The sequence below is a fragment of the Alexandromys fortis genome, unplaced genomic scaffold (assembly GCF_014885135.2).
Source record: "Alexandromys fortis isolate MF-2015 unplaced genomic scaffold, M_Fortis_MF-2015_v1.1 scaffold_31, whole genome shotgun sequence".
Lineage (NCBI taxonomy): Eukaryota > Metazoa > Chordata > Mammalia > Rodentia > Cricetidae > Alexandromys > Alexandromys fortis.
In genome coordinates, this window is record NW_026067974.1 from 13,913,370 (window position 1) to 14,022,193 (window position 108,824).

A 108,824-nucleotide genomic window follows, 5' to 3' on the forward strand; every position below is an offset into this window, starting at 1 on the left:
TAGCATTCAATTACCCCCCCTACCCCAGTTGAAAACCGTTAAATTGTCTGTGACAGGGCTTAAATTTAGCCCAGTCTCATGTCCTATGAAGACTTCACGAGTCAATACAAGCCATCAGGAAACCACAAGGTCCCTGTGCCAGCTGGTAATGACCGGTTGGGTTGAGGTTTTTTATCTGGGACAGTGGGACAAGGGACAAGCTGACCCGCAGGGCATTTGTGGGGGGGGGGCAGGCATTGACCTACAGCACACAATTTCTAGAGCCTGCCTGGCCTGGCTAGTCCTCAACCCAGGTCTCAGCGGGCATCCAAAAAAATGCCAAGACTCCAACTGATGGGTGGCAACTGACCTGGAGCCTGAAGAAGGAAGCAGCCCTGGCGTCATGAGTAACACACAAGGCTCAAGGACACTGCCATTGAACGCCTCTGTGCCTGAGTCCCTGCTTCGCACTTAATGAGTGAACTAGGAAGGACAACAATGTTAATTAATTAATTAATTAAATCCATCCATCCATATGTCTGTCTGTCAAGGCTGGAGATGAACCCAGGATCTCGAGAACGATAGGCAAACATTCTAGCTTCGAGCCACATCCCCAGCCCTCGTTTTCCTTTCTGTTTTAAGACAGGGTCTCACTGAACTGCCGAGTGAGACGGTACTTGTCATCCCCCTGCCTTGGGATCCCCTGGCCCTGGAATTATAAGCTTGCGACACCAGACCCGGTTCACTTCATTTCTTTCAGCCTCTGTCCCTCTCCTCATCTGAGACGGCGACATCACATGCCTCACGCCTCACGTATGTGCTATTCGCGTGAAGACAACAGAATGAGAACAGTGATGACGGATGTCTGTGGTACCCACGGAGCGCGTCAGTCACGGGCGTTCATTCGAATGGCGCCAGTGAACCCATGCATCAGGCAGAGCTCTGCATGGAGAGAGCGGTGGAAGGGCGGCATGGGTCCCCATTCTGGCTAGCTGAAGAGAAGTCACTTGTGCTGGGAAGGGACCAGTCTTAGTTAGCACCCACAGGCCTGGGTATACTCTGCTCATCCTGGTCTCCAGGCACCCATTGAACAAACACATTCTCCGGGATATTCACAGCCTGGAGTCCCCGGCCTTAGGACCTGCCTTAGTCACAAGCCTGCCTCGGAACTTCCATGAAACAGAAAGAGGAAAATTTCCTGTTCTTCAAAATGATGCAGGGGTTGAAGGTGTAGATCAGTTGGCAGGGTTTGCCCACTATGTATGGAGCTCTGGGCTTAATCCTGGCATGTGGAGGACAGGTAGGAAGGCCGGGAATTCAAGGTCATCCTCACCTACATGAAAAATTTGGGACTAGCCTGGGCTACATGAGACCTCTCGATAAATAAATAAAACATAAAGTCAACGAATACCAAGATGTTAGGGCGCCAGGGGATGCATACGGGAAGGTTTATCCCCAGTCCCTGGTCTTCATTACCCTGCATCTAGACCAGGAGACTAAGGGTCAGCGCTGGCAAATACTTTCTGAAATCCACACAGCCGTTGAGCGCTAGAGCTGGGATTGAAGTCCGTATGTCCTTCTGTCTCAGCCTCGGGTTTTCTAGGGTAGCGCCAAGCCCCAGCATCTAGGGGTTGCAGGATCCCAGCTTCAGGGATCAGCAGACAATGCCGGGAGCATGTCCGTCTGGTCTAACTGTCCAGACTTACGAGGTAGGAGCAGGGTCTTGTGACCCTGAAGGATTCAGAAGTCGTCACGTGCTCTGAGGTTGGGGACAGGTTTCTGCTTCTGCAGTTTCTCAGCTATAGCCACGGCCCCTCCTCCACTCTGCAGCATTCCACATTCCACTTTATCTAAGAAGCCTTCCTGAGCGCCCCACCAACCCTTCATCCCCTACCCCAGTGTCAGGGGTCAGGCTTCTCCTTCCTGTGAGTCACTGTCCCTGCTGTCCTGACCCTTGCTGTACTCTGCTTTCGTAACTACCACCAGCGCACAGGGCTGGTGCAGGGGCAATCACTGGGTATGGGTTAAACGAATCAAAACCACTTTTTCCTCTCAGCAAACTGCATGCCCACTCCACGCCCCAAGATGACTCTTAGCATCCCTTCAGTCCCCTTGGGGATGAGAGTTCTGGGCGCCCAGGCTGTCATAGCTAGGCGCTGTCCTGTGAGTGAAGGGGGCAGAGAGTGGAGAAAGAAGCCTGCATGAAGTGCAGTCTAAGGGGGCGACAAAGGCCAGGAGAGGAGCAGGGGGTGCCTCCTTCTTCTCTGGTTAAGAGTCCGGAATCTAACTTACTAGCTGTGTGGACTTAGGCAAATTACTTAACTCTGATCCTCAGTTTGCAAATTCACCAAATAGAGTTTGAAATGGGGCCTGACAGCAAAAAAACCTGCAATCCTGGCACTCAGGAGGTAGAGACAGGAGGAGAAGAAGTTCAATCTTCCACCCCGTGTGTGTGTGTGTGTGTGTGTGTGTGTGTGTGTGTGTGTGTGTGGTGTAGAGTGATGGCCATAGATAGATAGATAGATAGATAGATAGATAGATAGATAGATAGATTATTGGGGGATTGAGTGAATGGAAAAGGCCAGACACAACCTCAGCCTTTATTAAGTTTAGGAGACGCTTTAACTGCTTGTGATGGTTTGAATAGGCTCACGAGTTTGAATGCTTGGCACATAGGGAGTAGCACTATTAGGAGAGATGTGGCCTTGTTGAAGTAGGGGTGGTCTTGTTGGAGGAGGTGTGTAACTGTGGGGGCAGGCTTTGCGGTCTCATATGCTCAAGCTATACCCGGTGTGGAAGACAGTTCACTTCCTTTTGCCTGGGGATCAAGATGTAGAACTCTCAGCTCCTTCTACAGCACCATCTCTGCCTGCATGCCGCCATGCCCCACCATGATGATAATGGACTGATCTGATCTTCTGAAACTGTAAGCCACCACAATTAAGTGTTTTCCTTTATAAGAGTTGCTGTGGTCATGGTGTCTCTTCACAGCAACAGAAAGCCTAACTAAGACACTGCCTTTATTGTATTCCTCAAAGCTCCACATCACTGGCACAGACTGCAAGAGCCTCTTCCAGCCTACTTTTGCACTCTGTGTCCCAGCCATGCCAAGCAGCCACGATGGCCTGCCTGCCTTACTCTGATTTCCATTGCTGTCACAGGATATGTGGCACTGGCTGTACCAGCCATCTACGCCTTGCTGTGATAAAACACCATGACCAAGGCAGCCTATAGAAAAAAGAGTCACTGGGTATTGTGGTTCATGTCCTTTATCCCAGTACTCCAAAGGCAGAGGAAAGTGGATGTCTGAGTTTGAGGCCTGGTCTACAGAGCAAGTTCCAGGACAGTGAGGGCTATGCAGAAAAAAGACCTGTCTCAACACAAAACAAAACAAAAACAGAAGAAGGGAGGAGGGAGAGGAAGAAGAGGAAAAGAATGAGGAGGAGAAAAGGAAGGAAGAGAGGGATGGAGGAAGAAAGAAAGAATTGGAAAAAGGAAAGGAAGGAAGGAAGAAAAAGGAAAGAAAAGAAAAGAAGAAGAAAGAGAAAGAAAAAGAAGAATCTGTGTTACCTTTGGACAAGAGTCCGTCATGGTGGGAGACACACCGCAGGTGGGCATGGTGGACAGAACAGGAAACTGAGCGCTCACAGCCTCCATGGCAATCATAAGCAGAAAGGGCTAACTAAAGTAGGGCAAGGCGATGTATTTTCCAAGCCTGTCCTAGTGACAACAAAGTCACACCCCCAAAGGCCCCCAAACAGCACTACCCAACTGGGGACCAAGTGTTCGAAGCCTGATCTTATGGGGAGCATTTCTCATTCAAACCAGCACACCAGGGAATTTATAAAGAGTTTATTGAGTTGGTTTATTTGTGCTTAGATCGAGTCTGGTGTATCCCAGACTGGCCTTGAACTGGAGGTTAACATGTAGTCTGGGTGACTTAAAACTTCTGCCCCTATCGAGTGCTAGAATGGTGGGCATGGACCACCACACCTGATTAAGGAAGAGGTTGTTTTGGCTCATGGTTCTGGAGGGCCAAGAGCTCAGCAGGAAAGAAGGGAAGCAGCAAACTGTCCTTGAGATAACTTAGCCACTCTCAGGGGAGTTCCATGAACCCCTTCATGAGGGCATGGCCCCGTGACCCAGCACCACTTACAGGGTTACAGACAAGAGCCACCATGTTGGGTTTCCAGTGGGTGCTGGAGATTGGAACTTGGGTCTTCCTGCTTGTGGCAGGCACTTTACCCACTGGCCCATTTTTCCAGCTCCCAAATCCTTGTGCTTTAAGTAAGTTTACAATTTTGTGTGGAGTGGCATTCATAGCTCCACGGTCATCAGGCTGTAAGTTGGACAAGCCCAATCACTGTGAAGTTTACCAGCCCCTGGAGAACGGAGCCAGCACAAGGCTTGAGCTAACAAGGCTGGGGTGAAGGGAAGAACCCGGTTCCTATCAGGTGGGACTGGTAAGAAGGCGTATGGGCTAATGCAGGAAAGATTTAATCCAAGAGCCAGCTGCTGGGTCTCTGGGGTACATCTATCTTCATCTAGCTGGTACCCAGGTGTCCATGTTATCAATCTAGATTGTTCCTCCACACGTGGGCTCTGTCAGTAAGCTGCCTGACCTCGGGGAAGAAGCCATAAGGAAGCTATGCAGTAGAGAGCCTTCAGGCTTCAGCAGGGTGACAGGGTTTCTTCCGCTTTAGGCCACAAGCTTCATCTAGGACCTCAGTTCTTAAACTGGGTCGCAACCCCCATAGGGGTCACACATCAGATATTTACATTATGATACATAACCGTAGCAAAATTACAGCTATGAAGTGGCAATGGAATAATTTTACAGTTGGGGTCAGCACACATGAGGAACTGTATTAAAGGATCACAGCAGCATCAGGAAGGTTGAGAAATGCTGTTTGGATGGCATGATAACTATTCTTGGTCCATCACTTGACTACATCTGGAATGAACTAAAACCCAAGAGGCTGGGTACACCTTTTTTTTTTTTTTCCTTGATCGAATCATTTGAGGTGGGAAGATCTACCCTAGATCAGGATCTTCTGAAGTGGGAAGATCCACATTTAATCTGGGCCACACCTTCCGATGGCAGCCTACATGAAGAACGTGGAAGAAGGAAGCTCTTTGCCTGCTTACTCTGGCTCTCGGTGGAAGTCCGTTCATTCACTGGCATTGGAGCCTGCTTTGGGATTCTGTTATAACTGAAGACCAGCTGAGACATTCAGCCTCATGGACTAACAATATTAGATTCTTGAGCTTTCCATTGGGAGGCAACCATTGTTGAGATAGTCGGACTACAGCCTGTAAGTCACCCTAATAAATCACATGTGCGCGTGCGTTGCGTGCGCACGCACGCGCGCGCGCGCGCGCGCGCACACACACACACACACACTATATTCTATCAATTATGATTCTCTAGAGTACTCTAACTAATACAGATGAAGTGATTGTGAGTGTCATACCTCCAATAACGTGGGGTGGTCCCCGCAAAGTGCCAGTAAGTAGGCTGCTCTGCCGGAGATAGGAGCCCCAAGATGCAGTTTATCCCAGCTGTCTTCACACCCTGATCCCGACTTGTCTTCTGCTGTTGGATGCTCAGGTCTCTCCCCACAAGCCCTGGCTTCCCTATCCACCGCTCGGAGCTCCTCTGTAAGGGCCACCTCTGCCCTACACCTCTGTCCTGCTTCTCCATGGTGCAGCCATGACAGGAGGACGTGGAAATATGAATGACATTCTATCAAGGGTTTCTAGGGCCCTCAGGATGATGAAGATCAAGTTAGTAAAGTTGGAATCCATGCCCTTAAGTGGCTCATCAGTACAGATTAATACAGAAGAGAAAGCAAATCTGCCTTCCCTTCGACTGCCCTAAAAGGGTTCTTTTTTTTTTTTTCCACAGTGCTGACAGGAACATAAAAACAAACAAACAAACAAACAAACAAAAAAAAAACGGCCTACAGTGTCACCTGGGTGATACAGAAACCACCCTGGGGAAGGATAGCAGCGAACTGGGTGGTGGCTGGGGTGTGGAGGGCAGTGAACTGGGTGGTGGCTGGGGTATGGAGAGCAGGTAGTCATCCCATCTTCGGCTCCATCTGCAGAAAGCACAGGAGGTTTTCTGGGTGTGGTCGCTCATACTTTTAATCATAGCACTCAGGAGGCAGAGGCAGGCAGATCTCTGAGTTTGAGGCCAACCTGGTTTACAGAGTGAGTTCCAGGATAGCCAGGGCTACACAGTGAGACCCTGTCTCAAAAAAAACCAAAAAAACAAAAACAAAAACCCACAAACAACAACAAAACTCGAACGAACAAAATTAAGATGGTCCCACCAGAACCCAGAACTGTCCCTCAGCGATGGGCTTGCATCATGGAAAACACAAAGATGGCAAGAAACACAGGTGCAAACTCCTCCCTTTACCCTAACGCTGACTTAGCAAACCCTGAGATCTGAAAGCCCAGAGGGACCAGTTCCCAGGCAGCCCAGGATTCTGAGGGGTAGGCAGGAAGACGGAGGGTGGGAACTGGTGAATCTGAACAACTGACAGGAGCAAAAGAGACAATAGGAGAGAGAGTCCAAAACTCCTAGCAGCTGGTGCTTCTAGAAAGTTCCCATGTTTTCCCAGGACTCCCACCTTCCAGTCCATCTTGAGCTAGGCCTCTACTGTGTGGCCACTTGAAGCTTTGGGAGGCACCTGATCTCCTTGTCCCCAAGGCTGCCACGCTCTTCGTGTGTGTGTGTGTGTGTGTGTGTGTGTGTGTGTGTGTGTGTGTATAAGGAAACACTCTGTACACACTTGGTTTCTTCCTTCTTTAGAAACAGTAAATCATCAGACACAAACCCTTTGGAAAGCAATTTGGTCACAATACCAAGTGTCATAAAAATGTTTCCAACCTTTGGCCTCATCATCTTCCTCCTGGGAATTAATCCTGAGGAAATAATTCACCAGGAAGGTAGAACAATTTTGGAATCTACAGAGACATTTATTGGGGTGTTATTTATGATGGGGAAAACCAGAGATGCCGTACCCCAGCCAACAAAAGGAGGTTGGGCCTATAAATTATGATACATTCATCTAACAAAACACTAACCAAAGGTAGATTGAAAATTGTGTAGCAATGATCAAGAGAGTTCAGAGGCTTAGGGAGTGTAGCTGGGTAAAGGGCTCACCTAGCACGCACAAGGTCTGAGTTCAAGTCCCAGCACCACATAATCTGTGGGTGGCGCCTCACACTTCTCCAGCACCCGGGTTGTGGGGGCAGGGAGGGAGAGCCAACAGACCGTCAAGGTCTTGCTTGGCTCTGCAGAGTCTGAGGTCAGCCTAGGCTACAGCCTAGGAGACTGTCTCAAAAGAAAAAGAAAAAAGGAAGAATGATTAGGGGGAAAAATTCAGATCCAGTCCCACAGAAGAAGGGCAGAAAGGTTGCAAGAGCCAGGGGTCAGGGAGGACCAGAGCAAGTCACTGTCTTCTGGACACACAGGACACTGCATGTATGACCTCATCGTGGGCACCTGCGTGCTCTAGACAGACACAAGATCAACCCAGCCAGCATTATAGAACGGAGTGAAAAGGGGTTCAAGAGTCCTCATCCCTACCTGAGGCACGATGGGCAGCCTCATTGGGTCCTCACCCTTACCTAAAGTGCTATGGGCAGCTGCATTGGATCCTCACCCCTACCTGAGGCACATGGGTAGTCACGGTGAGACCTCACCCCTACCTTAGGCTCTATGGGCAGCAATCAGCCTCTGGAGGAGGGAGAGTCAGTTTTCTTTAAAGAAGTCATTCAAGATAGGTTGACCAATGCTTCAGTGAATGGCCCCACACCCAGAAATACCTGGATGACACACGTCGGAATGGATTGGTTATTAAATTTTTTTTAAGGACCTGAATCTGCAGGGTTAAGGAGATGGGGATGAATCTGGGAAGCACTGAGCAGGAGGAGTCAAAGTGAAATATGGTCAAAATACACTGTATCAAAGTCTCAAATAACTAATAAAAATACTCATTTATTTCCTTAAACTTTCAGGTTCAGAATTCTGTATGCCCTGGGATAGCGGCAATACTGACAAATGTATCCACGCATGCCGTCAGCTGTACCCACGAGATGACGACTTCTTTGTTGCCTCCTGAAACCATGGCCTGCCAGACCCCGCCTGGCTTCGTCCCCACCCCGACCCCAGAGGAGCCTCTTGGGGACCCGTGCCAGCGACTCCCACTCTCTCCGAGCCTTCGGTGGCAGACAGAGCCCAGGGCACGTTTTCATGCTCATAATTCAAATTGCCTGTTGAAGTCGGTCAAATGAAAAAATAGCCGCGCCGGGCGGTCGCGGCCGGGCGCCGGGAAGGGGAGGCCGGAGCCCAGCGCTGGCCGCGGCCGGGGCCTGAGCTCATTTCCTGGGCCGCGCGCCGGGCTATTTCAGCCTGGCGCTGTGCAAACGCGACAATTGACTGCGGCCCACAGGGGCCCAAATTACAATCGGATCCCACACAAATAGCCTCCAGGCCTGTCCTGCGGGGGCCCGGGAGGGGCTGGATGGGACGTAGGGTGGCGGTGGGGATGCGGAGGGAGGGGGGGACGCGGGGTCGCGCGGGTCCGCGGGGCTTGGTAGGGACCCAGGCTCGGTCCAGTACTCTGCAGCGTGACTCTCCAGGCACCACATGGGGACTGCGCGGATCCCTGGTGCAATGCAGGAAACCTCACCTGTGGATTCTCCCTGATGAACCCCCAGGCCGTGACTTTCTTTGCATTTTGGAGGAAACAGCCCTCCATCCTGTCTCCCCTTCTCTAGGGCTGAAAGTCATGTCTGATTACTCTGAAATGTCCCCTTTCTCCCTTGGAGAGTTGTTAAAGTCCTTAGCTTTGGGGAGCAACCTGATTCACCCAGCCCCTACACAGCATATCCCGCCTTCCCACAGCTTCACCCCTGCCTTCTCAGGATGGCCTTTCTTTTCTCCACCTAGTGAACTCTTCCTCCTTTTGCGACTCCCTGTCACCTCCTCAGGAGGCCCTCCCTGATAGCCACTGACCCTTGCCTTCTTAGCCTTCTTAACATCCCGGCACCTGCATTGATAAAGGGATCTCTCTCTCTCTCTCTCTCTCTCTCTCTCTCTCTCTCTCTCTCTCTCTCTCTCTCTCTCTCTCTCTCTCTCTCTCTCTCTCTCTCTCTTCCATCCTATGGCTCTCCCTCCTAGAAGACTCCAGTGCTGAGGGTGGTTCATCGTGGCTTATCGCTTTTCCCTTTGCTGTACTCATGGAGGTTACCCAGCCACAAACATCGCCCCAGTCTGGCACAGGAGTAAAGAGTACAGAGCCAGGCAGGAGCCAACAGACACAGGGATGTGAACTTGACTTCAGTTTTTGGGCCTCTGAACCTGGACTCACTTAACAAGGCAGCACAAACCAGCCCATCCTGACTTTCCCAGCCCCCGCCTCTCTCCCCAGGCACTGTCTCCCCAAACCCAAGAATGTGCCTTGGTATCTGAAGAGTATTCTATTAACTGGGCGAGTTTATTGAACCCTGGCTGTGCCCCAAACCCTGTGCTGGGCCTTGACAAAGGCCGTCCATTTCATCTGGTGCTGATGGGTGGGTGGGCGCTACCTTCCTACCAAGTTCACAGAGTTCGAGAAGGGAGTTTGCAGGATCCTTTTTTTTTTTTTTAAAGATTTATTTACTTATTATGTATACAACATTCTGCCTCGATGTATGCCCGCATGCCAGAGGAGGGCGCCAGATCTCAGTACAGATGGTTGTGAGCCACCATGTGGTTGCTGGGAATTGAACTCAGGACCTCTGGAAGAGCAGCTAGTGCTCTTAACCTCTGAGCCATCTCTCTAGCCCCTTGTTTGCAGGATCTTAGTTGCAAGAATGGAACCGGTTCCCACCAATGTGGCTCAACGGCCTCCCCAACAACCATGGGCATGGCATCGGAGAGAGAGAGAGGCCTGGCATGGGGCTGCCAGGCACAGCACGGGCTAGTCCATGGGATTGATAGGCAGGACTTTAACTTGTCCATGTACCTTGCTCAGAGCAAGCTTGCCTGGCCTCTCGGCACCTCCCCTCCCCTCCTGTTTCACAAATGACAAATGACAAGCACTGGACATTTATTAATTAAACTGCCCACAGTGGTAAAACCAGAGGCCACATGCAGCGGAGGCTTTCAAAGCCTTCCTACTGTTCATGCCTGGGGCCCAGCCCAGAGAGCCACCAGGGCAGCCTGGGCCCAGCACAAGGGCCTTCCCAGGACCTGTCCGTTCTGTATTCTGATGAATGAAAATCACCTACACAGCCGCGAGGAATTAAACTCCCTGGATTTCTTTTGAAAAAAAAAAATTGTTCCTCTTGGGACCTTCCCACAATCTGCAGAATCTGCTGGAATCGAGGGAGGGGTTTTGAAGTTGGCCTTGACTGGGGATTGATTTGAGGGGGAGGAGGGGCGGATGGGTAGGAAGTGCCTTGTAATTATATTTATCACAGGACCCCTCAGCTTGAAACAGGGACACCTGTTTCCTCAGGGCTGATGGGAGCAGAGACAAAAACAGATCTTCAAGGTCCATTTGTTGCCTGTTCGTTCACAGATATCACTACCTAAAATAGCCCGGCACACAGTGGGTGCTCGATGCACACAGTAGGCAGGTGTTCTATACATAGTGTTGGCATTTGATACACACAGTATGTGTTATACACATAGGCGTTCTGTATACAGCATAGGTGTTCAATACACATAATTACTTATACACACAGTAGGAATTCAATATAGATAGTAAGGAGTCAATAAATACTAATAGTCAGAGATGCACTAGCTGACTTTTTGGTTTGTTTTTATCTATTTGCTTGCTTTTTAAAGGCAAGGTCTTACTGGTCTTACAAGCCCAGGCTGGCCTTGAACTCAACACAATCCTCCTGCCTTCATCTCCAAACTGCTGTAATCATGGGTGTGTATGTCACCACACTTGGCCAGTCGGTTCTTAACAAAAGCAGTCACCAACTGCCGTTCATTCGCTCTCTCATGTAGCCCAGGCTGGCCTCAAACTCACTGCGTAGCCAAGGATGGCTTTGAACTTTCTCGCCTCCTGCCCTTGCCTCCTAAGTGCTGGGATAATAAGCATGTACCACCAGAATAGGTTTATGCCGTGCTGGGGATTGAACTTAGGGCCTCATAAATACTAGACAAGCACCCAACCAGCTCAGCCACGCTCCCCGCTCCACACAGGTGAAATTCTTAAGTCCGAGGGGCCATACTTTCTGCTCTTGCCACAGGGCTGTAAATTGGTGGCTGATTAGGCCAGGATCTACTCCACTGAAGATCCCAGGACAATCTGTTGGGTCCCTGGGCTATATGAGATGGCTTATTTATTTATATTTTTTTTCTTTTTTTTTTAACCAGTTGTCTTCTGGTTATGTTCACTGGGGTATGTCCTGCATGTACTCTGGCTACAACTTGAACTTTGTGGTGGCTACAGTGAGGCCCAGAAGTCCAAGGGATCACATCCAGGAAGGCTGCAAGTCTAAGTCAGCCAGTGGCTGAACGAAAAGAAGAAACAAATGATGTGCTATGGGACAGGGAGTGTCTAGGAAACAAACTCTCTTCCTGGTGTCTCGCTGAGACCCCTTTTCGCCCAGCTGCAGCTAACTGAAGTTAATCAATTGCATCTGGACTCAGTAATTGCAAATGTGAATTTGAGCTTTTCTCATCTTCCTTTCCAGAGCAACTCTGTAGTGCCAGGGCCTCGTGGGCATAGGGGAAACAGAAGAGAGATGAGGCGAGGCCACAGTCATGGTTGTCTTCCTTAGCCTCTTGGGAGAAGTCCCGGCTCCGCTGCCAATCCACCCACATCTTGTTCACGTTGGACGAGCCTGTCACTTTCCCAGCCAGTCCTCCTCCCTCCGCACACAGCCTCTCAACCTCTGGGTCTCACCTGGCATCTCCCATTGGGAGCATTGGGAAGTCAGCTGACTTCTCATGGACCCCCTCGTCACTTCAGGTTCCTGGTGGGTTCTTTGACCTTGGTTGCCAGGATGGAGCAGGGCTACTGTCCCTTAGGGTTCTAGGTAGATTGCAGAGCGTGTCTAGTTGGGAGGCTGCTGGAATTGCCCCTCTGACTTTAGTCTCACTGTGAGCTATAGACGCAAATGCGTGAGTGGGCATGGTGGCACACACCTATCCTCCTAAAACATGGGAGGCTGAGGCAGGAGGATCACTGTGAGTTCTATATAACCGACTTTGTTTCAACCAAACCAAAACAAACCAAAAAAGAATAGAGTGTAATGTTCTTGCCTATAGTATCACTGCTCAGAAAAATCAAGTCAGGAGGATCATAAGTTCAAGGACAGCCTGGCCTAAATAGTAAGAGCCTTTCTCAAAAAACAAAACAAAACAAGGCTGGACAGTGGTGGCACATGCCTTTAATCCCAGCATCTGGGAGGCAGAGGCAGGAGTTTGAGGAGTTTGAGGCCGTCCTGGTCTACAGAGCGAGTTCCAGGACAGCCAGGGCTGTTACACAGAAAACCCTGTCTCAAAAAAACAAAAACAAACACACACAAATAATTAATGAACCAAGCAGTAGAACAGTCACATCCATAAAGGAAAATATAGACTTACCTAAGAGTCTATTTTATTTTACTGTTTAATTTTATTTAGACAAAATCTCACATAGTTCAGGCTAACCTTGAACTTGCTATATAGCCAAGGATGATCTTAAACTCCTGGTCTCTCTGCCTCAAGTTCCCAAATGGGACTACAGGGGTGTGCTACCAAGTCTGACTCCTTATCTAAATCTTTTTATTTTTAACTTCCTAGAATACTTAAATTCCCTATTTTTGATCCCTAGCACCATCAAAGAAAACTTTAAAAACAGGGGCTGGGAAGATAGTCCAATAGGCAAACTGTTTGCCGCACAATCATGAGGTCCTGAGTCCTCTCCATTGCCTATATAAAGAGCTCAGTGTGGTGGCACATAGGTTTAATCACAGCTCGGGGAGTTGGTAGGGGAGGCGAGTCCCTGGGGCTGCTGTCCAACTAGTCTTACCTAACCTAAAATGGCCCAGGTTCCAAGAAAGATCCTGTCTCAAAACCAAGACGGACTGCCCCTGAGGAAGGACATCTGAGGTAGAGATCTGGCTTACACACACATACACCTCCTCACACACACACACACACACAACTAGTCTTACCTAACCTAAAATGGCCCAGGTTCCAAGAAAGATCCTGTCTCAAAACCAAGACGGACTGCCCCTGAGGAAGGACATCTGAGGTAGAGATCTGGCTTACACACACATACACCTCCTCACACACACACACACACACACACACACACACACACACACACACACACGCACATACCCCCTCCACACACCCAAAAAACATATACATAAAAATAAAATAATTATGATAATAATTAGGGGAAAGGAAATGCTAAATGAAGCGATTAGACAAAAAAAAAAATCTATCAGACGAGTTGGCTTCAGGTTGAGAGTTCTGCTTCTCCGTGGTGCTGGAAGCACGGCCTCTCCATCCCAAACATCCATCCCCATCTGGAAGCTCTCTCAGGGTGCTGTGGTGTGGAAGTTGGGAGAGCATGTGAGCTGTGGCCAGGTGGGTGGTAACCACTCAGCCTGCCTTACGTTCCCTTCCTGAGCCTGCGGACCACACCAAGGCCTTTCTGCCCTTGGTGTGAGGATCTTGTGGGTCCCGGAAGAGATTTCTCCCTGGAAGTATGTGTGCTCCAAATTGAGGGCTGACTGGATGCTTCCTGGTGTAAACTATATGTCGACTCTAACTTTAGCCCAGGGGAGCATCCTTACTCGTCTCACGAAAGCTATAATAGAGGAAGGGATACCTCACCTCGTCCATCCCTATTCCTAAATACACAATTTACAATTCCCTGGGATATTATTTAGGTTTATTTTCGTGATGGAATCACGCCATGCCCATTGAGCGCTTATTTAAGTTCTGGGTGGCCACTGGAAAAGCCTGGAATGCCTCAAAGGGAAGGAAGGAAGCAACATCTTCCCATTCATTAGACAGAAGCCTGAGGTTGTGCAGGTCCTGGGATACCCACTGTGAGTCCCCAGGCTGGGGGCCTGGCTCACACAGACGGGCTTTTCACAGCCCACAGCTCTGCAGGTGGCCTTCTTCTGGCCGGATGGCTCACGCTGCAGCCAAGAGAAAATCCTGTTGTCTGTGGTCTGGCTGGGGCCCCAGTGTCATCTCTTCCTCTTGATGGCATCTCTCTGTTTTAGGAAAAGGCCATTTGGACCCTACAGGAACCTGTTTTCAAAACCTGTGTTTCCCAGCTGACTTCTTCCCGGCACCTTATTATTTCCTCTTTATATTTTATATGCTTATTTACATTGTGTGTGTGCGTGTGTGTGTGTGAGAGAGAGAGAGAGAGAGAGTTTTGCCTTCATGTATGCATGTGTGTTTCATGTGTACTTAGTACCCTCAGAGAACAGAAAAAGGTATCAACTCCCCTGGAACTGGAGTTCCGGACAGTTGTGAGCCACCAAGTAGGTGCTGAGAATCAAACCTGGGTCCTCTGGAAGAGCAGTCAGTGCCATTAACTGCGGAGCCAACTCTCCAGTCCCAGATGAATGTGATTAAATTCAATTAGGTTAACAGAGGGAGGCGGTGGGAAGCAATTGTATGGTCTAGGGATAACTAGACCGCCAAAACATGTTGGTACATTCCGTGTCCAAAGGGGCACAGCCTAGGAGCTGGTTAGAAATGCAAGGTCAGGCAGGAGGCATCCAGAGGCAGAGGACATGCTTAGCATGCTCCAAGACTCCCGCTCAATCCCTGGCACAGTAAAAGAGGAGAAGGGAGTGGAGGGGAAAGAGAGGGGACAAGTTCTACATTAGACGTTCCGAGAGCTCCATCCGGAATATGTCACATACTGTGGGTTCTATTTCTTCTTTTCTTTTCCATGGTGCAGATGATATGATACGAGGGTGTAGAGATCAGATCAGGCTGGCCTCTAACTCACTATGTATGTAGCCTAGGATGATCTTGACCTCCCCATCCTCCTGCCTCTACTTCCCTACGGCTGGGATTACTGTCACCCTGCACTGCTCATTGATTATTTTCTTATTTTATATCATTCACACGTTATCAATTCACTGTTTCTCAGTGTGTTCCAGTAAAACTCTGTAGTGATGATAGATGAGAGATCATCTTTAGCCCAAGAACATTATACCCATCACTGGATTTTCTTAAATTTTTTACATTAAAAGATATTGTGATGGGTCTCATACATAAGGTGTATAATTCAGTGGCTTTAGTGTCTTCACAGGTGCGAGGATTTGAATGAGAGTGGCCCCTATAGGCTCATATGTTTGACTCTTTGGTCCCCAGTTGGTGGAACTGTTTAGAAAGGGTTAGGAGGTGTGACCTTGCTGGAGTGGTATTCTTTTTTAATGGTATATCATCTGATTGGAATTCTAAGTTCGAATTCTTTACCATCAACGCGACTGCTAACATCCACCCCTAAAAGTCATGGTCATGCTTCAGTCTTCAAAGCAACAGGCAGAAGGCCAGCCTTGGGGAACGGCCATACTTTGCTAGGCAGCACTAATGCCTAGCAACCCCTGAAGTTTAAAGGCAGCTGGGCTAGAGCTATACAATTGCTTTTGCTCACAGCCCAGATTTTCTGTTCCTTGTAGCTCAGATATGGTCCCTGGCTATGGTTCTGGCCCCGCCCATCTCATATCCCCAGGAAGCTGAATGTGGAGGCAGTTGTCAGTGATGGAGAGAGGTTCTGTTTGAGCCTTTGACAAAGGGACCCAAGTGAATTCCTACTTCGAGGCTCACATCCCATGCTGGTCTTGTGGCTCAGCAATCTCTACTGATGACCCTTAAATCCCTCGCAAATGTATCTGGAGTGGGCCCCAGGGGTTAAAGAGCGGCGTGCTCTCTCTCACTGCTGGGTGGAAGCACTGCTCTCCCACAGCCTGCCAGCCTGGGAGAGCGCCCATCGTCCCACTACCATACATTAACACATACTAATGCCTTCCGGAGAGTGTGGTCCCCTCCTGGCCTGCTCATGCTGTGGGGTTGTAAAGAGCTGCCTGTTTTCTAGACAGCAATCAAGCAGTCTATCAGGAGCCACAGATACAGTTCCCTTCTTGGAGAATAAATAATTCTAAGTGCAGAGACATGTATATGAGACCTGAATGGCTGCATCCTACCCATCAGGGTCCCCAGATGGACGCTCACTCAGGCGGACCCAGCAAGGGCCACTTCCTCTCACTGGGATGCAGACGATATCATCCTCCCATTGGTCCACAGCATACATCAACCTGTTTCCTTGATCTCTCTCTTCTTCTTTGTCTGACTTTCATATCTTAGAAACTCACAGTCAGCAAATCTGAGTCTAAAACAGAGACACATAGCCTGTGTCCTTCTAGGTGGAGGACATTTGAGACAATCAACTGTGTTTCTGGGTCAATTCTCATTGAATTGCTCTGGTGACTTTTGGGATGAAAATATTCCACCGGGGATGAACATATTTATATATATATATATATATATATATATTTTCGAGACAGGGTTTCTCCATAGCTTTTAGGTTCCTGTCCTGGAACTAGCTCTTGTAGACCAGGCTGGCCTCGAACTCACAGAGATCCGCCTGCCTCTGCCTCTCGAGTGCTGGGATTAAAGGCGTGCGCCACTTCCGCCCGGCAGCAGGGATGAACATATTCCACCAGGGAGGAACATAGAGAGCCGAGGGGCTGGGGATACAGCTCAGTTGGGAGAGTGTTGCCTAGCACACACGCAGCATGCATGTCTGATCTCCAGCCCTGCATTAGCAGGACAGGAGGCACACACCTGCAAGTCCCAGTATGGGAAGTGGAAGGAGGAGGATTACAAGTTCAAGGTTACCCTTGGCTAAGAAGTAAGTTCAAAATAACCTTGGTCAGAGACCCTGTTCCAAGAAAAAAGCTAAAGAAAGGAGCTGCCAACAAGAGAATTCCATTATATTTACAGAGGTGAAAATACCAGAAGACACCAGATGTTCCAAACACCCTTTGGGATCAATCATGGGGACTCCCTGGGTAAAATCTGGCTGGGGATGGGTCTTCAGGTAGCAGGGCCAATCAGCTCTGGGATGGGTGTACACTCCACCTAAGGCCAAGGACCCTTCTAATGGCTCTTGCTGCACAACCTGAGTGAGCATCCATCTGATGGGTAGGATGCAGCCATGCAGGTCTGATATACATGTCTCTGCACTTAGAGTTATTTATTCTCCCAGAAGGGAGATAGAACTGTGGCCCCTGATAGACTGTGTGATTGCTTTCTGGAAGACAGGCAGCACTTTATAATCCCACAGCAAGAGCAGTCCAAAGATGAATGACTTTATTTTTAATTATGGGATGGCAGTTATATGCACATCATTACCAGCACCCTCAGAAGCCAGAGGCGTTGGATCCCCTGGAGCTGCAGTTCCAGGCAATTGCGAGCTGCTCAACATGGATGCTGGAGACTGAACTTAGATACTCTGCAAAATAAATAAATAAAATAAACCCAGAAAACAAAACAAAACAAACAAACAAAAAACAACCCAGCCATGCTGTCTTTACTGCTATGCTAGATCTCCAGCCCCCCTTTTTATTTTTTGTTGTGTGTGGAGGTAGGGCTGGTCTACTATCTCAGGTGTAATTTCCACGGGTTTTAAATTTAGATTTCTTTTGCCACTTTTTTTTCAATGTAATTGCATATTTACTGCCCCAAATCAACCCTTAACAATGACAAGAGAACACAAGTCCTTTAGCCTTGATCATGTCTTCTGCTTCTGAATAGCTGCCACCCATGAGGCCTTTGTGACTTGGCAAATTTCATAAGAATGCCAGACTGAGATGACCTGGACAGGCATGGCGGGGTGGGGGAGGGGAGATGGGGGGGGAGAATACACAGAGGCCGACCACTCCTGGAGCTGAAGAATATCATGATATGTCACTGCTCGATCAGTAAAACAGCAAGGCCACCCAAAACTGGTGGCTACCAAGATGGCTGATACAGACTGGGAGGGACAGAGTTAGGTTTTAAGCTTAAAGCTCTGTGATTCCGAGATTATAAAACAGAAAAAAACGCCTCTAACTTGTGAGCTCCACTTGCCCCGGGACAGATGACTTCCTGGAATGCTGTTCATGGACCATAACAAGCCACACGGTTCACGTCTGCAAACAAGGTTGGTTGCTCCAACAGCACAGGATTTGCGTGGTCACATGTAGGCAGAATGCACACTGGCAGGAAGTACGCCAGGATGCCTGCTTGCCGCCATTGGACCAAGGCAGGAAGTACGTCAGGACTCATGCTTGCCCCTGATTGGACAAAGGAAGGAAGTACAGAGCCTTGTGAGGTTTGCCGTTATTAGCACGGGACTAACATAATTTGTAATCATTCTCTGGGAACCCCAGATATGGACCTGGCCATTGTCCATTGTCCTGGCCGGTATTTAATAAAGCTTGCTTCAGATTTGGCTCAAAAATCGTGGTCACGGTGATTTTATCCTCACCCAGCGGGATGAACAAGACCGCCACCAACAGGGCTGACAAGGACCACCCTTTACTGTGCTGGCGTTCCCATGCCATTGGCCTGCAGAATTGACTGTGTTCATCCTCTACCTGATATCAAGACATTACGTTTTTAAACGTAAGGGAAGAAAAGGAGAATAAGACCTACTCCAAAAAAAATTCCGGCTTTTTCTGCAATTCTTCACTTTCTCCTGCCACTTTAACTCAGCAATAACCCTTCCTTTTGTGAAGGCTCACCCATAACGCAAGCTAGCTGAAGCTCTGGGGGTGTCCCCTCTCGGGCATGCACCTCCGTTTTCACTTTCTTCCTTCCTTTTTTTTTTTTTTTTGGTTTGGTTCTGGCTTTTGGAGACACAGTTTCCCTGTGTAGCCCTGGCTGTCCTGGAACTCACTCTGTAGACCAGGCTGGCCTCAAACTCACAGAGATTCGCCCACCTCTGCCTTCCAAGTGCTGGGACTGAAGGTATGCTCCACCACCGCCCGGCACCATTTTCACCCCCTGATGAAATCTCTCTCTTGCCTTCCTGATCCCTTACTTTGCCCCCACTTTCAGTCCTTTCTTTGATGGCACCAAGAACCTGGGAAGAACTAGGTGGCGGTCTCAGGACGATGGGGCAGGGAGATGAGCGCCACAGGGATCAATAAAAAGTTAAAATAAAATAATAAAAAAAATGAATTAGGGTTACAAAGATGCTGCAGCATAAAAATTGGTTGTGTCCCTCTGGATATATGGAACAGATGTATAAGCACACACATTCACGCACGCACGCACGCACGCCTGCCCTCACCAAACAGGACTGGTAAGAATTATACCTAAATGGAAGTAGTACTTGTTCTGTGGGTGGGTTCGCTGCTCTGTTTTTAAATAAAATAACAGCATTAACTATTACCCAAGCACAGGCTGCTGGGGTGCTGGCCAACACAGGCATAATCCTTGTTACTACAATAGTTCCCGCTCAGAAGATAACTGAGCCTCTCATCCACCAGCCTCCCACCCTGGACAAAAGCCCGGGGCCTTCCACATTCTCACCTGAGGGCCCAGAAGAGCTGATTTGGCCCGCAGTCTCCTCTCCCTCTTTTGGGGTGCAGAGTCACATTGCTTGAGCTGGTCGCAGGCAGCGACTGGGGGCAGATGTGGAAGCTGGCAAGGCTCAGCGCTGTGGGAGCGGGCGATGTGCCTCCAGTCTCAGTTCCAGTTCAGCCATCACTGAAGAGCAGACTTGAGGCTGCCTGTCCCCACCCCACAAACACTCACCTTCCTAGACAACGCTGCCCTATTGTGCTTCCTGTTACAGCTCCTTGGGTGCCCACATGGAGGCCCCCAGCTACACCCACGCTGTAAGCCCCCCACCCCCGTGGACCTGAGCCCACCTTCCTCCACCTCCTGAACGGCCTCGAGGCTTCTAGCACTCCCTAGTCACAAGGTGCTTTTCTTGGGCCCTCTCTGGCTGCTTCAGTCCAAACCCTTGGCAGAACTCCATGCCCTAACTCCATCCTTGTGCCATACTCCAACCTGGTGTCCGCTCTTTTACCTTTTAAGGACTGTGGGAACTTTTAAATTCCATCATCTGTACTTTGGAGTCTCCAACAAAAACAGAATAGCACTTATAGGGACGTATAGATACAACTATTTTGACAGTAACTATCGCCAATATGAGGTAAAAGTCGGTCATCTCTCTGTCTCAGTGAGCCAGAGTTTTCTTTTGCACAAGTAGTTTTCCTTTTACAAGAATTATACAAACTTTGTAAAACATAAAACTCACACCACCACCACCACCCCCCAGATTCTCCCCAGTCAGGCCGACTGATGGGGTAGGCTGCCTCAGAACCTAGCTGGTGTTCTGGACTCCGCTCCAGAGCTGTCAGTCAGAATCCTGGGAGGGAAGGCCTGGGAATGTGAATTCTTCCTAACCCCCGCTGACTCTGCGGCACCCCAAACTGCAATTTTCTGTCTTCCTAGTATCTAGTATCCCTTGTCCAATGCATTAGAGGCCAGGATAAGGGAAAACTGGTGGACTCAGGAGAAAAACCGAAGAGAGAGAAGGAGAGAGAGGAGAGAGAGAAGGAGAAGGAGATAGATTGCCGTGAATAAAGTCCTGAAAACTGCTGCAAGAAGAGCTCTGGGTGTCACGTCATTCCTTGCTGGTAGAGGGTGGACGCCACACCGGGTTGCACAGAGGAGCCATGGAGAACTCAAGATTCTGGCCAGAGCTCCAGAGAAGTTGGAAGTACTCAATTGGACAGATGAGCAGAAGGAGGGGTGGATGGGTGGATAAACTGGTCCCACGGTGTCTTAGTAGTGTGTGCATTTATCTCCCTAGACAGCAAGAAAGGGCTGGTAAAGACTTTAGAGGGACTCTCCGAATGGTGGGGCTTCAGTGAAAAGCCTTCCATGGGAAGGACGCACAAAGCATGAAAGGGGTGGGGTAGAGCTGGGGTGGGGTGGGGAGCATCAAAGACACCAAGGAGAGGGGTGGTGAATGTATTCATTTATTCTTTGGTGTGTATTTGGTGGAGGCTGTGCCAGTGTGTGTGCACGCCTGCCTGTGTGTGGATGCATGCATCTGGCATGTGCATGTGTGGTGTGTGTTCACATGTCTGGAGGCCAGAGGTCAACCTCTGATACCCCTCAGGAGCCAGTCATCTTGTTTCTTTTCTCTCTCTTTCTCTTTTTTGGGGGTGGTGGTGGTTTTGAGACAGGGTTTCTCTGTAGCTTTGGAGCCTATCCTGGAACTCAATTGGTAGACCAGCTGGCCTCAGACTCACAGACTCGCCTGTCTTTGCTTCCCTAGTGCTGGGATTGAAGGCATGTGCCACCCCACCCTCACCCCTACACTGCCTGGCTCAACCATCTTGTTTCTTGAGACAGGGTCTCTTAGTGGGACCTTGGGCTTCCTGATTAGACTGGGCTGTCTGGCCAGGAGCGCCAGGATCCTCTGGTCCCTGCCTCGCTGGTGCTGGAATTACAGCCAGCTTTTACATGAGTGCTGGGAATGGAACTCAGATTCTCACGCTCTGTAGGCTGGCCTCTTACCAACAGAGCCATCTCTCTACACTCTGTGAGCTCATATTTAAATGACACCTTGGTGGTTGTGGTAACCGTGGTAGCAGAGTGTCCGATCACCCACCTGCCAAGACTATGGCACTGCTTTCTAGGAACTAAAAGGGCAGGGTAGATGAGGGTGGGAACCATGTGGGTGACTACTGAAGGCCACAGACAGTGGACGGAAGAGGTGGAAGCTAACTGGACCGGAAGTGAGAGCTTTTCATGATGGGAAGACTAAAGCCTCCCAAAGAGCTCCTGTTACCCCGGGTATGTAGTCACCCTGACACAGTCATCAAAGACTGGCAGCCTCGTTCCTTCTCTGCATCTTTCTGAGGAAAAGCATCCGGGCCGGCAGGGAATGGGGTAGCCTAGATGATCACCCCTAGTTTAGTGCCTCCAAACTCCCAAGCCATATTCTTAGAAAAATGCTCACTTTTAGATTTCACTTGTCTTACTTAGCCAGATTGGCGGGGTGGGGGTGGATAAGTCCCTATGAATACTGAACACGGGTGAATGAGGAGACTCATTATCTTAAATTGGGACTGGTTTCTAAGAAAAAGAAAGGGAAAAAAAGTCACCGGGCCAACAGTCTCCCCACCCCCACCCCATAGAGGGCAAGAACCACCCCCTCCAACCCCCCCACCCCCATAAGTGCTGGCTCCACTGGGCCCCTGCAAGAGGAAGGAAACAGACAGAGGAAGGAAAGTGAGAGATTAGAGAACTTGACAGATGGAAATAGCCTTGCAGGAGCCATGCTGTCCCAGCCTCATTCCCCCGGGAGCCTTTTGTACCACGGAATCTAGTTGCCTGAATGAAAAATGATATCATTTATTTCTTTTGTCCAAGTTAGGCTGTTTTCTGCAGACACAGAAATAACCCAACACCACAATACTCAACTGTTGACCAAGTGATAGAGTTATCTGTCATCTGGGCCCTTGATAATGTCCTGGGTAAACAACCCCAGGCTTGGTATGTCTGGGGCGGGGCCCCACTGCCCTCCCACACCCACGATGATGTTGCAGAAAGGCTTGAATGAGAGAAACTCTCCTGAGAAGCTGGCCAGTGCTGCTAGTCCCAAAGAGGATGACTTTGCAGATCACGCCCACGCCAGTCACAGGTGCAGACTCACTCTAGCCAAGCTCAGTGCAGAAGTCCTGTGGCTACATATGTACAGAGATGGGACTCCCACCAGAGTTTACCTCCGTGTGTGTGTGTGCATGTGTGTGTGCATTCGTGTGTGTGTGTGCTTGCATGTGTGTGTGCATGCGTGTGTGTGCTGGCCAGAAGTCAATATCAGATGTCTTCCTCAGTCACTCAACGTTTGTTTTTTGAGCAGAATTTCTCATGGAACCTGGAGTTCACTGACTCCAGGGATCCACCTGTATCCACCCCTGACCCCTAGCACTAGAGTTACGGATCTGTTTCACCATGCCTTGTTCTTACATAGGTTCCGGCGACCTAAACTCTAGGTTAAGAGTTGATCTTTTAAATAATAGGAAGCCATGGTGGACTTTGAACAGGGAAGGAAGATGGTTTTTGTATTAGAGTTGTCTTGGTCTATTTTCTGTTGTTATAATAAAATACCCGAGGCTAGTTAATTTAGAAAGAAGTGTGGTTTTGCTCACAACTCTGGAAGTCTAAGAATATGGTGCTAGTATTTGTGTGGTATCTGCTGAGGGCCTTCATGCTGGGTTACCACATGGTGAAGGTCATTACCTCGCAAGCATGCCCAATAACAAAGCTGCTTTCTCAATAACCCATTAATCCATTCATGAAGACTCTGTTCCCAGGATACAATTGTCTCTTTTTTTGGGGGGGGAGGGCTGGGAGTCTGGGAGTCGTGGTATTTTATTTTATTTATTTATTTATTTTGGTTTTTTGAGACAGGGTTTCTCTGTGGCTTTGGAGCCTGTCCTGGAACTAGCTCTGTAGACCAGGCTGGTCTCGAACTCACAGAGATCCACCTGCCTCTGCCTCCCGAGTGCTGGGATTAAAGACATGCGCCACCATCGCCCGGCTACAATTGTCTCTTAAAAGTCCCAACTTTCCAGATGTCACCATGGAGATTGGATCTCAGTGTAAGTTCTAGCAGGGACCTCAAAACCATAGAAAACATTCCTGGGATCCTGAAGAAACCCTCCCTTACATAATAAAATAAAGTAACAATGTAACAAAACTATCTGTTTATTGGGGCAGGTGCTCACATGGCACAAAGCAAGCGTGGAAGTCAGAGGACAACTTGTGGCGGTCTCTCCTCTCTCTACACCTTGTGGGGGTCAGGACCAATCTGAGGTGGGCAGGCTTGGTGGCAACTGTCTTCACCCACTGAGCCATCTCACTAGCTCACCGCCTTCCATTCTAATCAGGAGACAACTGCGGGTATCTTTTTTATAGATTGTGCTGGTGAGAGCATTAGAGAGAATCAAGGCATCCGCTAGTGGGAAATGGATGAATGGATAGTGGTCTCTGTATGAAGTGGAACACTGCCCAGCAATTTTAAGGGACCCAACATGAGGCCTAAGAGGGTGTTGGATCCCCTGGAAGCAGAGCTACAGTTGAGAGCTCTCGTGTGGGGGCAAAGCGAAGCAAGTTCCACTGCAAGGGCAGCAAGGGCTCTAAACCACGGAGCCGTCTCTCCAGCCAGTTGTTTCGTTTTGTTTTAACACAACATTTTTTACTCATTCTTTGATAATTTCATACAAGTATATGATATATTTTGATCATACTCCCCCCATCCCCCTCCTCTAGAGAAAAACGGTACAGGTAGAAAAGGGGGCTATGGGGGAGACTCCATCAGCCCCTGTACTTCCCCCTGGCTCATCTAGATGCAGGAGGGCCATGACACAGGGATTACAGGTATGCACCACCATACCAGGCTCTAGACGCCTTTTGAAGCCACAGCTGTCCTTCTGGCTGCTGAACCCATCTTCTTTCTCTCCTTTATTCATTCATTTATTTATTTATTTATTTATTTATTTATTTATTTATTGAGGGAGGGCTTCACTACATAGTCCTTGATATCCTGAAACTCTCTGTAGATCTGGGAGGCTTTGAACCCACAGATGTCCACCTGTCTATCACCTGAGTGCCCACCACACCCAGCTTGTATCTGTTTTTATGAACAGTTGGAGCCACAGAGGGAAAGAATGGCCAACATGGTGCGCTCGCCCTACGGAGCTTTGCTTCCATCCCAGCCTAGAGTTCGGAGCCATGTGGCTGAGGGAAACGGAAGGCTGTCCTGCAGCCACAGGTGACTTTCTGAAGAGATGGCACCCGAGAAGGAATTCAGGGGAAAGCATGTTCCCATGGCAATAGTCTGCCGGATGCTAACGGACTTAAAGAAGCCAGACAAAAGATTTAAGAAAAACGTGTAGCAGTCTAACCAACAGTGTGCTCTTTATACCTCTCTGGGGTCATTTGGTCTTCAGTTTATAGGGCAAAGGAACATGTAACAACAGAGTCTCACACACACACATACACACACACACACACACACACCTCTGGTTACTGTACCAGCTTTCAGATTTTTTGGGTGGGTGGGGTTATGTAGGAGTGTTGGTATGGATACCCAAAGTGATACATGGTGTCCTTTCCCCAGACTGGACATGCCTTTGGTGCTTGTCATTCACAGGTCCCCTTGGCACGTGCACCCCAGGCCCTCCTGTGTCTCATTCCGTGTACATTCAGGCCTTGCATCCAACTTCCTCAGGGAGGCCTCAGCCTTGGCCGCTTCCAGGACTATCTGCTCGCCAGCTAATTTTATTTTTCTCTATAGAACTTTTCATTTCCAGGCATTATGCAATGTATGTGTTATCCATCGGGGTGAGTGTGTTTTCCATCGACAATAACACAAGGCAGACAGGCTGTGTTTTAACAATAGCGACAAAGTTTTTTCGTCTCTGAGTTCTGGAGGTGCAAAGTGGCAAGGGAGCTGGTAGTGGCCTTCGTGCTAGCAGATGCCCAAGGAGCAGATCACATGACACGAGGCAGCAAAAGTGTATGTGTCTCTTCCAGGCCCTCTCTCACCTCACATAGCCGTCAGGATTCAGTCATGGAGCTGTTCGAAAGACCCTCTCTGCTCACAGCCTCTCCCCAAAAGGCCCTGCTCTAAATGCTACTGCTGGATGACACGTTCATCTTCTCAGTACTTCACAGTGAGAATCCAGTCTCACGCCTGAACCCTTCAAGGCTGTGGTGGGTACTATTTCTTGACTTGACACAGTTTAGAATCACCTGGGGAGGGAGTCTCCATGGGGGATTATTTAGATCAGGTTGGCTTGTGGGCGTGTTTGTGGGAGAATGCCTTGGATACAAAGACTCAACCTAGAAGCGGACAGTACCAATCTCGGGGGTTGGGTCCTGGACCAAATAAAAGAGAAAGTAAACTAAGTATAAGGCATGCATCTGTTCTCTCTCTGTTCCTGACTGGGGATGTAACCAGCTACTTTGAGTTCTTGTTGCCTTTACCACCCTATAGTGATGAACTCTAAGCTGGATCTGTAATCCTTATACATTCTATCTCTCTCAAAGTAGCTTTGCCTGGGCGCTTTATCACGGCAGCTGGACAAACCTAGGACAGGAGGCATCCAGACCATACCCAACCCATGCCCTGCTCATCCTCCCTCTGCCAGCACTGGGCTGGGAGTCACCTGAGGTGCCGTGATCAACAGAGTCTTGGCATTGGTGATGTCTGGCATGCAGCTGGCACTCAGTGGTTGCAGAACACAAGTGTTTCTGTCCTTTGGTCTCTGCCTCGTCCTACCCTTTCTCTGACTCCTCCCATGCCCTTTCTCTCTCACCTTTGTCTCCCATCTGTAGGAGAGACCGGTCCTACAGCTTCCTCAGTCAGCAGAGGTTGGCGGTTGGTCGGGGTCCTACACCTTCCTTCTTCTTTTCAAGGCATCTACTGCTAAATTAAAAACAAAGCAAGAACTCTTCCGATGTCCATGAAAACATCCCAAGACCTGAGAGACCTCATTTGCCCTCAGATAGGAAAACCCAGGTGCATTCCAAGAATGAGGCAGGTCCCAGCGCTATCATCATCAGTGATCAGGAGACATGATCAGAGCATGTCGGCTGATGTCAGCGAACCTGTGGGAGAGGGCCTGCGGGACTTCCAGTACAGCTTTCAGTGTCTGCAGCTCTGGGCCGGGGGCACACACAGGTGAGGTTCGTGGGTTCTCTGTCTCCCCTGTAACCAACTTCTACCTGCTTCAAGGAAAGCAGGGGACTTGGGGCTCCTGTGGCCTTGACTTCTCTGTGAGGAGGCATGCTTTGTTCTTAGGATGTAAGCAGAGCCTCTTGGGGTAAGAAAAGAGTGGTGTGTGTGAGTGGTGGGTGCTCCTTCTGTCCCTCTGTCTGTCTGACTCTCAGACTATTAATACAAGCCACGTGTCTGGCTGCACCCAAGCACACGTGTTCCCCTCCCAGTTCAGCCCGTTGTTTGTTCCTTCTGATCGGCGCCAGCCTCATAGACCCCATGGAGGTAGAATATAGCTTTCTATAAATAAACCCTAACCTGACCTACAATTTAGTCCTTGGGTTTTTTTTTTTCTCTTCGTGGTAATGGGATCATAGCCCAAGATGGTCTCTCCTACATCTCCTGGTCCCAGAAAGCAAGCCCTAGGTGTGTTCAGGTTTGGGCATCACTTGAACTCTCTGGTCTCCCACATCCCTGGCATGTGGTGGCAATACAAGGGCATACTGAAGGATGGTGGATGGGCTCCCCTGCAGCCACAGGAGGCTGGGCACAGCCCATATCACTCAGGGACTTTGTGTGAGTGGCATCTTTGCTCAGAGGATCTGCGACCCCTTCTCCTTCAGACAAACCAGCAGCTCTCTTCTGTGTCCCTTCCGTAACCACTGTCCCCTAGAGTCACCAGAAAGCTAATTGTTCCCACCTGGCTCTGAATCACAGTAGTCCAGGCTGATTCTTTACCCATGTGCCCATTTGGCCCTGAGTAGCTGAGTGGGTGCCAGCACCAGGGACTGAGCTCAGGTTGGTTGTGGGGAAAACATTCTAATCCTGGATACCCCAGTCTCCTCCCTCCCCCTGTGTGCCACACCACCTTGAAGGGCTGGGCAAGCTCCCCATTGCCTCCTTGCTCTGGAATGTTCTTCAGGATGTATTCTCTGAAGGAATCTGGAACCACAGGGAGTCTGGCAGCATCCAGTGATATCTGTCAAAGACTTGATGGGGATAATTCACTTAGGGGGATTTATTGGGGATTAAAACAAAAAGCCAGGAGGGGCCGAAGATAGAGCTCAGTGGTAGAGAGTTTGCCTGGCATGTACAAAGTCCCAGGTTCCGTTCTCAGCGTGCACACACACACATCAAGGACGGAAGCTTACTTTAGGGACAGTGTTCCCCTCACACAAAGATGCATTTGACTTGATTTAAAGTGTTGCAGTTTCAAATCCTTTAAAAAAAAAAGCAGGTTGGGGGATAGGAGGGGAGATTGAGACAGGGCCTCATTGAGCCCTGGTTGGCCTTGAACCCCCAGTTCTCTTGTTTTCACCCTTCTCTTATCCCCCAGGTGTAGGCTTATTTTATGTACTGCTCCATCAGCCCCATTTCTTCTTATTGCAACCAAAAAGTAGCTGCTGAGTCCCAGCATGCAACACTCTCAAGCATCTTCAGGAGACCTGATGTTGAGAGAAGGACCAGGCATCGCCTCTGCCTTTGAAAATCTTTCACTTTTACTGGGGAGATGTAAAATCCACATTGGGAAAAAAGCTTGACCCAGTTCCCCATGCACTGGTCCTCAGTTGTGCGTGGCTTTGTGTCTATTCCAGTACCAAGCAGGGCTTGGCCAGACTAGACAACATCCCATGAAATGAATACACAAGGGAGGACCTAGAATTAGGACCCAAATAACGGCTTGGGGTGTCACAAAAGAGAGAAGACGCATCAGACTCTGGAACATTTCTGGAAGGTTCAGAGAGCGGGTGAAAAGTTCCAAGTATCCTAAAGAAAGGGGAGGAACCTGGGTGGTGGTAACCAGTGGAGTCAGCAAACTAAAGAGGCAGGGACCAGCAGGGACATCTGGAGTCAGCGGGAGGACTCGGGAGAGCTGGAGATGAGGACTGAGATGAAGAAAGCCTTGTTGGAACAATGGTCTGGGGCAAGGGGACTCAGTGAAGCCAGCAGTCCAGACAGGCTGGGGGGCAGTCTGCTAAGAGGAGGCTGGGCTGAGGGTGTCACAATGGCCAAGCAGGGCAATGAGGGCTAAGTTTGGAAAGGAAGGCATGAACAGGACTGTTTCCAAAGCCAGCACATAATTGCCACAAGGGCTACCAGAGAGTCTTCAAAGGTGTGTGTCTTCAAGGCATGAGTCATGTGACCAAGGGAAGGGTGTGAGATGACAGACGACATTGTGTGTGGTTGACAGAAAAACAAGACCACATCCTCTTGGTCATGATTCATTGTCTTTATTAACAATGCCTCTGGTCGCCAAAGCGGTATTAACACTGTCATCCTCTACGAGAAAAATGTTGGCATAAATAACTTAAATGAGAAAATAAATATGTCGCTGAACTCTTCAGAAACCACGGCTTCCCTTCTAGTGGATGAGAACCGCACAGAAAGTTTGCCAAACCCACCAGGCTAGCCCCAGGGGCCTCCCTGCCCCGTGTGCTCTTCCCTTAAAAACATTCTTCCTCCCCCCCCTCCCCTTTTAACAGTTAAAATCTACACACAGAAAGTAAGAGGTGTCTGGAAATGATTTACAAAAGGACTTGTGGGTGGCGGCTGTGGCACCTCCCAGCTTCTCTGCATATGTACAGCACTGGCCCCTCCCCCCGTTATTATTCTGTTTAATACGCCATCGCTAAGGAGAGCATAAGACACTGTTTTTCTAGACAGAAACGTGTCCGTGGGCGGCAGGCGGGAGGAGGTGTCCTGGAAGGAGACATCTTTGGTTGGAAGCGGCTGGCAAGCCCAGTTTCCCCCAATGACCTTATAAACTGTGGTGTAGAAAATCCGTTTAAAACATGGCAAGGCAGTGGGAGAGGGTAGGAAACCGATCTTCGGGGAGCAGGGGTGAGATTTCTGTCACCATCTCTAGAACCCTGTCCTTCTCTACCTCAGCTGAAGGCAAATTTGAGATGAAGGAATAGGGGGTAGCCGAACATCTGGGAGGCCAGGTTGGGAATTAACAACCTCTTCCAGGAGGTTGCCAACCAGAGGTCTCTCCCCGCCCCCCTCTTTCTACCTCATTCCCTCTCTGTCCCCCTCCATTTGCCCAATCCTTGGAATCTCAGAAGAGTCCTTGGAGGGTCTAATCTCCATCCTGATCCATATTTTACAAAGGAGGCAACTGAGGTACCTAAAGAGAACCACGTAGCCCAACCTCACACTCAGTGGCCAAGCCAGGGTCAGAAACCCTTTCTGGTCCCGTGTTCTTGCACACCGGGCTTTACAGCAGAGTGAGGGTGAGTGATCTTTCCGCAGCCAGTCCCAAGTGCTTTCACACTCAGCTCCCTTTACGGTGAAAATGCTACCTTGTCCTGTAGGGGACCGGCGAGGGTAGAAAAGCCCCCAATCCCCTCCCCCCCACACACACACGGGGGCAGACTGGGCAGAGTGACTCAGTGTCAATGACTCAACTCCCTCTCTTGACCTGCGGGAACCCCCTCAGCGGGCAAGAGGGCGAGGGGACTCTACGGGTTGGGGACTCCGCAGGGCCTGGAAGGTTTAGCGCCCCTAGCCTGGGCTGCAGGCTTTTACAATAAAAAAACGAGTCGGATCGCGCCGGGGCTGCGTGGGCGCGGGAGCGCTCTAGTAGGCGTTCTCCAGCTCCGCCTGGTTGGCTTTGGCGCCCCGGGAACGGGGCCGTGGCTTGCGACCCTTCTGCGGCCGCGCGGTCTCCGGCCCGAAGTCCTTGAGCTCCGACTGGTTGTGGAAGCGGGTGAGGCGCTTGCACTTGCAGGAGGCCACCAGACGCACCTTGCGCGCGCGCGGCGCCGCGCTACCGGGACACAGCATCTGCACCCGCTGCGCGCGGTAGCGGTCCGGGATGCAGCGGAAGTCGGGTCCGTTTGGACGCCACCACTTCACGCGGCCGATGGCGTTAGGCAGCAGGCGCGCGGGGCCACATTGACCTGAGCACACCAGCTCGGTGACAGGCTTGGTGCTGCGACACGGCCCGTCGGTCACGAAGCGGGTGTAGTGCAGTTCGCGGCAACTGTATTCGGACGCGTCTGCGGAGAGAGGGGAGCGTGAGGGCAGCAGCCTAGCCCAGGCTGGGCTGCTCGCGTCATTCATTCCTCCTTGCTTTTTCCAAATCTGCCCCTCTCCAGGAGCTTTCCCACCAATGCAGGGATAGTAGAAAGGAGGCACCAAGTACTTTTGGAGCTTCCTGGGGGAAGATCCCTCCCTGGCTGCTCTCTGTCCTTGGAACCCAGTGATCAAACACCAGCGCTCTGTTATTTACTTTCAGTGTGATCTGTGGGCAAGTAACTTAACGTCTCTCGTCCCCACATCTGTAAAATAGGTTGCCCCAGGATCCAATGACCTCAACCACTACATGCGCGTAATACTGGGCACTGTGTGGCAAAGAGTTAGAAGAAGCAGTTTGTTCCTGTTTGGGGACTGGGTCTTATGTAGCCCTGGCTGGCTTCAAACGGGCTGTGTAATTGAGGATGATCTTGAATTTCTGAGCTCCCGTTTCCACCTCTCCGGTGGCGGTATACTGGCGTGGGTCACTCACTCTGTCCGGCTTAGGAGGTACTAAGGATCCAGCCCAGGGCTTCCTGCATACTAACCAAGGACTCTTCTCAATTAACTCCTTATCCCCAGCCCTGCCTAGCAGCCATTAGTTACACCTGGCTGGCTCCGGTCCCTTCTAAAACTCCTTCACCGGCCACTGGGGCAGGGGCGCGGTCTCGGGAGCTGGAGAAAGGAGTGGAGGTTAATTGAAGGTAGTAAATCACGGCAGCTGCTGTGGAGGAGCGGGTAGAAAGGCAGGTGGTGGGGATGAGAATTCATTAGGCTTGAAAGCCACCAAAGGCAGCGTTTCTAACCCCCTCATTATCACAGGTCCAGGCTGAGAAAAGAACTTGCCCCAAAGGCAGGGCTGGGTTGCTTGACGCCCCTGCCTAGGACGCCAGCACCTCCAGGCTCCTGCAAGGGTGAAAGTGATTTGTTAGAGGATTCCAGGTTGGGGATGAGTGAGGATTGAGGGCAGGTCTCTCTTTGCTAGCTACTTCCTTAGCAAGAGGGCGATAGAGTATCTGACCCCCAACCCTACAGTTCCTGCACACCAGGCTCTCTTGTTCTGTGTGCTTTGAACCGGTAGCTCATGGTGATCCAAACCTGCTCTCCAATGAACGAAGTTGGGTCTGGTGCCTGGCCTCATCTCTCACACACCCAGGCTATGTCTCCCACCACGGGCTTAGGTGGGTGGGAGTTTTTAAGCTAGCTAATTCATAGGCGCCCTCCCCGCCCTGCAGTTTCACAGGGTCAGGGCAAATATGACACAAGGATTATTATTTTTTTTTTTTAAAGTTCCAGGACCAAAACCAGAGAGGAGCAGAGGCCAGGATCAGCCTCCGCCCCAGAGAGAAGGCACAGCAGGGGAGGTAAGCGCCTCGCCATCCTCCTGTGGCTGGCTTTTTGGCTTCTGGGCTGATTTGACTTCCTCACCCCTGCAGAGGTGGGATGTGGAGGTGGTCTGTTTGCCCAGGGAAGGATAAATTTGGGGGCTTTCCAAGAATAGTGCCTTTAGGTCAGGCACTTCCTCTGCAAAACGTGACTGCAGGGCATTGCTCCTTTGGGGTGGCCCTTTCCCCCACACCCCTTACTGGCTGGGAGACAGCAGAGGCAGAGTATGGTGGCAGCTTGGGAAATGAACTTCTGCTCCACTCAGATGGGGACCAGCAGGCAGCAAGGTCCTCACTCTGGAGGATGTCCCTCCAGCTGCCACCTCACCCCAGTCGTTCCTGCCAGCTGCGCGCTTGATCCCCCAGGCATTTCTCCATGCAGGACTGCCTTCACAGGCTCTGTCCCCAGGAATGAGGCAAAGCCGGGGCCGGGGTGCAAGCAGAGGGCAGCTGGTGCCTCTTGTGCCCGCCCATATGGGGGATGCTACACTCAACTGCCACTCATGGGCTAAAATCATACCGAAAACCCCATTCTCTGATGCTAGCCCACTGAGTCTAATGAGGGGAACTGAAGGGGTTCTTTCTGGCTCCAGGTTCCCACCCGAACCCAATCTCAGGTTGCACTGCAACTGGATCAAACCAGCTTCCAGTCTCAGCTCTTCTCACTCCCAGGTGACTTTACCTCAGGAGCCTCAGTTTCTCCACCTTCAAGCTAAGGCTTTACCTCCGGGGTGACCATGTGGGATACAGGACAGCCACAGAATCTGGCATCCACCAGGTGCCTTACCTGGTCACCTCCCCGCTGGTCCAGCTAGAGCTGACCCCCATGTCCTCATCCTTGAGGAGATTCTTTGAACCATCATACAAGCCCATGCCCACGTTTATGCCAGCTTTGACAGAGCTCAGTCTCCCCACCCTGCCTTGGACACTCTGCCAGCCCCTCCAAGCCTGTCCCCAGATATAACACTGCTAACATTCTTCCAGGCAAGCTGGTCTCTCCCCTGGTGTGTTAGAGACCCCCAAAGAGCAGATCCTAAAACTACCCCAGTTCCCTCCCAGGATCCCCTTGCTACCTTGTCTTCCTCATCCCATACCTTTGGTGTCATAGGGATGGTGGGGAGGTCTCCCTCCGTTCTCTGCCCGGTTCATGGTCTGGTTGTTCTCCAGCTCCTGGGGAGGCTCGGGGTAGTCTCTGAGGCCAGGGATGATTTCTGTGGCATCATTCTTGAAGGCCGGCCACCCCTGGCCCTCCACAGCACGGAAGGCAGCATGGACAAGCAGGCAGACAAGACAGAGGGCCAGCGAGAGCTGCATGGTGCCAGGTGGAGGGAGGACACTCAGTGGCACAGGCTCCAGTCCTCAGCCTAGATACAGTCGCCTTTTTAAAGCCCCCTCTGCCTCATGCCAGCCAATGAGGATGGGCTGGAACAGGGCTGGTCCCATGTTTCCTCACCCCCCTCCCCAGGGGGAAAGGGGTGTGCTCAGAGTGAGCCCTCCCTAAGACTTCTCGAGCTCAGCAAACTTCCAAATTGTTGCTGGCGCTCTCAGGTGACCCGAGGCAGGGACAGAGCCAGCGCTCCCAGCGCCTCCCACATTCAGACGGCTGTGGTTTTCAGATATCAAAATGAGCTTGGCTTTTTAATTGTCTGACTCCCTGGGCCCCTCAGGCATTCTCAAAACAAACTGTGGGCCAGCTTAACAAAGGAAACGTGGGGCTCTGACTTCTACAGAAGGCAGGCAGAGTCCAGCTGACCAAATTCCTCCAGCCAAGTTCCTTTGTCGCCCCCCCCCCCCGCTAATGGTCTTAATTAAAGGTGTTTGATTGCACCCCACTCTCCACCCAGAAGCAAAGGATGCCTTTTTTTCATTTGGGGGGATTCTGGGGAATCTAACCTAGGGTCTCATGCTTGCTGTGCACACTACAGGGATGCTTTAAAGGTAATCCCATTGGCCTCCATAGGGCTCAGCACTGACGATTCTGAGCAGAGAAGTCTCTGGACTTTCTCTTCAAAATCAGGGGGGAAGTAGAGAGTCCACAGCCACTGGCGAGGAAGTGGGATTCTGGGGACAGGTTGAGGGAAAGCAGGTCACCATGGCTCTTGGAGATGGCTCACACTGAGGAAATCTCTTCTACCCTTGACCTGGGGTCCATTACAGAAGATTGTTAGCCAGGGAACTCAATGTGGCTTATAGGCTGGTGTGTCAGAGGCAGTTTCTTCCCCGGTCAGGCCTGGGGCAGGCAACACAGACTCCCATCTCTTGGCAAAAGCCAAGGCTAGTGCATTTATTGGTGATATACCCCCACCATTTCTCAGCTTATGATATTTTTCATGTATGCGTGCGTGATACATGTGTGCGAGTATACATGTATGAGCATGCAAAGACCAGAGGAGGTGTGTCCTCCTCTGTCTCTCTCCAAGTTATCTCCTGAGACAGGATCTCTTCCTGAGACATTTAGGTTAGGCTGGCTAGCAGGCTAGTGAGCTCCCATGACCCACTTGCCTCTGCCCCGCCACCCACACAGTCCTGGGGTTTAAGTACAGATGGCCAGGTTTCCACATGGGTGGCAGGGATTCGAACTCAGGTCTTCGTGCTTGCACACCATGCACTCTTACTCACCAAGGCATCTCTCTGGCCTCTCGTTATGTTTTCATAGACAGCTCTGAGTCTCAGATGAAAAATCCAAGGGACACATATATATAACAGGTGAGTTTCAGAAAGCCACTTCAGGCCCATGTAGGCCACTGATTCTCAACCTTCCTAGTGCTGTGAACCTTTAATAAAGTTCCTCATGTTGTGGTGACCCCCCCCAGCCATAAAATTATTTTCATTGCTACTTCATAACTGTAATCTTGCTACTGTTCTGGATCGTAATGGAACTATCTGATACTTCCCATGGTCTTAAGGGTTGATGACCCCTGTGAAAGGGTCATTCAATAACTCCCATGCGGGCACGACCCATAGGTTGAGAACCACTGGTCTAGGCACAAAGAAATCCAAGGGAGCTGCTGGCTCAGCCTGCAGTAGCAAAAGGGCCATGCCAGGGGGAGGACGGGTATGAGCAGGAAGATTCACACCTGAGGTGCAAAAAAAAAAAAAAAAAAACGGCCCAGCGGAAGCCTTCATTGAGATAGATTGTCAGAGGATGGCCCAGCCCTGGAGGAAGGCTGGGAAGGCGGCTATGGTCCACCTCGCCTTGGTATGCTAACTGCAACGAATTCCCACCTGCGCAGCTTCTGCAGGGCTCTGCCACCTGCCTCGACTTGTGAGTGGTCTGTCCATCTGTGGCCAAGCGCCTGTGTCCTCCTTTTCATCTTCCGTCACCCACACATCAATGCAGCTGCTTTGACAGGTTTACAAGGCAGACAGAAGGCCCCTCAGGAAGGGCCCTCTCTGATACCTGCTTCCTAAGTCAGTTTCCTTCAGGGCAGACAAAAACAGCTGTGGCCATTGTTGGGGGGTGATCTATCTCTCCCACCAGAGCTGTGGTGTTGTTAGAAGCTGCCCCCTCCTTTTGTCTGTGACCTCCAGTCCCCTTTCCCCTGCTCTGGAATGTGGACTGTTAACCCTGTCTGGGCCAGAGAACCAGCCTGTTATTCCAGATTGGGAGGGGGCAGTTCCTGGGCGGACGGGCATGTGTTTCTGTGAGCCTGCAGACTGGTTCTCACAGCACCACCTGCTGGTGGGAGATGACCATGGCCACCTTAATCGAGATGCAACCTGTGCTTGGAACACTTCTGCCACCTGCTGGACATAACAGGAGAACCCAAGTGGCCAGAGTGATCAAGCTCGGGATTAAAGTGGTGTTAACAGGAGAAAGGGTGTATACAGAGACTCAGTTCCTTAATGGCCATCCCTCTGCCAACAGGTAGCCCTGCCATGCTCAGGAAGACTCTGGGAACCTGCTGTGGTGCCTGCCTTCTGTTTACTCATTTGAGGTTAGGTCAGTGATGAGTGTATTTACTCAACACAAAATAAAAGTTTATCAAGGTTAAGTAATAGCCTTGGAGTCAAACCACAGGTCTCCACAGATCCCCATCGACTGTAGTTAAGGGTCTTTCTTCTTCTTTTTGTTTGTTTTTTCAAGACGGGATTTCTCTGTATAGCCCTGGATGTCTTGGATGTCTCTCTGTAGACCAGGCTGGCCTCAAACTCAGAGATCCTCCTGCCTCTGCCTCCACAGTACTAGGATTAAAGGGTATTTCTGACCTCTTGTTCTCAGCAAGACTGCTGTAAATGTTCTTGTATGCTGTCGTGGGTTTGCTGTCTAGTCTGTTTGGGGTTTTGTTTGTTCGTTTGTTCGTTTTGTTTTTGAGATGGCCTTGCTGTATAGCCCAGGCTACCTTCAAGTTCATGGTGCCGTTTCAGCTTCCCAAGGGCTGTAGGTAAAGGTGCGCACTGCCACACCTGAATAGTTTTTTAATTACTCTTGAGAATATTAAGATCATTGTAAGTTGACAAGTACTTGAACTAATTCAGAGAGATTTTATGTCTTCTCTACCAAGTTTCCCTCCATAGCAACAGCTCACCAAAGGGGTCAGTACAGTGTCATGGCCAGGACACACAGGGCACCCATCTTCCAGCCTCCCTGATTTGCCATTGCTCACTCACACATGTATCCACTGTGGCACACGCTCGTGTATTAGCTTTTTAAATGAGTTTGGATTATTTTATGTATGAGTGATCTATCTGCATGTGTGCCTGCAGGCCAGAGGTGGGCATCAGATCTCATTACAGATGGTTGTGAGCCACCATGTGGTTGCTGAGAACTGAACTCAGAACCTTTGGAAGAGCAGCCAGTGCTCTTAACCACTGAGCCATCTCTCCAGCCCCTCCCCACCCATGTTCTTCCTTCTATGCAATTTTATCACAAAATTTGCCTATTCACCATCACAATTAAGATGAAGAACAGCTCTGTGGCCCCAAGGACCTGCCCTGATGTCCTTTATTATTTATTTATTTATTTATTTATTTATTTATTTATTTATTTATTCACTTTTTGAAAGAGTGTCTCGGTACCATAGGCTAGCTGAGGCTAACCTTAATCTCCAGATCCACCTCCCAGGCGTCGAGGTTGCAGGTACATGCCACCTCCGCCAGCTCTGTCTCTTGTACAAAGATGTCCACTTACTTGCCTCCTTCACCCTCCCTCTTCCAGACCCTACTCACAGCAACCACCGACCTAACCGCGTTTCCCATCATTTTTCAATTAAAAACCGCTATGCAGATGCAACCAATGCAGGGCGCTGCCTTTTCTCACTCAGCATAATCCCCTGGAGTTACCCCGTATATGGGTACAGTGACAGGGATGTATCTGTCACTAGTGTCCTACAGAGAATTTTCATTGCCCAGGTTCTCTGTGTTGCCCCTACTCATCCTTTCCTCCCAGCCCAACTCCCAGCACACTGAGTTCTGTCTCTGTAGGTCTCATGGTCCCCAGAACACCCTGAGCTGGACTCACACAGTATGCCAGCTTACCAGGTGGGTACCTCCAAAGGCTAAATTGTAGGTGTTTAAAAAGTATTTTATTTTTAATTATTTGTACATCTGTTTGTGTGTATGTGTTCGAGGCCTGTGGAGGCCAGAGGTGCCGGATCTTCTGGACCTGTAAGTGGTTAGTGAGTCACCCAACATGGCTGCTGGGAACCAAACTCAGGTCCTATACAAGAGAAGTATGAACTCTTAACTGGAGCCATCGCCCCAAGTCCCCTAAGTGGTTATTTTTTAAATTTAGAAAAAGGCTGTACCAGTATGGTGGCATGTGTCTCAATCCTAGCACCTGGAGGCAGGGGACAGGGAATCAGGAGTTCAAGGCCAGCCTTGGCTACAGGTGGAGTTTGAGTCCAGGCTGGGCTACCTCAAAAACAACAATAGCACCCACCACAGAAGTCAGAAAAAAGCAAACATAAATAACTCAAACCTATAAAAGAAAACACACACAAAACAGACTTCTTTATAAGGTTAAGACATTTATTTTGGTTACAATTTTATAGTGTTAACACTGGTGATAGAGTAGACATTAAACTTTCCCTTTTACCCCCATGGCAGGAATTGAACCCAGGGCTTTGCCCTCCACCATCCCCTTTCCCCTGAACCTTTCTGTCTAGAAAAATCACTCTTTTACAAGTTACCCTAACAGGGGGAGGAGGCAAGAGCCCCACAAGCTGAACATTCACCAACGGTCTCTGTACCCTGAGACTCCCTCTGTTTACGATCAGGATAGAATCCAGATCTGGGAAGACCATATGATGCCACTTTTAAGAAAGGGAAAATGTTCTGTGAGGAAAGCTCTTATCTTCATATTTAAGATCAGTGCTTATTTTGATTAAAACGTTGAGCATCTTAATACTTACTACAAGCATCTTCAGTGAGCTTGTGGCTGGAAAGGCACCAACCTTCTCAACAGCGCCCCCTGCTGGCCACACACTGTTACTCACGCTCATTTCCCCGAGGGTGTGTGCTATATAGGCCAGCTCTGGATTCTTAAAACAACCTCCCGCATTGGAGCCCCAGAGAGCCTTAGTGTGGGCTAGAAGAGGTCCCTCATTTGGTAGGGGTTGGTCTGTGCCCTCGAGGTAACAGAAATAATAGTCAGGGGAAACAGCCTGCCTCTGGAAAGGCAGCCAGCATACTGGAAGATTGAGAAGGGAACCATTTTACATGTTAACTTTAACCTGGATTTTTATGAGTCAAAGAAAGTGATCAGGTACGGAGAAGAGGTAGGGGCATCCTGAATTCTTTATTCCAGGGATAGAACACCATCCAGGAATGGCCCCCACTCGCGGAAGTACAAGTGGCGGCTCTTTGGCAATACACGGCAATTCTACCTGAAGTAGGAGCTAATCTTCTGAACGCGGGGTAAAGCCAGCCAAGAAACCCTGAATTTTCAGCAAATAACCCCAAAGGCAAGACGGGAATCTCCCAAAGGCCCCTTTTCTTTATTTTCCCACAAAATGACGCCTCCAGGAGGCGTTAGTGAGTAAAGCCTTGGGTGTCCTGTGAGGTCATCACCCAGATGAGGCAGGAGGGGAGTCCAGCCTCTTCCAGGGGCAGAGTTCATCCTCACAGGTCTCCATGTGTTACCTGGACGAAGAGAAGCTCTGTCCTACCTGATAGGGAACTCTTTTTTTCTTTCTTTCTCTGGGGATGGCTCAAAGACATGCGGGGCGCTCGGACATGGCTGGGAGCTGGTCTCATTAAAGCCAAGAAGAGCCCAGCTTCCTTAGGCAGCAGGCGTGAAACTGCTTCCACTTAGCTTTAAAAAGCTAGGCGCCCCTTAATAAACCTAAATTTTTTGTTTTTTTAAATAGGATCTTGCTATTGTAGCCTGGAGTCTCAATGTGGAGACCATACTGGCCTTGAACTTGCAGTGATCCTCCTGCCTCTGACTCCCATGAACTGGGGCTGTAGACTCATGCTACCATGCCCTGCTATCCCGGGTAGTTCTTTGTTTGTTTCTTTGTTTTCTCTCATAACAACACGCGGATAAGTGCTGTCAACTTCACAGAGTTATTATGAAATGCAAATCAGATCAAGCAAGAAAGCCACTTGGAAACTATGGAGGTGGTACACAGTTCGGCTACTGCCATTTCATTCTGGAGAAAAGAGGACCCGTTCCATGTGTCCAGGGGCTGCGGTGGTCACACAGGATAGGGGACAGTGACCATCCAGGCTGCACAGCTCTGTCCCTGCGGTGATGGGACGGAGGCCCCAAGATGCACCTTCTTCTCCAGGCTCCTCAGCAGCTCTGAAAAAGGCATATCCCTGACCTTCCCTGTCAACGCAGCTGAGTTCTCGATTTAAAGCTGCATTTAAAACATTCAACAAAAGTCCCTGATATGCCTTTCCCTCCAAGTAAGATTTCTTTGCAAACTCTGGCAAGACATCCTACAGGCAGGCACAAAGGCTGCTGGGATCCGGGTGCCCCACAGCAACAACACACTATATACACTGGGCACTCAGACAGCTCTACGTATTCAGAAAAACAGGCTTTTATGAGATGCCTGTGTGCTAGGTGCTGAGGTGGTGGCTGAATGCCGCCACTCTGCTGTGTGACCCTGGATACACACAGCATAACACGAACATAGAGCCCAAGAAGACTGCGCTCACTCTCTGGCAAATGTGCACACACATGAGGTCTAGCACACTTCCAAACCAGCCCTGGAAAGAAGTCCTTTAAAGGGTCATTTCTTTGTTTGCTCGCTCTCCAGTAAAGGACATGGAGGCTTGTTTGTGGCCAGAGGGCCACTCCATCAGAACTACCCGTAAATGGGCAAGGGTGAGCACAGGGACCCTCCATTTCCCTTCTGTCCCCTCCCCTCTTCACAGCCGTGCACACACCCACGAACACGAGCTGTAATTGGCCAACTTCCTCCTTCTGTTCTTAGAATAGAAACCAGGATGAAAAGCAGTTAGTATGACAGCTGAGGCTCACCCACACTATAATTCAGGATAAAACCCTTGCAATTCTCCAAATGGTGGGTTTTTTTTTTAATAGGCTGGGCCTCAACACTCTGCCTTCTAAAGAAGAGAAATAGAACCCTGCCCAAGGAAAAGGGACAGTGCCATCCACAGAGAAGACACCAAAGCAGCAGATAAGGAACGGAAGATCCCCCAAAGAGGCACACTTTAAACATTCCAAAGAACTGGGAGAGCCCTCCAGGGAAAACGGATTTGCCTACCCAAGGGCCCCTGTAGAGTATATTTAATTCTAAGGAGATAATTAAAACACAGCCTCTTTGTGGAAAGCCAGCCACTAGGAACCTACCTCTACCCTGCTTCACCTTATGCCTCTGCCTAAGAGGGTGTGTCGGGCTGTGAGGACCAGTGACAGACGTGGGGGGAGCAGAACCTGTGTTTGCATAGATCATTTCCGGGGTCACCATGCTAGACCACTCAGGGGAACCCAGGTGCGGGAGGGGGGTCACAAGGAGTGCCTGGGAGTGGCTCAGGCCTTACATCCTCATAGGCCTCCTGCCCTGGGTCACTGAGATAGATGTATCTACGCCACAGGCTCCTCCCTGAGCCACCACCTCAGGGGAAGGACATAAACGGCAGGGAAGGACAACCAAGGAGCAAGAAGGGCCTCCTCAGCGAGCCCGGGGCCACAAGGGGACAGACAGATGGGAGCAGGGTACACTGTGTTTCCTAAGCACGGCTGCCAGGGACTCCCAGTCAGACCTCCGCAGAAGTTGGCTGCGGGCACCCTAGAGTTTCACCTTGCCCTCCTTGGCTAGTCTGTCATTAAGCTGGCAGAGCTGGGCCAGAAAACCGTCGTTGGGGCCAATCTCACGATTCTGCCTCACGACGCTCAGAGCAGACCTGACATCCATCTTCTGCCGCAACATGAGGTAGGCGATGACAAGTGTTGGGGAGCGGCTGTACCCCTCACGGCAGTGGACAAGCACCCGGCCTGTAAGAAACAGGAGGGACGTGTCAACTGGGGAAGCCCAAACTCACTGCAATGCCGAAATTCTTCCAGGCAACAGGTAGAGAGCGTTATCGCCACGTCGCTGTGTCTCACCCTGCATGGTTAAAATAGTAAGAACGAAAGACCCAAGGTTGATCAGGGACAGAGGTGACGCAGCCAGGGCTCTTCTCTGTCACCAGGAGAGGCAGGCTCTGAAGAGCCCCCCCCACCCAAGCGCGCACACCACGGAAAACTGGTAACATGTGCTCAAGGTGAACACCTGTGCTCCCTGCTGCCCAGCAGTACTGCAGGGTGTCCTTCTATGTCTTAGAAGCCTACCGTAGCGGCCCCCAGGTGGAAATTACCGAGACTATCAACTGGGTAAATAATAAGAGTCTTCTTAAAAAGAATTAATGACCTAGGTGGAGCCGGTAAGAGGGCTCAGTGAGTAGAGGGGCTTGATGTCAAGCTAACGACTTGAGTTCAAACCCTGGGATCCATATGGTAGAAAGAACTTTCTAGAAGTTGTTATCTAACTTCCACACACATGCCCAGTACAGTCATCCCTTTACCCCCACATATATATGTGTGTGTGTGTGTATGTATGTATGTATACATAAACATATGTGATAGATAACAAAAAATTAAGGAACTAGCCAGATGTGGTGGTACCTATCTGTAATCCCAACACTTCAAGAGGTTGAGGCAAGAGAGTCACTGGAAGTTCAAAGCCGGTTTAGGCTACAGAATGAGACCCTGGCTCTAAAAGAAAAAGAATGGGAGATGGCTCAGTAGGTAAAGGCATTTGCTGCCGAGCCTGGTGACCTGAGTTCAGTCCCTGGGACACACATGACTGGGGAAAAGAAAGTGACCCTGGCACACTGAACTCTGATGTCTACCCATACACTGCGGCATGCGTGCACACACATGCACACACACACACACACACACACACATTAAATAAATAAATGTAAAAAATAGAGTAATATGCAACTTACCAGATAAAAACATGCATGAAGCACAAAAACAGGTAGTATGATTCCACAGAACTGCAAGAAACCCAACTAACCCGTGCTCTTAGAAGCCCAAACAGCGGTGACCGGGACTATGGGTGGGCACCGAGATGGGAAGGAGCATGGAGTGGGTTTTCTGCAGGGCTGCCTGTTTTGTTTCTTCATCTGGGGGTTGGTACATGGGTGTCTGTCATTGCTGAACTGCACACTTTGTGACACCAGACTTCTCTATACGAATTTTATCTTTCAGTCAAGAGCGAAACATGAAATCAGCTACAGTGCCACCTGCCTGCAATCCTAGCCCTCAGAACGCTGAGGCAGGAGGATGGCAAGTTTGAGACCAGCTCGGGTTTTAGAGCGTTACTCTGCTTTAGAACGAAGCAATGTACACAAGCAGATAAACAAGACATGCTACGTGTGTCCATACAACATAACACTTGTCAAGAAAGTAAGAAGGAGCCGGGCGGTGGTGGCGCACGCCTTTAATCCCAGCACTCCGGGAGGCAGAGGTAGGCTGATCTCTGTGAGTTCGAGGCCAGCCTGGTCTACAAGAGCTAGTTCCAGGACACGCTCCAAAGCTACAGAGAAACCCTGTCTCGAAAACAAAACAAAACAAAACAAAAAAGTAAGAAGGGCACTGGGCGAAATGGCTCAGCAGTTAAAAGCACTTGTTCCAGATCCAAGTTTGGTTCCCAACACCCTTACTAGGCAGCTCATAGCCACTTCTAACTCCAGTTCCAAGGGAGTCCAAGACTCCTTCTGGCCCCCACTGGTACCTGCGCGTGTGGCAAATACACACACACAAATAAATACAGACTTTAAAGAAGAAGGCACTACAGGTGTGCAGAATAGCACAGATGAATCTCAAACATTCAGAGTGAGAGAGACCAGACCGCGAAAGAGAGCACGCTGCGTGGCTCTGTTGACATAAAAGTCTGCGAAATGTGCACTGGTCTCCGGTGACAGAAAGCAGACTGAGAGGGGCTGGAGAATAGAAGGTGGAAGGAACATGAAAAACATGGGGGTGATGGACACATTCCCTGTCTCGGTGGTAGTGACGACTTTACGGCTTCGCTTCCGGCAAAATTTTAATGACTGTCACGTTAAACACGCATGTACCCTTTCCTGAATGCCAAATCTACCTCTGCAAAGCACATTTTAAAAAAGAATGGATTTCAGGGCTGGAGAGATGGCTCAGCAGTCACAGCACTTCCTGCTCCCGCACAGGTCCTGGGTATGGTTCCCAAGAAACACCTCAGCTGGCTCACAACCACCTAGAACTCCAGTTCCAGGGGATCAGATGCCCTTTCCTGACCTCGGAGAGTCCCCACACACGTGGTGCAGGTAAACTCATGAAGGCACACACAGACACAGAAAAATAAGTTTTAAAAAAAAAAAATAATGGATTTCCAATACAAATACAAACAACACACACATGCCCTCTGTGGCTCCCCCGAACTGTCCTCTCCTCTTCCCTGCATTTCACCTTGTCCTCAGCCTACAGCACACACCCTTTCCTGCCTGTGCCCTGAAGACCACAAGCCATCCCCCCCCCCCCACGGCCACACTCATGTCTTCTGTTTCTGTTTCATTCCTTCATCACCAGCGAAATGTAAACTCAGAATTCCTCAGAGAACGGAAAGCAACGATGGGGGGGAAAGGGAGGAAGGGAGATAGGGATGGAGGGAAGAAGGGAGGGAAGGAGGGGTCAAAGTCCCATCACGTTGCAGGGAGCCCGCCCCCAGGAGGGGCAAAAGCCAGCTTCTCTCTTTTGTCACTGGCTCCCCACAAAGTACTTAATTCACATCCTTATCATCTCTCGCTCCTGCCTCCCTTCCACTCTCTTCCTACAAATGGGGCTCACCCTCATCCCTCACCGCTCATTGCCAATCCACACTCCACCCGGAAGCTGGAAAATCTTCCAGAAACACCGCTCTGACCTGTCATCATTCGCAGGGTGGAATGGAGTCCCTGAAGTGTGGCTTATGAGGCCTACTGCCACCCCTACCCATGGGGGTGAACTCCAAGATTGTCAGGGTACATAGCAAGACTCTGTCTCAAAAACAAAACAAAACAGAGACGGAGACAAAGCCTCAGGCTAGTGCCTGGCACGCAAGAGCACTCAATAAACATCAGCAGTACTGGGGGTGCCCCAGGCACCTGTCACTCTGCTAGCCACATACAGATCTGTTCTCCTCCTGAAGGGTGCATTCTTCCAAAGCAAGGGTTGTGGGGCTAGGCTTTGGATGCTCTGCCATTCCCAGCATCCCCAGGCATCCTCTGTTGCTGAGTGAGTGAATGGCCACCACCTACACCTCCTCACCAGCTTTATTTGGAAGGAAACTGAGGATCCAGAATTAACAGCATCTCTTCTGCACCCATCATCCTTACCTCCAAATGCTCCTCTATTTCCCTAGCTCCTCCTATGTCCCCCTACTTTCCTGCCTTCCCCCCCCCCCATTAATACCTAAAGTCCTCAGTGGCTTGTTCTGGTCCCACCTGACAGTGGGACCATTTGCGGGGCAGCCACTGCCTACTTCCTGCTGAGAGCATGCTCAGATATATCCAGGGCACAGAATCTACCATGTTCCATGTTCCAGGCCCAGCCCACACACCACCACCTCCACACAGCCTCTTTAGATCCTCAGAAGCAAGCGACTGTTCCCTCTTCTACACAAACCCAGGCTCCTTCCCCACTCCCTGGCACACATGCCTGTGTGTCTGCGCATGTATGTGACATGTGTGCTTCTTCACGCTTCCCTGTGGGCGCTAGTGTGCACACTGCTGTGTGTGATATGCCTGAGTGTGTATGCCTGATCACATATATGTGAGTGTGTACATGTGTTCAAGTGCACATACATGTGTGTGCAGGTGGAGACTCAAGGCTGGCATTGTGTCTTCTTTAGTGATTTATTCTCTGTCTTATAAATTGAGTCAGGATCTCTCCCAGAGCCCAGAGCTTCGTGCTTTGCTAGTCTGGGCTAACCAGTGTGCTCTGAGGATCTGCCTCCTGAGTGCTGGGATTACGAACAGTCAACCGCACCACCCAGACTTAATGTTTGTTCTGGGAATCCAAACGCTGGTCTTCATGGTTGGGCACCAAGTGTTTTTCCTGCTGAAATACCTTCCCAGCCTCAAACGCCTGGCTTTCTCAGTAATGGCTTCCTGTTCCTCAGAGTCCTGCAATGGTTGGAGGTTAATATCCATTCCATTTTAGTAGTCTATCTACAGGGCTCCAAAACCCTGGGGTGTTCTGCTTGTTCAGAAGTTACCTACAGGGAACGTAGACTATACCCATTGCTACATCGAGTGCTGGAGCCAGACCAGGGAAACCACTGGTCCCCTGGTTTCACCCACCAGCCTGGGATGGTTTCATGAAAGAGAGGATGCCCAGTGGTAAGGTATGGGGTAGTGTTTGCCAGAGGATAGGAAGAAATAGGCAGAAAAATTTCAGGCCTAAGATTCAGTCTGCTTATACCAAAGCAAGAGGTCAGAACAAGAGGCCAGTGGACATTCCCTGTTGTCTAGAAAGAGAAAATAAAAGGAAAATAAAGGCAGAATGTTCCAGAGTCCCCTGAATGTATGACCAACTGCTGCCATGTGAGAACGGCAATGACCACCCCCTAACTGACCAGGCCATGTTCTCCATCTATCCAGAGTGAGGAGCGTAGAACAGCTGGAGGGGAATGTTGGGGTTGGGTGACAGGAACCATCAGGGACCATAAGGCCCTGGCCTTAACGTCTGAAGTTTTCCCAGTCAACAGAGCTTCTGCAAGTCCGGAATATGAACTGAGCATCCAGTGGGCAGGGATCTCTCTTTGAGAATCATTTGGACAGGGAAGCTGCTGGACCAGGAAGCATCTATGTCACACGAATACGACCAATCACATCTGTAATGGGTCACCTCCTCCCTACAGACAGAGGGAGACGTAATGGGAAGAGCCCAGAGAGCTCATCTGCCCTGCTGACCTCTGCCCTGTGTCCTCCTAGGACGTCTCATCATTCCGATGTCTTGTCTGATCACCAGGCAGCCCCTCCTTCAACCCTGCTTTCTGTCTGCAGCTGCAGAGACCAAGTGACAGGAAGCCTTAACCTGGGATCTCCAGGCTGTGGCCCTCCGCCCAGCATGGCCACGCATTCCTCTGGTAAGGCAGCCACTCATGAGTGTCTAGTCACTAAAAGGGTAGGGAAGCCCCACTGGAATTTTGGGGAATGGTTCGCTAATCTTAAAAGGAAAGACACAGGCTGGGGATATAGCATAGTCTTTGTGCTGTTCAAACCGGAACGCCTAAGCTCAGATCCCTAAGCACCCAAATAAAAGCCCGGCACAGCACCATGTAGTCCCAGGCTTAGGGAACTAAAGAAAAGCACATCCCTGGAGCTCAGTGGCCAGCAACCTAGATAAATCAGTGAGCTTCAGGATTAGGGAGAGACCCTGTCTCTAAGGTGGAAAACCAATTGAAGACAGTGTTCAGCATCAACCTCTGGCTTCCACCTGCAAATGTGCACATGTATACACACAGAAACATACACATGCACAAACACATGCACACACATGTACACACATACACACACACGCACACACATGCATATGTACACACACGAAGACATACACACGTGCAAGCACTTGCATGCACACATGCATGCACACACACATGCACATACATAAATGGGCACACTAAACTAAAAGGAAAGAGGCACTGAAGCCTCATTGCTGCACTGTGTATGTCTGGAATATTATCCTTTGTCTATGGAATACATAAACTCTATGCAATGGTCCCTATAAACTCACACATGGAACATGTAAATCCCTAGTTGGTGGCACCATTTTGGAACGTTTTTGGAAACTGTCTCAAGTTGGGCCTCCTAGGAGGAAGCAGATCTCTGAGGGCTTGCGTTTGAAGGGTATATCTGACCTACAACTGCTTTCCCACTCTGCCTCTGCCTGTGTCCTATCTGCCGTGAGGTAAAGGGCCTCCTCTCTCACACACTTCCACTGTCCTGATATTTTGTCCATGCACAGAGGGCCAGCACCTCACAGACGGAAATCCCCTGACAGCGTAGAGCTGCTCTCTCTGTTATTCTGGTCATGGTCATATAAATGTAAGTAGTATAAGCTGTGGTAGCCAGATCTGTTGAGCTACCGAATCGAACAGCCCCAGGGTTCCTTTACTTCAGGACTTTCCATGCTGGTCATTAGCTGTCATTATCATGGGTGTTTGTGTCTGGGGTAAGGGTTAGGTGGTCAGAAACCACCCTCTGCCCAAATCAAACTAAAGACAGGACCCGCGCGCTGCCACTGTGTGCAAGAGTTGATCTGCTTGTGTCAAGAGGGGCCACCAGAGCTGCCAGGCAAAGAGAGCCTTAAAGTCATCACCACAGGGGGGCAGGGAACGAAAGACTGGCCACAGGGAGACCTGCTGAGGTCCGCTCTCTAGGCCAGCCCACGTCAAAGCCACCTTCCCATGGGTCCTGGCTGTAGGTCCCTTACCATTCTTGTAAGCCAAGGCCTGGTCGATGAAGTCTGCGGCCCTTTCAAAGTAGGCGCTGAGGTTGAACTCCTGCGTATCATTGGCCTTGATGCCCAAGTAGGTGATGCCGGAATCATTGTAAAAGTTGGCATTGGTGTTGACGTGCATGAAGGACCTGCCCTCGGCGGCATTCAGGACGTGGGTGATGCCCAATTTTTGCAGCTGGGAGATGTCCTGAGCTACAGACCTGGATGGGAGGCAGCGGCAGAAAATGAAGAGGCAGCCCCGCAGGAAGAAGTTGAAGAAGAACCTGAGCCTTTAGGCAAAGCAAGGAGACGGTCCCCGCTGTCCCCCGTGGCTCCTCCTGCCCCATCTCATGTCCTCTCCCGTCACCCCAGCCGTATCCAGTTACCAGCAGCTTCCCCAAATAGACTTGTGGTTCTGTGCCCATGTTGTCTCCTCCGCTACCTCCATGTAGGCATCACTCCTGTGGGATGTCCTCAGCTCCTTCCAGTGTGCGCCATCACAGTTCCTATGCTGTGATGGTGGCACAGAGAAACTACAGAGTCGGGCACGGTAGCACACGCCTGTGATCCTGCACTCAGGGGGCCGTGGGAGACAGATCATGGGATTGATGCTAGCCCGCGTTCAAACAACAAAACAAAATATAGACCCTGGAGTCAGAGTGCCTGGGTCTACATCCAGCCCTGTCATTTACCAGCCAGGCAACCTTAAGCAAGCCACTTAACCTTTCTGTGCCTCGGTTTTCCTTTCTGCAAAATGGGGCTAATGGTGCCACCTTGGGGTAGCCCTGGGTGTTAAAGGAGGCTGTTCTGTTGACAGAGCTTGACTCTGCAGGGGGCAGGTGTTATATCCCACGGCAGGGTCACGCTTAGCTGTTCAGAGCTTCAGTGTGTGAGTTCCTTGGGTGGTCTGTCCTCTCAGTACCTGCTACAGTGCCTGATGCATGGCACTGAATAAATGTTTGGTGACTGAATGAAGAACGGAACTGGCACAGGCCAGGCACCCTCAAGGATCGATCCCGCCATACTCTCTTTGCGACATCTGGAGTTCCCTGGACCGTCTTAGGAGCAAATGCCCACCCTCCCCCCAGGATGGGTATTAGAAGGTATCTTGATGGAATGGTCAACCAGGCCCTTCACTTCCTCTCACAATGTCCAGTTTAAACAGGAGTTTACACTTTTACAAAGCAATGTCTCCCGCAGGCTCCTGTCTGCCTGTTATGGCAGCCGGAAAGAGAGGACAACACTGTCCCCAGTGAACAGAGCTGAAACTCTGCAGGACAGGACTGGCGGTGGATGCTCACATGGGCTGCTGAGTCAGAGCTGAGAGGCAAGCCTTCTCCAGACATCCAGCCAGGCTCTGCCTCCTACCTCCCTCTGCCCCTCACGCCCCCACCACCTATAAAGCCGAGATCGGAAATACAGCTCAACACTGACTCCCTCGCTGCCCTGACAGGCTGTGGCTGAAGCTCTTTGATCCAGGAGTTGGGGGGGGGGGGGAGAGGAGGGGAGGAAGCCCAATGCAGGGCACTAGGAACTCAGTTGATCCTCACTGAGCACAAGCACCCCCCACATCAAGGTCGTATTTGCACAGAGGGCAAAGAACGTATGTTCCACGGCAGCCACTACATCTGCCTCTACGACTACTGCCGGCCTAGAGAAGTCACTACAGACAATTGCAACAAACTGTCCCCCAGGAAGCAGGCTCCTGAGACTGTCAAGACCCCTGGCAACTTGGGTAGCTGGGGTAGGGAGGAGTGGGAGGGGGCTCCCTAGGACTTTGCAGTGACTGGGCCTCAAGACTGACCCTGTGAGTCTGTTTGGCCGCTCCCCTTCAAATCACTGAGCAAGACTGCACTGCTGTGCTGTGGATAAACTATCACCACCATTTACTAGCGAATGACCATCGTGTGGTGTGTGACACACAGTTGGTGCGCCATAAGTAAGTGAGTGATAAAAAGCATGCAACCTGTCCCCAAGAGTCTGGGACCTGCCATGTGAACCCCCCTCTGGTTCCACTGTAGGTTAAAGCAGCAGGTTCACATGGAAGACACTGAAAAGTCCTCCCAACCCTTCAACCACCTCTGGCCACCCCTCCTACTGTGTGAAAATGAGAGGAAAGCTTGCTTAGCAATTTTGAAGTGCAGTCCTTGAAATGGACCCACAGAGCTTCTTTGATAAACGGGTCTTCGAGCGTGAAAATTCAATGTTGGCCTTCCCCCAAACATGGGTCACGCCAGCCTTTCTTTCGGTGTTAACAACGACTCTCTCCCACTGCTGAGAAATCCCCACTAATAACAGTATGACTAAAATATAAAGTTTTTTAAAGGACACATAAGAGATTAATAATATACACATTTCCTGGTGGTACGATTAGAAGGAATTGTCAGATGGCTCAGGTCTTCTATGGAGTTTAACATATCCCATCTGAGTCAAACCCTATCTGGAGAAGCCAGGAAAGCTACTTCCTCTTTAGGGTATTTTAGGGTATTTTGATTTCCTGACGCGGACAGGAAAAGCTCCACACCCGGATTGTAACGTCATCCCGTTGCCATGGCAACGAAGGCAGACATTCCACGGTGACCTCACTGCAGAACTAGGCAGCTGTCACATGACGCGCGGCCAAGAGACAGCCCTGCCACCTGTTAAGAGAACGTGGTAGCCTCGACCCCGCCTAAACCAAAGCCAGGGCGGGCGGTGGCCGAGGGCAGGGCCCGGGCACATTCGGGTCTCAGGGCATGCAGGGTCCAGCTCCTCGGCTTCACGCACGGGGAGTGGGTGTCTGCTCCAGCCCGGTCCCCAGCCTCCGCTCTTCTTGCTCGCAGGTCGGCGACCGCGCCCAGGCTTCCCCCGCCCCCATCCACGCCCTTGGACCCCACTCCAGCCCCCGAGTGGGCGGGGCGCCCGGGGAGCGGCTGCGAAATCAGCCCTCCCGGAGACTCACGCGTTGCCCACGTAGACCCTCGGGATGACATCGTTGCAGGGCTGGGTCGGGAGGCTGTAGCAGCCGCTGCCGTCTGAGAGCAGGTCGTTGAGATCTTGCACCGAGAGCTCGAACGAACCGGACATGGCGGCGGCGGGGCCCTGCACGCCGGGGCAGAAGCGAGCCAGGGGGAGAAGCCGGGTCAGTGGGGCGGGGCTGCCTAATAAAACCGCCCCGTCCCGCCCCGGAGGCGGGCCCGCCGGGTGCAGGAAGCTGCGGGCGCCGCGCAGAGGACACGCGCGACCGGCCCACGCGCCGTAGGACCCTGGAGCGTATCCCTGACCGAGATGTCGTCACTCTCGCGTCGCCGGTCTTCTATCTCCCTGGCTAACGCAGGGGAGCGCAGGCCCTTCCCTTACTGAACCCGCCGCAGGGCGCCTGGGGTACACCTGGTGTAGCTCTTTCGGGATAACGGGGACCCCTGGGGTTTGCTGTGAACCCTTCTGGCTGCAGACCAGCATTGTTGGCATCCATTCCCTCACCTCAGACTCGTGAGAACACATCTTTCCAACACACTCCTGCTGAACCCCGCCCACCCCCGTGATTCCTTACCCAAGGTCACAGGGAAGAGCCCAACGCTGGGGACACTTCTTCCGTGTTCGTTACAAAGCAGCATTGAGCTTTTAAAACTGGGGCTATAGGTCGCCAGGTTTGGCCTTTGACCCTGGGGGATTGCTTAATCCTTAGCTGGCTAGTAAAAGGGAGGGGGAGGGGCGGGGGTTACAGCGTCACAATAATAGTTTGAGCTGCTATGATTTTAGAGAACCGAAGTCTTTACAAATCTGTAACTTTAGAGTGTAAACACAATGCAAGTGGAAAATTCTCACACCTGACCTGTGACGGATGCCAGTCAGTCAAAACACAGATGCACGAAAAATTACTGTACAAAATTATATTCAGGATAGGTTTATGTGTGAAGCATTAATGAATTTTCTGTTTAGACTTGGATTCATTCCCTAAATACCTCATTATATATATTAAAATAATATAAAATCCTAAACGTTTCTGTCCCGAGCACTGAAGTGAAGAATATGCAATACCTAACTTGTAAGGATTACTGGAAAGATTCCAGGAGCATTCAAGGGGCCGAGGAGGTTCCTGGGCTGTTAAAAGGTGCCGAGCATGCATAAAGCTCTACTTTAGTTCTCTGAATAAGCAGACAAAGCGGGACCAGAACCGCTTAAAATCTCTGAATGTTTGGTCTGCGCCCTGAGCTAGTGCACCCTGGGCTGGTGTGGAGGTAAAATCGTTCTCCACACCCTCCTTGACAGATCTTGCTGGAGCAGCTGCTATCTCACTGTGAACCACGTGGTGTCAGTAGCTGATCCTCTCTTGGGTTTCCACTGAGGGCAAAGGGCTCAGAAGCTTACTTCAAAGCGGTTCTCAGTTGCCATGGTAAATAGCCGAGTCCTTAGCTCCAAAGCGGTAAATACAGTGTCTGGAATCCAAGAATCCACACTCTGAATCCGACTCTGCCACTTACTAAGGTTTGTCTTATGTTTTTTTTTTTTTTTGTTGTTGTTGTTGTTGTCTTTTATTTCACACTTAAGTTTTTGAGACAGGGTCTCACGTAGTCCAGGCTGGCTTTGAATTTTCTGTATTCTCTGAATTTGATCCTCCTGCCCTCACTTCTCAGAGTGCTAGGATTACAAACGTTTGCCACAGCACCTGATTACACGGACACAGATCGGAAATGTTCCATTCCCAAAGAAAGCTTACAGTCTCAACATCTTCAGGGAAACATAGCTCAAAGGGCACAATGACACATGGAATTCCTGCCTTCCTGGGTGCCTGCCTGTGCCAGCCAGGGACCTCCACACCCACCACAGGTTTTCTCCCCCCTCTAGCCTTGAAACATCAACTTTCAGGCAGGTGGGGAGCTACAAAGCCCGCTTTCCTTCATCTGGACGTGGCCTGACTTAGCACAAAACCGAAAGCCCAGCACAGAACCGTAAATGCTTAGAGGAGAGAGAGGTGCTACTTACCCTAATCCAGTCATAACACAGGGCATGTAAGTACCGGATCATTCCACACCCCATCAACATATAGAAATTTTATCTCAACTTAAAATTAAAAAAAAAAATTAGGTGCCCAGAGACAGCCAGGCATGTTCTTCTCCTACTCCTCCATTGAGACTTGTCCCTGATGTCATAACTGAGTAACTATGACAGCCCATCATGGGACAGCTAAGTGTCTCACAGAGGAGTCAGGAGTCTCATTTCTAAAGTGAGACTAGGAGGAAAAGATGAACAATTCCCTGGATTACCTGGCCTACCCTGTTATCGTCTCTAATCACAGGCAAAGTACAACCTTCAGGAAGAAACTGGACTTTGGCCACTACGTATTGCACAAGAATAGAGTACAAATAGGTAAGGGGGCAGCTGGGGCTGGGCACCGCTCCTGGAGGTTCTAGAAGGACCCACCATAGAGGTAGTGACAGGAGACTTCACCAGCCCTGGCCTTATCTGCCTGAGTTTGGCCAAGAGGACATTGTGATCAGGGACAGACTTTATCTTCTACCTGAGCGTCCATGTGCTGGAAAGAATCATTTTTTTTAAAAAATTATTTATTTATTTATTTATTTATTATGTAAATATTCTGTTTGTGTGTATGCCTGCAGTCCAGAAGAGGGCAACAGACCTCATTACAGATGGTTGTGAGCCACCATGTGGTTGCTGGGAATTAAACTCAGGGCCTTTGGAAGAACAGGCAATGCTCTTAACCCCTGAGCCATCTCTCCAGCCCCAAAAGAATCATTTTTTTTAACTACTTTAGGGCCAAAGTTAGAGAACGTGAGTGCAGTGCCCAATAGACCATCTAGTAATGTTGGGAAAGTACGGAAAAGACGCCATTTCACTGGGCTGAAAGGAATTTTATCTCGATGAATTTCTGAGGTAGATTCCTGTAGCCAAGGTTAGCTGGGAGCTCACTGGCTGAGAGTCAAGGATGACCTTGAGCTCCTGGCGGTCCTGCCCCCACCTCTGGAATGCTGGGGTTGGAGGCCTGCACAGCACCACTTTGGTTTAGACAGTTGGGGTGTCAGCCCCAGGGTCTCTGGTGCACTGAGCCCCTGGCACTCTTACTAACTGAACGGCTTCCCCGCCGCCCTTTACGGATTTACTAGCCCTGACTGCTCAGCAGTCTCAGTTCAAATTCTCCAGAGATGTCAGATGGGAAAATTAAGTCTCACTGAAGTTGCTGTCAGGATTCAAAAGCGGAATGTTCAGTCGTTGGGGTCGCGTGGCCTGGTGGTTTTCCACAGCCGCGCTCTAACAATGCTCTTTGTCCTCCAGTGAAGCCGGCTGTTGATACCAAACCTCCAATGGCGCACACACATCACATTCTAAAACTGAGCAAACTCCAGGTATTTTACTGCATTTTTTAAAAGTCTTTGTTCTAAAGAGACCCAATTCCCCAGTGCCTTCTAAATACCCACCAAACTAAAGTCATTAACATTCCTCCCCTGATATTCACGAGTAGTTTCCCTAAGCTCTGTCCGGGACTCCACCAGGGCTCTTGGTGTGCCCCCTTTTTCTCAAAGTTCCAGAGGAAGGTGCTGCAAGCCACTGTGTGGAGGCAGCACAGTGGTGATGTCACCATGGTGGGGTTTCTTGCCAGGGTGAACAAAAGAGAATCGACAAAATCGAATACGAAAATAAACAACTATGTCAGAAAATTGCCAACGCCCATCGCGGCCCTGCCAAGGTGGACTGCTGGAATGAGTATCTTTCGAAAAGGTAGTGTTTGTTCTCTCTCTCTCTCTCTCTCTCTCTCTCTCTCTCTCTCTCTCTCTCCATTTCATTCTCAGGAAAGCCAACCTCCCTTTGGGTTTGAGTGAGAGAATCACTCAAAGGACATTATGGAGCGAAGCAAGAGACAAAACTCCCAAGATTGACAGCTTCCCAAGCAGGGGTTAAATCCCACCTTTGCTGTCATTTAAGAGAGTTCCCCTAGCTCTCTTCAGAGCTTGTCCCAAGCACACACTTGAGTACTTTTGCAGAATGCCCACGTGTCGTGGTGGTTCAGGTACAAGGCAGTGAGCAACATTTTTTTTTTGATATTTATTGAGCTCTACATTTTTCTCTGCTCCCCCCCCCCGCCTCTCCTCTCCCCCCCCCTCAACCTTCCCCCAAGGTCCCCATGCTCCCAATTTACTCAGGAGATCTTGTCTTTTCATACTTTCTACTTCCCATGTAGATTAGATTTATGTAAGTCTCTCTTAGTGTCTGTATTGTTGTCTAAGTTCTCTGGGATTGTGGTTTGTAGGCTGACTTTCTTTGCTTTATGTTTAAGAAACACCTATGAGTGAGTACATGTGATAATTGTCTTTCTGTGTCTGGGTTACCTCACTCAAAACAATGTTTTCTAGCTCCATCCATTTTCCTGCAAAATTCAAGCTGTCATTTTTTTTTGCTGTATAGTACTCCATTGTACAAATGTACCACATTTTCCTTATCCATTCTTCAGTCGAGGGGCACTTAGGTTGTTTCCAGGTTCTGGCTATGACAAACAAAGCTGCTACGAACATAGTTGAGCAAAGATCAGGTATTCGAAGATGTGTGGATTGATATCCGGATCTTCTATTTGGTTCCATTGTTCCTCCTGTCTGTTCTTATGCCAATACCAGGCTGTTTTCAGTACTGTAGCTCTGTAGTAGAGTTTGAAGTCAGGGACTGTGATGCCTCCAGAAGTTCTTTTATTGTACAAGATTGTTTTGGCTATCCTGGGTTTTTTGCTTTCCCATGTGAAGTTGAGTACCGTTCTATTGAGGTCTTTGAAGAATTTTGCTGGGATTTTGCTGGGCATTGCATTGAAGAGCAACAGTTTCTTTCTTAGTTCTGGAGGCTAGGGAATCCAGAAATACAGGGAGGCACCAGTGGATTCTGGGTTGGTCTTGGTGTGGGGTGCTGCTTGCGTTCTGCAGAGACAGCCATCTTCACATTGGAACCTCATGGCAGAGGGACAGGAGTTCTCTCCCCCAACTTCCTTTATGAGGGTGCTAATCACATCCCCAAAACCTCACCTCTTAATATCACCTTGAGAGTTAGTGGTCAGGCATATGGGTTTGGCGGGTCCACAAACATTCAGATTTAGCATCATAACCAAGACAATGCTATGACCTTCCAGGAATCAGTTCCATGAAAACCCTTGACTAAGTACTGCATGCTAGGTGTCACCGACCATAGACGAAATGGGGAACATTATTTCCCAACCCCAAACACTTGCAATCTAAGATGCAACATTTGTAAAAACCCATACTAAAGCAGTGTGAGAAGGACGAGGAACGTGCACACCAGGGAATGGTCGCATGTATGTGTAGAGGGAGGAGGGAGGAAGGGAGAATTCCTGTGTCTACCAAGAGACCGCAAACAAAGCTGAAAGTCAAGGAAAGGGAGATGAACCAACCTTGACTCCAGGCACATATGCCTTATCCACAGGACACCTTCCTTGCTTATACAAACCTCGTTTCCAGTCCTGGTTTCACATTATAACCCTTGGGAGATGTTGACAGCATTTTGAGGTCATGAGCATTTTGTCAGAAACATAGACGAACACATGTGTGTCTTTTCCACACGTCCAGACTTAGCAAATAATGATAAATTCACAAGTCCTGAGCTATTGTTGCCACGTTGTTTTTTGAATCCCAGGGGTTCTTCACTCCTATCTTAACTACTATATTAGCTCTTAGATTACACATCTCATGCCCATATAGTAAATGTCTCTTTACGCATGTATATGTGTAGGATACATAATGACGACCAAAACTTAAAGAAAGTCATTCACATAGTTTAAAGAGGCCTGAGAGACCAAAGCTGGGAAATGGATAAGGATTCTGTCTCTGTGTTGATGACATAACCCAGACGGAGGTCTTGGAGAGGCTGCTGGGGCTGTGGGCAGAAGAACCGGGTAGCAGGGTCAGGTTGAGCGGTAGAGTTGAGTCCAGCTTCTGAGGCAAAAGTGTCAGACCCGACCTGGGTGAACAAATGGGTAGACAGGAAAAAGAGAAGGCAGTTCAAGTATCGGCAGAGGGGACTGAGCTGTCCTGAAGCCCCTAGGATAGTCAATTCGCAGCTTGTCCCTTGACCCACATATCTGGTCAAATGACAGGTGACTGGGACCATCAGTATCTAAAACAAGCTGCCAACTTCTTTCTGGGGTCCGGCTGAGAGAGCTGCACCCTTTCCTCAGACGGGCTCTTGATCCCCGGGTTTCTCTTAAGGTTTTAATGCACCCATGCGCTCCTACAATTCCAGCTCACCTCTATAAATGGATGGGATGGGAGCCTCTCTACCCCCAGAATAAGTAGATTAGTAGTGACATGTGGGTGCCACTGGACAGATGGCGCTATTCAAATGTCCTCCCAGGTGCAGCCTCCCCTTCTAGCCTCAAAAATAGCGTCAAAAGCTGCCAGGGAAGTGGACTCTCTCCAGGGTGAAAACAGTGTCTTAGGCAACAGGGATTCACTGAGAGTTGAAGCATAGTCTAGTGCAACACTGAGACCTAAGCTCTATCCCACATCAACATTATCTCCCAGCAGGCAGTGGGGCTGAGGCTCCCGACAGACACCTGCAAATGCTTCATGTATTTTCCAGCGCGTACTGTCCCAGACTTGAGAAATGCTTTCTTCTTCACCCACCCTGGTTTTGTGTTTTCCAGCTTAAACCGAGAAGCAAGGAACCGAGAGCTAGTGAGAATCACGATGGAAAACCAGGGCATCCTAAAGAGGCTGGGTGACCGCAAACCCCACTATGACCGCAGGGCATCGGAGGTGGACTGGCAGGCACGTGGCCACTCTTGTCATAGTTCTGGGTGTACCTGAAGTTAGGCTATGCTCAGCATAGAGACTAACCCCTAAGCAGCTCGGTCACGTGAAAGGCACCAGTCACTCAAAGGAAAACCCACACGGCAAGCATAGCTCACAAACTGGGGAACGACCAAAGGCACCTTGGTGATAAAGCTACTGAGTCAATTTCAGAAAATACCGGGCAGTGCCCCCCACCCCAAATTCACACAAAAGGCTGAATGTATAAATATGGAAGAGGGCAATGTGATCCTATATGTAATCAATTGGCACCATTTAGAAATGCTTCTTCAAAGGTAAAACGGGGAGAATTGGTCCAGAGGCTGAGGCAGGGGGATGACTCAGTTGAGAACAAGCAGCCTGGACTACTTCGTATTGAGACCTTGCCTCAACAAGTGAGCAATGAAGTAAAGCTCAGGGGAGCCATGGGCAGTGTTTTAAAAACCCCCTCTCCCTACCTTTTCTAAGCCACTCTTAGGATTTAGAATTTCAACTCTCACACCCGCGTGCCCAAGTTGACAAGCCTTTCTGATTTTTTTCCCCTTCAAGAATTCAAGACGCTATATCAGAAATACAACAAGATATCTTCTCTCCCACGAAGAATAGGTATGTCATTTTTATAATAGCGCTTTACTACCGAAGTCCCGACAGCTCCACGAATGGCCGACGAGGGCTCAGCTCGGGAGGAGATGGAAAGCCGTTGAGGGAGCTCAGAGCTCTGACTTTTCTGGGAACGGTGCTTTTGTATCACCAGCTTTGAGGCTTTATGGGAGTCTAAAGGGAGTGATCTGTGCCACTAAGACATTGCCAGGCGAGGGCAAGATGGCTCAGCAGGTAAAGGCGTGAGCCTGAAGGCCTGAGTGCGATCTCCAGAGCTCACGTAAAGGTGGAAGGAGAAAACCCACTCCACAAATGCTGTCCTCACCCCCGTATGTGTGCTGTGACACATGAGCCCCACCCCCGTGGTGATAATTTTTAAAATGTCTTAAATTTAAAAAAATTGAAAGAGAGGTCTAAGGTCCACGACTAGGAAAAGGCACTGCTATTTGAGCATCATATTAGACACAGTAACATGCTCTGAGCCTTCAAGGAAGGAAGAGACGTGGATACCTAGGCTCTCCAAAGAACAATGTTACAGTTGATATCCACCCCCTTTTCCTCCTCTGTCTCCTCCTTGTCTTATTCCTTCTCCCCACCCTTGCTCTGGACACAAGGTTACTCACCATGGGAAAGACACAGAGAAGACCCAGGATTTCTGGGCTGCTGAGAATCTCAAGACACTCCAGAGTGACGGCATGCCCCATCTTACGATGTTCCAATAAAGCTTGGCACGTAAAACAGGGCAGGCAAATGGAACACGATGAGCCTTTTATTCGTATTCTGCACACACACCTGTGTGTTCATGTGAGGATATTTGTGTGTGTGTGTGTGTGTGTGTGTGTGTGTGAGAGAGAGAGAGAGAGAGAGAGAGAGAGAGAGAGAGAGAGAGAGACAGATAGACAGACAGACCGGTGCATGGAGACCCAGTCTGACTGACGTTCAGTGTCTCCTTTGATCACTTGCTTTTGAGACAGTATTTCTCACTGACCCCAGAGCTCATTGACTGAGCTAGGAGAGCCAACCCCTGAACTCCAGAGATCTGCCTGTCTCTGTGCCAACCCCACACTTGGCTTTATGTGAGTGCTAAAGACTCAAATGTGGGTCCTCAGCTTATGTTGTAAACACTTTATTCCCTGAGTCATCTCCTCGGGACCTAATTTGTACTTTGTTTGTTTTTCAAGACAGGGTTTCTCTGTATCTTTGGAACCTGTCCTGGAACTCGCTCTGTAGACCAGACTGGCCTCAAACTCACAGAGATCCTCCTGCCTTTGCCTCCCAAATGCTGTGATTAAAGGTGTGCGCCACCACCTGGCTCTCTCTACTTCTTAAATGATGTGTGTGTTGAGGGCAGAGGACAATCTGTGTCAGACCTCACGTCCCGCCTTGTTTGAGACAGATCCCTTTGTTGTTGGCTGTTGTGTACACCAGACTAACCTACCCCTGAGCAGCTGGGAATTCTCTTGTCTCTGCCTACCAGTGGGCTGGAATTACAGACACAGGCTACCATGCCAACCCTATTTGGGCTCTAGGAATTTGAACTCAGGTCTTCAAACCTGCATGGCAAGTGCGTTAATGACTGAACCATCTTCTCAGGCTCTCCTCCCTCCTTTTGAAATACAAGCGATTCCTGTAGAAGTATCCAGCACCACATAAGATGGTGGTTACCTTTGTTTTGCCCAGCAGCGAGAGTAAAGAAACTGAAAAGGTATGAGTCTGTTCTAGTTCTTTCTGTGTGGCTGGTTCATCCCTCTGGGAAGTCCCGCCCCTTCCCTGGTTCATTTCTTTGTCTAGAGCTGCCTTTGGGACAGGTCTCCAGTTTGGTTTTGCTCCTCTGAGAGCACCATCAATCCCCCTCATTCCTAAGATAGTCTCTCGGAACACAGGCTTCAAACACTAATAGTTCTTTGTCCTCGGATCGTGACGTGTTTGCCACCTCTTCACAGTGTAAAAATAGAACCTGAATTCCTTTCCTTCTTGGCTATTTTTACTGTTTTTAAGGTTGGTCTTCTTCCCCCTTAATCTTCAGTTTCTAGGAGATTAAGCAGGAAGTGTGCAAGCTTGTGTCTGTAATTCCAGTCCACTGGTAGGCAGAGATGAGAGAATTCCCAGCGGCTCAAGGGTAGGTTAGTCTGGTGACACAACAGCCAACAACAAAGAGATCTGTCTCAAACAAGGCGAGAAGTGAGGTCAGCCGCTGAGATTGTCCCCTGCCCTAGACACACACATACTCATACTGAAATCTGATTTGATCCACTTCTTGAGCTGGAGGCTGGCTTTCTCCAGATTTGGGGGGAGGGGTGTCAGCTCAGCTGCTGTTTCCCTGAATATTACTGCCATGACCCTTATGTCATTTGCTCGGACTCTGACGCTATATCATACTTTTGAGTTCATCAGAGTTTTAAGTTTTGTTTATTTTTTTGCTTCCATAATTAAAAAGAAATTAGTGTGTGTCCCTGTTTCTGTGTACAATTTTGGGACACGTACAAGGGCATACGTGTGGGGGTCAGAGGACACCCTTGTGGAGTCAGGGTCTCTCCTGACATCTTTACCAGGGTTCCAGGGACGGAAGTGAGACCACTGGGCTCCGGAGGCAATTGCCTTTACCCGCCAAGCCATCTTACTTCCTTATTTCGGCGACTTTCAACGTGTTTTCTTTTAGGTCTGTCATCACTCAGGTTTGCCATTTTCTGTCTTGTTTGGGGGAACTAATTACTGACGTCTCTGTGCACCACGCTGGCGAGCCTGCAAGTTGAGCGCCTCCTCATTTAGGACGCGGCTTTCCTGGTTGGGGCAGGACTGACTGATGCAGTTTCGTTCTAAACATCTGGGTAACTCAGGATCCAATTCCAATATTCTGTCTTGGTTGTCATCGTCCTGCTTAGGCACAGAGCTGAGGGTCTTGCCTTCTCTTGTGGGCTTAAGTTCTAAGGCAACAGCTTTGCCGTGTTGTTCTCTTTGCTTCCTTCTCCAGGGCTTCAGGGCTCCAGTCTGGCCCCCCAGGGGTGTCTTCCGATGGGTTGAAAGGGCTTCTGTGGGCTGTGTGGTGACATTGCCAAGGGCAAGCAGGCCTGCGTAGCTGGGGTCTCTGTGTCACTGGGTGGAGGGCACCAAGGCACAGGGCTGCTGTCACTGCTGCTAGTGAACTGGGACAACTGGTGCCCGTGTGAAGTGGATGCCGGGAACGCTAACGGACTTCTCTTTCTTCGCCTGGGAAGCAAGCGTTTCTTATTTTCCCACTTTTTTTTTTTTTTTTTTTTTTTTTGTCTTTGCCTGAGGTTGGTTGCGTGTGAGGCCTCGCGATAGCCTGGTCTCCGGGCTATGAGGGACACAGAAGCAAGTGCAGGGGACCCACCACATTGCCAGAGACCCCAACTCTGTTCTAGGAAGCATTTAAGGTGCTCAGACTTCCTTTATGCAGGGTGTTTTGACTGTGTTTAGAGGAGGAAATAAAAATGAAAATGATTCCATACCACCTTGTCCTGAAATCACTGGCCTAACTCTAAAGGAAGAGCTGGTTAGAGAAATGGAGGAGGAAGTGGATGAATCCGCCAAACAAATGCAGTTGGTTGGATCTTAACTGTCCGATCTCAAAATGGACTTTATATGTAAGCTCAAGTCTGTAACTGTAAATACATCAAGAGCTGTCCTTGTTATACCTGTACTCCCAGTACTTGGGAGGCAGTTGATTGGTTCTTACCTGTCCGATCCCAAAATGGACTTTATATGTAAGCTCAAGTCTGTAATTGTTAAATACATAACAAGCTGTCCTTGTTATACCTGTATTCCCTGTACTTGGGAGGCAGAGGCAGGAGGATCATGAATTCAAGGCCACTTTGGGTGAGGCCAGCCTACTGAGATGTCTCAAAAAAGGTCTGGAGAGAATACTCACTAGTTAAGAGCCCTGGCTGCTCTTCCAGAGACCCAGATTTGATTCCCAGCACCCACATGGTGCACAGACATATGTGAAGGCAAAACACACGCACACCACCGCACACACTGGACGCCTGACCCTGTGTCTGGTGGCACAGATGGCTGGCGTGACACTAGGTTGAGTCTGTACACAGCTGAACTCCCCACATGCTGGAAAGCACTGGGGAGAAACATGAATAGCAAAAGCACTACTGGCTGAGGCTAAGCACATCTGAGCGGTGACTGGCAGGGGTTATAACCTCAAATCTCTCTTTTGCAAGGAACGGGCTGGGAGGCAGGGAAAACTACATCACTGGATCAAGGATGCCATGCTCTGATGCTAAAAACCATGTGGAAAGAGCCAAAGGCAGACGAGTTCTGTAATCAATAAGTGATGTCTGCCACGGGGGCAGATTGGGCAGTGGGAACACCTACAGGATCCCTTTAACATTGTTACCTTGAGAAGTCCTCTAGAGCCCACATTCTCTCAGACCAAGGACTGAACTGTGTTTAAAAGCCCCGGGAATGAGATAGTGTTTCTCGGGAGGCACAGAACTGTACTGGCTTGCAAGTCAGGAGTGAGGAACTTTTGCCAACCTTTTTGCAGGGGTAGGGCGGGCTCAGAACACACATACTGCGGGTGGAACTGGACTTGGATTTGGGTTTACACACACTCCACCAATACATACTTGCAAAATGGTACATTTATTTTTTGTAACAACATTCTCTGCTTTGATATACGGCAATAACACATCTTCCAGATGACACCTGTCCCCAGGGTCCTATCCTCTCTGCTCCCATGGATCTCCTAGCAGACAAAGAGCCGTGAACATAACTTGTCCTGGGAGAAGGGAAGACACTTTAATTGCAAATAGATAAAGCCCATTTTCATACCTTACCTCATAATCCACACTGGGTTACTACCATACCTCTCATCTGAGAATTGGCTCAAAATAAGGAGTAAGCAGAAAATGACTCTTTAGTATACTAGACATGCGTGCCCAATACCAGAGGGCAAGTCACATCGGGCTTCCTGTAACCAGGTAAGGTCGCCACCATGCTGCAGATGTGAAGTGGCCAGGAATGAGCTCTTCCTGTGGTGTCATCTCCCTGGGAGTGGACTCAAGATCCCAGTTCTCCATCACCCTTCATGAGGCAGCCCCCCCTCCCACACCGCGCCTGGATTTCTGGGAAATAGTTAAGTCGTGATTTCACTGGCTACAAATCCAGTAAAAAGGACCCGCCCTTGGCTGGGAAGTCCTACAAATGAGATCCTGGTTGGTGGGTGGCCTGGAATAAGCCAAAGAGCTGCAAGAGTTCTCATGCAAGAAAGTTAGCAAACAGCCTGCCTGGTATTTCGCCGTCGGCCTAGCCTGTTTCAGGGATAAGGTATCTTGCATGTGTACAAACGGCATCCTTTCTCTGGTCCTAGAAGATGCAAGCAAACTGCACACTGTTTATGAATACACTCCTCACAGGTCAGTCGTTTCATTAGAGAAAGCACAAAAGCATGAGGTGGTATAGCATCATGGTTAAGGATCATAGCTCGTGTGAAGAATTTTGAGGCTCAAATATATAAAATTGTACCATTATGCATGTTCATGCGTGTAGGTGCACAATGTGTATGTGTGTACACAGGTGTAAGTGCAGACTAGCCAGTTCAAAAAGTTTCCAGAGAGTCTTCTGTTTCCACTTCCGATCTCCTGACTAAACTGCCGTGGTTATGAAAACACACTACAAATGGGTTCTGGGGATTTGAACTCAAGTCATTAAACTTGCAGGTAAGCACTTTTATGGTTGGACAAACCTCCTGAGCCTTGGACTGTTTTTCAGCTGTATGAACTTGGACACATAATTTAAAGTTTCTAAGTCTCATTTTTTTCCTCAGCTGTAAAATGGGAATGGTAACATTGCTACATCGTTGGCTTGGTGTGTTTACAAAGAGAATGCGCAAGACGGCTCAGCATCGCCTCAGCACAAACTTGCATACGCTGGCGGCTCATCAGAAGCAAAACTCTCGGAGTAGCCATGACCTGTCACAGTCCCTTCAAAAATCACTGCTGCTTAGAGACAACACGACAGACCCACACTTTGAGTCTACACACTTTTAGACAGGACTGATTTATTGTGGCTGAGACACAGCTTTGACAGATGGAAGTCTTCTGATTCCCCACAATCTAGCACAACAGGAGCCCCAAACTGAAAACAGAAAGCCTAGGACCAAGGCATGACAGAGAGCAGATATTACAGGACAAGCCAAACACAGCAAGGACTCACTTCCAGGGGCATGGGGGTATTTAGAAAGGGGACAGGCAGCCTGACATTCCTCAAGAGTCCCCGAAGGCACTGCTGCATGGTAGAACCGACTAGTGGGCCATGTGGACTGTTACGTGTGCCTCTGTCTTGCAGGAAAAACATCATGTATACGAACTATGTGGAAAGGCAGGGAACCAATTTCTCTACCACCAGGCAAGCACTACCAAAAAAAAATTTTTTTAAGTAATATTTCAGTGCTGCAAGACAGGTCATTTGCACAGAAGATCCCCTTGGGGAAAATAATTCCCAACAAAGTTAGACCAGTGAAGTGTCATATTTATAAAGCTGAATCATCACTGTAAATCACTATATAAATTCACCACCACCACCCCCAAAAGACAGTGGCTACATAGCTTTGGTACAAAGGATCAAGGCCAACTTGCCTACGAGATTTTTAATGGATGACATGTTATTCTATGAACTGCCCCTTTCAACTCAACTCGTGAAAGGGGTGCGGTGCAGAAAGACAGACAAAAACCCAACACCAAACAAGGCTTCCCACTAATACCGAGTGACGACCGTCTGTGGGAAATCCTGCCAACGCCAAACGAGGCTTCCCACTAATACTCGGTGACGACAGTCTGTGGGAAATCCTGCCCCTCTCCGTCCTTGACAACACACGAGGGAGGCTAGACAATACGGTCTTCAAGGTCCGGCCAGACGGGATGCTATGGGATGAAGTTACCTCACCCAATCGATGGGTACCCAGTAAGTGTCCTTGCTCAGCTTTTCTAGGACCGCTCTGAGCTGGCTGCAGATGCCCTGCAGGTCCTCCCTCACGAGCACAGCGTCGATCAGGTGCCCATAGTGCTGATCAATGAAGGCAGCAGAGGCGGCCATCTCTTGCTGCTGCTCATCCTGCAAGGAAAGGGACAGTATGGGGCCTGGGGGAACACGCCCCCGTCGGAACCTACATTTATTTATTGTGTCGAATGGATCGCTGTGTCCTGTAGATAACCTTAACTGTGAGCGTGAGACCAGAGTGTAGTAACAGCGTATTACACAGAAGGAAATCAGTGGGCAGCAGACACAATCACTCACTCACAAAATATCCCCTGAGGACCTCTGAACTGAGAACCATTGTTTCAGGATACCTTATTATATCTGTGTATAAAAGTCAAGATCATGTTCCTGGCCACAAATGTTTCCAAAGAGGTGTGAAGCTGTATGTGATGGTACACACCAGCAATCCCAGCACTTGGGAGGCTAAGGCAAGGGGATCATGAGTTCTAATCCAGCCTGGGCTGCAAAGCAAGACCCTGTCTCCAAAAAATAGAGGAGTTCTATTGACTAGTAGCAGAGTACTGATTGTATGTTTTACACCAGGGCTGGGTTAGCAGGATAGCGAAGGGAGGATGACCTAGGAGAACCTTGGGACAACTCTGCTCAAATACCCCATCTCCTAGGGCACTTCGCTTCGTTCCCAACACCTCGCATTAAGATCTACACAGGGGAGCTGGAGAGATGGCTCAGTGGTTAAGAGCATTGCCTGCTCTTCCAAAGGTCCTGAGTTCAATTCCCAGCAACCACATGGTGGCTCACAACCATCTGTAAAGAGGTCCAGAGGTCTGGTGCCCTCTTCTGGCCTTCAGGCATACACACAGACAGAATATTGTGTACATAATAAATAAATTAAAAAAAAAAAAGATCTACACAGAAACTCTGCCTTCTGCATGCAGAGTCCCTAGAAACTGGAATTTCAATCGTGTAGCACAGACAACGAGCCTGGTTTGTGGAGAAAATGGAGGATCAACCTGAGAAAATACAATGTGAACTTTGTTGTTGGCTGCACCGATGTCCCTTTCTGTCCCTCTGCAGTCCTCTGTTGCCCTCTCTGTTTCTAGGGACCTGTTTTCACAATGCCATATGGAAAGGTGGGATTCTGGCCTCCCCCATGGAGACCTACTTCCAAAATATTCTTCCCCCCCTGCCATCAGTTCCTACTTTTCTGCAGCATCAGTGACTTCAGGGATGAGTGATGAAGGCCCAGACATTTTTTTATTAAATGCTGGAAACCTAAGAAAATATTGAGCGCATTTCTTCTTATATCTGCCAAGAGGAAAAAAACCTAGGTTCTACAGGGAAGTAAAGTACTATTCGTATACTAGGGAGCCCTCTGCAGTGTCTCCACACAGCCCCTGGACCTTCAGTCCTGCCTCACCCACTGCTGCAAGCAAGCAGGTGCACACGCACACACGCATGCGCGCGCACACTCTCGTAGAACAAAACCAGTGAAAACCACGGTGACAACTTGTGAGCAATGACACCTAAAGCTGACCTCTAACCTCCATATTCACACTTGTGTACATGCACACACACACATCCTGCACAATGACCTGTAGGGGAGGATGTTGGCATGAGGTTGCAGAGGGTGGCGAGCCCAGGCAAAGATGTCCTTCCTAAATTAGAAGGCATGGTCCCCACCTACCCTGAACCCTCTGGCGACATGACCATCTTCTCTTAGTCTTGTAAAAGGGATCTTAACAACAGCCTGACGCAGAAAGCATGCCCTCTGTCCCTCTTCCTCGGAGGACCCACAGTCAGCTAGGAGCAGCCCCTCCCTTGAAAGGAGACACAATCAACATGAAACTTACAAGCCGAGCTGCTGTGCCCTCAGAGTCTGGAGACACAGGCGGCGTCTTCCTTTTCTCCTGAATTGCAGGTTTTACAAATATAATATAGGGTTTAAACTCAGGGGTCCTCAGGTGTCTTAGTGCCTATAAAGAAATTCCAGAAGACAATACGCTTTTTGCAACACATACATTCTGGAAGCTCAGTCCTCCTAGGCTTTCATCCTCAAGGGTCCCGGTGGTCAGTCCTGAGACGATGGACTTCTACTGGGCAGACTAGCAGCAGTCTCTGATCCTTTGATACTGAACTCCCCTGGGCCAGACAGGCTACTTGAGAGCAGAGAGTCTCTCTTAGCTGCGACTCTCCAACCCGGGAAACCTCCTTGGGCTCTTTGGGATCAGCCCATAGCTGAGGCAACGGTTCAAGGCTCAGCATGCATAGGTTTTAGCCTCCACCATCAATCTAACTACACTGTGTGTGACTGGGCTGTTCCTCGGGCCACCTTCTGATACTCAAAGCAGCAAAGGTGTGCAGAGTAAAGGAAGTGACCATCTATGGGGTCACTGGGAGCAAGTAGAGATTTCTGTTTTCCCACACGCAAACTGTACTGCTAACTGAGTGTATCTTCTGCACAGGGTAAAGGCCTCCATTTGTCCACACTGGAATTAAATTTCTATGCACTATCTGCATACACTCAAAAACCAATAAAACCGTGTTTCAAAAAATATTTCAGAGGCTGGGCATGGTGGCACACGCCTTTAATCCCAACACTCGGGGAGGCAGAGACAAGAGGATCTCTGAGTTCTAGACCAGCCTGGTCTACAAAGGCAGGAGGACAGTCAGTGCTGTACACAGCTTCTTTGTGTACAGAGAAACCCTGTCTTGGAAAAACAAACAAACAAAAAACCAAAAATCTTGGAGGATCTGGAGCAATAACTCAGCACTTAAAAGTACTGACTGACCTGCTCTTCCAGAGGACCCAGTTTCGATTTCCCAGCACCCACATGGTGCTCACAACTGTCTATACTCCCAGTTCCAAGAGATGCAATGCCCTCATCTGGTCTCCTCAGGCACCGTATACACGTAGTGCACAGATACAGCGGCAGGCAAAACACTCACGCACATAAAAATAAGATGAGGATTTAAAACAAATCTTTGACATTTGTATTTTGATAGTTTTAAAAAGGATTATTTTTATGTGGATGAATGTTTTGCCTGTGTGTGCCTGGTGCCCTTGGAGGCCCAAAGACAGGTTGGAGTCCCTAGGATTGAAGTTACAGACAGTTTGTGAGCTACCATGTAGTGCCAAGAAGTGAACCTTTGTAAAAGCACACACACTCACATCTGCATATGAGTGCAAAAGCACACACACACACCTGCATGAGTGCAGGTACCCGAAGAAGCCCAAGGAGGCGAAGGATCCCCTGGAGCTAGAATTACAGGCAGCTGTGAGGCACCCAGCGTGAAAGCTGGGAACTGAGCTCTGGCCTTCTGCAAGAGCAGTGTGTGCTCTTAGCGCTGAGCCATCTCTCCAGCCTCTAGACATCAACTACCAACTCACGGTGAGCGCAAATAAGTGAGTCGTTCCCTTCCGGGCAAGCTGTGCTTTTAGAAATATGTTTCAAGGTGACTCTGGTAAAATAAAGCACACACTCTATACTATAACATCAAAACTCTGCTCCTGTAGCAGGGGGAAAAAATCCTTATGCTGAGTTCAAAGTGAGGGAGTTTTTCTGAAAGACAAGGTTAAGAAGATGGCCAGACGCCTGCGGAGCCTGCAGATGTCCAGCTGCAGGGAGCCGGGACAGGCTCTGAAGGTCTGCACAGGTCAGGTGTTCCCCAACTCTTCCCTCGGAGCCTCTCCTTCACTACATATACTTATTCCCATTGCAGAGGCAGGAGACTGGCAAGGGAGGAGAGGAGCAACAGTGTGGCCTGGGTATACACACTAACAGTTTTCTGTCCTGTTACAACTGGCCAAGTCTCTACTTTAAGCCAGGGACTTAAACATGTACGTGCGATCCTGCGTGTGGCTAACGTGCATTTGCGAATGCAATGCCAGCAGAGTCCAGAGAGGGCGTCAGATCCCCCTGGAACTGGAGTTGCAGATTGTTGTCAGTCACTTGACATGGGTTCTAGGAACTGAACTCAGGCCCTGTGGAAGACCAGCGAGTGCGAGATACCAAACCTTCTCTATAACCCACTCCCACCCCTTTTCAGACAAGTACTCAGTGTGTAGCCCACGCTTATCTTAAACTCACCATCATCTTGCCTCAGCCTCCCAAGTTCTGGGACTACAGGCGTGTGCCACCAGAGCTACAGCCAGTTACTGCATGATTTGCTCCATGTAAGGGTTACTGTCCTGGATATCTGAGCTACTCAGCGGGTTCCTGGGCTCCCTCAAATTAATCCTGTACTTGAGAATAGCAGAGCACGTTTGGGGCTAAAAAAATTTTCATCCATTTCTCAAGAAGAGGGTCAAGCATGCCTAACATCAGTGTTTTGAGCTAAACCGTCCTTAGACTGTTCTAAAGACTTCTATAGAATGGATAGCCACCCTGGGTTACAAGTTCCATAGACTCGCACGCCCAGATGGCCCAGGAACTCACTTCTGGTTCTACATCCACCAAGCAAACTTTGTTTTTTGCCATAACAGCCCGAATGGCCTCCAGGCTGGTCCCATAGAGATTCTCCTTATATTCACCGTGTTCCAGGAACCTAAAACACCATCAAAAGGGAAAGACTTCAGTTTCTGAGCAATCCAAAATTCACACACACACATAGGCATGAAAGAAGAAAGAAAGGAAGGAAGGAAGAAGAGAGAAAGACAGAGAGAGAGAGAGAGAGAGAGAGAGAGAGAGAGAGAAAGAAGAAAGAAAGAAAGAAACAAACAAACAAACAAACAAACAAAGGCAAAGCAGACTTTGCAATAAGACATCTCTCCCACTTCCTGCTTCCCCCATCCTTCCAGAAGCCCACCCGTGGGGTCAAATACTGATATAAAATCGGATGATCACAGAGACACACGGACCAGAGGGCCCACTGGCTCATGAAGCAACATACTTGTTATGATGCAAGTCAGCCTCGAACGCTTGCTTAGAGACAAAGTGATACTCCACCCCTTCCTTCTCATGGCTCTTCCGGGGTCTGGTGGTGTCTTTTAAAGAAAGAAGAAGAATTGCTGGGCCAAGAAGAGCAGCAAGCCTGCACCCCTGCCCCAGAGCTCATCACTGATCTCTGCAAGAACCAGCCACTTCCATTCATCAAGTGTCCTCAAAGCGCACAAGTCTTCCATCCAGGCCAAAGGAGCGCCCCTCCTTCTACAGACAGGATCTCACATAACCCAGACTGGCCTCAAATTCACTATGTAGAGAAGGATGACGTCAGGGGCAATGCCGAGCTTTTCCAGAAGACAGGAGAACTGGGAAGAAAGTTACCCAGCCTTGAGGATGCTCTGCTTCTAGGTGGCATCAGAGCAATCCCCCAAAGAGTTGCTAAGGGCCCTTTCCCACATCACTGTCTTCAGACCTTTATCTGCTGATTCGATGTTAAGCATCTTCAGGAGCCCACGAGCCCCCTCATGATGTGTCCAACCTCCAGTCCAGCTCCCTCTCCTGCCTCACTGGCCACACTAACGTTCCTAGTCCTTAGCACAGCCACCCAAGGGGGTCACACCCGTCAACCCTCGGTACAGGCTCCTCCCTCTGTACAGCAAACGCTTCCTTTCTTCTCCACTCAGAAAACTTCTATTTATATTTCAACGTTCAACATAAAAGTCACCACCTCTGGGAAGCCTTGCCTGACTTCACCTTGCTGTGGGTGCCTGGAAACAGGCAAGCCTGAATTCTGAATATAGGCTTCGCAGGGACAGAAGTGTATGTGTGTGAGGAACTCCTGACATCCTGCTTCATCCATCTGACACTTCAAGGCTGGGGCCTCCGAAAGTCCTCAGAGCTGTGCTTCCAGAGTGGCCTCCACAGACCCACCACCTCCCCTAAGTCTCTCCTACTTCGGACAATGTACTAGATGATTCTGACGGCTGGGGGCTCGGCTGTTGGCCGTGGGATCAGGAAGAACAATGCGGTCTAAGGAAGTCTCTGTAGTCACCCCTCCCCAAAACATTCTGGAAAAGATCATTCCCTCCCCCATGGTGACCAGACACCCACACTGCATCCCTCCAGGGCCAGGAGGCCAGAGAATGAGGAAAGGCACTTAGAGAAACAGGACATGGGGCAGCATGGGAAATGGCCATGTAGCCACACACTTAGCAATGACCTGACCTGGGCTCCAAGCCTAGCTCCAACCCTTCCCCCTGTGTGATGCTAGGCTTATATGTGATACTTAACCTCCCTGAGCCTTGAGGCTTCTCCTCCTTAGCATGGCATTATAGTACCTCTTCTCTAGGGTACAGGTAGGGGCAGCCTAGTTTCTACATGTAAGGGCTTAGGACCTGGCTCTCATTCTTCTCTCCTCTAGAACCAAGACCCACACCTACAACCAGGCAACCCACTGCCTTCGGGATTAGAACCACTGACAATACCAAGGAGTGTGCCCAGCCACCTACCCAATTGCCATCCAGCTACAGCAATAGCGCCCCCTCTCAGTGGAATGCTTGGCAGTACCTCCACCTCACCAGCTCTGGGCTTCATGGTAGCCAGTGTGCTCTGGACTCACTCCCATCCCCAGTCAGACACTAGGCAGGTGCTGCTGCAGCTGTCACCCGAGAACGAGACTCTTCCCATCATTCCGAGGTCCCCCCATATGTATATAACATAAATGTAACAGGCAATGTCTGGTGGGTGCTCACACCCAAAGTACCAAAAAGGTCAAGATGAGCATGAAGAATTCAGTCCCTGGAAAGCATTCGTGGGCACACGTGCACACATGCACGCACGCACACAAGCCCTCTTACGTGGAACTGCGACACCAAAGTGCTGGGGGTCCTCGGCCACCATCCTTTGCTTCAGCTCATGCAGTTGGGCTCCCAGAGACCCTGGAACAAAGGGAAGGTTGCCTCAGTCCCTACAGAACTCCTTCCTCACCACGCCTGAGGAAGCCAGCCCACCTGGAAACTCAGGATATCACCTACCAATCAGAACCACCAGGCGGGGCCGCTCCCCAGGCTGCTGTTGGTACCTGGCCACCTCCTCATAGGTCAGCAGCTCCTGAGACTCAGCTCCTGCAGTCACCTTTGCCTCCTGTGAGCCACCCAGCCGCTCCCTGCAGCCTAGCCGGAAGCTTCTCCGAAGACCAGCTTGAGGAGGGAAAAAGGACAAGGTGGCATTGGTTCTGAGATTCCCCAATAAAGGCCTTCTACGGGGAGCCAAGTATGGAGGTAAGGCTGGGCGCCTGGCTGCCCAGCCTCCTGCGCTGGCCACACAGGTGGCCCCCACACCCAAAGACTGGAGCTCAAGGTCACTGTTTTCCTTGCTGTGTGACTGACCTTGGATTAATAAGTCACTTCATTTCTCTGAGCCTCAATTTCCTTATCTGTAAAATGGGAACTCTGATGTTCAAAGGCAGTGGAATGGGTCTAAACTGGATCCCAGACCAGGGGAAATAAAGGACATTATTGGGATAACTGGTGACATTTTAATAACAGCATATAAGACAATAGAATTGTATGCAGAGGAAATGTCCAAGATTTGATCACTATCCTGAAGTCGGGTCACAGGATGTCCTGTCCATAGGAAATACACACTGAGGTGATCGGGGGTACAGGGGCAGGATGTGTACATTAACCCTCATGTGACAGGCGGCAGCAAAAGAAATGAGAAAGGCTCGGAGAGCTAAAAATTCTCAGGTCTGGCGTGGAGTACCCAGGAGTTCTCTGACTAGTCCTGTGAGTTTGAAATCACATCTGAATAAACACCGGGAGACATTTGCCTATCTTCTATGACCTTTAAGGGGGAACGCTGGGGAAAACAAAATCCCTTCCCTGTGTGTGGTGGTGAGGCCCACACTGAATAAACTCCAATTGCAACGGTGAAGATAAAATTAGTGCCAGCGTAGGGCTCTGTGTCTCTCCAGCTCTGCAGCTGGGCGGGCCCTGGGCCTGAGCGGGCACTGCCTTCTGCTGACTGATTCTTGGCAATGAGATGAGGGTCCCCCAGGCTCAGCAGCTCCTATCAGGTTCCTGGGGGAGCCTGGGCCTGGGCTTGGAGGGTTTCCAGGAGAGCAACTCACCTACATAGTGCCCTTTGGGGTACCCTTCACAGTCACAGGTCTCTGGAAACCAAACAGAGAGGGGAGTAAGTCACACTGGATACATCCTCAAGCCCACAGGGACCCAGCCCCTAGGTAGTAGGGCAGAGCCCTCCGTGATAGTGATGGGGGAGGGTCTAGAAAAGACCTTTGTGGCTTGGGACCAGCTCTTCTGTTTCCAGCCCGTGGTGGGGATTCTGGGCCAGGAAGCCCCCTCCCTGTCTTTGTGAGCCCAGATGGGACACAGGAATAAGATGGGAGGCCTCACCCCCTGCCCTGCCTTCCTGTTTCTTCTCTTACCTAGCACTGGGGTCACAGGATCATCCTTTAATGCCAGACACAGGGGGAGGGGGTCCTAAGGCTTTGAAGCCTGTTCCCACCCCGCGCATCTGGGGCAAAGGTACCCAGGTGCGGGGAGGAAAACCAGCCCCCTCAGCCCCAGAGGGGCCCCAGAAAAGGGGCCTCACTCATGTGCACGGGGGGACAAACACCAGGCCTACCTTTGTCACAAGGCTGATCATCTGCAGTTTGCATAAAAGACAGATGGGACAGCGTTAGTGCAGGGAAGCAGGAAGCCCTGCGGCTGAGAGGCAGCTACAGCCTCGGCAGCCTGAAGAGAACTCCATCTGCCCCGTTTCCTTGCTCCAACAAGCCTATGATCTGAATGGTGGTGCGTTATTAAACCCCAGCCCTGCTAATTAGTCTTCTTGTGTGCGGCTCATTAGCAGCCGGAGGAAGTTAGTGTGTGGCCCGGGGAAGTGGCCTCCTGGCCGACCTACTCAGCAGCTTCCCCCCTGCTTGGAAATGCAGCCGTTGGCATTTCTGAGGTCCCACGGTAGGAAAGGAACTCGGTCCCCCATTTCCTAGAGTCTAAGGCCTGCTAGGAAAATGCAGGTGCCTGAACAGGCCCCCCTCACTCAGTAGGAGCCACCAGCAACAGAGGGTAGATTTGGGGAGAGCCCCGCTTTGTGAGGGATTCTAATCTGAGCCCTTCCCAAAAGACCTCTAAAACCCTTGTGGAACCTCATGACTCCCCATGCTTCCATTCGGGGAGTGAGGCTGCCATCCCACCCACTTCACAGGGCCACTGTGACCAGAGGCAGGGGAGGGGGAATGGTTGGGTCCCCAGTAGAGCACCTGCCTTGTGCGGATGAGGCCCATTGGTTGGACCCGCCACGACCAAACAATAATACTTCAAAAATACAAGGCAGTAAGCCAGCCTGTTTTCAGGGCAAGGTGCACAGAGAATTTCCAACAAACGCCAGCCAACAAGCTAAAGCTGTCTTAACCACAGAGAAGTTCTTAGCATGCTTCTACGGGGTGCATTAGACAGCAATTGGTGTCTATCTCAAATTCAGAACTAAAGAGCATCTTCTGCTGGAACCTCCCAACGCTATCACAGAGGTGCAAGGACACTTAGCAAGGTGTGCAACCTCTTGGCTTCTCTGGGCCACACTGTCCTGGACCATGCAGGGTTATTCAATCGGTGGCCCAGGGCTTCAGGGAGAGTACATGCACTGAAGAGACACCGAGACAAAATATTATCTAAAAGTTCACACTCGAGAACCACACAATTGAGTTACCAAAATATAAATAAATAAAGTCAGAAAAAAAAAACATAATGGTTTAAGCAATTTTACAATTGGGGTACATTCACAGCTAATCCTACAATGCATACGGTCATGCGTGGACACCCAATTCCCATTCCATATCAGCAAATTTTAATGTTCAAGTTCAAAGTGTTCCTTAGGCAGCTGAAGAGAGCTTGGCACTCTCTTCCAAATAGACACCCACAGACGCTTGCATACCAGCTTGGCATGGTGTTAACATGTCCCCAGGAGTATCCATGGACCCCAATACAGAAGTTCTTCTCTAGGATGGCTGTCCTCCCCTCCCGATGCTTCTCCCCACCTTCTCTTTCCTCTGGAGGTCTGCAGGCTCAGACAGGGCCTCTGATGACCCTCCCTCTAACTCGGTGTCAGTTTCTTCCACCCCTCCCGCACCCCAACTCCGCCACTCTACTCACAGGGGGGCCTTTTGAAGCTCTGGGGGCTTGGCAGGGTGCCTGTCGTTCTCCGGTAGCTCAGCCGCCTGCAGGGACATGGGTGGATGCCGCCATCAGCTGGGTTAGAGAACTAGCTGAAGGGAACTTTCTAGAAACTGGGGGAAACCAAGGCCTGAATTCCACGGCTGGATACACCTAGGCACGCCAAGGACCTCCTACTTCCCAGGGAGCTCTGGGTAGGGAAGGGGACACTTTCACAGAGCTGATTAGTTTATAATGGGGGAAAAAAATGAGTCTCCCAGCCTGTGAAAGGTTTGTCCTTCCCAAGAGAGTCACACGAAGGAATGCGAGCTGGTGCCTGGGTCATAATTGCTGGTTATGCTACCTCAGCCGATTCCTGAGGCAGGGAGGTTCTTCTCCACCCCTACCTTGCCTCCCCATCCCCCAGGAAAAAGGAAACCAGCAGAACTCTCAGGAAGAGCTACGGGTCAGAAGTGACACTGATGTCACGCCCCCCACATACACTACTAGAGGGCATGGCCCTCCCCAGCAGTATCCAAGACAAGTGTCAGGCAGGCCATCACCCAGGTCTCCCTTGGGTCAAGCATCCCTGCAGGGCTCTTGCAGCATCTAGATTCCATATTTCAGAGGCAAGAGTCTGGAGAGAATGCTGGTGAAGTGTCTGCCATGCAAGCAGAAGGAACGGAGTTTGAGCCTCAGCATCAACTAAAAGAACTGCTGGAGGCTGTGACACACGGTTGTAATACCAGTCCTGGAGGCAGGGACAGGGGATCCCTGAGGCTCGCTGGCCATCAAGACTAGTCACATCAGCGGGACAGGCTCAGAGACCCTGTCTCAAAAACTAAGGTGAGAACAATCAAGGAAGACACTGGGTACTAACCTCAGCCTCCACATATGCACACACAAGGGCACGGGTGCGTGCATATACACATGCAAAAAATAAAATAAAAATAATAAAGCAGGTAATGGCTCTCTCCCACCTCTAAGACAGTGAGACTTGCAAACCTTCTGTGTGCATGATCACTTTAGCAACCTGCATCAGAGAAAAACTGCAGCCCGCCTTAGGGGGCAACCACAGGGGAAGTCAGACAGTGCTCAGGCACGACCCTTCCTCCGTGAAGCCTTCCCTGCATGCCTGAAAGGGTTTGTGCTCCTGGTACAAGATCACAAAGAAAACGTCCCTCACACCAGTCACCCCTACATAAAGTGTGTGTTGGAAGGAGGTCTGGTTTTTCCTCTGCACTGTGAGTTCCTTCAGGGCAGAGCAAGGGTTCACAGCTGAGGTTAAGAAGCCTAACACAAGTGCCAGGGATGCTGGCTTACACTCAAGAGGCTGAAATAAGAAGACTGTCAAGAGTTCAAGGTCAGCATGTACTACACGGCAAGACCCAGCCTCAAAACAACGCTACTAACACTAACAACAATAGTAACAGTAGCAGCAACAATATATGACTAAAATGACAAGGGGCTGTAGAGATGGCTCAGTGGTTGAGGCAGTCTCTGCTCTTCCAGAGAACCCAGGTTTGACTCCCAGCACCCACATGGCAGCTCACAACAACCTGTAACTCCAGTTCTCCAGGAGATCCAATGCCCTCTTCTGATGTCCACATCCCCAGCCACTACATGCACAAGGTGCATACAACATACATGCAGGCACACACATACACATTAAATGATTTTTAAAAGATATACAGCACAAGCCAAGCCAATCCTAATAAATACAGCTCACGATCAAGTGACCATTCCTCGTGAAATATTACATAAGCATTAAGATGACATACGAGGAATACGCAAACACGGGAAATGCTAATGTCAAACTCTCAAGTTAAAAAAGGGAAACTCTGGGTGCAACACACACAGAGAAAGCACAGATGGGAGACAAACTGTGCTCTTTGGACGCACAGGACTCTGGGTAATTTTCTCTTTCTAGTCCCCCTTCTGAATGTTCATCAATCCACTCTCTGCTAGTTCGTGTTATAGGGTATCGTCGGCCCTGTGTGTGTGAGCTCCATATCAACAAACAACCCACTGCAGCTTGAAAACATCTGGGGAAAACCCCTGAGCCTACACTGGCTGTGTACTTACTCTCTTCCCCTTGTCCCTGCAGAATACAGTGTGCCGACCTGTCACATGGCCCTTACAGGGAATAGCTGCCTTAGTTTCTTTATAAGAGGCCATGACCAAGACAACTTAGAGAAGAGTTTAATTTGGGGCTCACAGTTCCAAGGACTGGAGTTTATGACCATCATGATGGGGACCATGGAGGCAGGCGGATATGATGGGCATGGTGCTGGATCCGTGCTGAGGGCTTGCATCTCAACCCACACGCACAAAGCAGAGGAAACGAACTGGCAATGGCAATGATATGGGCTTTGGAATCCTCACAGCCCCGCCCCAGTGACACACCTCCTCCAACAAGGCCACACCTCCTAATCCTTCCCAGATAGTTCCACCAAAGGGAACCAAGCATTCAAACATGAGCCTATGGGGGTCGTTCTTATTTAAACCACTACAGTGTAGCATCCGAAATCATCCAGAGAAGAGTCATAGCACCAAGACAATGTGTGGAGGGGAAGGGGTCATAGGCAAATACAATACAATTTTGGACAAGGCCCTTAAGCACCTATTGATTTTTGTATCCAGAAGGTTCTAGAAGTATATTCAGAGTATAGTAATGGACAATTGTATGCATTAACTCAGTTCAAATGTTCTAGCTGGTCCTGATGTGAAGCCTGAAGGGAGGCTGAAGCAGAAGGCCTATCAGTTAAGGCTATCCTGAGCTAAAGAATGAGTTCAAGGCCAGCCGGAGCAACTTAATGAGGCCCTGTCTCTAAACAGAAAAGTGAAACAGAAGGCTGGACCTGTAGCTCAGGTAGAGCGTGTGCCTCGTCAGTTCCTGGATTTGAGTCCCAATAGTGAAAAAGAAAAGCCAATGTCCCTGCATTTATTGAAATCTCCAACAGCCATTTCCACTAGCTATGGGACCAGAACAGACACAGACACAAAGGAAACTGTATTTCCGTCAGCAGGTTCCCCCACGACTGAGGTGACAGAGACTCAGGGGGTTTGGGTTTCAGAGTACCTGGGCCATCAGTCACACGGCAGCAACACCCCAAACCTACCTCTCCTGGAACTGCTTAGACGGGATGAGGCCAGCTCGAAGGTTAGTGTCTCCCACTCTCTTGGCCTGCCACCAGGTGGGGTCGTCTTGGCTCACCACCTCCAGGACCTGCCTCCGCTGGAAGGGCAGGCCTGCCTCCTGGCAGGGGATGGCACGGTCCTCCCGAGGGTCATAGTGGAAGAGGGCACGCATGAACACCTGTAAGGCAAGGGCTGCAGTGAGGGGACCCTTCCATATAAGGGCACAGGCCACATAATGACAGCAGCCCTTCATAGTTAGACGACACAGTGGCCTGTAGTGTAGGAAGCTAGTCAGAAACACCCTGCTTTTGTTTCTTAGGGGTCTTCATCCATTTGAGATATTTAAGTCAAGAAATCCGTAGGTAATTGGAAAACGCCTGGCTGGGGAATGGCTCGGTGGCACAGTGTGCTTGTCCAGCACCTAGGAGATGCTGCTTCCATCCCCAGCAGCACCAACACCAAAACCAAACAAACAGGCTCGGAAAACAGGAGCCAGCGGGTAAAGGCGCTTCACGTGCCAACCTGACAACTTGAGTTCCGGCCCCCAGTTCTCTTCACTGGAGAAAAGCAACCCCTACAAGTTGTTCTCTGGCCTCTGTGTGTGCACTGTGGTATGACACACGCGCGCACACACATGCACACACCCACACAATCTTACTTAATTAAAATATAAACGTAAAATAAATATATAGATAGGTCCCACATCTGACTTTCTCTTTCTAACCGAAATGTTTCCCTGTGGCCCTGATCCGCCATGCTTAGAGCCCCAGCCACACTAAGTAACAACTAACCCTGGAGACAAGAAGCAAACACACACACAATGTGCAACCATTGTTACTTTTACTAAGACCTGCTCTTGATGAAGTCAGGCGCCATCTATGCAAGGAAGGACCCAGAGGTCCTCAGAGGAAGGAACCCAGACGTCAGCAAAACCTACTTGGTCGACTCCCAAGTCTATAACGGGCACCCACAGCTTCGACAGCCCCACCTTGCCTTGTCTGCCATGTATTTGGCCAAGTCTCCTCTCTGGGGAAGGCGGGAGAGGACACAGAGCTGCCTCCCACCTCTTTCTCCCTCGTAACCCAGTGCTATGAATTTATGGCAAGTACTCTAGTTCTAGACTTCACGGCCCCATTATTACAGCGGCAAAGAGAAAAGAAAGAGATCAGGGTCATCTTCAGAAGCGCCCGAGTGAGATTCCTTCATGCGACAAAAAACGAAAGATTAAAGTAGACAGCAGTAAGAACCTTCTGGGCCTCTGAGGTAGGGACAGACACCCTCACCCAAATACAGACACCATAGTGCAGGGAGAGGCTGTTCAGACAGAGCAGTAGGTCACAAAGAAAGATTTAAGAGGACAGGGCTAAGGGACAGGGTACCACATTCTTCTCCTGTATCAAGTCCACAGTGTGACCCCACACTGGGGTCAATGTCATTTATGCCCTGGGACTTAATCCAAGAGCACTAGGAAGAAACAGCCACGGCAAGGTCCTTCAGTGGCTGCAAAACAAGAGGCCAGGGGGACACCAGCTGTCCCCAATCACCTGCCCTTCAGCAATAGTGTCTTGGCACCTCTTCTGGGCCAGAAGCTGTCCTGAGCCTCCCTTCATACACTCAGCAGAGTGGCAAGGCTGGCTGGCCTGCTCCTTCACCACCTGATGAAAACTTTTTTTTTTTCTTCTCCTTTCTGCCTCACGTCCAAGAACTTCAAGTCCAAATTCATCATGAAATCAAATCAATACCCTCTGCCATCCTCAATAATCTCCCACCTGGGCTTCCAAACAGCCTCATTCTGCACCTCCCTGCCTCTGACCTTCACCCATTCCAAGCCCTCCAGGGCAGCGGTTCACAACCTGTGGGTCTCGACCCTGTGGGGATTGTATATCAGAGATTTACAATTCATAACAGTAACAAAATTACAGTTAGGAGGTAGCAACAAAGTAATTTCATGGGGAGAGGGGTCGCCACAAGGTGAGGAACTGTATTAAAGGGGTACAGCTTTAGGAAGGTTGAGAACCACTGCCCAGAGAGCTTGGGCTGTCCAGAGAACTTTCGGAGACACCCTTGTGATTGGCGCGCCCTTAACCTCTCACCAAGGCAGCAGAAAGGGCTCAGCAGGTAAAGGCACTTGCCACCAAGCCTGATGACCTGAATTCAAGCCCCCAAACCCACATTGTAAAAGGAGCAAACTGACCCCTGCTAGTTCTCATTTGATTTCCGTGCTAAGAGGCACTGGCCCCACAGACCCGAGAAGTAGGCCTTCTTCCCACGGTGGGGCTGTCTCCTGGGCTCTGGACTATTCCCCCACCCCCAGGGCTGTACCACTGTAGTGCATGCCAGCTGACTTCAGGGTACACCTGCACCCCTTTGCCTGAGGACTTACATCCTGCGGCTGCTGAGTTTGCTCCTCTCTAATCTAGCAGTCAGCAGCTACAAAGAACAAAGCCCCAGTGCCTGCTGGGAGTTATGTACACATCTCCCCAGTTCTTGGCTGGGGAGAACAGCAACAAGTTCTGATCCCCAAAGCCCTTTGGGATTAAGCTTCAGGCACCCTCAGTGGGTGGTGACTTCTGGGTAGCAAATTCTCAAGTAGGACTGCCTGCCCTTCCCCTCAGCTCCCTACCCATATAGCCTGGATCACTTCCCACCAAATAAACTGTGTGCCTTCAAACCCTTCAGCCACGGTCTGCTTACAGGAGCACCCAAACTAGGCAGGAGTTGTGCCATGCCCTTCACAGCTGAACCCATATCCCCAGCGATGCTCCTCCCACCTGCCCCCTTAAGCCCTCCCACACTACCCTTTCTCTCAGACTCCTCCAGTCCTTTGTCTTACAGATGCCTTGATCTGACCCTTCTCTGAAATTCTAACCATCTTTACCTCCCTCCAACCCCAGCACACAACCCGAAATGCCTCCTGAGATGTCTCTCGCATTACAGACTCCTCCAGAACCACTTGCCACACAGCGGTGAACCATTTGTTCGACAATCCCCCTTCCACAGTAAAAACCCTCGGACAGAGAGCCCAGCAGAGAGGTCAGGACCAAAGGTAGGCCCTGCGAACAACCAAGCTAACAGCAGCAACTTCCCTGATCCGGGATCCAGTTCCTAAGCACCTTCTCCCCGTGGCCCAGATTTTCTACTCAATTACAGTAAGCTTGTCTTTTGTTAGCACACCACGCAAAATCCTGTTTCCAAACAGCAGGGTGCAATGAGTCACCTAGGACTGTCAGAGTCCTTGGCTGGAGAGGGTTACCAGGGCCAGATGTACAAGCTGTTCATTCAGACTATGGCGACCAAAGCCTGGCAAGGTTCAGACACCCACCCTGCCTCAGCAGAGCAAACCCCGGGGAGCCTACCTCCCATACCTTGCTCTCTTTGAAGCGGTCTTCCTCCTGGGTGGCAGGGATGATCTTGAGGGTGATGGATCCCTGGGACTGGGCCTGAAGGGAGAGGGAACAGAGGTCAATGGCTTTCTAGACCCGATGCTCAGTGAGTTCCGGTCCCACTTCCTAGGTGGGGGTTCAGAATGAAACGCAGACTGACGGCTTCCATTCCTCTGCCCGGGTGGGATTTGCTATTAAGGATCAAGTGTCTGCCTCTGGCAGTTAATGTGGACCGCCTGTGATAGCGCACGTAAGGAAACGAAAACACTCCCTTTACATGGGACACAGAGACTGGAGATTTTAATTAGAACTCAAGGTCCCCAAAGCACCAGATCTCGGGGGTCCCATGACCTCCCCTTCTTGGGTTATTTTAAATTCTATTTATTTTTTATGTATAAAGAGTGTTTTATCTACATGTATGTCTATACACCATTTGCATGTCCGGTGCCTGTGGAGGCCAGAAGAGGGCATCAGATCCCCGGGCACTGGGTTTATAGATGGTTGTCAGCCACCATTTGGGTGTTGGGAATTGATCCTGGGTCCTCTGGAAGAGCAGTCAGTGCTCTTAACCACTAAGCCGTCTCTCCAGCCTCTCATGGGCTTTTTTTTTTTTTTTTTTTTTTTTTTTTTTTTTTTTTTTTTTTTNAGACAGGGTTTCTCTCGTGGGCTATTTTAATAACCCACTTCAGTCAAATTATTCTAGGTCCTGCCTGATTAGTACTTCCTTCCTTGGTTCACTCCTCCGCAGGGCTCCCATCTTAGGCCATCCCCACCTTTCTAGGCCTTTCCTTCAGAGGCCTGCACCTCAGTGTCAGAGTCCAGGAGGAAGAACAGGATAGCCCCCAGAACAGATGACAACACTGTTTCCATCCCCCCGAATTTTCTCAGTTATAAAGCACTTGATACCCTTCTTCCATGTTAATAATAACCAGGCACTAGCTGAAAAACCCTCTCTGTCCCCACGTTAGTGCAAAGAAGGCTGGAAGTCAGTTAGACTAGGATAAACCCGAGACTTGAAAGGTCCTCAGACAACAGAGCTGGGGCGAAGAGGAAGACTATGCCGAAGAGAAGAACTGAGAGGAAGGCAGGTGAACTGGAAACCATTCGGTCTGCCCCATCCTCACACGAACAGGGAAGCAGAGGCAGGGGCTGCCCTGGCTGAGAAGCCCCCATGCTGGGTCTCTGAAGATTCCCCCCCCTCCCCCCGCCCTGCAGCCATGCTACACGGACCAGAATCTGACTGATCTCGTCTGGACGCTTGTGCAGGACAGCGATCCCGTTCACCTCCCGGAGCTCGTCACCGACATGCACCAGACCTAGGAGACACAGGGATGGAGGTTGGCTCAGCACTAAAAAAGTGGCCCTGATGCTGGGCTTCATGCCTCTGGGCACTAGCGAAGTCACTGCAGGGCAGATTCAGGTCTAAAGCTGGAGAAAAGAGACACGTGCTCAGTATCAAATTCAAACCCTCCTCTGGGGAGGCGTCCGAGTACAAGGTACATTTGAGAGCCAGGCAGATACAACAGCCCTACAAAGCCACACTGCTAAGAAGTAACAGAGCTACCAAGCACGCATAGGCACTTCAGCACAGAAAGCTGTATTTAGGGGGCAGTGGCACACACCCTTAATCCCGGCACTTGGGACACAGAGGCAGGAGGATCTCTATGAGTCTGAGGCCAGCTTGGTCTATAAAACAAGTTCCAGGACAGCCAGGGCTACACACAGAGAAATGCTGTCAAAAGAAAGAAAGGAAGGAAGGAAGGAAGGAAGGGAGGGAGGGAGGGAGGGAGGGAGGGAGGGAGGGAGGGAGGGAGGAAGAGAGGAAGGGAGGGAGAGAGGAAGGGAGGGAGGGAGGGAGGGAGGAAGAGAGGAAGGGAGGGAGAGAGGAAGGGAAGGAGGGAGGGAGGGAGGAAGGAAGGGAGGGAGGGAGAGAGAGGGAAAGAAAGAAGAGGAGGAGGAAGGAAGAAAGAAAAAAAAAAGGAAGGAAGAAAGCTGTATTTCTTCTGCCAAAGCTCTGCTTAGATACAGAGACAGAGAGAGTGTGTGTGTTTAAGTATAAGGTGTGGATACTTGTGCACACGTGCATGTAGAGTTCAGAGGACAGCGTTATCTTCCCTCAGGCACCACCCACCATGTTCTCTGACACAGGGGAGTTCACTAGGACCTGGGATCACAGATTCAACGCTTTCCTAGCACCAGGCTTACAAGTGTACAAGACCACATTTGGGTTTTTACATGGGTGCTGGGGATCAAACTCAGGGCTTCATGCTTGGGTGGCAAGCACTTTAGCAACTGACCCATCTCCGCAGCCACTAGCTCTGCTTTCTTAAAAGTATTAACTCTTCGCTCTCCTGAACTGCAGACTCTGGGAATATCTATCTTAAGTCTTAATGAGAAAACTTAAAGGCACCAGAACTTATCTATGTATGTATTTATCTACTTACTTACCTATCATTTATGTGTATTTCTATTTATATAGGTATGTAAGTATGTACATATGTATCCATCTACCTATCTACCTATCCATCTATCTTAAGATGCAGATGGCCTAGGCTGACTTCAAACTCACACTGTAGCAGAGAACTACCTTGAACTTCTGATCCTTCTACCTCCACTTACTGCCTGCTGGGATTAGAGATGTGCACCACCATGCCCGGTTTTATGCAGATGGAACCCACGGCTCCATGCTTTCTGGACAAGCCTACTACCAACTTAGCTCTTCACTCAACCTAGCTTCATTTACTTATTTATTTACTTTAATGGGCTTTTTTTTTTTTTATGTAGCCCAGGCTGGTCTTGATCTCTTGTATGCAAGGAATCGTCCCTTCTGAAGCAACTGAGGTTACAGGTACAAGCGCCACCACCCGCAGCACGTAGCCACCACTTTAATGAAACTGTCCTGACACGTAATTTAGCCTCTCTGTGACTCTGAGTGGGCACTGGGCCAGCAGCAGCCACCGCCACCATTAGGAGTACAGATTTCTGAATCAGGACCTCTGTGTTACCAATATGCTCAGGGGGCTGTGCTTGCTTCACCAGTCAGTTTTCCAGACCTGGAAGGTAACATCCCCCTACACCGAGATTTCCCATGCACTGATGACTGTCAACCTGTTTACCACCCAAACTAATCTGGGTCACGAACACATTCCTGTCCACTGCGGTGTCACAGGTGGTGAGGTTACTCTAGGTGACGAGGACCATCCCCACCCCAGCGAAAAATCTCCAACTAAGCACATCTCCAAACTTCAGCGTTTTAATCTCTGCCTACACCAAATGCCCAAGCCCTTTCCTGATCACCAGTGAGAACCTCCAAGCCTCTTAGGCTTCAATTAAATTCCCATTGACCTTGGGACCTTGAGAATTCCATCCACAATCCCCAAAGCGAAACTCGCCCCGAAGAGGTTACCCTAGAGGTGGAGATAGAGAGCCACCACCTCAGCCAGGCTGGCATCTCCTCACTCCACAAGGTCCACTCACCGCTCCGATCTGCCGCGCCCCCTCGCATGATCCTGGCCACCACGACGGCCCCTGAGTGCTCATCTCTCCGGATAGTGGCACCCTGGATGAGAGACAAGAACAGGCAGGCTCCAGCAAGGCAACCTCAGCTGGCACTGCTTCCTTCATTCCTCCTCCTGCTAGGCCAGGAAAGTGGATCGGTGGGGACCGTCCCAAGGCTGCGAACACCACGAGACCAGGAGAAAAGAAAGAGGAAAACTCCACACTTTGCAGTTTACAAAGCACAGTGATCATTCTGTACAAAAAAAAAAAAAAAAAAAACTGGGCCTTTTGAGTTGGGAGTGACAGCAAGCACGCCTGAGAATAAAGAGTTCAAGGTCATCCTCAGCTATACAATGAGTCTGAAGCCAGCCCGAGCTATTTGAGACTCTACCTCAAAAAGAATAAAAATTAAATCGAGCCAGGGAGATGGTTCAGCTAGTAAAGGTTATCTCCCACCATGCCTGTCTCATCGCCAGGGCCCACATAGCAGAAAGAGAACCAACTCCTACAGTTGCCCTCTCACCTCTATACTTGTGCTGTGGCGCACGCGCGCGCGCGCGCACACACACACACACACACACACACACGCACACGCACATGCACAAAACAAGTAAATGCGATTTAAACTGTTATATAAATAAATAAGACACGAAGGACTGGGGTATCAGGGAAGCTAAGAATCTTCAAAGTCACCCTCGTAGAAAGGGGAGCTTTTGATGATGCCAACACCAGTGTTTTCTCTGTCTCGTCGCAGCCCTTGTCACTCGCAAAGACATTGAATAACGAGGACAGCATGTGCTAGCAAATTCCCCACCTGCCTCGAGCCAATCCCGGTGCTCCTGGGCCTTCTGCTATTGCCAACAGGAACCAATTATGCCCCTGCCAGAGCATCAGGACTAGGATTTAGCCCAAGAAACACAAAGAGATGATTTCTGGGATAAAAAAAAAAAAAAAGGCACTAATGAGCTCCTAATTTCCTGTACCAGGTAAGGAGGCCCATGTCAGCACAGAAATGGGGCGTGCGGAAGCTGAGCCCAGCTCAGCCATTAACTAGAAATCATGTGGCCTCAGCCAAGAAGTCCCTGCGTTCCCTGAGCCTGCTTCCTCTAGGACGGGGGAGAGCATTTAACTCGGAGGGTTGTGGAGGGGACCCCGTAAGGAAACGCATGAAACAAGTAAACAGTAAGTGTCCAATAAATGTCCGCCACGTGTTACTGACTTTCCACGCAAACACTGCACGTTTGTTACCACAGCGTTCGTGTCGTCATGAGAAGCACAGACAATGAATTCTGCTGACTACAGAGCTGTCCATTGCACCTCCTGAGGCCATTGTTCCCTGACCTGCAAAGTCCCCACCACTGCACAGCGCATTGTCCTCACTGAACCACCTCCACCCCCAGCTCTGAGAGTGCACAGGAAGGATCCCGGGACCTGTGCCAACTCCATGGCACAGGTGAGGAAGCAGAGGCAACAGGAACATCTTCATCTGCTGGGAGACATGGCTTGCCCATCAGAGGTCAGCTGGGGAAAACTGGAACCAGATAATGCCAGTTCTGGGGTTCTCTGAGGCAAGTACTAAGCTCTCTGGGCACCCACCAGCTCCTCCCATCTGATAAACAAACTCGACTCTTTGCCCAGTTCATCGCTGCTGAAAGCAGGGGCAAAAACAGCATTATCTGCCAGCCTCCAGGAGAGGGTAGCTGTGCCCACACTCCCTGGGTATACAGAGCTGGGTCAGCAAACTGTCTAGAAAGGACGGAGCACACATATCTAGGGCTTTGAGGGGAGGCCGGGGTTCCGCTGTCATTACTCAACTTCTCATGACAAATGAGTAAGCATGACCTTGCTTAAAAAAAAAAAAAAAAAACAGACAGCAAAATTAAGCTGCAGGCTACATTTGGACCTTGGACTGAGTCTGTGAACTCCCATTTCTCAGCAAAGCAACCACGGTCACCCTACACAGCCCTGCAAGGCGAGCACTGCACAAAACGGCTTAGCTGAAATTGAGAGGCACTGCATCCACTCAGGACAAGGAGTGTCCTGCACACAAAGATGCTGCAGAGGAGAGCGGTCACCCTGGCAAAGAGAATGCCATTCACTGTCAATTCTGGGCGGTGCCTTCCTGGCTGTCTAGGCCGGGGTGAGCTGCAGAGGAATGGGGTCGGGTGGGGGGGGGCTGTACATACCAGGGGCTCCTTGTTTTTCACCAAGCGAACAATCTTCACCGACTCCTCCTCGAATTCCTCGTCGATATTATCGGGCAGAGGGGGCAGAACAGGATCAAAGTTCTTCTGGGCAACCGTGTCGTGTACCATGAGCACAGCCTGCCAGGAAAGCCAGGGAAAAGGGCTGGCACTATGCCCTCACAGGGTTAGGGGGGTCCTGACTGGGCAGGGATGGAAAGGGGACTCAGATCTTCTGCCCAAGAAACATCTCCTTCCTCAGGACATCACTTAGGATCACCTCACAGAGAAGCCTCCCCCTCTCCATCTCAGGACCCAGCAGTCCCTCCACCCCCCCCCCCCGTGTCCCAGGGGACCCATCTGCGTGGGTGTGCAGGGACTGCAGCATGACTACCCTGAGATGGGGGGTGGACAGCAGCTGCAGCAGCTCCTTCTCATCACTGTGCACCGATGCGGCCTGCAACTCCTCCATCACCTGTAAGAGAAGACAGGAGTCTGGGATGCCCCGGCGGGAGTCTGCTGGAATCCCTCGGGGGAAAGCCCTCTTTCCTGGGCCTCAGTCACGAGGATACCCTCAGAAATGACTGCGGCACCCAGAAACATGTCAGATCTGCCACTCTAGGACGGGTGGAGGATGTGGGGGCATCATGGGCAGAGCGTAAAACCTGCTAGCCGCTGTTGCTTTCTGTGGGTTTTCTCAACAAACCAGACACCATGAGCACTTGAATTTTGCTCTTTACGGATGAGAATCTTGAGGCCCGAGAGATTACAAGTCTTGCCCAGGATCACCGAGCTCATGGTGGCACAACCAGGATTTAAACCCAGCCTCATTCAGCCAGACAGTCTGTGCCCTTGATACTAGGCTATCCCAAGGACAAGGAAATTGGGGCCGAGAGGCCGGGTGACTTGTGTAAGGTCATACAGTGGCAAAGTTGGCAATGCAGAGCCCAGGATGTAACCCACTCCAAATGATCACACTGCCTGTCACAGACTACACAGTCCCCCACAGGGCTATCTTCTGGCCTGAGGCTCTCTGGGAAACAGAACAGCTAACCAGTTGGATATCAGGTGATCTACGTAGGAGTCAGTTTGCATTAACAACCCGCATAGCTAAACCGAAAACCACAAGAACTAAGGTCCCTGAGTCAAGATGCCACAGCTAGTCAGCAGAGACACACACAGTAAGTCCCTTGAATTCAAGACTTCATGGCAGCCTCCCAAAGCCCAGACACGAGACACTCTCTGACCTACTAATATCACCAGGAACAGGTGGGGAGCTACTGATAGGATCCAAGGCTCTCATTTTACAGCTGAGGGAACAGGCTTGCTCCAGAACACACGGTCAGCAGGAATCAGCATGTCTCCTGGCTTAGGCTAAGGCTAAGAAGGCCCTCCTTGATGCCAGAAGGTTCAGGGAGGACTAGAGCTACGGCTCAGCCATACAAAACTTGCTTAGCATGTACAAAGATCTAGGTTTGTCCCCCAGGAACACGCGTACACACACACACACACACACACACACACACACACACACGGGAGGGGGCGAGATAAAGGAGGTAGAGAAGGGGGAAAAGAAAGTAACCCCTCCCTCTTCATCCTCAGGCTCCCAGCCTCTGATGTCTCCAGCTAAGCAGTGATTACAAGGCGAGCAAGAACATTTTCTGGGTCTGGAGTGTGGCCTCACCTTAAACCAAAATATGAAAGTCTGGGACTTACATCCTCCGCGAGGGCCATGGCACTGTGCAGGACAGGGGTCGGGCTCTGCCTCTCATAATAGCGGAGTTTCTCGTGAATCTGCAAAGATACACACCGCACCCAGGGTTGGGGTGACACCTAGGGCCACAAACTGGGTCCTCTCCATAGCCGTGTATACGGAAAGCCATGCCTAGTGAGTTCAAAACCTTCACAGTGCAGGGAAATGGCTGGAGCGACCCAGGGAAGAGCCTCCCTTGGCCGGGGACGGGAAAGGAGGCCGAGCAGGCTCTCACCTTCATCAGATAGCTGAGGCTCTTCTCACTGAAGACGTCCCTCAGGAAGCCCATCTCCTCCCTGTGGTTGGAGTCAGGCCTGAGCTGAGAGGTCAGAAGTGCCAGGGTCTCATGCAAACCTGAGGAAGAGGCGAGGAAAACAAAGTCCACAGTGGGACTTCCTGTCCTTGAGAGCTCTCTCAACAACACCCTCATCCTGCCTTGACAGCAGCCTTCTCCCTGCAGGCTCAGGTCTGCAGGGTAGGCAGGCAGCAGCTTCCAGAGGTGACGCCACAGGACTGGTCCTGCTTTTTTGTGTATTGTTCTTTCTCATTTCCCCCAGTCCTGCGAGGCCTGGCACATACAGCCACGGTGGAGGACACTCACCCGAGTCTTCGGACAGCACTGGCATGCCTGTGCCTGGCAGGGTCCCCAACTGTCCCTGCAGTTTGTGGGGTGGGGTAGGAGTCACTCAGCAATGAACACACATCACCTGAATCTGCTTATGACCTGTGTGAGGACAGAAGAAACGAGAAGAAAACGGTCACTTTTTTGGGGGGGGGGGGGGGAGGCAGAGAGCAAGGTTTGTTGGGTGCCCCCAATATGCCAAACATTATATTTTCTGAATATGCATAAAACCTTGAAGATGAACACCAATGNATGCCAAACATTATATTTTCTGAATATGCATAAAACCTTGAAGATGAACACCAATGCTTCCCATTTTACAGAAGAAGAAACAGAGGCTGGGGGGGGCCTTAAGTAACTTTTGATCCAGAAGAGGTACTCAGATCCCTTCTTCCAGGCTGACCTTGGTAGTGCCAAGAACCCCTGCCTGCTTTGTGCAGGGTGTTATTGCCCACAGCTCTGCCCTCTCTATTGCTACCTTCAAAGAGTGTTTGCTCAAGTCCCCTGCAACAACATCTTTTCAATAAGTACCTGGTTAAGGCCTACAAGAACCCCCATTCCCCAACCCTCCTCCAGCCCCCAATCCAAAGGGGCCGCCAGTATGAAGGCAGAGAGGAAATGAAATAGGGAGAGTGGAGTTTCCGCTGTACCGGAAGCAAGTACCCTCTCTCAAGAGACCCACTCCCCAGGTGCTCTGCAGCACGTGGACCTCAAAAAAGTCCTCCTTCAGAGAGGGACAAGGACTCATGATTCATTCATTCGGCAGACGTAGAGCCAGCAAGCTGCGCAGAGCACCAGTCAACATCGAAGGCCAGAAGAATGGTACCCAGTCCCTGGCCCCCGCCCCCACGCCGGGTGCATCCCTCGGCGGCCTCCAGCTGCGCCCCCCATCCCCTCCCGACTCCAGAAGCTTTCGGAAAGAATCTGGGGGACAAACCGCGAGTGCGTCTAGCCTGGAGAGGAGAAACCCCAGGGGGAACTGGGCGGGTGGTATCAAGGGATGCGGAGCGGCGCGGGAAGAAGCCGGACGCACGGGATGCGCGAGCGCCGAGCAGCTAAGGGGACCGCCGGCCGGGAACTGAGCCCCCCGCTGGGGAGGGTGGGCCGCGAGGCTGTCGCGCACACGAGGGGCGGGTCCCCGGGCCACCTCCCGCTGCGCACCCGGTCCCGTGTGTGCCTAGCACCGCTTCTTACCTCGCCGCGCCGGGATCTAGGATCGGTGACCCGGGGCCGCGCGGGAGCCGCCAGCCTTGGCCGCCGCTGGCTCCGCCTCCGCCGGCCCCTCCCTGCCGCGGCGCGCGGGGTCGGGGCAGCGCGCGCGGGCGGAGGCGCGGCGCGGGCCCGGAGGGGAGGAGCGCGGCTCCGCGGCCCCCTAGCAGCCCTCGCCCCGCGCACGGACCGCTCCCGGTGGACACCTGCTCCGCCGAGAATCCGATTTTGCAAACATTGATTGAGCGCGCTGCAAGTGCCAGGCACTGTGCCAGGGACTGAGGCTTCAAAGCTGATTGAGGCACAGAGGCTGCACTGGGACATTAGCAAGCCTAACAGGGGGAGGGGGTGGGCACCCCGCAGCAGCCCGGCCAACCCGCTGCAACAATGCTGCGTGCTGCGAAAGATTTATCGGTGCACGCTGCCCTGGGGGACGGGGAGGAGCGAGGGAGGAGAAGTGCGGCTGGGAAGAAGGCGGCTGGATTCTGCGTGGGTGGGAGGGGGTGGGGCTGCATGAAAAAGGACTAATGTCCAGGGGCTTCACCAAGGGAATGATCTCCGAAGTAGCTGGCTTCTATTGTGCTCTCTCTGCCCTTACATACTCTTGGGATCACATGGTATTAGCCCCAGATACAGACACCAAAATTATTTCCTCGCTTCCGTTGAGGAAACTGAGGCTCGGGTATTGAAGTGTGTGTGTGTAGCCAGTAGGAAGGTATCGCTGAGTGAGCAGGCGGCTGAGGATCTTAAAGGTTGAGGCGTGGCCTGGTGGGTGTGTCCCCTCCCCTCAAACGTAGCAGAAAACATCGCATCGCATACTAGGAGGGTTGGGATACACATGTTCGGGAGAGGTAGTCGGGAGAGAGCTCTTGTAGCTTGCAATGGAGAGGCAGCCTGTGAGAGTCAGCAAATGTCACTAAGACATTTTCCCCTCATCCCTCAAATATCAGCCACCCCAGTGTTCCTCAAATTTTCGCATCTGTGAGCCACCTGAGGCTTGTGGGGCAGAGTAGTATCGGCCTTGTGTTTCTGACAGGCGCCCCATGATGTGATATGGATAGACTGCAGGCCACATTTAGAGTAGAGAAACTAGGAAACGGCTTTTTGTTTGTTTTTATTTTTATTTTTGGTTTTGAGACAGGATCTCACTGTGCTCCTGGCTGGCCTGGAATTCACAGAGATCCACCTGCCTCTGCCTTCAGAAGGCTGGGATTAGAACAGGGTGCCACTACACCCGGCCACTGGAGTGTTTCTACTGGTGCTTAACTTTGAAAATTAGCAAAAACCAACTGATGCTTTCTTTATTCGAGCACCGACAAAGGATGTTCAGACAGTGGTTTTGTGCAGTGTGTGTGTGAGTGTGCACATGTGTGCATGTGTGCGCGCACACACATGTGTAAAGAAAGAGAGAGCACTCAGCCCCAACCTCATACCATACACAAAATTAAATTTTTAAGTGATCCAAAAATGTAAGTAAGTTGACACAACCCCAAAGGGAAACAATATAGTAAAATACTAGTGCAGGCACAGGTTTCTTAGGAAAGATTTTTTTAAAAACTGCATCAATGGATGGGATAAAAACCTGAACCATGGGGCTGGAGATGGCTCAGTGATCAAGAGCACTTGCTACTCTTGTAGAGGACCCAGGTTAGGTTCCCTGCACCACCTGAGACCTCTCACAACAGCCTGTGACTCAGGCTCCCTCCAGCCTCAGCAGGTGCCCTCACCCATGTGCACTGCACACAGACACATCCACAAATAAATCCCCCAAACAAAAACCAGTTATTAAGAAATGAAGAGACTGAAACCAGTCAGAGTGACTCATGCCTGTAATATCAACGTTCTGGAGGCTGAGGCAAGAGGATTGCTTCAAGTTAAAGGCCAGCCTGGGTTATATAGTGAAATTTCAAAAGCTTGTGTCAAAAAAGTCAGAGAGAAAGAGGGGGAAAAAAAGAGGGGTGAGGCTGAAGGAAGGGAAGGAGGGAAGAAGGGAGGGAAAGGGGAGAAAGAATAAACAGATGTGGTTATCTCAATCCCTGTTCAGTATTTGTGGTCAGACATTGTGGTACAGGCCTGTCATCCAGCTAAAACAAGAGGCTTAAGATGGCGAACCCAAGCGCACACCTTTAATCCTAGCACTCTGGAGGCAGAGGCAGGTGGATCTCTGGGTTTGAGGCCAACCTGGTCTACAGAGCGAGTTCCAGGACAGTCAGGGCTACACAGAGAAACCCTGTCTCAGGGGTGGCCAGGGGTGTGGGGAAGACGGCAAGCCCAGTGTGCTACACAAATAAGACACTGTTTCCAAAAAAAGGGGGCAGGAGGGGAGAGGCATTGTGATGCTGGAGAGATAGCTGGGAGTGGGGGAAGGGGAAAGGCATTGTGGGAAGAGAACTCAGTGCACCAGTGCACGTTGTGAAAGCCACGTAAGGACTTGTGTCTGAGCCCCAGCAACCACACATAAAAGCTGGGTATGGTGGCACGTGCTTTGGAGGCAGACATGTGCAGGTCCCTGATCTCACTGGCCAGAGAGCCTGTTGTAATTGGTGAGCCTCAGGTCCCGGCAAGGACAGCTCCTGAAGAACAACACTGAGTTTGACTTTTGCCATTCACATTTCTATGCATATGCACACTTACAGGCACACACACACACACACACACACACACACACACGCACGCATTCACGCACAGGAAAACCCCAAGCTGGGAAGAAATATTATCTGATGAAAAACTTGTACCAAAAATAAAGAACTCCTGCCGTTTAATAATAAAAAGGCAAGAAGCCAAAAATATTGGACAAAAGACACACGCACGCATTTCACTAAAGAGAATACACAAATAACATATTGCCATATGGGGAAAATGCTCACCCAACATCATTCGTCATCATGGAAATGCAAATTAAAACCTGTCAGCTCCCGCTGCCATAACAAAATACCACGGGCTGGGTATAATAAATAATAGAAATTGATTGCTTAGGAGCTGGAAAGCCCAAGCTAAAGGTGCAAGTAGGATCATGACAGCGGCACTGTGTGTAAGCGTCCCTCACACACCAAAAGAAGCGAGGACAGGAAAGAAGGGACACTGTGTTCTCACACAGAAGACAAGGGTGCTACTCCCCGAGTACCGTGTTAAGGGCACTAGGTACTCATGCCTGTCAACCGGTGAGTGGATAGATGGTGCTGTATGTCTGTACAGCGCTGTTCAGGTTTGTTCTACTGTTGCTGTGATAAACTACTCTGCACTGGAAGGGTCTTTTTCAGGCTCACGTTCAAGGGCACGGGACATCACCGTGGGAAATTCAAGGCAACTGGGGCTTGAAGCAGCTGGTTACATAGTATCTGAAGCCACGGGGCAAATGGTGAGAAGTGTATGCTACAGCTGCATTCTTTTTCTTGGTTTATACAGTTCAGGATCTCAGGCAGGGATCCACAGTGGGCAAAAGCTTCAACAGTTAACTCAGTCAAGATAATCCCCTACAAACATGCCCAAAGAATTTCCCCAGAACAGGCTGAGTGGCATGTGCCTGTAATTCCAGCACTTGGGAGGCTGAGTCAAGATCAGGAATTCAAGGCTACATGAAACCCTGCCTCTAGGTGGAGATGGGGGTGGGAGGGAGATGGTTGGAGGCATGGCTCAGCAGTTCAGAGTGTTTGTAGTTTATCATGATGACCAAAGTTCAAATCCCAGAATCTACACTGAGTGGCTCAAAATACATGTGACTGTAACTCCAGGTATCCAACACCCTCTTCTGGCCTCCAAGGGTATATACACAGAGAAGCGCGCACGCGGACACACACACACACAAAATAAAAAATATTAAGACAAAATCTTATCAAAAGAAATAAATAGAGTTATATGTGCCTGTGTATGTCCTCAGTGCAGGGGCTATTTGAGCATGCAGATTAGAGGAAAAAGCAATCAAAGAAAAAGAGGGATTTGAGTGGATGAGAGCTGAGTCTCACCACGGACAGGAGATTCAAGGGCAGAGTGGATGAAAATGACCCAGAAGCCAAGACATGAGTCAGCCAGCCAGAGCTAAAGTGCCTGATGCAGAGGTCATAGCAGGAGGAGCTCTGACCCCAAAGGGATGAAGGAGAAAGAGAGAGCTGCTTGTGCACCAAGGGAGTATAGGAAGCCGGATCCAGAAGAGAAAGATGCCAGCAGTTCCGGAAGAGATGGCAGAGACTGCCTCCGGCTACAGGTGCTCCTGGCTTGGCATGGCAGTCAGCCCAGGCTCCAAAGGGAACGGGGAACAATTCCAAGAGAGGAAATGGGCTCGAGCCCAGACGGGCATCTCCAGGTGAGCTGAGTCAGAGAAGGACAGCTACAGCGAGAATTCTCAGTCTCATTTGCATCTCAGTGAGAAGCAGGTGGGTACACATGCCAGCGGAAGAGCACCTGATTAGTGCACACCAGCCCCCTGCACCACACTTAAAAAAAATTATCAAAAGTTTAGCATTAAGTTCTCAAATATGCACACAGGAAAATCCACAAGCCGAACTCCCAGAGCAATAAAACCAGAACACCTGTGCAACCCACACCCTGATGGAGAAGTAAACATTGGTGGCTCCCAAAATCCCCTGCAGACCTCTGGCTCACAGCTTCCGTGCTCTGATTTACGGCTTAATCATAAAGCATGCAGATGCCATACATTGCTAATCAGCCTGGTCCATTCTAGACCTCCCAGAATGGACTCCGAATATGCCTCACTCACCAGCAGCTTCCGTATACTGTTCGCAGTGGATCTGCGCTGTTCCAGGTTGTGCGCTCTTGACATTTTCTCCCGCTCTGCCATTTCTTATTTAATATCGTCCATTCCACCAGTATTTTTCTTCATGAGCTTTGCTTTTTGAGTCTTAAGTATTCTTTCCCGGGGTTGGGAGTTGGTAGAATGCTTGCCTGGCACACACACACAGCCCTGGGCTCTATTCACAGCACCACATAAACCAAGCATTGGGGCACACACCTGTGGTCCCAGCGCCTGAGAGGTAAAGGCAGATGGGTGAGTTCGATATCATTCTCAGCTACAAACTGAGTTCAAGGCCAGCCTGGGCTACATGAGACTCCCAAAACCAAAAGAAAACAGGGGCTGGGGAGAGGACCTGGTGGATAGAGCACTCGCCATGCACGTGTGGTAGCTTCCCTGCAGAACCCAAGGAAAGCCAGGCACAGTGGGACATGTTTGAAATCCCTGGGCTCCAGTGGCTAGGAGGGGAGATGGGGAGGCAGGAAGAGATAGGAGACACCTGAAAGCTTGAGCAAGCCTTGTATACAATCTGGGAATAATATCCCGTTCAAATAAATCGGAAGGCAAGGATTGACCCTTTGACCTCCACACATGTGCTGTGTTTTAAAGACAAAGAACACTCTTCCTCTACCCAAAGTCCATGAAATTATTCTCTATTATGTTCTAAAAGTTGTACATCTCACCCCATAATTTACGTAGAACTAATTTCCATCTCTCTCTCCCTCTCGCTCTTTCTATATCTCTTCCCACTTGCCATCAGTTAGTGTCTTAGGACCAGACAAAAATCACCCATGCTCTGAGCCACAGGCTCTAACACCTTCCATATAGCAAACCCTCGCACGGGCCTGAAGAGATGATTCAATGGCCAAGAGCACTTACTACTTGCACCGGCTAGTTGTGCGTGTGGTCCTTTTTATTTTGTTTGTTTGTTAACTTGACACAAATTAGAGCCATTTGGGAAGAGGGAACCTCGACTAAGAAAATGTGCCCCCACCAGACTGGCCTGTGGAAGGCTGTGGGACATATTTTTGATTGAAGGTAGATATGAGAGGGTCCAGCCCATTGTGGGTGGTCCAACCACTGAGCAGGTGGTCCTGGGTGCTTGCTGTCAGGAAACAGGCTGAGCCGGCAGTGGTGGCGCACGCCTTTAATCCCAACACTTGGGAAGCAGAGGCAGGCGGATCTCTGTGAGTTCAAGGCCAGCTTGGTCTACAGACTGAGTTCTAGGACAGTCAGGGCTACATAGAGAAACCCTGCCTCTAAAAAAAAATAAATTAAATTAAAATTTAACAAAAGAGAAGAGAATAGGATGAGCAAGCCATGAAGAGCAAGCTAGTAAGTAGTGTTCCTCCGTGGCTTCTGTCTCAGTTTCACGGCTCTGCCGTGAGCTCCTGTCGTGATTTCCCTTTCATGAGGAATCTGTAACCTGAGATAAACCCTTTCCCCAAGTTGCTTTGGTCATGGTGGTTTATCCTAACAACAGAAACCCTCACTAAGATACTGCTCTCCCACCAGACCCAGGTTTGGTACTCAGAGGCCATATCAGGTATCTCAGAACCCCTTCTTACTCCAGCTCCAGGGGACCCAACATCCTCTGGCTTCCATGGGCATCTGCACACATACAAGGCAGAATGAACTCACGCAGGCTACACACACACACACACACACACACACATCATTTTTTAAAAATGAATAAATAAATCTTTTGAGAATAAACACACACAAATGTATCAAGAATGCATGCCATATTGCTTCAGATTCAGAACCTCTGGGTCGTGATTTATCTATCTTCTGTCATTCTGGGTTTCTCGTGAAATGTAAGTGAGCCATGCTCATCCCTTCCCCCGCTTTTTATAGCCCCTCTTTAATTTCACTGCACTTCACTTTGGTTGCAGATGCCAGCCTGGCTTCTTCTGAAAGGTCTTTCCATTAATTAGGAGTTCTGCCCCTGTCCTGCTCGCTTCCAGAATCACCCATTGAATTGAATATCTGTCGATATTCAATTCCCTTGCTTTTCAAATCAGCCGTCACTTTTCTACTTTGCGGTCCCTGCCAAAACTTTCAAGCTGGAATCCTGCCTCTGCGTGCTCAGGGAGGAGTCCCGTGCTGAGGCTCTTCCTGCTGTCTTCAATATCTGCGGTCCTGGCCAGCCTGTCACTGTTGCCTACCCTCTCTGTGTGTCCTTGCGGTACCATCTGGTGTCCGCTGAGTTCGATAATCTTGGATCATCTACTGGGTCATATTGGGGGGAAAAAATTTGTAAAGCACAACTTGAGGCTAAGATCGATGCTAATTTCCTCCAGGAAGGATTTTTTAACTGGTGTCTTGCAGTGCTCGTGGGTAAAGATAAGAAGGATCCAGGCTTGGAACACTTGTAATTCCGGATCAAAGCTTAAAGTTTGAGGGCCTGTGAGACGGTTCAGAAATGTTTGCCACGCAAACCTGATTCCCCGAGTCCAACCCCAGAGCCCATGATGGAAGGAGAGAACTGACTCCCGAATGTTGTCTGCAGATCGTGAGATGCGTGCCGTGGCATGTGCATGCCCACATACATATATATATACACACCTCATACACACACACACAATAATAATAATAATAATAATAATAAAATAAAACCAAAAAGCATGAAGTGTCCTAGGGACCCTACCCGACAAGGCGTTGAATGGAAGTCCGCAGTGGCCTGGGATATTTGTGATTCTCTCAGAGTGCCTGCCCTTGGAAGCTTTAGATTCCTAACTCTTGTCCTCTCCCCCTCCTCCATCTTCTCAAGTCTCCTCTTCAGCACTGCAGGCTGAATCCGGGGCCTCGCACATGCTCAGCAAGCATGTGACCACCATAGCTGCATCTTCTGCATCAGTGCACACGCAAGGATGAATCCTGGCAGGCTGTGGCCACGTGGCAAACCCTCACACTCTTCCTCCTTCTTCGTTGCTAACAAATTTTTAAGTAACAGCATAGGCTGCCAATCTTTTCCCGAGGTCTTTGTTTTAACGAACTTCTATTTTAGGATAATTTGGGGTTCACAGAGACGCTTCACAGATAATAAAGTCCCCGAATAGCCCTCACTGCTTCGTCTACTGTCAGCATCTTACATAACCAGGACGTATTTGTCAGAGCCAAGAAATGAACCCTGGTGCATTATTGCTAACGAGACTCCAGATTTTATATTATTTATTTTCCTGATTTCTTCACTAATAACTCTTCTGTGTCTTGGGATCCAATCCAAGGTACCACATGGCATCTAGTTGTTAATGTTCTTAAAGAGATTTAAAAAAAAATACAGTCATCTCTCAGCATTGACAGGGAATTAACTCTAGGAAATCTGCCTCATATTATAAGAAAAATGAATGCCCAAGTCCCTTCTATAAAATGGTATTGTCTTTACATGTAACTTGCACACATATCATCCTTCAATGGCTTCAAACACCTAGTACAATATGAATGCTTCAATAGTTCTCTATTGTTTAGAGATAACGACAAGTCCATTAGAGACACAGCTGTCATAGGTCTCAAGAGCCAGCCCTGGTGACACAGATTCTTATCAAAGCTATTTGTGACACCAAGGCAAGAGGATTGCAAATTCGAGGCCTTCTTGAACTATAGAGAGAGTTTGAGTGAGCTCAAAATTTGATTTTGGTTGGGTTAGAGGTATAATTGTGATAGGGGGCTTACCTATAGCACGATTAATAAAAACCCAGACAGGTATTGGGGTTCAACCTGAAGGTCAGAAAAGCAAAGCAGCCAGCCCCTGGCTCTTACCTCTACCTCAGTCAGAAATGGCGATTCTGCCTCTAGGAATCCCGGAATGAGACTGTGCGTGAGAGCTGTCTCCTCCGTCTTGTATTCCTCTCTAGTGCTGGGGATTAAAGGTGTGCACCACTACCGTCCGGTTTCTATGGCAAACTAGTGTGGCTACTAGGATTAAAGGTTTGTGTCACCACTGCCCAGTCTGTAAGGCTGAACAGTGGGGCTGTTTTACTCTCTGGTGTTCAGGCAATTTTTATTTATTAAAATGTAAATTAAATATCACTACACCTACCTAACATTTACAGGACCTACGTTTGATCCCCAGCAACACACACACACACACACACAAGCACACAAGTGTAGTGGGCAATGCGCACCTCTCAAGCTCTGGAGAGACACTAAGAATCTGATCTGTGAAATGATAGGTCCTACTGCAGAATCTGCCCCATGTCACCCTGTCCACATTATTCAATGGATTACTTAGCAAGTAGCAAATTCAAATTTTTCTTTTATAAATTTTTTTTAATTTGTTGAGACTAGAGATAAGGCTCAGTAATTAAGAACATTTGCTGCTCTTGCAGAGGACCGACATGGTGGCTCACAACACCCACATGGTGGCTCACAACCATCTGGAACTCAAGTTCCAGGGGATCTGATACTCACTTCTACCTTGGACACCAGGCATGCATGGGGTACACAAGCAAACACTCCTGCATGCTAGCTGTAAAATAAATAAATCTCTTTAAAATTTTTCATTAGCAGTGTAGGGGTGTGTGTGTGTGTGTGTGTGTGTGTGTGTGGTTTTGCTGGGGATCAGGCTTGGGTCCTGTACATTTTAGGTAAGTGCTCTATCACGGAATTATACCTCTCACCATCTTGCCACAGCATGCCTACCAGAGGACCACTCTGTGGAGTCTCTTCTGCACCTCCGTGTGGCTCCGGAGGCGCAGACTCAGATCAGCAGGTTGGCAAAGCCGGTGTCTTCTCCGGCCAAGCCATCTTGCCAGCACCTAGCTTTCTGAATTTGTTTTTGTTTTTCCACAAATATCTCCATCTGATTTCTTTTGAATCGCAGATACAGAATCCACAAGAATGAGGCCAACCACTTCTCTCTCAGCCGGCACTTGAGACGGGTGAGCTTTCTGTTCCACCATGGCCACCCTCCCCACGGCTTCCACGCAATTCCGCTCCTCCGCCTAAGAGTCACTGGAAGAGTAAACACGCAAGCTTAATATTCTCAGATTTGTTTTTAGTGCCAGTTGAAACACTGGGTTCGCACCTGCCAGGGATGGGGAAGTTGAAACTGGCACAGAGGGTGGCGTATGTGAGAGAAAATCACACCTGTGTGGTGTAGACTGCGCCACAACATCCCAACAGCGGAACACACAAGAGTCTCTCTCGCCCACAGGATGTCGGCGGCAAGCCTGGTAGCTATCTAGGACAGATTCCTCGAGTTAATGGCTTCCGGTCTCAGAGACCACAGGCTTTGTTAAGAAAGCACCTTCCCGCTCCTGCGGTCCCCTTCTGTAGCGCAGCGCCCGCTGGGGCCTCTTCCCAAGTCTTCACTGATTGGACTGAAGAGTGTGGAGGGGAAAACTAGGCATATATCTTGGAGCCTCCTTGTTCATTTTCCAGGGAGCCTGCCCACTCGGCGCATGCTCAGCTTTTCTGTACTGTGGAACTCTGTGTGTGTTAGAGAAAGGGGGGGTATCTACAGTTAGAAGCGTAGCCTGTTCCTCCAGAGGATCTGGGCTTGATTGGCAGCACTGAGTATCACCTGTAAAGTTAGTTCCAGGGGAATCCAACGCCTTCTTCAGGCACTACACCAACAAGGAGCACAGACACTCAGGCAAAACACCCATACACAGGCAATTAAAGAATGAAAACAGAGGACTTGAGAGATAGCTCGCTGGTTAAGAGAACTGGCTGCTCATCCAGCAGGTCTCTAAGTTCAAGTATGGGCAACTACATGGTATCTCAGCAACCATCTATAGGGGACCCGATGCCCGCTCCTGACATTCAGGCTCACATGCAGACAGAGTCCTCATATACACACATAAAGTAAATCTTTTTTTTTTTTGGAGGGGGGGCGGTCTAGACAGGGTTTTTCTATGTAGCTTTGGAGCTTGTCCTCACACTCTGTAGACAAGGCTGGCCTCAAACTCACAGAGATCCGTCTGCCTCTGCTTCCCGAGTGCTGGATTAAAGGCGTGCGCCACCACCACCCAGCCACACCATGCCTTCTGAAAAAATGTGTAGTTACATAATCTGTCTTTTCAGAACTCAAGGCAGTTGCCCTTTGAAGTCCTGAATATGTATCTATGGTAAGGTGTACATACTTTAATTCTCCAAACTCTGCAAAATGAAACACATCCATTTGCCAAATTTTATTTTTTTGAAATTTGTTTTATTAACTGTGCTTTATTAACTTTAAATTTGTTTTTTGTTGTTCTTGTTTTTGTTTTTTCAAGACAGGGTTTCTCTGTAGCTTTGGAGTCTGTCCTGGAACTAGCTCTGTAAACCAGGCTGGAGTCAAACTCATAGAGATCTGCCTGCCTCTGCCTCCCGAGTACTGGGATTAAAGGAGTGTGCCACCACTACCTGGCTAACTTTAAATTTTTTAATGCTAATGAGAAAGGAGCAGCTGAACAGTATAAAAAGACGGAACCGTATAAAAAGCTGCTGAATTCAAACAGCCCGTATAGTTTAAAGATGAATGGATCTCAGAATAAAAACCAGGTTATATGCTACTTTGGGGAAGAGGTTTTGATTTTGTTTCCACAGGAGAAGAAAAGCTATCAAGATTGAGAAAGATTAGATTCAAACAGGAGAGACCTCTTAATTAGAAGAGGTGATAGTTCATCACACAGCTTGGTCATTAAATCTGAACTACCTTGGAAGACTAAAGAAAACATTTCATTGGATCAGGTATGGAAAATATTATTAAGAGATAATACTTTTTCTTTTTTAAATATTTATTTATTATGTATACAATATTCTGTCTGTGTGTATGCCTGCAGGCCAGAAGAGGGCACCAGACCTCATTACAGATGGTTGTGAGCCACCATGTGGTTGCTGGAAATTGAACTCAGGACCTTTGGAAGAGCAGGCAATGCTCTTAACCGCTGAGCCATCTCTCCAGCCCCCAGATAATACTTTTTCTACTGCCAAAACCCAATTTACCTTAACAAAGATCTGATCTACCAAAATTAGGAACTCCCCAAAGTTAGGGTTGGAGCAGGGTTTTATTTTTGTCTTTCCAGGAGAATGAAAATTTCTAACTAAGGAATCTAAAGACTGCTGGATAAATGAGACATCTGAAGAAGGACAAATCATCAAGAGAAAATGTCCCCAGAAAAGGGGTCATTAGTGTAATGATATAGCACACCTCCAACAGGGCAGAACTTCATAGATCTTCCCAAATGCTTGTTTCTGCTGATCTGTAAAAACACAAAAGGCAAATGATCTTTTTGTAGTCCCGATTCAATGGAAATTAAAGCTAGTTTTGGAGTTGGAGCATGGCTCTCTCCTTCTCTAAACCCAAGCACTCTTGTTAAAGGAAAATCCAAAACCTCTGTCTCATGTCAGAAGAGCCACCAGGTATGGAACAGAAGAAAACCTAAATTAAGGGACCGTTCTATCATCATTAACCTCATAGTCCTTTGGTTTTATTTTGACTTTTTAAAACTTTTCTTAAGGTATAAATATTATCTCAAAATATATAAGATTATTATATATATAAACTTTCTGTCATGGTATTAGTGGTCAAATAGAGCACTAATTCTAGAAGAAGAAAAAAACTTCATCTAGCTTCCTGTATGTGTTTTTGGGTTCGAGTCTGAAGAAGGAAACTAGGAACTAAGTTTGCGTACCCCGGATGTACTTAGTAGATTGTCCTCTAACCTGAGATCTGCTATATATGACTTTAAAAATGTTTATGATTTCTGCAGTCAGCCATGACCATTCCTAACAGTGACCTTCGAAGTCTCAGAAAAGATGATGGGGCCCTGCACCGACAAATCCTCCTGGACTGTGAAATGCCATTAAGCTGACAAACACCACCCAAATACAGCTTTGGACAACTTCAAAGCAGTTAGCTAAAACGGCCCAGCCTCTTAGACTACGCCAGTCAGGACTTCAGATAAACCCTGCACGTTCCATCACACAGAGGCTGGACAACAAATGACAGCTAGCTCTCCCAAGACATGACCTTATTTTCCCAGGGTCCCCTAAAGATGCTGTTGGCTCCAGCAAGAAGAAGTAATTTTAAGAACAAGACACTCATCTGGGTGGTGGTGGCGTATGCCTTTAATCCCAGCACTTGGGAGGCAGAGTCAGGCAGACAACAGCCACAAACAACATAAAAATCTTTAGGTAACTCTAACCAAGCAAGTTCTTGTATGACAAGAACTTTAAGTCTTTGAAGAAAGAAATTGAAGAAGACATCAGAAATGGAAAGATCTCCCATGCTCTGAGCAGTCTACAGACTCAATGCAATCCCCATCAAAATCCCAATGCAATTTTTCACAGATATTGAAAAAACAATGCTAAATTTCATATAGAAATCCAAAAAATCCAGCATAACCAAAACAATCCTGTACAACAAAGGAATAGCAGAGGCATCACCGTCCCTGATTTCAAACTCTATTATAGAACTGCAGTGATGAAAGCAGCTTGGTATTGGCATAAGAACAGACAGGTGGACCAATGGAATCTAATCAAAGACCCTGACATTAACCCACACACCTATGAACACCTGATTTTTGACAAAGAAGCTAAAAATATAAAATGGGAAAAAGAAATCATCTTCGACAAATGGTACCGGTACAACTGGATGTCAACATGTAGAAGAATGAAAATAGATCCATATCTATTGCCATGCACAAAACTCAAGTCCAAATGGATCAAAGACCTGACCATAAATCCAACCACACTTAACCTCATAGAAGAGAAAATGGGAGGTAGCCTTGAACTCATTGACACAGAAGACAACTTCCTAAATATAATACAAGTAACACTAAAAACTGAGAGAAACAATTAATAAGTGGGACCTCCTGAAACTGAGAAGCTTCTGTAAAGCAAAGGACATGGTCAACAAGACAAAATGGTTCCCTACAGAATGGGAAAAGATCTTCACCAACCCCACATCTGACAGAGGGCTGATCTCCAAAATATATAAAGAGCTCAAGAAACTAGACATTAAACTACTAAAAAAATCCAATTTAAAAAGGGGGTACAGATCTAAACAGAGAACTCTCAACAGAGTAATCTCAAATGGCCAAAGACACTTAAGGAAATGCTCAGCACCCTTAGCCATCAGAAAAATGCAAATAAAACCAACTCTGAATCGCTTCTCGGCCTTTTGGCTAAGATCAAGTGTAGTATCTGTTCTTATCAGTTTAATATCTGATACGTCCTCTATCCGAGGACAATATATTAAATGGATTTTTGGAACTAGGAGTTGGAATAGGAGCTTGCTCCGTCCACTCCGTCCACTCCAAGGGGAAAACAAAACCAACTCTGAAATACCATCTTAGACTGATCAGAATGGCTAATATCAGAAACACTGATGACAGCTTATGCTGGAGAAGATGTAAAATAAGTGGAACACTCCTCCATTGCTAGTGGGAGTGCAAACTTGTACAGCAACTGTGGAAATCAGTATGGCGATTTCTTGGAAAATTAGGAATCAAACTACCTCAAGACCCAGCAATACGGCTTTTAGGCATATACCCAAAGGAGACACACTTATACCACAAGGACATTTGCTCAACCATGTTCATAGCAGCATTATTTGTAATAGCCAGAACCTGGAAACAACCTAGATGCCCCCCCCCACTCTCTCTCCCACAGTGTCCTCTGGCTTGGAGAATGTTTTGTTTCCAACAGTTTTTTAAAATTATTTTATGTATATGAGTATTTTGCCATCCTGTATGTATGTACACTGTGTGTATGCCTGGTACTCACAGAGGCCAGAAGGGGCATCAGCTCCCCTGGCACTGGAATTACAGATGGTTATGAGCTGCCATTTGAGTGCTTCGAATCAATTGCTCAATGCTTAGTCCATGAGCCATGTCTCTAGCCCTCGAGGTCGGCTCCTGGGCTAGATATGGAGCTGGGAGAGCAGGGGTGAAGGGTGTTCAAACATGCAGGAAGAGAGTACGGAGGACAAGCCACAGACCCAATGCTCCTTGGCTATAAATAAGCATTTGGGAACATCCTCTGTACTCCCCGGAAAGGACAATCATAAATAACATGCCCGCTCATATGATTCATTTCTTTAAATTATAATATAATATCCCAGTTGTTCTAGGGAGAAGAAATGAAAAAGAAAACAATTTATTACCAAGCAGCACATATTTCAATATGTCAGGGGCCAGGCCCTGCGGCCCTAGAAAATATAGTGTAGGGCCGAGCGCCTGCCCCACTTGTCACGATAAGTTAGGCATAGGAAGTGAGAACAGGAAAACGTGCACTATGAAAAGCTAAAGTAGATATTACCTTGTGGGCGGTGTTTGCTTGTTTTTCAAACTGCAATAACTACTATTCATATTCCAGGCTGAGGTCTGTAGGGTTTCAAGGTGAAACGGTCTATGCCGGTAAATAGCAGCGGTATTCAGCCGGCCAATCGCTGTGGGATCAAGACGTGTGCCCTCGTGCTGAGGACATGGCTCAATGCATAAAGGTTCTTACAGTCAAACAAGGCAACCTGTGGTATATCCCATGAGCCCCCATGGTGGAAGGAGAGAAGTGAATCCTACAAGCTGCCCTCTGCCTTCTACAGCATGCCATAACCTGCGTGTGCACCAAAAATAAATAGGCTAGCAGGGCGCTTGTGGCGCTCGCCTTTAATCCCTGTACTCGGGAGGCAGAGGCAGGTGGATTTCTGTGAGTTTGAGGCCAGCCTGGTCTACAGAGTGAGTTTCAGGATAGGCTCCAAAGCCACACAAAGAAAAATCCTGTCTCGGGGAGAAAAAAAAAGTAATAAATAAGTAAATAAATAAGCGTAATCTTGATGCCCTCTGTTACCAGAGCTGCAAGAACAAACTCCCCTCCCACAACCATCCAGTTAATGCTTTAACTGCTACTACCCTGCTAGCCTTCCCTTCTTTCTTACATATCTGTATTATATAAACATTTGCTTAGACTCCATACGAACTTTGCAAGACAGTTATTTGGGAAAATGGTTCAGAGCTCCCTCTAGCGTGAGTGTTTGTTCTGGTCCCTTGAAGGATTATGAAGTCTGCGAAAAGGAAATAAGTCACTGATTCACTTTTGTAAGCGCCCAGTAAGACAATGCTGCCTTTCTGGGGAAGCACCTTTCCAAGGCGGCCGGCCCAAGGCTCCTCCATCCAATTTAGCTCAGCTCAGCTCCCCTCAGCTCAGCCCTGCCTGCACCGCCTCCCGGTGGCCAATAGATGTACTGCGCCCCGGATAGGAAATGTGGGGCGGGGATGCTGGTCCCAAGAGCTGTCCAATTGGTCATTAAAAGTTGTACCACTGCCGGTGGAACTGGGTCACCAACCCAACCACAAAACCTTCGATCCCTCCTGCCTGCTAAAGAGCGGGGAGGAGGTGGACACGGGGCCAGGGATGGGGGACACAAGGAAGAGCAGTTCTTATAGGAACGGTCAACCAACCAATAACTGTGCAAATTTGAGACCTAAGTCCCGAAAGGGAGCCCATGCGCCACACTGCTTGGATGACCAGGAACCGGAAACTGAGGACCCAGGGTAAAAAAAAAAAAAATCAATAAAATTATTCCTAATGGCCGGGCGGTGGTGGCGCACGCCTTTAATCCCAGCATTCGGGAGGCAGAGGCAGGCGGATCTCTGTGAGTTCGAGGCCAGCCTGGTCTACAAGAGCTAGTTCCAGGACAGGAACCAAAAGCTACGGAGAAACCCTGTCTCGAAAATCATAAAAAATATATATTCCTAATGATATATTGCTAAACTCATAGATCGATGCCTAGCGCTATCACAATCACAGAGGCTGATGGGAGCAGATGCAGAGACCCATAGCCAAACATTAGGTGCAGAGGAAGCCCAAATTAGAGATCTCCATCAGGTCCCCTCCCTCTGAGCTCAGGCAAACCCCATGGAAGAGGAGGAAGAAGACTTGTAGGAGCCAGAGAGGTCAGAGAACACGGCCCACAGAATCAAATAAACTGAGTTTATAGGAGCTCACAGAGACTGGAGCAGAAATCACGGAGAGAAGCTGCATGGGGCTGTGCTACTAGGTCCTCTGTGCTATGGTTGTTAGCTTGGTGAGTTTTTTGACTTGTTTTGTGTTTTGTGGGTTTGGGTTTTTGTTGTTGTTGTTGTTGTTGTTGTTTTGGTTTGTTTTGTTTGGTTTGGTTTGGTTGGTTTGGGTTTTCAAGACAGGATTTCCCTGCATAGCCCTGCCTGTTCTGGAACTCACTCTATAGACTAGGCATCCTCGAACTCAGAAATTGACCTTCTTTTGCCTCCGGAGTACTGGGGTTAAAAGCGTGTGTGCCACCACTGCCTGGTTTGGCTTGGTGTTTTTGTGGGACTCCTAACAGTGGAAGCGGCCATTTCCCTGACTATTTTGTCTACCTTTGGGACCCTTTTTCTCCTACTGGGTTACCTCTCTCAGCATGATATAAGGGTTTGGGCCCAGTCTTAAAACTTGTTTTGCAGTCTTTGGTTGATAATCCCTGGGAGGCCTATTCTTTTCTGAAAGGAAACAGGAGCAGTGGGTCTGGGGAAGAGGCAGGTGGATTTCTGTGAGTTTGAGGCCAGCCTGGTCTACAAGAGCTAGTTCCAGGACAGGAACCAAAAAGCTATGGAGAAACCCATATGGAGTTTGAGGCAGAGGGGAAACTGGGAGGAGTGGAGGAAGGGGAAGCTGCGGTTGGGATGTATTGTATGAAAGAAGCATAAAGAATTAGAAGGAAGGAAGGAAAGAAAGAAAGAAAGAAAGAAAGAAAGAAAGAAAGAAAGAAAGATTGTACCAGTACCATTGAACTCTTTAGCTGTGTGGAGAAGCTTATAGATCTCCCTCTCAAAATAATTGTCGAGCCG

At 49.5% G+C, this 108,824-nt stretch overlaps 4 protein-coding genes and 1 pseudogene across 6 annotated transcripts; 2 read left to right on the top strand and 3 right to left on the bottom strand.

The window, feature by feature from the left end:
- Positions 1–29,038: 29,038 nt before the first annotated feature.
- Sost (sclerostin) lies at positions 29,039–33,638 on the bottom strand. Its single transcript, XM_050156524.1, has 2 exons — positions 33,259–33,638; positions 29,039–30,763 (listed from the first exon to the last, which is right to left on the bottom strand). Exons 1-2 carry the CDS (start codon positions 33,476–33,478, stop codon positions 30,342–30,344), a joined length of 642 nt encoding a protein of 213 aa, XP_050012481.1. The 5' UTR covers positions 33,479–33,638; the 3' UTR covers positions 29,039–30,341.
- Positions 33,639–38,113: 4,475 nt separating this feature from the next.
- On the bottom strand, positions 38,114–53,273 carry Dusp3 (dual specificity phosphatase 3). 2 transcript variants are annotated; one of them, XM_050156525.1, is made up of 4 exons: positions 53,049–53,273; positions 51,025–51,164; positions 48,078–48,304; positions 38,114–41,576 (listed from the first exon to the last, which is right to left on the bottom strand). In XM_050156525.1, the coding sequence occupies exons 1-4, from the start codon at positions 53,106–53,108 to the stop codon at positions 41,371–41,373; spliced, it is 633 nt and encodes a 210-aa protein (XP_050012482.1). In that variant the 5' UTR covers positions 53,109–53,273; the 3' UTR covers positions 38,114–41,370. The 2 variants fall into 2 exon arrangements, with proteins under 2 accessions (XP_050012482.1, XP_050012483.1); XM_050156526.1 differs by lacking the exon at positions 53,049–53,273 and adding an exon at positions 51,616–51,712.
- A 35-nt stretch (positions 53,274–53,308) lies between these two features.
- Cfap97d1 (CFAP97 domain containing 1) lies at positions 53,309–59,204 on the top strand. Its single transcript, XM_050156550.1, has 6 exons — positions 53,309–53,432; positions 54,357–54,427; positions 54,682–54,800; positions 57,721–57,844; positions 58,415–58,471; positions 59,080–59,204. The coding sequence occupies exons 1-5, from the start codon at positions 53,309–53,311 to the stop codon at positions 58,469–58,471; spliced, it is 495 nt and encodes a 164-aa protein (XP_050012507.1). The 3' UTR covers positions 59,080–59,204.
- A 3,856-nt stretch (positions 59,205–63,060) lies between these two features.
- On the bottom strand, positions 63,061–91,371 carry Mpp3 (MAGUK p55 scaffold protein 3). Of its 2 annotated transcripts, none has more exons than XM_050156500.1 (19): positions 91,266–91,371; positions 90,051–90,173; positions 89,685–89,803; positions 89,413–89,490; positions 88,091–88,171; positions 87,700–87,837; positions 85,493–85,574; positions 83,246–83,331; positions 81,998–82,072; positions 78,614–78,810; positions 75,492–75,556; positions 73,966–73,986; positions 73,448–73,489; positions 72,351–72,515; positions 72,174–72,254; positions 70,325–70,418; positions 69,871–69,979; positions 67,285–67,407; positions 63,061–65,548 (listed from the first exon to the last, which is right to left on the bottom strand). In XM_050156500.1, the coding sequence occupies exons 2-19, from the start codon at positions 90,073–90,075 to the stop codon at positions 65,372–65,374; spliced, it is 1,758 nt and encodes a 585-aa protein (XP_050012457.1). In that variant the 5' UTR covers positions 90,076–90,173; positions 91,266–91,371; the 3' UTR covers positions 63,061–65,371. The 2 variants fall into 2 exon arrangements, with proteins under 2 accessions (XP_050012457.1, XP_050012458.1); XM_050156501.1 differs by lacking the exon at positions 91,266–91,371 and adding an exon at positions 91,009–91,138.
- A 13,752-nt stretch (positions 91,372–105,123) lies between these two features.
- Positions 105,124–105,289, top strand: LOC126510588 (uncharacterized; annotated as a pseudogene).
- The last annotated feature ends 3,535 nt before the right edge of the window (positions 105,290–108,824 follow it).

Bases quoted from the DNA above. Each gene is read 5' to 3' on its own strand.
- Dusp3 (XM_050156525.1), bottom strand. From the start codon at position 53,108: ATGTTGATGGGGTGTGGAATGATCCGGTACTTACATGCCCTGTGTTAT. The intron at 48,305-51,024 runs GTGAGTCTCCGG...CCTCCCATCCAG, and splicing joins AGGGTCTACGTGGGCAACGC to GTCTGTAGCTCAGGACATCT. The intron at 41,577-48,077 runs GTAAGGGACCTA...TGTTTCTTACAG, and splicing joins GGCCTTGGCTTACAAGAATG to GCCGGGTGCTTGTCCACTGC.
- Sost (XM_050156524.1), bottom strand. From the start codon at position 33,478: ATGCAGCTCTCGCTGGCCCTCTGTCTTGTCTGCCTGCTTGTCCATGCT. The intron at 30,764-33,258 runs GTATGGGATGAG...CTCTCTCCGCAG, and splicing joins CCATCCCTATGACACCAAAG to ACGCGTCCGAATACAGTTGC.
- Mpp3 (XM_050156500.1), bottom strand. From the start codon at position 90,075: ATGCCAGTGCTGTCCGAAGACTCGG. The intron at 72,255-72,350 runs GTAGGTGATATC...CCTTTGTTCCAG, and splicing joins CCGCCTGGTGGTTCTGATTG to GGTCTCTGGGAGCCCAACTG. The intron at 67,408-69,870 runs GTGAGTTCCTGG...ATTTCTTTATAG, and splicing joins TGGTGGATGTAGAACCAGAA to GCACTAAGACACCTGAGGAC.
- Cfap97d1 (XM_050156550.1), top strand. From the start codon at position 53,309: ATGAACAATTCCCTGGATTACCTGGCCTACCCTGTTATCGTCTCTAAT. The intron at 54,428-54,681 runs GTATTTTACTGC...GTTTCTTGCCAG, and splicing joins TAAAACTGAGCAAACTCCAG to GGTGAACAAAAGAGAATCGA. The intron at 57,845-58,414 runs GCACGTGGCCAC...TTCCCCTTCAAG, and splicing joins CATCGGAGGTGGACTGGCAG to AATTCAAGACGCTATATCAG.